At 37.6% G+C, this 127,992-nt stretch overlaps 11 protein-coding genes and 2 long non-coding RNA genes across 17 annotated transcripts; 8 read left to right on the top strand and 5 right to left on the bottom strand.

Annotated features, from left to right (window-relative positions):
• Nucleotides 1-13,116: 13,116 nt before the first annotated feature.
• LOC119079225 lies at nucleotides 13,117-16,267 on the top strand. 3 transcript variants are annotated; one of them, XR_005088133.1, is made up of 4 exons: nucleotides 14,587-14,745; nucleotides 15,033-15,145; nucleotides 15,319-15,788; nucleotides 15,854-16,267. XR_005088133.1 is itself a non-coding variant. In XM_037187015.1 (3 exons), the coding sequence occupies exons 1-3, from the start codon at nucleotides 13,218-13,220 to the stop codon at nucleotides 16,137-16,139; spliced, it is 834 nt and encodes a 277-aa protein (XP_037042910.1). In that variant the 5' UTR covers nucleotides 13,117-13,217; the 3' UTR covers nucleotides 16,140-16,267. The 3 variants fall into 3 exon arrangements, 1 of the variants encoding a protein (XP_037042910.1); XR_005088134.1 differs by having other exon boundaries at nucleotides 14,587-14,697; XM_037187015.1 differs by lacking the exons at nucleotides 14,587-14,745; nucleotides 15,033-15,145 and adding an exon at nucleotides 13,117-13,295.
• A 777-nt stretch (nucleotides 16,268-17,044) lies between these two features.
• LOC119079227 lies at nucleotides 17,045-18,563 on the top strand. 2 transcript variants are annotated; one of them, XM_037187019.1, is made up of 3 exons: nucleotides 17,045-17,664; nucleotides 17,732-18,020; nucleotides 18,080-18,563. In XM_037187019.1, exons 2-3 carry the CDS (start codon nucleotides 17,732-17,734, stop codon nucleotides 18,505-18,507), a joined length of 717 nt encoding a protein of 238 aa, XP_037042914.1. In that variant the 5' UTR covers nucleotides 17,045-17,664; the 3' UTR covers nucleotides 18,508-18,563. The 2 variants fall into 2 exon arrangements, with proteins under 2 accessions (XP_037042914.1, XP_037042913.1); XM_037187018.1 differs by having other exon boundaries at nucleotides 17,045-18,020.
• A 430-nt stretch (nucleotides 18,564-18,993) lies between these two features.
• Nucleotides 18,994-20,437, bottom strand: LOC119079230. Its single transcript, XM_037187021.1, has 3 exons — nucleotides 19,853-20,437; nucleotides 19,432-19,781; nucleotides 18,994-19,370 (listed from the first exon to the last, which is right to left on the bottom strand). Exons 1-2 carry the CDS (start codon nucleotides 20,204-20,206, stop codon nucleotides 19,461-19,463), a joined length of 675 nt encoding a protein of 224 aa, XP_037042916.1. The 5' UTR covers nucleotides 20,207-20,437; the 3' UTR covers nucleotides 18,994-19,370; nucleotides 19,432-19,460.
• Nucleotides 20,438-29,788: 9,351 nt separating this feature from the next.
• LOC119079248 (trypsin alpha-like) lies at nucleotides 29,789-31,315 on the bottom strand. Its single transcript, XM_037187030.1, has 2 exons — nucleotides 30,622-31,315; nucleotides 29,789-30,070 (listed from the first exon to the last, which is right to left on the bottom strand). The coding sequence occupies exons 1-2, from the start codon at nucleotides 31,313-31,315 to the stop codon at nucleotides 29,901-29,903; spliced, it is 864 nt and encodes a 287-aa protein (XP_037042925.1). The 3' UTR covers nucleotides 29,789-29,900.
• Nucleotides 31,316-41,865: 10,550 nt separating this feature from the next.
• LOC119079229 (chymotrypsin-2-like) lies at nucleotides 41,866-42,750 on the bottom strand. The gene is made up of 2 exons (XM_037187020.1): nucleotides 42,305-42,750; nucleotides 41,866-42,233 (listed from the first exon to the last, which is right to left on the bottom strand). The coding sequence occupies exons 1-2, from the start codon at nucleotides 42,620-42,622 to the stop codon at nucleotides 41,874-41,876; spliced, it is 678 nt and encodes a 225-aa protein (XP_037042915.1). The 5' UTR covers nucleotides 42,623-42,750; the 3' UTR covers nucleotides 41,866-41,873.
• A 9,645-nt stretch (nucleotides 42,751-52,395) lies between these two features.
• LOC119079241 lies at nucleotides 52,396-66,896 on the top strand. Its single transcript, XR_005088140.1, has 3 exons — nucleotides 52,396-52,406; nucleotides 57,793-57,796; nucleotides 66,667-66,896. It is a non-coding gene; the product is annotated as an uncharacterized LOC119079241 (long non-coding RNA).
• On the top strand, nucleotides 52,821-59,314 carry LOC119079215 (glucose dehydrogenase [FAD, quinone]-like). 2 transcript variants are annotated; one of them, XM_037187002.1, is made up of 5 exons: nucleotides 52,821-52,987; nucleotides 53,055-53,188; nucleotides 53,253-54,712; nucleotides 54,770-54,925; nucleotides 59,276-59,314. In XM_037187002.1, the coding sequence occupies exons 1-4, from the start codon at nucleotides 52,822-52,824 to the stop codon at nucleotides 54,900-54,902; spliced, it is 1,893 nt and encodes a 630-aa protein (XP_037042897.1). In that variant the 5' UTR covers nucleotide 52,821; the 3' UTR covers nucleotides 54,903-54,925; nucleotides 59,276-59,314. The 2 variants fall into 2 exon arrangements, with proteins under 2 accessions (XP_037042897.1, XP_037042898.1); XM_037187003.1 differs by lacking the exon at nucleotides 59,276-59,314 and having other exon boundaries at nucleotides 53,253-54,716; nucleotides 54,770-54,899.
• On the top strand, nucleotides 61,962-65,880 carry LOC119079232 (glycine and tyrosine-rich protein-like). The gene is made up of 2 exons (XM_037187023.1): nucleotides 61,962-62,084; nucleotides 65,338-65,880. Exons 1-2 carry the CDS (start codon nucleotides 62,031-62,033, stop codon nucleotides 65,722-65,724), a joined length of 441 nt encoding a protein of 146 aa, XP_037042918.1. The 5' UTR covers nucleotides 61,962-62,030; the 3' UTR covers nucleotides 65,725-65,880.
• A 1,518-nt stretch (nucleotides 66,897-68,414) lies between the features above and the next one.
• On the top strand, nucleotides 68,415-69,503 carry LOC119079249 (O-antigen biosynthesis glycosyltransferase WbnK-like). Its single transcript, XM_037187031.1, has one exon. The coding sequence runs from the start codon at nucleotides 68,415-68,417 to the stop codon at nucleotides 69,501-69,503; it is 1,089 nt and encodes a 362-aa protein (XP_037042926.1).
• Nucleotides 69,504-79,540: 10,037 nt separating this feature from the next.
• On the top strand, nucleotides 79,541-81,469 carry LOC119079222 (leucine-rich repeat-containing protein 15-like). Its single transcript, XM_037187011.1, has 2 exons — nucleotides 79,541-79,687; nucleotides 79,846-81,469. The coding sequence occupies exons 1-2, from the start codon at nucleotides 79,659-79,661 to the stop codon at nucleotides 81,035-81,037; spliced, it is 1,221 nt and encodes a 406-aa protein (XP_037042906.1). The 5' UTR covers nucleotides 79,541-79,658; the 3' UTR covers nucleotides 81,038-81,469.
• An 8,238-nt stretch (nucleotides 81,470-89,707) lies between these two features.
• Nucleotides 89,708-90,559, top strand: LOC119079239. The gene is made up of 3 exons (XR_005088138.1): nucleotides 89,708-89,982; nucleotides 90,044-90,107; nucleotides 90,250-90,559. It is a non-coding gene; the product is annotated as an uncharacterized LOC119079239 (long non-coding RNA).
• A 1,598-nt stretch (nucleotides 90,560-92,157) lies between these two features.
• LOC119079231 lies at nucleotides 92,158-95,515 on the bottom strand. Its single transcript, XM_037187022.1, has 3 exons — nucleotides 95,384-95,515; nucleotides 93,100-93,207; nucleotides 92,158-93,041 (listed from the first exon to the last, which is right to left on the bottom strand). The coding sequence occupies exons 2-3, from the start codon at nucleotides 93,200-93,202 to the stop codon at nucleotides 92,485-92,487; spliced, it is 660 nt and encodes a 219-aa protein (XP_037042917.1). The 5' UTR covers nucleotides 93,203-93,207; nucleotides 95,384-95,515; the 3' UTR covers nucleotides 92,158-92,484.
• Nucleotides 95,516-109,226: 13,711 nt separating this feature from the next.
• On the bottom strand, nucleotides 109,227-110,934 carry LOC119079250 (integumentary mucin A.1-like). The gene is made up of 2 exons (XM_037187032.1): nucleotides 110,260-110,934; nucleotides 109,227-109,316 (listed from the first exon to the last, which is right to left on the bottom strand). Exons 1-2 carry the CDS (start codon nucleotides 110,932-110,934, stop codon nucleotides 109,227-109,229), a joined length of 765 nt encoding a protein of 254 aa, XP_037042927.1.
• Nucleotides 110,935-127,992: the final 17,058 nt, after the last annotated feature.

Consider the following 127,992-nt stretch of genomic DNA (forward strand, 5'->3'; position numbering starts at 1 on the left):
GTTTCGGCCCGCACGCACAAGTTTTAATTCAATTTCAATAAATGTCTAAATGAAATTATTTGCACAGCTGCACCTTGAATTATTTATGAACGACCTGAAAGTTATAAAAGTTTTCGTAATATTTTCGCCGTTTTAATAACTTTTCAAACATCTGCGGATACACAGTTAGATCGCAAGAAAACCACCTAATTATTCGATATGATGAATAAATTGTAAGTTGAGCAAATGAAAAATTTGAGTTTTCGCTGAACTTCTTGTTGAACTGTTAAAATGTAACAAAGCGAAATAGCTTTTTCGTACTAGTGCAACAAAATGACAACTAATATAGACATGAATAAATTTTAAATGAACATTTCGCCAATTTGTTTTAGTGTTGATTTTTCTCGATATTTTCGCAGACTGACAATCATCATAATTTCACTCTGTTCGTTATGTACTCACGCTCAATACGTTGAGGTCAACTGTACTGACTGTACTCAAATCGGCACCAATGGAGTGAAACTGTGTTGTAATGACTACACCATTGAACAAAGTGCGAGACGTAATGAGCGTGAAGTCGTTGTCGTAATACCAGAAAATATCTCAGCAGATAGCGTCATTGAAATCGCACTGGAGCATCCATCAGTACCGTTTTTCGTGAATGAAACTCTTGTCGTCTTTCCCAATTTGCGAAAATTATTAATTCAGGGAAGTTTGGTAACCATGCAACCTTATGCATTTGCGGAAGCACAGAATTTGGAGTCTCTAACAATCATATCGGAATGGTTGACGGTGGTGCCAGATCATGCTTTTACTGGAGCAACAAAATTGACAGACCTCTTATTTTTCGCTTGCTACTCAATTGTAAAAGTCGATGAGGACGCATTTGTTGGGCTTGATAATTTGGAGATTATTGATTTTTACTGTAGTCCACTATTATCAGTGCCAATAAATTTGTTCAAACCATCGATAAATTTGAGATATGTAGGCCTAGCGGTCACTTCTGACGAAATTATCCATTCGGAATTATTTGCTAGTAACGCGAAACTAGAATCTCTAAGAATTTTTTCTCAAGTTAAAGCCGTCGAAAGGACATTTATTGATAATTTGCCAAAACTATCGCGTGTTTATATTGGTGGCAGTTGCTTAGATGATGGAGGGGCAACGTTTGACTCTTCCAATCCTTCTCGATCGCTAACTCATTTCCAATCAACAATGCAAAGATGCTATTCAAATTATGATGCGTTGTGATGGAGTGATGATGGTGTAAGGTAAATTAAAAAATTTCCAAGTTACCCCTAGATCGTTTGCAACTTCTAACATGTAATAATCGTATCACCTGTCGTGACAATCGTAAATTAAAGATTATTATGCAAGCAATTTCGATGTTTTATTTTGATAGAATTCACACAGTTTGAAGCGTAAATGGCTTCAATTTCGACATTTTGTAGGTCCTCTGGGTAACCCGGGTACCATTTTTTGACGTTGCATAAATACTACGAGTGTGACATTTGCTCTCTATCTCTTTCTTGCGGTGGTAGAGATAGTATGGGCAAAAACGTTAGTAGTGGACTACCATATTGGTAGTTGAGTACCGAGTTGACAAAGAGGTGGTAGGGATGTTTAATTATAATTAGGTACAGTTGACTACCATGCCAAGTTCGTAGAAATTTTTACTGTTCCTACTTCCTACTTCCTACTATGATTCGACTACCAAACTGGTAGTTGAATATCAAATTGGTAGTTGACTACCAAATAGGGTGTAGCGTTTTGACGAAAGTATTTTGTTTTTTAGGGCTGGTAGGTTCGATGCAGAATGGTCCACTGAACACGAAAATACCAAAAAAAAATTTTTGAAGTTCGAATCTCCCATGCGCATCTCTGAAAGCCGACTTTTGGTCCCAAAGCCATAGTGAGATTAGTTATGCCGGCTGTGTGGAAAAATATATCTCAAGTGTATGTGATAATTAATCGTAGAGACCATAACTTCAATTTGGCATACTTTCAAATTTTTACTTTTTACCCGCAGGCCTTAAAAAACAAAATACTTTCGTCAAAACGCTACAACCTACTACCAAACTGATAGAAAGGTGGTAGAGATGTTTACTGTTCAACAGTTGGATATCGACTGCAGTCTCAAGTATTTGGTAGTTACAAACAGAAATTGGAAAAAAATAAAAAAGACCTCACCAGGTTTCCCTCTGGTTGCAAGCGCAGCGCGCAGCGCTGCGCCTTAATTCATAACTGTCCCGGCATCTATTACACGATGCCCGCAGGGCATCGTACTTTCTAAAAATCTAAAAAGTAGATAGGAGCGTTTCTTAGGGTGGCGAGATGGGAAAAAGTCGAGTTCGGACCTAGGTTAGGATTGAGGCCGTACCTCGGACCTAATGATTTTACGGTTGATTTCGGTAGAGCTTTTGATGCTGATTCAGGAAATGTGGGTCACAAAATTTTTTTATGCGTCGCTTGGCCGCTAGGTGGCTTCAAAGTCGGAATTTTGAAACGAAAACTGGCTGCCATTTCGCGTAAAATTAATGGATTGGCGTGAAATTTGTGTCTAAAGGGTTTTCGAGGTCGGCGCTTCCGAATAAAAACATTTGAGAGCGGCCACATACATGTGAGCCACCGCAAATTACCAAAAAGTGGTTTTTTGGGTGGTTTTTCTCAATTTTCTCGAAAACGTGTCCATAGGATTAGATGAAACTGAAATCGTAGATAGCCACTGAAAATACCTATCGATTAAGGTGCATATCAATAGATTCCATGGTTTAGTTTCCGAGAAAAGTGAAAGAAAGTGCCAAAAAAGGGGACCAACTTTGATGTAGGTAGGCCCACAAGATGGCGTCGTAGAGCTTTGGTCTCTTCGGAACAAATGTTCAAAAATGAAAGTTGAGGGGTGTCCTAGAACAAAATTTTTATGCATGAGGTCAGCAAACCGATTTAAGATTTTGAGTCACACGATGTTCCAAGAGCCTTGAGGGGCGGAGTTGAGATCTTTGTGTCGCTTAAATTTCGTGTTTACGCAGACAATATCATCATCGGCCTCATCATCAGCATCGATTCAAAGAAAAAGAATATGTTTTCTAAAGTTCCAAGTTCGGACCGGCAATAATCTAATCTAATGTAAGCAGTTGCTGCTGGATCATTTTCCTAAAACAATTTTTCGAAAATAAAAATTTGAATCAGTGCATGTTTATGAATTAAATTACCTGCGAAAAGATAAGGCCTATCGATTGTACAACATTTGGTCATCAAACACTAAACATTTATATTAAAATATTCGAGTTTCGTTTCAAACTTTACAAAATTCCAATTGCATCAAAGAACCATTTTATAGTTTGTAAACATCAACAATGTTTCTGATTGATATACGTCAAAATGGTAGTGCTAAACGTATTAGATCAAAAGGTGTCAAAAATGGTACGCTTTTTGTGAGCGCTAAAATTTTTAAAAGTTCATGTTCGTAATTTCACGTGCAAAGGGAAACTAATTGTTATATTTTGTCATTGAACCAATAAATTTAAGTTGCAGTAACAACTGTTGTACGCACTATTTGGATTTTTCGAACGTTGCAAACTTTGATATGTAAAAAATATAATTTTTTTCGCTAATTTGCTGAACATCGATGTCGTGGGATTATTGTCACGTGACGATTGTGATTGTTTTTTTCTTTGGGAAAAGTGAGTTCATCCTTTTACAAATTGTTTCACCGAATTTGTTTAATTTACGCCTTTAAAAATCTTTTGCTACTTTCGAACGGATCTTAAATAAATGATTACCAAATAAACGTTTCCCGTTATTCATTGAAAATTTAAATAGGCTAATAGTGTAAAACTTCTTCCGAAGAAAGAGTTATGATCTTTGTAATTCTTTGTCCATTTTCGTTAGAGGTGTAAATTATGGAGAGGTTATCCAACGAAAGATACGCGAGTGACACACAACATCTGATGATAATTATTGCTTATTCTAATACAAATAATTCACCTACCGAGATGATCGTCGTCGGGATGAATTTTGTTATTATGTAGAATCATTAAAGGTCCTATACAAAAATTAGATTATATAGGAGGATTAATTTTGAATAAATGTTCAAAGTCAATCTTTGATTCCAACAGATTATACAGACTGCAGTTTTTGCACTGAGTGAGTAAGAGTAATACAAGAATATCTGTAGTCTGAATAAAGTTTTCACAAGCCATTTATCTGTCCCATAAAGAAAACCTAGGAGGGTGGTTAAGCAGCTTTAGCTGCTTTGGATGTATCTCCTTTTGAGTTTACCACAGTGTTTTGATCATGAGCAGCGAGTAAGATATATATGAGACTAGTTTTTGTTCTTAGTGAATGAGTTTTTGTGTTGAAAATTCAGACATTAATGAGACGATATCATTAACTGCGGGGCATTGTGTATCGCTCTTATTTTCAGCCATCACGAAATTGTCACAAATCAGTTGTTCAAAACAGGTACGTAAGCAACTAAAGCACTGTGCGCCAGTGCTCTGATTAAAAGAAACTTTCGAAGTCGTTACTGAATGGTGTGTTATAGTTGTAATATAAGAGAATGCTCCCATTAATTCATTTATTTCATATCTTAGAGGCTACTGCCATCTAAACTTCCAAACTTTCTGATGAAATTCCTTGAAAACTGATTTTGATACGGCATTCGCGATTCTAAAAGTGACGCAAGTTCTTGTATTTACTTACAAAATAACTGATATCGCTGAGGGAGACGTATTCTGCGCTTGTACGCAAAAGTTTTATCAACAACCAATTGACCCAAAAAGTTTTAGAAAGAAAATTATACCGAAAAATATTGCGTCACAATAGGCAGATGATTTGTATTTCTTGCGATGGAATTCCACTCTTTCAGGACATATTTTTCCCTATGGTAACAATTTTCCTCACATCATATCAGTTTCCTTAACATCTCATTGAGCCCAAGAGTGGGAAGTCAAAAAGTTACTGTTAATATGTTCCTTAGTCCCTAAAAATTTTGTAGTAGAGGTCTTGCGTCACTCGCGTGAGGGCATTTTAATGTTCGGCTTATGCAAGTAACTATAAACGCTTTAGTTTATTTTTTCTTGAATCATATCATATTACTGTGATATGTTATAATTGAGTCTTTGTGTAAACATCAATTTGAAGTTTTATGAGTATACAATTATAACCTTTTCATTTCAGTCAGTGTTATGTATAAATAAACACTTGACAATATGCATATGTGTTCGCGGGCACCACTTTTTCTTTTCCAATTCACATTATTATTCGAAATGAATTCGTGAGTCAGCAAATCAACACGATTTACATTACTGGATAAAGTTCGGATGATATAATTTGTTGACAAAATTTTACTTTGTACCAATGTTGAAATAAAAATAAAATTTTACTATTCAGCCCAAGCCCACCAACGATTTAGAAATATCGTTCAGAATTACCATTAGCAGTATTCCCACCAGCGCTGGTAAAACTGATAAATTTAACCGTCGAAAAACTTGAGTTGTACTCAAAACTTAAGGTATCCGGATACTACCGGAGATACTTGTAGTATCGAGTAACATTGTAATAGAAACGTCAGGCTAATATGATCAGTTATAATAGCATCGTGGTAGTAAACATACACGATATTACATTGGCGACGAGGATTATCGAAACCATGTGTGAAAAAGAATGAAAAAGAAAATTATTTGTTTTAAATTGACCTTGTTAGTAGCATCAGTAAACGATAAAGTTTGTTCGTGAATAAAATGATTACTAAAAAAAGAGAAAGTAGAGCAAAGTGCGAAGAAATTGAAGAAATTATGTGTGATGTTTTGTTATGTAATCGTTGGTTACTGAAAGAAAAAGAGGAAAAAGAATTCAATTCTTTTGCGAAAAAAGCGTTTTGAGGCAAGAATTAAATTTCGGATGCCAAGATGATGTAGCGATGATGATGATAAGGCTTGAATTCAATTTCGTAAGCCAGGCAAGAATTCAATTTCGGATGCCAGTAAAAAGAAATAGAGTTTTGAGGCTAGAATTAAATTTCGTAGGCCAGGGCGGAATTAAATTTCGGATGCCATGAAAGAAAAAGAGTTTTGAGGCTAGAATTAAATTTCGTAGGCCAGGGCAGAATTCAATTTCGGATGCCATGAAAGAAATAGAGTTTTGAGGCTAGAATTAAATTTCGTAGGCCAGGGAAGAATTAAATTTCGGATGCCAAGATGATGTAGCGATGATGATGATAAGGCTTGAATTCAATTTCGTAAGCCAGGCAAGAATTCAATTTCGGATGCCAGTAAAAAGAAATAGAGTTTTGAGGCTAGAATTAAATTTCGTAGGCCAGGGCAGAATTCAATTTCGGATGCCATGAAAGAAATAGAGTTTTGAGGCTAGAATTAAATTTCGTAGGCCAGGCAAGAATTAAATTTCGGATGCCATGGAAAAAAAATTGAGGCTAGAATTAAATTTTGTATGCCAGGCAATAATTTAATTTTGGATGCCGCAAAAGGAGTTTGACTTTGAAAAGATAATTCAATTCCGTGAGCCATAGGATAAAAATGTATTGCTAAAAAGGCAAGAATTGTTGTAAAAAAGAAAACTAAAATTATGTGCACGATTTTATTATGCAATCATTGATAACTAATAATTAAATTTTCAAAGGAAATGAGGGCAGAATTCAATTTCGGATGCCATGGAAAATGAGGCGTATAGTACGAACTGACGTTGTACACTTTCTAGCATTTGAATGTGGGTGTCGTGGTGAGGTAGCCAAACTGGACAGGCAAATTCGAGGTGGGAACGGACGACCGAGTTGTATAGCATTTTGGCCGTATCGACGTTAAAGCGGCCATAGCATTGACGTTTGATGAATGATAACATTGACTGTCCTTTCTTTGATGCCAGCTCGTGATGAACGTTGAATGAAAAATCGGCTCTGTAATTAACGCCGAGATCTTTGGTGCTGTAAACTCTTTCAAGCGGTTTGCCGTTTAAGTTATAGTCAGCCAAAATTGGTGATCGCTTGCGAGTAAGTGTCATTATTTTACATTTGTCTTCGTTCAGTTCAAAGCCGTTTCGACGGCACCATTCGAAGAAATTGTCTATAGACGTGTAACTGTTTCATTATTTTCTGAACGAACATTTTATGTCACTTCCACAGAGACTTTTTACCACGTGGTAACGGCATTGTAACACGGCGACCATTAATACTAAAACTGATTACAGACCCAAATGGAAAAGGTAAATGATAACATGCTTAACAGCTTGACTTTACTGTCGATCAATCACAAATCAGAATTAATCAACATTATTTTACATGCGTCGAAAACCAAACATGTTTGTTGGAGGGATTTTTTTGAAAGTCGACCAGGCTCCGTGGGAGCTATTTTTTAGATCCCTGCTGGTTATATGCCCAAATAGCCCTTGACCTGAATAGTCCAAATAGTATGAACGAAAACACCAAAAACCCTCTTATACTCGTAGTATGGCTATTTTGTGGCATTATAGCAATTTCTGACTATATTGGCGTGGTACTAAAGAGCCAATTGGAATGTCATACAATGAGCATAAGAGTCTTTTCTGATGTTTTCATTCTCATTCGATCCCGGTAATGCCATATAGACATCAAAAAACATAATAATTGGTCGATTTAGGAATAATCAGATTCTGCTTTTGAGTAGAGTGACATTACTGAAAGGATATTGAAACATAATTTACTAAAGGAAAATGCGCAAAAAAAGACTGCTCACAATAATGACGCAGCCAGTAAAAAAGCGATCTTTTCTAAAATTAAATTTACAATAAATAATAATCATCTATCCTGCTTTTCCCTAATGTGCCCAAAATACAGGCAGCGTTTCCACGTTGGATAGCGATTGAAATTCGTTGCAAAAGATAGTCCTTTGATCTAACCTCACCAGTTGCCTTTTTCATTAATGATCCCAATTTGTCCACAAATTTCTTCGTTTCAGGACCCATGCAACCTAATGTCTCGAAAGCAAGCGGAGTGAATAAATAATTTTGCTTTAATTTCATATAATGATTATGTTTATGCCTCTCCGCTTTGTCAGCAATTGACCGTGTTTTCTTTGATGAATCGGTAATATAGGATGCAGCCAGTGTATCTCTCACAGTTACATCCCACAACAATGATCTACCATGACTCCATGGTATCAAAGTCACTCCATCAGGTCTTTTACCATCATATCGTGAGAGACCAGGTGGCTGTATTATGTTAGGAATACCTGCACTAGAAAAACCATGAGAGAAAATCATATTCATACTGTCATGTCTAGCGAATTTTCCTTCTGCACATTTAGCACATGATAGACTATGTAAACCATCTTTTGCAACAATCTCACCACAAACACATTTATGTTCTTCGCATAATTGAGCACCTAGTCGAAGACCAACAGCAATTCTAGAGGTGTTATTATCCAGTAACAATCCCAATTGACTTGATGGAACCACCTGCAGCCACTTTGAAGATTCTTTAGTCGATGACGCAAGTAGTCTGGCACGAGTCTTAAGATCACCAGATTCGAACATCTCATTAAATTGATGCTTGATCTTAGGTAGGTCCCAATTTCTTTGTTCTTTTCTCAATACCTCATTTTCTGGAATAAATTCAATTGGAATTTCAGAAATAAATTTTAAAATTTCTTCATCAATAATTTCTAGACCAAACTTCTGAAGTATCATGTTAGATAAATTTGATGAAGAATAAATCAACTTAATCTCTTGCATCATTACCCATTACATACGAAAATAAGATAACCTTACCGTGTCACTACTACGGCATGTAGGGTATACATGTAAAGCTACGTTGAGCCTCTACCAGGGCATCCACTATTCTAAACATAAACAGTCACTAGGTGCGAGATATCACCTCCTAAAGTTTATCGAAAATTTCGATGAAATGTTCCAACATTCAGTCCTTGCCCCGTATCTCCTGGACAGTACCTGTCGATTGATACCTCAAACATGCATGTACTTCATCTGTAGCGGCCGTAAATCACGTCTAAAAACCACCTATTTTTCGACCTTTGAACAGTTCCCAACATCCACCAAAATCTAATCTCCAGGCTTCACAGATTATTTTATAAAAAAGATCATGTCTAAAAAAATATTGTCAAAGTTCCCCGATGGTGATTTTGAGAGTTTAATCTCGCCACAAAATTTGATGAAAAGGTGCAAAAATGTAAATTAAACTTTAAATATGATTTGATTTGGGACACCTAAATTTGATATTTACCTGACAAAAAGTTGTGTTTTTGGTACATGGAATATTGGTGGCGAAAGTCGAATTACCTCAAATCAATATTTTTTTTTTAGCTTATAATGTATTCTTAGGTTCTGACAATTTACAACATTGAGGAAAGTACTTTTAAGAAATTTTTTAAAAGGCAAGAATACGTCCTAATACGTCCGAATCATCTGCCACTTTGTGACGCAAAATTTTTTTGGTAAAATTTTGTTTCTAGAATTTCTTTGGTCAAATTTTTGCTGTTACAGTTTTTGCGTACAAGCGCAGAATGCGTCACCTCCAGCGATATCAGTTGTTTTGGAAGTATGCACAGGGACTTGCGTCACTTTTACTCTTTTGAGTGTTTTTGACTAATATCAGTTCTTTTGGAAGAATTAGTAGATTTAAAAATTTGAAAAATTTAAAAAAATTTGAAAAATTTAAAAAAATTTAAAAAATTTAAAAAAAATTGGAAAATTTACAAAATTCTAAATTTAGGAAAAAAAATTGAGGCGAGCAGAGCTTATTAAAAGCGAACAAATTTGTTCTACCATACCCATCCACACACACACACACACACACACTTAAAGGTGTTCTTATATGGGGCTTATATGGGGACTTCGAGGAGCCCTAGCTCCGAAACCAGGCCGGTTCCCCCCAATTTTTTTTTTCTGGGATGTCTTAGAATGACGACTAGAATCTACTCCCAAAATTTCAACAAAATCTAAAGAAGACTTTAGAAGATAGGAAACACGGACGGACGGACGGACGGACTAACAAAGTAACGTAGGATTTTTTCATTTCGTTTAAAGTACTGAAATTGACCAAAATGTATGGAAATGGGGCTTCTTGGAAAATTTTTTGCGTGGCCAAATTTTAAGCTGGAAGAACGTATGATAGCTCGTTGAACTCGTACGGACGCCTAGTTTTTTTTAATGGTAATTTGGAGTCATTTGTATTTGAATTGTAGAACTTCAATATTTGCTGTATTTGCTGCAGTCTACGACAACAAATTTTTTTTTGAAATTTTTTCTAGTAATAGGACTTGCGTCACGGGCGCTATGCTAACGCGCGCCCATGATCCGGCTTCGGCCGAGATCACATCTACGAGTTTTACTTGTAGTTAGTTGACTATAGATAGATTATATATGGACAAAAGTTCATGTAAACAAGGCATCAGAACAGTCGGAGCGTTCGAGCGTTTGCTGCGACTTAGCCCCGTACGACCCGTAATCCTATTTCGTCCGTAACCATAATACGTCCGTAGCCGTAATACGCCCGGAACCCTAATACGTCTACAACCCTCTAATGCGTTTGTTACCAAAATGCAAGTCAAGTTGGGTATGGTCAAATTTACTGAAAGTGTTCATTTTTAAAATTGCGCATAGCGCAATTACGAAGTACCTCTCAAATAAAACCAACAATTTACGATATTATTTTAGAAACCCAAAATTTTTTGCCAACTTCCATTGGGTATTCAATTACCTCTCAAATAAAACAAAAATTAGCAAAATCGGTTGATATTTACTCGATTTACGTGCAAAAAACACTTAGGGCCAAGTAGCGGCCAAACTGGCAGCAAATGCCAATAGATCGTACGAAATGGAAAGAAGTTGAAGAGGCCTACATCTAGCAGTGGATAGAAACAGGCTGAAAAAGAAGAAGAAAGAAGAGGAAGCGGCCTTAGTCCAAGGGCCCAAATTTAAAACTTTTTTGCCACCATTCTATTCGGCATTCAATTATCTCTCAAATGAAACAAAAACTAGCAAAATCGTATGAGATTTACTCGATTTATGTGCAAAAAACACTTAGGGCCGAGTAACGACCTTTGAGCCCTCCCAACAAGCCCACGTTGCATCTTACCCAAAAACAATGTTCACAGGGGTCACAGACAGACAGACGGACAGACAGACAGACGGACAGACAGACAGACGGACAGACAGACAGACGGACAGACTGACATTTTTTTTTATTGCGGATTCGTTATCTATGAACATAGACAAATGCTTTCTCTTACCGTCTGCTTCTAATTCAACATGTTACAAACGGCATATTAATCTTATAAGCCTCCAGTACTTCGTACGTGGCTAAAAATACCTCTGAACAGAGGAAACAACCAAAATTTTACCAAACAAGGCATCAGAACAGTTGGAGCGTTTGCTGCGACTTAGCCCCGTACGACCTGTAATCCTATTTCGTCTGTAACCATAATACGTCCGTAGCCGTAATACGCCCGGAACCCTAATACGTCTACAACCCTCTAATGCGTTTGTTACCAAAATGCATGGTCAAATTTACTGAAAGTATTCATTTTTTAAATTGCGCATTGCGCAATTACGAAAACCCGTACGAAGTACCTCTAAAAAAAACAATTTACGACATTATTTTAGAAACCCAAAATTTTTTGCCAACTTTCCATTGGGTATTCAATTACCTCTCAAATAAAACAAAAATTAGCAAAATCGGATGATATTTACTCGATTTATGTGCAAAAAACACTTAGTAGCGGCCTTAAACCAAGGGCCCAAATTTAAAACTTTTTTCGCGACGTTCTTTTCGGTATTCCACTACCTTCCATAAAAAACTAAATCTTGCAAAATCGGATGAGATTTACTCGATTTATGTGCAAAAAACACTTAGGGCCGAGTAGCGGCCTTAGTCCAAGGACCCAAATTTAAAACTTTTTTTGCCACCATTCTATTCGGCATTCAATTATCTCTCAAATGAAACAAAAACTAGCAAAATCGGATGAGATTTACTCGATCTATGTGCAAAAAACACTTAGGGCCGAGTAGCGGCCTTAGTCCAAGGGCCCAAATTTGAAACTTTTTTCGCCACGTTCTTTTCGGTATTCAATTACCTTCCATAAAAAACTAAATCTTGCAAAATCGGATGAGATTTACTCGATTTATGTGCAAGGGCCGAGTAACGACCTTTGAGCCCTCCCAACAAGCCCGCGTTGCATCTTACCCAAAAAAAAATGTTCAGCAACTTTGTTCTACTCGTCAATACCTTTCATTTGATATATCACAAGCAGCTATTGCGTGCGTATTTCGGTAGATATCGTCGAAAGACTGAAAAACACCTATAGGGCCCTAGCTCTGGAAGGGCCGACCCTACCATGCTCATTTTCGAATTTGACCTTACTTTTGTCGATACCAATCGGGGAAAAAAAGAATTTTGAAAAAAGGTTGTGATTTACTCTAGCTAGAGGCAGTGACTGGCTCGAAAAAGCCCTTCGGGCGTTGTATGAAGAAATGTTTTAAAAGGCCATTCGTTGCTCTTTATCCATACAAAAATCAAAGGGCCCTTCGGGAATCGCCCGAACGCCCATAGGGCCAGTTCGGCACTGGCTAGAGGGGTCACGGACAGACGGACAGACGGACATTTTTTTTATTGCGGATTCGTTATCTATGAACATAGACAAATGCTTTGCCCTTACCGTCTGCTTCCAATTCAAGTCCAGTTTTCTTGCTGGTCTGTTCCTGAACATCTGCCACTTTGCGACGCAGATTTTTTTGGTAAAATTTTGGTTGTTTCCAGTCAATTTTTTTTTTGGTAAAAATTATTTGATGAGATGATGAGAAAAACTAAGCCAGCTTGTTTGAACTAATTGGGTGTACAATTTAATTTTTGCGTAAAAAAGGAAAGAATGAAAGTGTGAACTTATCGTCAGTTAATCTAACCTTATTTTCTAATATTTTTATCACCCATGACAAAAGTTTATTCATAGAAACGACCGGAACACTTGTCAGGTGTTTCTTCGCTGGTTCTTAAAAAAAAAAGTTGAATAAATTAAACAGTGCATTTTAGAGACATGCTGTAGAACAATTTTTTGTTCAGAATAATATTCGTTTGCCATTGTTGAAAAAATGTGCAAACGTAATTGAACAACAGCCATTGTGTTACTATTTAAGTCTATTCTTCGAAAACAATTCCACAGTTTGAAAGATTCGATCGTTGGGGCTGTTTGTCATAATTTTCTAAAATAAAGTTATACTTTCTGTTAGTGTCAATGATGTTTATTACGCAAGCGGTTGCTATTGCTATCATCAGTGGTGTGGCTTTCTCTGCATTGTCTGAAGACAAACTGGTATGTCATTATACCTTTTTAGGCCTTTTAGTGTGTCTAAAAATTTTAAAAGCGCTTCATAATACGTTTTCATTACACCAACTACGAAAGTTGTAATTTTCGCTTCCCGAATGAGATGCGAAAGTATAAAAATTCAACTCTCAGTTAGCCACGACATCACAAGAGGTGCGAAAATACTTTCGTCTCCCAACAGAGGAGCGAAAGTACTTTCGCCCCTCAAACGAGGATGCGAAAGTAAATGACAGCAACAACATGTGTTCCGTCTGGTGTCGTTGTGATCACTGTGATAGAAAAGAACGTTGCCAATAATTTATAAATTTTTCTTTTATCAAGGGGGCTGCCGCCCCCTGGACCCCCGCATATTTCAGCATATTTCGGTAAATTTCATCAGTTGGAACATTATAAGGAAGCTCAAATTACAATTTTCGTAATTGTTGTAATGAAAAGTTGTGTGGATCACATGGCACGACGTAAAAAAATTCAACCTGTGCGATTGCCGCCCTGGCCTTCGGCCACGGGCTGCAAACTTCGCACACGGTTGAATTTTTTTACTTTCGTCCCTTGTGATCCAAATAACCATGTGTGTACAAACCAAATACTGTCACTCCATCTCGTGTCATTCGAACGAAACGCTCAATAACAAAAGAAAAGCATAGCTAACAAAAACAAATTTTGTTTTCACTTAATTTCGTGAAAAACAAACTAATTTAAAAAAAAATAGATCTCATTTTTTGTTTAATTTAATTGTAAAATCTCGTAAATGAGGAACCACATTTTTTTCAATTAAGTATTCGTCAAGAAGTTCGTATTTTCCTGCTTCAATCTTCCAGATTTATGTTCCTAAAGAAGCCATATTTTCCATGGCTCCATGGCTCCATAGAAATTCACAATTATTGCGCGAGCTACACCAGCGACATCTATATTACAATAGCGTATATGTATCCAGGAAAATCAATATTCCTACACTTCGGTGCTGGAATAACGGGTTTTCCAGCCACTGCAACCAACCAACCTAGATCTAAAGGTTTTACTATTTTTCTTGAATTCATCGTGCAAATACAAACTTCTCTTGTTCAATAATGCATATCGTCTTCGACTCTCACTTCGACTTTGATATCGCTTTTTTCACACCGATACATCAAAGAAAAAGAACAAACAAATTAGCTTTGCTGATAAGACAATATCACTTTATCATTTTTGTTAAAGATTTGTAGACCGAATGTTTTTAAGTATTTTGTTAAATATTGTAAGTTTGAAGGCTGCCTCGATAAATTGAAGTTGAAATATCGATTTTCACTTGTCATGCTGCTTTAGTTGACACAAATTGCCATATAAACTTTTGGATTTGTCAGTGAATAGAATTTTATACAGAACGACGATCATTAATACGGTTGCACTTGAGGTAGATTCTTTAAACAGTTTGCAAAAGTGCATTGTTAGTGCGCTTGTGGTAATCTCGACTTCTCCGTTAATTTTTGTATATAATAGTATATTTCAACATACCCCAATACACACAAGATGTGTGTGCACGCACGGGCGAAGCCCAAGCGAAAACACACATCGAGTATGTATTGGGGTATTTTGAAAGATATTTTTCTGTAATAGTGAGAGTGTGTTGGTGCATTCCTTACCAACCGTTACTTTCCTTCTCGACCGTTTACTTTCCCTACCGACCGATTCATATCATAGCTCACCAATACACTCTCACGTATACGAATTTTTTTTTTTTTATGTGAGCTGGTGCGGTGATATTTCTGCATAATTCATTAACACTCAACTCAAATGACCCAGCTTTTGCTCTAACTTTTATCAGTTGTGTGGGTTTTGCTACAATTTGTGGACATAATTTGGTAAGATAACGTGTAGAGAAATCAGCGCTTTCTCGTGATCTACCATGAGAAGACACTTTCTTTAAAACTTTATTCTCTTCGGCAAATATATTAGTCAACTGAGACACATTAACGTTTCACTCCCACTCAGTTTGCACCATACACGCATAAACTGATCGCTTTTAAACTTACAGCAAAATCTTTCCCCTAATGAGCGGCTAAGGCGACAAGCAAGCACTTTGATCAATCAAAATAACAGGAACTCTAACGTACGTGCTGGTAGTGCCTGCTACGGAAGCATTGTTGGCAACACAAACACTCAAATCCGATGTGAAGACTCCACTGTCGAAATACGGGATAACCGCAACACGATGGCATCGACGGCATCAAGCACCTTAGAAATTCGGTCCAATACGAACGTTGGCATTGATGTCGAAGACGCATGGTGTAAATTTGAAAGCAATACCAATTTGCAATTCAAGGGGAAAGGCGGCTTCAGTAAATTTTTGTCACAGTTTGTCGATAATCGCAATAGTAGATTTGAAGGGACAAACAATAGAGTGGTGGCCATTAACAACAGGAATTTGTCGGTTCTGGGTAATGACAACCAGTTGGAGATTACTGGGACTCTCAACCATGCCGTTCGACCAGCGGGATCGAGTAGGTGAGTAGAGGACTGGTTAACTGTTGGCTGATTTTAAGTTATAAATTCTTATCTTGTGCCTACAGAAATACCGTAACGGTTTCACAGCTTGGTGGATACAACTCAAGCATTAATTATGACATTGAATACGTTGAATCGGCTCAGATCGACAGGTCAAAGTATCGACTTGGAAATTACAATTTCAACGTTGAAGCGAACGATGACAAGATACGTGTAACTGTGGAGAACGGTTCAGTGAAGGAAAACACGTCCAGTAAAATTGTCATTGATGGACAGGGTAGCCAAACCCTGGAATTTAATGGCGAACGCGTAGAAATGGTAGGTCCAACAACGTTTGATATTTTTGTTTAAATATTCTTTAATGGAGCTGAGAATCCGTGCGTAATGAAAGATAGGTCTTCAAATTGACCTGGTCATATTTTCATTTACCTTCAAAATCTCCACGAATTTTATGTAAATTACACAATAGCTTAGTCATTTCGAAATGTTGTTTTCTTTGTGACCATTGGTGACGTTTTCTGGACTCGTTCGGAAAACGACGACATTAGATCAGCCGTAGTGCAATGACCCGAGTCTGGACCCCGATTTTCATACTTCGTAACTTTAAGCCCAGAGTCCTCGCTTCAAATACGAGCAAAACGAGCTATCACTCGACTATGTAGGTTTAAAATTGCCGGAGATACATCGTTTTGAATCTAGGTATGGAGGAGGCGGTGAAATCAACCGGTCGGAAAATATTTGAGCTCCGCGAAAAATTTGAAAAAATTACGAAAATATAGGGCAATTAACGGCTAAATGATACGAAAATATGACGGAAAGGACACGAGGAAGACACGCATGAAGGAATAAAAGAATAGTTTAGCTGGAGGAGTGATGTTGAGGCCCCCAGTTGTTGTTTTGCTTACTCAAATGACCATGAATGAAAACAATTTAGTTGTTGTTATCGGTGCCTTGCATTCGACTGGAGTGACCGGTCATCTTCATGGCTATTTATTTACAAAAATATAAAAAATTTTCATTTTAATTTACACTTTTCAATTGTTTTCTCAAATTTTAGCAACTTAAGTATAGTTTCCACTTAAAAAAAAGTGCTCCGTGTGAGAGCCGTTTAGAAAAATTCATCCGTAGATGACAGTTCTCTCATTTATATATTACACATAATATTTAGATGTGTTAGTTTGTTATCAAAAATTTGATTTATTTCTGTGTCAAATTTTGGACGTTATATATTTTCGAATAGAAGTGTTGCGATTACCATGACAAAATTTAAGATTGGTGTCGCTATCGGAGTAATTGTGATAGGGGTGGGTCTAGCAAGCATTTACACCCAGAAGAAAAAACAAAGAGCAAGGGCACGTTGGCATGAAAGACCTCATATAGGTCCGGTGAACAGAATGTGAGTTTTGATTCACATATTTTCGATGCATCAATGAATCAATTCCACGTCTTTATGCAGGTTAAGGGGACAGCAAGTCAGCCTTAATATAATGAGAATTCATGATCAAGAGTGATTTTACAAGACTCTTCGTTTTTACCCTGACGACTTTGATCGATTGTTGCGAATGGTGGGCAAATACATCACGAAAGACGACACACGACGGGAAGTAATCAATCCAGCTACACGTCTGGCTGTCACGTTGAGATATCTCGCGACAGGTGAATCTCAGAGCTCGTTAGCCCTCAGTTATCTGATTGGAGCCGCAACAGTCCATAAAATAATTGACGAAACAACGTTGGTAATCTGGAAGGTTCTGGAATCGATTGTGATGCCAAAGCCTACAAAAAATTATTCCAAGAAATTGCCGTAGGATTTTGGAATCGATGGGATGTACCGAATTGTTGTGGGGCACTCGATGGAAAATTGATCCGAATAAAGGTTTGTTTAGGCGATAGTTAGCGTATGCAACGAATTTATGAATCGTTTGTTCTCCATTCTCACACAGATGCCCCCGTTCTCAGGCTCCGACTATTTCTGTTACAAAGGATTCCACGCAATGATTCTACTTGGGCTATGTGATTATAGATACCGATTCATAGTAGTCGATTTTGGAGCTAAGGGCCGCGCAAGTGATGGTGGTGTCTTTGCGCATTCCAAACTTGGACGTATGCTGAAAGCAAACCAGCTGGACATTCCACCACCACAATTTGTTCCCAACGGACCATTACTTCCCTACTTTCTACTGGGTGATGAAGCTTTCGGTCTAAGTGAATACATGATGACTCCATATCCAGGTACTGAAATTTAACTCCCCGAAGACTTTCACCTGCCCACAACTTATCCATAATTGCAGGAAGGTCTCTCGGAATGCTAACTTATTCTCAGCGAATATTCAATTATCGCCAATCAAGAGGTCGCAGAATCATTGAAAATGTTTTTGGAATGTTTGTCGCCACATGGCGTATATTCAAAACAGAAATTGACGCTCAGGTCGAGCTTATCGAACAATTAGTAATGTCGGCAGCTTGCCTACACAACTTTCGTTTAATCATGAACGATGAGAGATCGAACCAGTACACACCCAGACATTTTTTTGACCATGAGGTTAATGGAGTGAACATACCTGGAACTTGGCGGGATGAAGATGTCGAGTTATGCCAAATAGCTTCGCAACATGGTCGTCATTCATCTGCTAAGGCTGTACAGTTTCGCAACGAATTAGCAGACTTTTTTCTAACGTCTGGAGCAGTGCCTTGGCAACACAGTCAAATTGATAAATAACTTAATTTTAAATTCAAAGTGCATAGCGTGCGGTCGTACATTTATATAAAAAAAATTACCTAGTTACTGCTAATGTTTTCATTAATAAAAATGCAATTCCGAGATCGAACAATTTAAGCGAAAATATGAAAGAGGGTATGTTCAGTATGTTCAGGTAAAAAAGGGGGGTAGTCGATAATTACTAAGTAAAAAAATCGCTAAGAAATTCACGATAGAGGAAGTAATTGGAACAAATTGGTGGGATGGCTTGACTTTGGAAGGTGTAGAGCGCCTATTTTTAATGCTTGATTTCCTCTTACTCCGTTTACGCTCCGTTTACTCTTTAAATAATAAACAAGAGACGTTTTTTAGCTAAACGGAGCGTAAAGGGCGTAAGAGGAAATCAAGCATAAAGATTACACTTCTTCAATCAATTTTCCAGATCATATGCAAGATTCGAATTATTTTTAACTCAAAATTTTATTAGTAACGAGTTAGTTTAGTATCACAATTAAAACCAAACTTAAGACAACTGACAAGTTTTATCACACAATCGCTTCTTAGAATGCATAACTTTGTATGCGAGAATTAATTTAAAGAACTCTTTCGTCTTTTCTCAATTTGCTGAAGGAACACGTCATAGATGTCTTTTGTTATTTTCATCTTTATCAGTGCGAAGTGTTCATCGTCAAACTTTTGTAAGTCGGGAACAATAGAATTTGCGAATAACATTGATCTGTTGCATTCTCGTTGCACTGGTACCACCTTAGCGCTATCATCTGATAATTTCGATAAAAATGTGGTGGCACTTGCGAGGAACGGGGATAAATCCTCATTTTTTGATTTGTCTACCTTTGAATGCTTGTTCTTTGGTGTGAAAAAGGCTGAAAACCGATTTTTTTTGTTATATTCACAATTGTTAATGGCACTTAGTTGCAAAGTTACCCTTTTGTGAATCGGCTTCATCATCATCATCATCCCCTAGCGTTCGTATAACGAACGTACGATTCACGGATGTGGTTCCATGTGTTCTTCAGCAATTCGACTTTGATCTTTGACATATCAACGGGGGATTCAATGCCCTGAAGGTAGGCAACAAAATCATTCTTGATTTCTATCCACTTTTTAGACTTGGCTTCGGGATGGCGATCTTTGATAGGGATTTTGAAATTCCATATCGGCGGAGCCTCAAAAATCATTCTTAGCAATTCTTCTTCATATTGGTTCAATACATCGCTTGGTGCAACATGACACATTCGTTCCTTTTCATTTTTTCGCTTCTGTTTCATTAATGGCTGTAGAGATGTAGAATGGAACAGGGCTTAGCACATAAGTCACACATAAGTTTTGTGTCGGAAAATCTCACTTCTTCATCAACAGTCATAGTATACTCCAACGATCGACGAGCCGTAGACGAATGGTCCAGTGCTGTTAGATTCTTCCGTTTAGCATGTGAGTTACGTGCCGATTGTGTCTGAGACAGTTTTTCAGGAATTTGTGGACGATCATAATCTCCATTCGATTGTGGTGGTTGCTTTGTCACTGTTATTAATGGATTTTGTAACAATTTATCCAACTCGCTGGACTGAGACACCGGATCTTCTTTTTCGTACTGTGAATGTGAATCCTCACTAGAAACATATTCGCATTCATAGACCGATCCGCCCGGGCTTTTAGCATATATTTTCCCATTCGGACTTTGAAAATATGCTAAATCCATAGAAAACAGCGATCAAATTTAATTTTTTACGAAAAACCGACCGAAGCGATCCACAAATTAGCAACAAGTGTCAAAACCGATATTTGTTTGTATTAGTGATATGAAATGAACAAAATGAATTTCTTGAGAGCGAACTGTCAAGCAAACGGAACCAAAATTGAATCGTTTTCAATTTTTGCCTCCGTTTATTTGACAGTTCGCTCTCACACGGAGGTAAAACGGAATGCAAACGGAGTACTTTTTTGACTGGAAATTAAGCTTTACGCTAAAGTATAGTTTCCACTTAAAAAGAGCACTCCGTTTAGCCTCCGTCTACATGACAGTTGTAAAATAGAACAAAAGAACTGTCACGTAAACGGAGTGGAAATTGAATTTATTTCAATTTTTTACTCCGTTTACGTGACAGTTCCTTTGTTCTATCTTACAACTGTCATATAAACGGAGGCTAAACGGAGTGCTCTTTTTAAGTGGAAACTATACTTAACTATTAACTTCAGTTATCACACTCAATTGCCGTTAAACGAAATAAATTTTTCAACTATTGCTAATCACAGTTTGTTATGTAAACATTTGGTGTGAATTATATTGCGAAATGTCATTAACGTCTGAACATCTGTTCAACCGATTCAAAGGATTGTTCACTTGTAGTAGATGTTGTGTGCAGTGTTGTCGGAATTCCGATGTTGTGGTTTTGGAGGCTTTTTCCAATCATTTTCTTTTTAATTTTTGAAATTAACGACGGAGCTTTCGTTGAGAATGATGTGATTCGCTTCATGTATCTTCAAGAGGCCACGGGTGCGCACTTAGCGAAGTGTTTTTGCACTGTTAAAGTCAAACTGATGATTAGTCGTACTAACATGTCTGACTAGAGCTGTTTTTGTGGGTTTCGTCGCCACATTCGCGACATCTTTCTCGTGCTGATTGCATCTTTCAGATAAGCACCGCGATATTGCGATGTTTCATTTAAGAAAACAATTGAAAAGTGTAAATTAAAATGAAATTTTTTTATATTTTTGTAAATAACAACAACTAAATTGTTTTCATTCATGGTTTCATTCATAGTTGTCGGTGACTTCAACCTTCATGATATTGTTTGGACAGCTGATTACGATGATGACAATGGATATTTGCCACACACGTTAACGAATGCCACTGCGAATGGGAGCCTATCAAACTACCAAACCGATGCTCTGTATTTTTTGGACAAAATGCTCAGTTTGTCATTGTCTCAACTGTCGGATTTTCGCAACACGTCTTCGAATGTTTTGGATTTGGTTTTTGTCAAAAATTCAAACGAATTCAGACTCAGCAAGGACAACTTCACTATCATCGAACAAAATCAACAAGATCCAAGCCACGTACCTTACGAAATAATGGTGGATTACTATGCTAGTTCCTCTGTAAAGACCGAAGACGTTACTGTGTATCAATATGCACGCGGACACTATGATAGAATGGAATGCCAACTGAATGCGATCAATTTCCAACACGAATTTAATATCAGAGATGTTGACGCAGCATACGAATTCTTCGTTCAGACCATTAAATCTCTAATCGAACAAAACGTGCCAAAGAAAACAGTCAGAAAATACTCGAACAAACCGAAATGGTGGTCTCCAGAGTTACAGCGTCTTAAGAATCGTCGTGACAAGTTGTTTAAACGAAAAGCCAGAAACGAATCAACAACGTTGGAATATGAAGAGGCACATAAATTATTCAGTGAGGAAAGCGACCGTCGATACAACGAATATATCCGCCAGACACAAGAAAATATCAAATCGAATCCAGCTGAATTTTGGAAGTTTGCGAAAATGAATGGTGGCATCGAAAAGTACCCTGACAGACTAAAATTCGGTGATAAAATTGGCAATACAACGGAAGAAGTGGTAGACTTGTTTGCTGATTACTTCGAATCGATTTACGTACCTGATGAAGAGAATTGGGATTTTGACGATATTTACGTTCCGATAAGTAGTGCTGAAGAAATTAATGTCTCGTTGTTTGACATTGAAGCAGCGATTCATACACTGGAATGGAAGAGTGGAGCTGGACCAGACGAGATAAAACCATCGGTTTTGAAAATGTGTGCATCATCAGTTGCATGGCCAATATGGTTGCTGTATCAAAAATCTTTCAATATTGGTGAAATAGCAGCCACATCGAAAATATCACGAATCGTTCCGGTATACAAAAGAAAGGGTGACAAAGCAGACGTAAAGAACTATAGAGTCGTAGCCATCCAAACGATCGTACTAAAAATCCATGATATTGCAGTGAAGAAGAAGATTAGTGAGATTATTCAACCTCAACTGAAAAGCGCGCAACATGGATTCAGGAATAAGAGATCAGTTGTCACCAATCTGCTAGGTCTATCAATTATGGCTCACAATGCGTTCGAACGATCATGTCAACTCGACTTGTGTTACGGTGATTACAAAACTGCCTTCGACAAAGTGATAATACGTTTGTTAATTGTGAAATTTGCGAGATTTGGTATTGGGAAGAAAACAGCAAGGTGGATGTGTCAATATCTGGTTGGGAGGACCAATTACGTTCAAATCAGCATTTTTAAGTCAAGATTGTACGAATCTACATCTGGAGTACCGGCCGGAAGTTCTCTTGGCCCACAAATGTTCACAGTGTTTATCGATGATGTAGTCGACGTTCTTGAATTTGTGTGCCCTCTACTATTTGCGGATGACATCAAGTTGGCGTCCATTATCTTCGATCACAGCGATATACATCGAATGCAGCGAGATATCGATAACGTTAATAGATGGAACACAGAGAATCGTCTTCAATTCAACAAGGACAAATGTTACATATTCAGCATTTACCGAAGTGAATCATCGTTCATCAAAGCCGATTACACAATGGGTGATCACGTCATAGAGAGAGTCGAAGAAATGAACGATTTGGGATTTTTGGTCAACAGGTGGTTTCACCCGGGCAGTCACATTGAGCATATGGGAATGAAGTGTCGCCAGATGATTGGATGCATTAAACATTTTTCCAACGGCAATTTTACCAAAGAGACACAACGTATACTCTATTTGGCTTATGTACGTCCAAGGCTGGAATTTGCATCAACAATTTGGAATCCTGCGGCGCAAATCTACAAAGACGATATTGAATCTATACAGAAACAGTTCGTTATCTATTTGCTAGAAAGCCGTAGTAACGCAACGACATACAGGTTGGCTCCTTACGAGGATCGATGCAAGCAACTGAAGTTACAAAGTTTGGATACTCGTCGAACAATAACTGATGCAATGCTTGCTTTTGATTTGTATAAAGAAAACGTGACTGATGATATTATCTCGCCTAGATTTGTTCGAAGTGAAAGTGTTTACGGTTTTCGAGAGACTACTATGAAATTGCTGGTTGAGCCACGGTTTTCGAATGTGTATTTATCAGAACAACCGATCGTTCGGCTGATTAGACTTATTAATAAGCATAAAGCGGTTGTGTCTAAGTGTGAGAATAGAACGACGTTTAAAAGTTTAATTTTAGAGGAGCTTGGTTTTTAGTGTTTGACGGAAGTAGTCTTAAGTATTTATGTTATCTACGTTTGTATATTTTGTATATTTTGTACATTTTTATATTCAGCCAGTTTTTTGGCGGTGTCAATAAATTCAATTCAATTCAATTCAATTCAATTCAATAACAACAACTAAATTGTTTTCATTCATGGTCATTTGAGTAAGCAAAACAACAACTGGGGGCCTCAACATCACTCCTCCAGCTAAACTATTTATCCTTACTGACCGGCAGCACAGAAACGAATGACGATTTTCACCACTTCCTCATTCGCATAATGAATAAAAGAAATTATGTCCTAAATTAACGTGGTTTTGGCCGAATTATGACCTGTCCTATGAAAACGAGGATACCAAACGAAGAAAAACAAGGGAAGACGGTTGAATTATGAATGGGTCATGAAACCAAAGAAAGATATGAAACAGTCAATCCCGTATACATCGATAATGGTATGATAGCGGTATGTAAGAGGATGACGATTTCAGATGTTACCGTACGCGATTAACGTTGCAACACAATGGGTATGTACTAGATAACGTAAGGTAGTTAAAAGGAAGGCAGATTATGAGTAATAGATGAAGAGTGTAAAGGTAAGATTGTTGACGTGCTGAATGAGAGGGATTAATTTCGTGCTAGAAGGCAGTAAATTCTGGGCCCGAAAGAATGTCTTTGCGCTGCATTCTGTGAGAGGAGTGATTCCCTAGAGTCGGATAAGACGACTTTCTTTGACTTTTTGTAAAAGGAATGTTCGATAGGGTTGAAAAGGAACGCGTTGGGGTTAACTTTAGTAAGAAGGGAAGTTCTCTGAGAGTGTGAATAGGATGTGCGTTGGCTTTCGTATAAGGGAAATTCGCTGGGAAAGGGAAAAGAGAATCCTTTGTGGTATGTGACGAGTAAGACACCGGTGTCAGATGTCACTGTGCGAGCGCGGAGTTGCCTTCGGTAAAGTCAATCGTCTCGGTTTTAGGCCTGATGTGCGTTTTATCTTCCAAACGCCTCGTGTTTGTATTGAGCGTCTCTCAGGTGGTTGATGGTAAGAGCTTCTGACTTGTGGGGATGTCTCTTTTTACGTGAAATAGCCGGCGTGGGTAGGGAGGTCAGTGCGATTGTACGCGAATCAGGTGGTAATAGAAATGACGTGGTTGTAATTTAATGAAGTTGTATTGAGAACAAGGTAAGTATGACGGTCTTTTGGATTAGGTTATGAATGTTCACATGGCCAGCATTCGTATGAAGGAAATGCATCTCTCGTATTCGCCGTGCAAAAGTAACAAAGGCTGATAGCGTTGATGACGAACACCTAGAAATGTGATGAATTGGTGTTAATGGAGCTTTCGGTATGAGATGAACGAAGATGTATTACAGGAAGGACGGGCTCATCGTGAAGCTCGTTGATTGCATGCACCTCGGCGATCCACTCCTCGTGCAAGTCGTGTATCTCGCGAATATACTGAGCTGACACAGAAGACTCTTCATTGCGAGCACGGGATTGTACGAGTACAAAAGCCACCTCTGGATCAGTCCGAAGATAAACTACATAAAGAGGATACGAGCTCGTGTCATGGAATGTACGATATGATGATGAAACGTTCACCTATCACGTGTGGCCGTGACTGATGACCATTGAATGTCCGAGTGTACCATTCGTCGAGGATATGACACATTCCGGCCTCTATGGTACGACTGCGACGCAAGTGTTCAAAGAATATCTTCCTAAACGAGAAATGATGAACGAGGATTTGATGATGTGTGGAGATAACTTGTGATTACTGAGAGCTGTATATGGAGCGTTCCACGATCTTTAGCATTTTCCAGGTCGGCTTTAGGTAGTGGTCCAATAATGTCATTCCAGCATATAGCTGGAATGGCAACGCCCAGCGTTTTCGGTCTGAATAAAAGTCGGACAGCACGTTTATGCCGTTAAGGTTTGTCCACTTGTCGACTGGTTCGGGAAAGGTGATGCACTCCGACCTAGAGTCGCAATATTCGAGGAAAGTTGACTTTCCGGCGCCGATGTTTCCCTCAACGGAAACGGTAAGGGAACCGCTGTAACCGGTACTTGAAGCTTCGCTCAGTGTTCTTGATAGTGCTGGCTTATAGTGTAGAGGAGGCGGCATTGTGGATGGGAATTTGTCGGATGTTGGAACGCGGAATTGTACGTTTGATCGCGAAATGTAGTTTGAACGAAGGAGTTCAGCGTATTCCACACTGGGTGGCCGAACCATCACAAAGAAAACCAGGGTACATAGACTAAAATACTGGGGACACATACATCGCAGACCTGAACATCACATACTAAAGAAAGCGATGAATTATCGTATACCAGGAAAGCTTAAGATTGGACGTCCATGCTTCACTTGGAATAGTACGCTCGAACGTGACCTCGGAAGAACACAGGACAGAGATTGGCTCTCCACGATAAATAACAAAGAAGATCACAATGACAAGTGTAACGATATATACAATGACTCATCCACTGATGAATCAGAATATTGAACATGGTTACACCAAGGCAACGAATCAGACAATAAGGTAACCATTGGCTTGATTGATTGTTGATAACGAATTATATTGCGAAATAAATTGTTACATGCTTGAATAACGGAGAATTTTAATTCTAGTGTCAGGGATGTTAATCGATTGAGCCTTACAGTCTAGAATTTATAGATTAGGACCCGAGTGGTGAATTCAGCTTTGTGTTAGAATCCTAATGATAGATAAATGTCATCAAGTTGATATGATGTGAAGTCTTGATTGTATGTACACGGACGATATAATATAACCCAAATACTTTGTACTCTAATATTTCTACGTTTATCTTTACATTTATCAATTAAACGGTCGATGCATACAATCTGAGAAATGGAACATACTAAAGATGTCATACGGGTATACGAAACACATAGCTTCATCGAGTTTTCTTACAAAGGAACGAAAACATTTGCGTGGAAACACATATAGTGCGGAAACATGCTATCTACAAATAAATGGATAAGAATGTAATGAATGGAAGTTGAATGTATGGTTTGTATGTAGTGTGACTTATATAAGGGTAAGCCAAGTAGTTCCTCTACTGTAAGTGTTTGCACGTTCATGCTCTCTGGGATTGTGCACAGGCGCCAGCTTGTATGTTGCAAGGTCAAGGTCAAGGTCAAGAGATTTTTGTTGGGATTATTTAACTTTTCTTCAAATAGAATTGAGGATAAATAAAATGTTTTTCGATAAATTCGAAAAAAACATAGCTAACGCCGACCCGTACGAAACACCTATTCGTATCAAAAGCCTTTACTGTGAAACTCTTCATTTCTTTTACTTCATTCTCTACTGAAAACCTATTCGCCCTTTAAAATCACTTACATTATCTTTCTTTGCCTTGTTATCATATACAAATAAATTGCCGGAGGCAATATAGACAGCCCCGTACGAAGTCAACTTTTATAAATTCCTATTTTAACAGCTATATACCGCTATATTTATCTAGATTTCACTATAAATAAACATTCCACAAATGAATTTGCTATTATATAGCTCTATATGCCTGTACATAGCTCAATATAGCTGTATTTAGGTATATATAGATGTCCATACATAGAATGGAGCAGCCCACACACATAACCAATTACTTCTATGTTAATAGAAGCTCTCTTTTAATAAAATCCAATATGGCCGCCTGCAGCCATTTTGTTAGGAGACCGGAAATAGTACCGACGCTTTACATTCGTTAATACCTTTCAAACAAAAACAAAATTCATGAAATTCGGTCAAAATTTACTCGAGATATTGACAAAATACTTCACGTTCACTGTACTGCCGAGTAGCCGGATAAGAGCTCACTACAACAGACCTAGCTCACGCTCAGGTGAACATAATTTCATAAACTTTTTCCCTGATTGGTACGGTCAATACCTATCTATTAAAGCGAAAGTAGTCGAATTCGGTTCAAATTTGGCTGACCTACAAGCAAAAACGGCTTGCCGCCCTGGGCCTGGTTCACACCAAGGGGTCTAACTCACGAGTCGGTCATCCGATTTCCATTAACTTTTTTTTGTCGATCGGTATTGTAAATACCTTTTATTTGACGTATCAGTTACAAGTGTAACGTTTGAATGTCAGGAGATATTTTTGAAAAACCGTAAAGCACTTATTGGGCCCCAGCTCCGGAGAGGTCGATCCGAAATCACCCATCTTCGAACTTAGCCTGTCTTTTGACATTACCAAACGGGAAAAAAAAGATTTTTCAAAATCGGATGTGTTTTACTCAAGTTAGAGAACCCACAGACAGACGGACATGGTTTTTTTGCGGATTCGGCATCTCTAGACAACCATAATAGAGTTCCCCTTACTCAGGGAGTCCAATTCGACGTGTAACAAACGTATGCGTAAACCTATAAGACCCCAGTACTTCGTACGGGTCTAAAAATCTTTTGACATTTACCTTCAATTTCTCGTATTTCCAGTTAATTCCTTGTAATTCCTTCAATTTCTAGTATTTCCTTCAATTCTGGCAATTCCTTCTAGGGTGTGTAATCAATTAGCCGAGTAGTTTCTATTGGATTGGGAATAGTTGTGTGTAGCGGAGCTTTTATAAAAGATGTCTTTATTGTAATGACGAACTTGTACACGAATTACTATGATCAAATTAGTATTCCAACACCAACAGTTTCGTCCCCGTCCAGAGATGTGATCTAAAGAGTGTCATTAGATCATCAAGTAAAGTGTCTTGAGTCTTAACGATTCTTATTATCATTATAGTGTTTCTCGTGTGGTGTATTTTTCCAACTGTCTTCTACATCATTGTTTATCTTTTACTATCAGTAACAATAAAGTAAACTTTCAACTTCTACACTTGTTTACGACGAGATGACGATAAAGACTCGAGCGGTCTGCATAATTTCCTCAGACAGTATACGAAAAATGTCAGTATTATTGTAGGAAGGTCGCTGCAACTGTAAACGAAACAATTTGACATGCTCGGTAGCTTGTACCCATTGTAGAGGTGTTGCCTCAATACTTCCGAAATTTTTGGAGGATGACACTGAAAAAATTAAATAACATGTGATCGAAGCAAAACACACCAGAACGACATCAAATACATGAACAACAAGGCCTCACATCACGAATTTGATTTTGTTGGGGAATAAATACTTTAGTGGGTCAGAAAGAAAGCAGTGTTAAAATCCACGAAGCGAATCAAATTTTGCTACATGGTGACCGGTCATTGAACTTTAAGTCGGATGCAGCTCATATCACACCGGACTTCTTTATGCTCAAAACAAACGAGGCATTGAAAACGTGTTTTGGTCCTATTTTTCATGACGAAATTTTCGAAACTGTCAAATGAAGTTAGAACTTTTTCTATTCAAAATCGCGATTGCTGCATCTGTCAATGAAAACTAGGACCAAAACACGTTTGTTTTGAGCATTACCATTATCAAGCAATTCAAAACATGTCAACGGAAACCCAGCAAGTGATACATCACACCGCTCATGCTTAACAAGTGGGTTGGCAAATGTTGGTGACAGTTTAGATAATAATCAAGTGCCCAATGTAAACAACAGCAACAAAAACTATTTACAAACGCGATGCAATCTTCGTGATGGAGTTTTATGATGAAAGAGAACTTCTCTTAGAGAAGAAGATATTTTGACAAGTACCCCAAGGCAAGTTGAAATAAACTGGTCTTCTGTCCTCTCGCTCTCAACGTACCACGTTGAAAGAGAAGCAAATACTTTGACAAGTACCCCAAGCAAGACCCCAAGGCAAGTTATAATAACTAGTCTTCGGTTTTCTCGCTCTGATCATAACAGTCTGTAGGAACAAAACTGTGAGATATACGGTGTTTAAGTAGAGCGAAATGGAAAATCGACTCGGGGTATGCTGTCATCAATAATATAAAGGGATTTTACAGCAGACCCCGAGATGGAACAATAGGTTGTTGTTTCGCCATCTCTCTCACTTAAACACTCTAAAGATGGTAAGTAAATTCTAATTTATATTAATGATGGCACCTAGTCTGAAACGAAACGAACAAACTAATGATGGTCTGCTAGACCGAATGCACGGAATAAAAATTTGTATCGTAACCAAGTGATTTTATTTATAGTAAAGGTCAAGCAACACAACCAGACGAAGTAATTTTTTTTTCTTTGATAATTACGCTCGAATCGGAATCCCGGTAACACTGTTAATAAAGTTTAAAAAGCTTGTGACTCTCAAGCCACGGAACCACCATAACGTTTGAGATCCGGTTGAGCCTTCATGTATAGCAACCAATGTTGGCACTCCGCTTTCGACAACGACCCATGGGCCACCTGAGTCTCCACCTAATCAGTATACATTATTTATAAAGTTAGTTAGTTGCAACTGTACGTTCACATAGCAACGCGAGTTTGGTACAAAATTCTTTTGTTTTCAGGCCTTTTCCAATTGTTTTGACTTGTCAAACTTATGAAAGCTACACTCACGGAATTTTGAAAACCGACACATTTTCTGTTTTGTGGTTTACTGGTTTTAGTAATTTTGCATGCATTTTTATATGGAGAAATCAAAAACTCGAGTAAAAGACAGAAACAGAAAATGTGTCGGTTTTCAAAATTCCGTGAGTGTACGCAATTTGGTCAATTGATTCATTTCGACCATTGAAATTGAGTAGATTTCACAAGTTTGACATTTCAAAACAATTGGAAAAGGCCTTAAACACAGCATTCCTCCTAGCATGAACACTGAATTGATAAGAGCTACCGCTTAGGATTGTTTGTATTGTAAGTTTGAACTCATACAACGATGACAGTCAACTATCTTTACGAAAGAAACGCAGTACGAGGTACGGAGGTTTCTATGTCAACGTACAGTTAGGCTATTTGAACGCAATTACCTCTGGTTTCGACCATAATATTTTCAGCCACACTACACAAATGTGTTTGTCGACGTTGCGACCAACAATTCGTTTGCATTCTAAAGTTTCCATATTGCAAGAATCTTGGCATACTACCTGTAGCGTCTCGTCCCCAACCGACAATTCTCATTGGCTGTGCTGGCCATTCAAAATTTTCTTGAGATCGTGCAGGAAGACGAATCGCGTTAATTCTACCATCGAATGTGAAACCAGCCGACATACGAAGAACTGCAAGATCAGGATTAAAGTTTCCTGGCTGAATTACTGGCGCAAACCACCAGAACTCTGAAAAGCGAGTTACCAGATTGTTTGCCATGCGATCAACATCTCCAGCTTCAGCTATAACTGATACGGTGATTATGGGATCGAAACAGTGTCGAACAGTCATAATGAAATTGTTGCTGATAATGTTTCCGGTGCAAGTAAACGTATCGAACGGTTCGTCGACTATAGTCAAGCGAGTGACCCATGGAAATTGACCATTCGACGCTGCGTTACCATTGGAAATTCTTCCCGTTATTGTGTTTCGTTGCTTGGGCACTGTCTGCCTAACTCGTTCGAGAAAGTCATCTTGGTTTTCGGGAACAACAAGTTTCTTGCCCTCATACGAATTAATGTCAATTGTATTGGAGGTAGCTACTGCGAACAGTGCTGCTAGGACTATCAACTTCATTGTGAAATTTGCCGCTATCACTACACACTGAAGGTGGTATACCTTATACTTATAGTATTTTGGGGAATTTGAGATTAAAAAAAATTGAGATAAGCCAGTATTAGAGTAGTCGTGCTCGTAGGAGCTACGAAAGTTAAAATTGCGGTCCTTTATTATCATTGAACATTTACTCTGGCTGCACATGGAAACGCGGAAGAGACAGAACAACAAAAGAAAAATTTGAATTAGGTTTCCTTCGCATTTCCATGTGTAGCTACACACTGACTGCTGTAAGATGTTTATGAATCACTTGTTGCAAATGCCAAATTTTGTGATTCAGGCGCCTTAATTCTTTATGTTGGTGCCTAATCAAGGGATATGGTATTTAAGTGCCGAAACGTAAATTCAACGGAACAATATGCAACTTTTATTTGAGGACATGTACTAATTCTGTTCAACTCGAAGTGATAATGAGTATCAGTAAATAAAAAAAAAGTAGATATTTGAAACCAGCTATGTCGAGTGTATTTTTTCTCTTATCAAACTTGAAATTATTTTTGTGATCTTGACGTCAAAGCTAGTGGAAGACGTAACAGAAGCTGCGATGTTAGCACCTTTCGATCCCGTATACCTATAATTGACCTGGTGCGATACGTACAACTTTGCAGAAAGTATACAGCTTAGAAATTGACCGGCTAGCTCGACGTATTTCGGGAAAGCGACCTGATGCACAAAAGCCATTACAGCCTGCTGACCACTGACTCGGAACAAAGTGAAAGGTGGAGCACATACTTTCAACAAGCCACCTGTAACATTTACACAAAATCCTCTCCATCATCATCCATGACAGAATATCGACGGTCTTAGAGCCAAATATCATCATCACGTTCGATAATTTCGATCGAAATGTAATGTGGAAGATTTTGTTGAGCTACGGATTCCTGCAAAAATCCTTAACATCATCGAAGGACTTTCTCAAAGAGGATCGTACATCGTTGGAAGCTGGGTCTATTGGAACGTTTGTACCAAATGATTTTTCGCAGAAAATTTTAGAAAATTGAATTAAAAAACATGAATTGTTTGCAATTTAATTAGAACCAAATTACAGTCGGGACACTTCATCCCAAAACTAATGGAATCCACAATTTAAATTTAGTTCACTCAGCGGTCATAGTGACGGCGCTACCATCATGTCTGCAAAATTTGGGGTAGAGTGGCTAAACACTTTTCTGTTTGCTACATTTTTGTTTATATTTTTGAATCCAAATTAGAAAATTGAAATAGCTCGTTTCATTTTGATGGTGTATGCCATCATACTGGGAAGTCGGGAGATACCCGAGGAACTTATGAATTTTTTTAATGACAAAATTGAATTAGTTGGTTCTTTTCAGTGCCAGTAACTCCAGCCCTGACTTAAAATTGTCTCATACAGCTATGAAAAGATATGTATTAGCACAATTTTGTTTTCACATCTTTTATTCAATCCACAAAATTTCCCAGCAATGATTTTGAATAATTTTGTGGATGATGTCCCAGACTACATTTCTTACGACGCGCAAATAGACTGCTTGTTTAATCTCGATTAGAACAATATATCAAATTTACATGAAATCGGCTCAATTTCTCAATTTAAATTAAGTACGAATCTTTCAAATATTTCTTTTTCTATATTTCCGCTCAAACAATTATGAAATTGCCAGTAAATACCTAAACATGTTCAGTTCATTGTGAAACAGATTCCACTTTTTTGGTTTCTGTTTTTCACCAATACTACCATAAATGTGTACAATCCGAGTAGGTACAAAATGTGTTAGGAAGCATTGGTAAAGTTCCTCGGACAACCTTTTTTAACGAGAAATTTTATGTGCTGTACAATTTACAGTGTACATTACGCTGTACACAACAAAATGTTTGAATACCTACAACATTAAATATTCTTGTAGAAATAATAGCGAAAAAATTACTGAGAGCTGAAAACATTCAATTACGCTGGTCGGGACAGATCTGTCCTAACCTTTTGATGTACGCACCAGTTTTGGTGCATGACATCAATAATTTTATTGTTCTGTAATGATCTGTAATCATCTTGTTAACCTATTGTGCTGTGATTAAAATATAACTTGATCTTTAATTAGTGAATTTGGCGGAATTTTCGTCATTAATTAATTGTGATTTTGATATTAATTCCTGCAATATATTTTTCTAAATAAATAATTAAACGAATTAAACTCAAAACGTATGCAGAAAATAAAGATCCAATTTTGGTCACCGTTGTTGTTATTTACATGCGCAATACATTGATCGTATTTTCTACATTGATCGTATTTTCACATATAGATAGAAACAACAACGGTGACCAAAATTGGATACGTTTTGAGTTTAATTCATTTAACTTATGACCTATGATTTGGAAAATATCTGCACTAATTAATATCAAAATCACAAATAATTAATCAGAAAAATTCGGTCAAATTCAAAAACTCAAGCTCAAATTACATTTAATCACACCACAATTTGATTGACAAAGTGACAGATGCACAAAAGAACAATAAAATTATGTCATGCACCAAGGCTGATGCGTAGGTTAAAAGGTGAGGGTAGACCCGATCGGTTTATAAGATGTTTTCAAGTCTCAGTAATTACTTTGCTATATTGTCTACAAGAATGTTTCATGTGTGTATCATAAAACAACCCCGAGTTTCTATGCAAAATTTTGTTTTTAATGAAAGAAAGAGGTGGCATGGTGTTTGTATCGACCGCACATCTGATTATGTTATATGATGTTACCTCTCCATTATATCTACCTTATCCTTTATGAGTTTGTTGCAATAATGTCGTCTGGGACAATATCGAAATTTGTGGATTGTGAATTTTCTTTAAAAAAAAAACAAAATTGTGTCACTACCTTCGTTTTGATAAGTGTACGTCAGAAAAATTAAAATTGACGCGAAGGTAAGTGGAATTCTACAGAATTTTTGTGTTAGTACACTTCAATCAAATTTGAAGCTCACCGAAAGTCGTGCCGCGGTAGGTTCATGATGTCATGGATAGTAGAGGTCACTACATACCCAACGACACCCATATCTTACAATAATGATTGTAATTTTTTTTAAACACCCTCCAAGAGTTGGAATTTTTTCCTCTAAAATGGCTACTACACCACATATACGAAAAATTTCGAAATGTTTTAAAGGCCAGCATAAGCGGTGTCAACACCAATAGAGTGTTCCATTTCGGAGATGGTTCAAGTTTGTCCCACGGCATCGTCATATAAAAAATACCGAAAATGAACAAGTAACTCATTTTTTGTATGATGTCCCACGGCATAAAAGTAAACTATATCCGAAATGGAACACTCTATACCAATACCAATACCAATGACCATAATTTCAGATAAATGCGTTACGTATTGTCGGTGATATGTAACAAAAACTATTTTGGTCACCCTAGTGCAGACCAATTTTTCATGATTTCTGGCGTGAAAACATAATTACTTCGAGGATTTTTTGTTGTTGCAAATGACTCAGCAGGGTCCCCTGATTCAATCACTGTATACCCTTCAAAAATCGCCGATGGCTTGTTTTTAAGTTGTTCGAAGTTTTGGCAAATTGACTCTTAAATTGTGGATTCCATTATTTGTGGGATAAAGTGTGGGTTTTTTAGATTTATCATGGTGGGACGATCACCTAGGTGATCTTGAAACACAGATCTTGTGATCCTTTGTTTCCTTCCCGGTCATCATTTAAATCAAGACAACCTTCCGGTCGCCACCAGGAATCTGTCCAAAGTGGCAGGTCCCAGGGCGACAACTTCGGAGGGTTGTACGACGTAATCTCCAAGGAGCCTGCGTCTTAGTTGAAGAAATTTAGGACATTCACAAATGACGTGTATGCCCGTTTCTTCTTCTAATCCGCAGAAGCACCAAGGAGTCGCCGAGAGCCTTAGCTTATTGAGGTGCCGATTCAGCCCACAGTGTCCAGTAATTGCACCAACCGCTCTCCTTATGCATTTCCGGTCCATACTGAGCAAATCTTTGGCCCATCTAGCGTTCGGCCTCGGGAAGAATCGCTTCGTGTGAGCGCCTCCCTCGTACGCATTCCAGCGCTCCAAGTGTTTACCCTCCACCCATTTCGATCTCGCTTTTGCGCATATCGAATCGGGTATAGGTAGGTACGGTTCAAGCCCGTCTACGAGAGCAGCAGAGCCTGCTTTGGCAAGCTCATCCGCCTTCTCGTTTCCATCCACGCCAGAGTGTGCGGGGACCCAAACCAAGCAAATCCGGTTATTTTGACCCACCGAGTTTAGGTAGTCTTTACATTCCTTGATTAGCTTGGAGATCGTTACGGGTGACGATATTGCTTTTATCATCCCCTCGTTATCGATACAGACCGTTACGTGTGGGTTATTATTAATCGTATGGCTTGCATTTAACATTTAATATCTACTATTCTTAATTCTATTGTACAATCTTATGTCTAAGTGTATCTCATTTTTGAATGGCCATCAACGTTCACAGTTTGTTCATTGTCCCGCCATATTATTTGAATGCGATGTATGTTCATTAGAGCGCCATCTATGGAGGACTAGTGGGGATGTGCCAACGTTTTCTCCCATCTGGACAGGCGCCAGCGCCAGCCGCGCCGTTCGCCGCTGAAAAAAGAGCCAAAAACGACGTCGCCGCCGCCGAGCAGTATAAATCGGCTAGCCGATCAGCGCCGCCGCCGGTAACATTGAAAACACTACGCCGCCGCCGCCGGTTGCTTTTTGTATCACTTTTCGGCGCAATCTGCCAATTATTAATTATAAATTATGAGGAATTTTTGGAAGAAAGTTGTCGAATATTTAGCTCAGGGGCGCGTACAAGAATTGTATTTCATTCACTGAAGTTAACTTTTTTCGCTCAGTCAACACAGTCAAAGTTAACTATGAGGTTAGATTCTACACGTCCGGCTTTGTTTGTGAAGAGTTATCTTGTCAGTGAAACTTGACATTATATGTAAAACGGTTTTCGATCTTCTTCTTCTTTTTCAGCCTGTTTCTATCCACTGCTGGATGTAGGCCTCTCCAACTTCTTTCCATTTCGTACGATCCATTGCCATTTGCTGCCAGTTTGTACCTGCAATATTCTTAATTCCGTTTGTCCATCTCTCTGGTGGTCTACCTATAGCTCGTCTTTTATATGGTCGCCAGTTCATGATCTTTTTGGTCCAACGTTCGTCTGTCCTTCTTGCAATATGTCCCGCCCAGCTCCATTTCAGAGATGCTATTCTTTCCATGACATCAACGACCCTGGTCTGTTGTCGAATCCATTGATTCGTCATTCTGTCTCTGAGTGTTATTCCAAGCATACTCCGTTCCATGGCTCTTTGTGTCACTCTCAATTTATCTTCGGATGCTTTCGTTAAAGTTAACGTTTCCGCTCCATAAGTGAGCACTGGAAGGACACAAGTGTCGAAAACTTTGCGTTTCAGACTATTATTCATTTTGCTTTTGAAAATTAGTCTGAGTTTTGCGAACGCTGCCCATGCAAGACCAATCCTACGTCTTATTTCTGCAGTTTGGTTGTCCAGACCTAACTTCAGTTTATGTCCTAGATATACGTAGCTGTCGACTCGTTCAATGACTGTGTCACCAATTTTGATTTCTCTATCGCCCCCGATGTTGGTCATGACTTTTGTTTTCGATAAGTTCATCTTGAGGCCAACTTTGCTTGCCTCTTCACTTAACTGTTGTAGCATAAGCTGAGCCTGACCTAGATTCGCTGCTATCGGTACAATGTCATCAGCGAAGCGGAGATTGCTCAGGTACTCTCCATTTATCTTTATTCCCATTTTACTCCAGTTTAACTTCTTAAAAATACTCTGCAGAATCGCCGTGAATAATTTCGGTGAAATGGTGTGTCACCCTGCCTTACACATCGGCCGATTCTGAATTTCTCCGTGCTCTTATGAAGTTTTATACATGAAGTAGCATTTTTGTACACATTCCGATCTTCGTGTTGATGAAAAATAATAATTCTTAGTGTGTTTAAACAGTGAAAATCAATTAGTTAAATTTTGTTAATTTTTTGTTAATATTATTGTCAAAATTCAATTTCGTTAAGCGCTTTCACTGAGCGACGAAAAAATAGAATTTCTGTACGGGCTCCTGAGTTCTGAATCAAAATTAGTAACGGTTAATTTTTATATTATTCATATTTCGATTTTATGTGTCTACATAAAAAGCTAAATTTTTTGATTGAGTGAAAAAAGAAGATCGACAATAACAAACAAACCGAGTTAATCAATTGTCGTCGTTACTATCAACGTTGACAAAAAGTTTACTTTTAACTATGTCATACTTGTCGTGAATAAATAAAGTTTATCTACAGTAAAGTCATAATATTCACAATTTGGTGACACTTTTAGAATCAAAATGAGCAAGATTTAAACACGTCATTCTCATACTCTCATTCTCAACTTCGATAATTTCTCATTTATTCACGGCGAACTTCGATAATTTCACATTTATTCACTGAAAATTGGCAGATTCTTGGCAGTGTACTAGATCCGAGATTTATTTGTGAGGAATATGAATGTTTGACTGTGTCATGGCGTGTTGATGTTTCAGTTTGATTTTTTAAATTAGTTTTTTATGGTGATTATGACATTACAGTAGATAAAATCTTGTTCATAACACGGTAGTAAATGGGGGTTTTGCGCACACGATGTGTTGCCGATACGAGCGAAGCGAGTGCGCAAAAAACTCCCATTTACTACCTTGTTATGAAAATAGCTATTTTTCTACAACGTATCAACGTATGGCTATATATTTGCGTAGTAAATACCCACTGCACTAAAATTTTGATTAGGTGGATGGTAGATGGTGGCGCTGAGGTATTTATTTTGTTAATTTATCTTTAATTCATGATGATTTATTAGGTCGCACTATTTTAATTATTTTTTTTAACATTTTCAAAAATGTTAGCAAATATAAAGTGCGGAAAATTTTGATTATTTTATTTTTATATTGTGTTATGTGTGATTCTACATTTAATGCATTGGGCTTACTAGTACCATAAACACCAAGCAAAGCCAACATTTCCTCGTATAAGGATATTTTTTTTACTAAAATAAAAATATCGAAACGAATTTTCTCTACAAATCATTTTCCGTTCAGCGCCGTTTTTGCGCCGAAAGCGCCGCCGCCGCCGATAAAAAATTTGACGTACGCCGCCGCCGAGTTTTGAAAAATATCGACCGGCGCCCGGGTCTACTCCCATCGATTTGATTGCTTGACTATTTCTTGTCAAGTCACCGTTGACATGCATTGGCTGCGTGTTTGTATGCAGGAATGTCATATACTTGTGACGTCACATATGAACAATTTTTTCCTGCTACATTTTCGTCGCTCCACAGCGACTACCCAATTTCTAGAAGCTTGGGTGGACTTAGGGACGTTGTACAAATGTACTATTTCTATGGAGAAAAATTCCTACCATGTCTGCACCGGGGATCGAACCCGGGCCTTTTTGGTGGCAGTCCAGTGCGTTCACCACTGAGCCACCCGTAACTTTAGAAAACCCGAAATCTTAATTTCTTCGACTGGAACTTCGGGAAATACGTAAGAAACACTTTTCTAGATGCCATCGTTTCTTTCCGACATGCTAGAATCGTTACGTCTGCTTGTTAAATATGCTTAAATATGCTGGACAAGTAGGACTAAAGATAAACGCAACGAAGACAAAATTAATGCATGTAAGCACAACTGAAGCGTGTAACCTGAAAATCTAAGGAGAAACAATAGTCGAAGTCGAGAGCTTCTCTTATGCGGGAAGTTATGCGACCATTAAAACAACACCTGGTCTATTTACTGAGGTCAGCACTTCTAGAACCATTTAACCAACTTTAGTTATTTTTGCGCCCTAATCGATATGTGGTACTCGTTAATTTTCCGTTCGAATAACTATTTTTGTATTATCTCTCCACACTGCCACCGGATATAAACCATTTTCTATTGGGATTTTTTGTTATGTACATTACTCAAGTTTAAGCCTAACATCAAACATAAACTGGCTTAAACGATCACAAAGAAATATTTCTATTCGCGTTTTGTATGATGATGTACGGAAAAAGTCGAAAGTTTGTGAGATTGACCCACATTTGATGATCCTTTTCCACAAAAACCAGTTAAAATAAATATTTATCGGATATAAAATCTCATTTACAACCAATTTCAGTTTATTTTCAGCAACAAAATATTCGAAAATGTTGAATGTAAATTTCTTTGAGTCGGCCATTTTTCGGTGTGCAAGCAAATTTTCGACATGCGACAAAAATTTTTGTTTGTGAAAAAAAGTTATCACATGCTGCTTATCACATGTTCAGGATAGTCAAAAGATGTTTTTAAGCCACTTTCCAAAAAAAATTTGGTCATACGGACTTTCGATATGACGGTTTAAAGTCAAAACAGTTTTCGCTAATGTCGATTTTTTCATGAAATTTTGACTTTGAGGAGTCATTTCTGGCGGGCAAAATTTTTTTCTTCTTGTGTTTAAGTGGTTTTGGCTACTTTGGAGTATCTAGAATGAGGTACAATGAGGGAACTTCTGTCCGAAATTTAATTATCTAACGAACAGTCGAAGAAACATTATTTTTTTCATTGATATTTGAGGCATAAATGCTAAAATCTGCGGAAAAATGAGAAAAAATCGATTTTTTACAATTTCGGGGCATCGTACTGACCACCCTGTCTTTTCTGCGAACTATCTTGTATGGAGACTTTTGTGCAGAATTCAATACTCTGACGAATTGCCGAAGAAACTATAATTTAATTTTTAGTACTTTCTGCTCTGTGATGTCAAGTATGTGAAAAACCAAAATTTTTGAGGTTAGGATGCCCATAACCCGAGAATGACCAAAACTCAAGCCTATCACCCAAACTATATTTCATCAGTGACCCATTTACCATCGATTCCAGCCATGACATGCTGTCGACCTACTCGTTCCCGCGCCTTGTTCCATAGCGCCTGTATTAGATCGAGTGGGACGTCTGGGATATTGTATATGTCTCTAAGGACCACCGAATCCCGCAAAGATTGACTTGTTCCTAATTTTTGCGAGCTTTCCCATACAAAAAAATCAAATATGCTCATACCATGATTTTTCCCGTAGAATCACGTCGTTGTTAGCCCCGTACGAAGTACAAAGGGGCTCACAGGATTACGATGCCGTGTGTAATTGATGGAATTCGAAGCAGACGGTAAGCGCAAAGTGTTTGCCTATATTCATAGATGACGAATCCGCAATAAAAATTTTGTCTGTCCGTCTGTCCGTCACGTCGATATCTTGAGAAAATCAAATCCGATTTCAAAAAAAAAAAAATCCCTGAAAGATAGTCGAAATAGTGAGGCTAACTTCGAAGATGGGCATATTCGGGTCGGCCCTTCGTGAGTTAGGGCCACCTAAGTGATTTAAGGTCTTTTGGTGATATTTATGGCAAAACAAACGATGGAAATGTAAATGACACGGCAAATGATAGGTATTGTCAATACCAATCCAGGAAGAAAAAGTTTTTTAAAATCGGGTGAGTGGACCGTGAGTTAGGGCATTAGAAGTGAAATGCTACTAGGGCCCTATGTGTATTTTACATATAACTCGAGTAAATTTCATCCGTCTTTCGTAATTTTTGTTTCATTTGGAAGGTAATCAAAGGCCGAATAGAATGTTGTTGAAAAAAAATTAAATTTGGGTCCTTGGACTAAGGCCGCTACTAGGGCCCTATGTGTATTTTACATACAACTCCCGTAAATTTCATACGTTTGTCGTAATTTTTGTTTAATTTAGAAGGTAATCGAAGGCCGAATAGAATGTAGTTGAAAAAAATAAAATAAATTTGGGTCCTCGAACTAAGGCCGGTACTAGGGCCCTATGTGTATTTTACATACAACTCCCGTAAATTTCATCCGTTTGTCGTAATTTTTGTTTAATTTAGAAGGTAATCGAAGGCCGAATAGAATGTTGTTGAAAAAAATAAAATAAATTTGGGTCCTCGAACTAAGGCCGGTACTAGGGCCCTATGTGTATTTATACTCAATAAATTTATATTTTAGGTCAATTTGAAATTTGTGTTACATTTGATAGGAACGTCGTACGGGGCTTCGTAATTGCGCTATGCGTAATTTCTAAGATGTACGTACACATTACATAATAATTTTACTTTAACTACATTTACGGGCGCAATAGGCTTACGGTAAAAGCAAGGCGACAGACGCGCTAGGGTCACGTACGCAATAGATATACGGGTTCGTACGGGGCTCAGTCGCAGCAAACGCTCCGACTGTTCTGATGGCTCATTTCTATGAATAATTCTGAACATTCGAAAGGTTTGCTTTTTGATGTTGTCCGTATTTCTAGACAACATCAAAAAGCAAATCTTTCGAATATTCAGAATTATTGCGGCTTGAAGTAGGCTCAAATATTTGGTTGATATTTATTTTGAGCTTTCAGGGTATAATATAAGGTTTAGGTGAAATCATACTTATACAATTTTATTAATTTTTTTTTATTTAATTATTAATCGAATTAGTTTTCCAATTTCATTATAAGACATCAACGCCAGTTACGTTAGTATTTGACTCTATCCAATCACTGAACTGTGAAACTTCAGTAAAAGCGAATGGCGAGTTACTGGTACAATCGTACATTTTCCGAGATGATAGACCCAACAACACTCTGCTACCAGATGGTACCAACGGTTCGCCGCCTCTATTCATGCAAATATCGTTCAGATAGTAGCTATCGGAATCGTCAATTTTTGCCAGAACACAGATGGATTTTGCATCGTAGAGCTCTGGTCTGCCAAGGTCAGACAACAGAGCTTGACATTCTCTCTTCGATATAGTACTTACTTCCATATAAAAGGTCCAATAGTTCCCAGATGAGAACATTCCGTTATGAACCTAAAATAAAAAAAAAAAATTTTGATTGAAAACGGAGCAACTACTTTTGCACAAAGATTTTCTTGACTGACTTCCTTATATCCAACAAGTGTTGTCTTGCATGGTTCCAACGGTCCTCTAAAATAAGGGATCGGTTGAACGTACTGTGTAAACAAAATGGGTCGGTTGGAACGCAGTAGTGCAATATCATTTTCGAGTGTTGCTGAATCAAAATTTTCGTGATTTTTTATTGCTTCACATATGTAAACATCGCCTTCTCTTTGCGATACAGCTCCAACCAGTATCAGCGTATTTTCTACTAGATAGTAGTTCGTACATGTTACTGTACTTATCACCCAACGGTCATTGAGTAGCGCTCCAGTGCAACCATAATTACTAGTAAATGACATTAGCGCAGCTAAGTAAGTGAAATCACCACGCTCTGCATATTGAGAATCGGAAACTGCAGGCAATAGATTAGATTCTGCTAACTCAATAACTACGATTACGACAAGTATCAATACTAGTTCACGTTTGGAATACATTTTCCGTATGATTGCGCTTCTTGTTGATTTGTACCAACATTTATACCAGAACCATTTCGGCGACATACAAAAACCATTTTTATTGATTGCAGAAATTTTTATTTGCTGAATTTAATAAACTAATTCGTTGTTGATCTTAAAAGACCAACTTTTTTTAACGAATTATGGCATATTACAACAAGATAACGCAATGATTTCTTAATTGGATTCAAAACATTTCAAGGCGATGAGATTTGATGCGCCTATGTTTTAGGGTGTACCGTTGAATTGAAGTCGGTAAAGAATGGAACTTTTTAAATTTCTAAAAATCGTCCAATTTTCATTGTTTCACTCAGTGTGATATTTTGTGAGAAAACGATAGCAGGACATTGTCGTAATATTAAAAAGTTAAGTCTACAGATGTCATTTTGTGGTGAAGAAAAGCTATACGCAGTCGCATCATAGATGTAGCGGTATCATGGTAGCGGAATCCGTGATCCTAAGATGTCCGTGTAAATTTGTATGGAGAAAAAATTATCGGTCAACTCAGCATTCAATAAATCGTGATATGTCCTATGACTTTTGTATAAATAGGACAACTCACGATTCAATGTGTTTAAATGTGAAATAGGACCACTCACGATTCATATAGGTCAACTCTGCATTTTTATTAATTCATTAACTTTGTTGGACGAAATCGGCAATAATTAATAAAATTTATATTAATTAAGTAAACAAAAGATAAATCTTTAAAATAAAAGTGGTTCCATGTAACATAGTTCAAAAATCGCTGAGAAATTCAAGTTCAAAGTTGAGATTTGTCAAATTAGGTCAACTTTCAATCAGTTACCTTAAATACACCAAATTGACTTTTTCCAAACAACCAAAATCCTTCATCTTACTCTGTATTATGATACAGACTGTATGTTTCTATCTATCTATCGACGGGCTATCTCGGAAAGTAGTCGGCGGATCTTCATGAAATTTTACAGGAACCCCAGGGTGGGCTTAAAAATGAAAATGTTATATGCGATTACCCCAGGAAAAAACTGTATTTTGTTTTATTGGCCCTGAAGTGCCATTTTACAGGGTTTTTTTTGAGGGTGAGGGCCGGTTTTCCAATTATATTTCTGGATATATGGATACTATGACGTTGTGTTATAGCTCGTTGGCTCGACGAGGCTAGTTTAGGGGAAAGGCAAAAATCGACCAAGATATAGACCTTGGAATTGATGAAACTCGGGCTCATCGCACAGAGGATGACTGGTGTGATTTTTTGTGTTTTTTTTTCGTATAATCTGACATTTTCGAAATTTAATTTTGAAAAATTTGACCTAAAACTTGCAAAATAACTCTAAAAAACAAAAACCTCTACAGAGAAAAGAGTGGCGCTAGCCCTGTGTAACTTCTAAAATATACACGCAAGGTGTTGCTTTCAGCTTTTAAACTCAAAGAAACCATTGATACGACTTGCATGTGTTGTAACTGGTTTTTGTAATAGTCACATTTACTTGATTCCATATTTCTTACCTTTTGGCATAGTCTACGCACCGAAAATAATAAAAACAAAATTCATAGTGGTTGTAGCAATTATTTTGTGCGAAAATAATTCTCTTAGACCTCAAATTTTATTTCAAACAAACTGTACCTAACGTTCATTTGTGGTAAATTATTAATATGGAGGCGTGGTTTCAACATATCTCTTCATTCGAAATAAAGTATAGTATAACAAGATGTGCTAAGGAGAGTCATCATCTCGTATGTTATACATATCCTCGAAGAATACAAACAAAACAATATTTACTCACACTCGTTCACTGCGTTCACTCGTTGTAAATACTGTTTGTTTTTATTCTTCTCGGTATATGTATAACATACTCAAAAATGACTCTCCTTATCACATCGTGTTATAATGTGCTATTAAAAAATAGCGGCACCAATTGACAGATGATTCTTAAGATTTCGTTCTCGAATAAATCCTCTACTTTTTTTTTGCAATATCTCAGTTTATTTTGCGATTATTACATTATATGACAATTAACCATATCCTGTAATTGTGTATTTATTTAAAATAATCTCCTCCAAACCAGAGGTGTATGGTATTGTGCCCAAAATCGTTGCAGCATTTCCTCTTTGTATTGCGAATACAAGTCTTTGGATCAGGTAACTTCTTGATTTCTTCTCTTCAGTCGAGTCTCCAGTGGTGTCGATTAAAATCTTGCCATTTTTATTTACTAAATTTCGACCTTCTTCTGACCAGCTTCCCAAAGTTTCGACGGCGATTGGGACGAAATGAAAATATTCATTTAACGGTTCATATAATGTTTTCTTATAATTTTCTCTCATCCTAGCTGCTTCATCAGCTTTATTGCTAGTTGCTTTTACATGCAGCCTTACCTTTATGCCAAGGTACCAAAGTTAGCCCGTCCGGTTGTTTGTCATCAGATCGGTTACATCCTACCGGTTCGCGAGTAGCCAGAAAACCGCCAGTAACGAGGGATCGTTTTATCAAATCGTTAAAAATTTTATGTCTCGCTCTTCGACCCGCGCTCGATTTACAACAAAGACCGTGGTAACCAAACTTATCAGCCTCATAACCACATCGACAATCATGAATTGCATACCCACACAAAGTGAAATTGATATGCGAAAGCTCTGATTATCCATCAATGACGTACAAGGGAATGCATTTAACCAGGCGCTGGATTCTTTTGATGAACCCGCTAAAGGCCTTGCCTTATCGCCTATCGGTTAAAATGGAAGCACACTCCAGTAGTTCTGGTGAATTTTCTGACATACTACCTCATCCCAGTTCCTCTGGAAATTCGACTCAAGTGATTCCAAAGGAAGTTCGTCTCTGATTGAAAACCAGTAGTCAATGGTTTCTGTCAATAAATTATCAGATGACGTAGAATATGTAGGCATAACGCGTTTCAACAAATCAGTGACCGAATGGATTGATCCCAGAAAAATAGAAAAACAGCTCGAAAAACAGATATTTGTAATGTTTCTTAAGCCTAGTCCACCAAACACTGATAATGTAGATTGTTGCCATGCTAATATCCTCTACTTATCTTGTTGACCAAATAAAACAGGAAATAAGAGAAGGAGATCCGAATCATCTGAATTGTGTGCCGCCATTATTTAAAAGATATTTTCTAACATGAAGGTAATTTCTTTGAGTTTAAAAGTTGAATACGCAACCTCAAATGATATAATTTATTTTAGAAGGGCTAGCGCCACACCTTTCTTTAGAGGTTTTTGTTGGGATTTCTCTCTAGCAAAAAGCACGAACACTCGGAAAACAAGTCTTTTCTGGGGACTCTATTGATATGAGTGCCCATGAGATACCGCTTAAAATTGTATGTTTTGAGCATTTTCACTCAGAAACCAGTGGCAGTCGTCAAAATTCGGAGTTATTACCCCTTCATCGAAAAACCGAAATGAAGAAAATGTTTAACTGACGCTGAAGTTCAGCGGCTGTAAACACACGAGGCATTCAAAACACAACTCTCGGACCTAATTTTCGTTGCCAGTTTCTTCATTTGTCTTTGAGGATAGACAAACTATTAAACGACACGATTTTTAATTGTCAAAGAAACTCAATTTTCAAAAAAAAATAACAGTACACCCGCTGTACACCCTATTGTGCGTAAGACATTTTTTTTTATATGGATGGTATTGGTAAACCAATTGATGTTTATTAACGTCTCGTAAAAAATTCAAGTACAAATTTTATTACTTCAAATAAACATTGAATTTCCTAATTGATTTAATATTTGCAAACTGAGTATAGTACTAATTGAACGCGATCCATTACTAATGCAATTGTTGTACACATGTTTATCGGTAAATCAAAACACGTTCTGTTTATGGCTTTATTAGGCCCCCAGTAAAACAAAGATTTCAAAAATTTGCTATAAAAATCCGAATACAGTCGTTCCAATTTGATCATTCGTCAAAAATGTACGGCAATAGAATAATCTTTGCGATTTTTTTAATCGTTAAATTGTGTCATGGCACAACGAATCAGTTGACTGGTGTCTATACGGCCCAACGAGGCCAATTTACCTACCAGGTTTCAGTACGACCTGAGCCCACTTATCATCAGTGTGTTGGAGTATTAATAAGTGACCGTTGGACTGTAACGTCCGCGTATTGTCTTTCGATGTACTCATTCCACACTAAGGGCGTAAGATTGTTCTTTGGCGCATACGATCTAAGGGAAGGATATTCATATATGAGTGACTATATAAAAGTGCACGATCAGTTCGATCAAACCAACTATGAAAATGACGTCGCATTGATAAGAACAGATCGGCCAATAATATTCAACGAATTCGTTCAACCAATACCGTACTTTAAAGGGGATGGTACAAAAAGTGGTGGACAGTGCGCTAGCAATAGTGACGATATTGTGGCAATTGGATGGGGACAAGTTAGTTTTAACATTAACAGTATATATAGCAGCGCAGCATGAAATAACCAGCACATTTTTTGTAGGATTCCCAATTCACGTCTCAGTATTTACTATACATGAGCATGATGGTTTACACAAATTCTGGGTGTAAGGCGCTTTGGAAAAACGAATATTGGCCTAAGGTGAACGCAATCACTGTAGGATGTGCATCTTTTAACGGTAATTCAACTGTTGACAGTCGCTTCTGTAACTCTGAAATGGCGTTACCATTAGTAACGTTGGGTAGTAGGGTGTTAATTGGTATTCAAGCAGGCGATAGATATTATAACTGCGATAGTTCGGGGAGACCTATTCTTTTCACGCGAATTTCAACATTAGCTGACTGGATTTTTAAGATTACCAACGTAGATGGTGTCACCACCTTCTGATCAGAGAGTGGGATTTTAAAACGAAAAAAGAGAGTAAATGTATGAACTTAACAATAAATAAACGGAAAAGTAAAACCAGTTATAATAAGTAAATATGTTTTTTTTTGAAATCGATGTGAGAGGTGCATGAAAACAGAAAAATAGTATGTTACATACCAAGGATCAAAAAGGTGTGTTTTAGGCCCAGGTGGTGAAAACGTCCAGGGATGGAGCGACGCGAAGCGGAGCGGAGACTAAGGACGTTTTCACCACCGTGGTCTAAAACACACCTTTTTGATCCGTGGTTTGTATACTATTTTTCTTCCTGGAGTACCAAAGTCACATTCCGAACAAAACATAACAACAAAACTGAACAACATACCGGTGCAAAAGCATTCCATATTAATGCCGAAAGTAATCCGTATGAATGCCTAAAGAAGTCCGTTCCGTGTGCATGTATTCTCACAAATGTCGAAAAATAAGCAATCTGTAGGAATGCCGAAAGACATCCGAATGAATGCCGAAAGCAGTCCGTATGAATGCTGAAAGCAATCCTTATGAATGCATTGTCACAAAACACTAAAAACATTACATTCACGTACATACAACAACTTGACACATTTGGGAAAGAATAAAGATAGGATCGAAAATGACATAGGCGGGAATGAAAATTGAGAGAAAATAGTAGGGGAGAATGTTGCTCTTTCGGTACTAAATTTGGTGAGTGAATGTGACGGTTTTGGTACTACAGGAAGAAATAGTTATTTATCTACCAAGGTAGGTATGAAGGTATTTTTTCGCACTAGATGTCGATTGTCGATCCGAGGCGAAGCCGAGATCGACAAGACGTCGTGTGCGAAAAAATACCGGCATACCTACCGTGGTAGATACAACGTTTTTCGCAATTTCGGGCCATAAACACCTTTCCAATGCAAAATATTACCAAAATTTCTACCAAACATTCACATGCAAACATGAATTCATTTGAACGATCAAGCAACCTGCACTATATACACATTGCAATGTGATGTATAGAGACACGCTAAATAAAATCAAGTAGTCAATGCTTAGTATGTACGCTTCAACAATACGTTCTGTATAATTGTGTGACTCTGTAGCCGAATGGCTATGGTCGTTGCTTGGTGTTTGGAAGAATTTTGGTGTTGGATGTTCAAATCCTAGTCTGTGCAAAGTTTTTATTTATAAAATTTAGTCTTTCTTAAAGGTACTAAGCTATGTAGCGTGCGAAAAAAATAATCAAAAACGCACTGTGAAATAAATACCTTCAAAACGACATTAAATGGATGCATGGAAAGGTGATGATTATGGACCGGAATTGCGAAAAGATGATTTTCGGCTTGCTTGATTGAAAAATTTGGAAATACAAATTGAACATAGACAATACTTAAGAGCCTCCGAGCGTGCAGCTCAGACACAAACCAAAAATTGAAGAAAAAATAGCAATATTTAGGAACATAAATCTGTAAGACTAAAGTAGGAAAACACATTCTGATGTGGCGAGCGAAATCCTTAATTGGGCCTTACTTTACCGAAATGTGGTCTCACATTATCACTTTTTAGAGTTCTATTCAATTAATTTTGCTATTTAAAGTACAGAGTACAGAATTATAAACTTTAGGTACACACTTCTATGCATTTAAGTAAAAAATGCACAAACTAGTAACACTAATACGTTGTTGCACACATTTTCCAATGAAATTTGGTTCGACATTCTTAAAATTTGAGCATTTACCGTCACTATTAAATTTAAAAACTGTTTATTGTGTTAAAATCAGCCATTTTTCAATTTCGACACCGCGTCCTTGTTCACTTCGAAAAATTTCGTGAATGCTTGATGACATATTAAAACTTCGAAACGTGAAAACTAACCGTACTTTTAAAAAGAAAAACGGAAAAATAAAAATTTGAAAATGACAACAAAGAAATACATAAAATCTCATGTACGACGGATGAATGTGCGGTGATATTAATTTATGCTTCCGAGTTTTCGCTTAAACAACCGTAAAAATTGTTAAAATTTCTAGAAATCCTAATAAAGACATTAAAGACATATGAGCACGACACAGAAAATTCCTCGTTTACAATTTCCGGTCGGCAATTAGTTGATCTGATTTGGCGAGGTTCAGAGAATGAACTCGCATTCGTCTACTTGCAATCAACTATTTTCTTATTCCCCATTCACTTGCATGAAGGCCATGTTACCGATTCTTCGTTCGTAACTAACATAACTTCAATATTCCGAAGGTACAGAAATGTATTTTACCTGGAAAACATACTAATTCCAGAGGTGGTGTTATCTAACATGCAGAAAAAATTAAAAAGCGAGAGTGGAGATAAAATGCTGTTTCGACCTCCGGATACAGTCGCGGTCAGAGGTTAGCGTGGTCTAACCATCTTCAGTCCATAATTATCCAAAATTGCTAAATTGTTACCAATTTTATTTTAGTCAATTTGCCCGTATATAAAGTAAGGCTCGAAATACCAATTCATTTTCGTAATAATCTAACTAGCATTTTTGTACAGATTTAACGCATTGCAATTAATCTAATAATTTTTCAAATTCCTTTCAATGGCTTATTATTCGAAACTATCGAAATACATAGATGGAACTAGGAGCCACAAAACAAATGTTCGAATTTTTATTGTCATTAAGGATAACATATAATATTATTAAGAATAATCACAAGCGTTTCATTCGAAGGAAACGAGATGGCGACATAGTATTTGGTTTGTATCAAAACTGAAGACTCGGAACCTCTTAAATCTAAAAATAAAGAGGAAACAGAAACGTATGCAACGTGGTGATAATAGTATATTTCAACCAGTCATTTCAACAGCAAAGCATGCACCCTTGATCGCGACCGGAAAAATATATTTATGTAAATCCATTTTCGGACGGAGAGAGCGGCCGACCAAGTATTTTCTTGGCCGCAAATACCACTCTCTCAGAAGTAGAGAAAAATTGAAATTTTCGATCATAGTTTTCTTGTCGAAATCCGTCGAATTTCAGTCGTCAAGCCCAAAAATGACCAACTGCTGCTAACTTCCCCAGGGGCCTCATTGACCTTCATAAATATATACAATTTGACATTATTCACAGCTTTCATGTTGGAGTTATTGATACAAAATGATTTTCGCGACCACTTCGGAGGCATATTTTTTAAGAGCCATGGCAGTCCAACAAGATTTTTTCGGGGAAAAAGTTGTTTCACGAAATTCTCAGAATGAAACAACTATAGTTGGTGATGATTCGGTTTTCTTCCGTTTAAATTCTTTCAGTACATTTTTTAACCATTTTGCTAACATTAGATTTCTCAACATCTCCGACTTGTGACGCAAATTTCTTTTTGTAAAATTTTCTTCCACAAATTTTTTGGGTTAATTTTTTGTTGATAAAACTTTTGCGTACGGCGCACAATGCGTCACCCTCATCGATATCAGTTAATTTGTAAGTAAGATAAAGGACTTGCGTCACATTTACCCTTTAAGGGTTTTTTGACTGAAATAACGAATCATTACAAGAACCGCCCCCATTTCTCGTCCTTATAAATTAATCCCTTTCCCGCCAAAATCTGGCCCGATTCTCGTTTACCTGTTCGCCAATTTATGAAATACCTATTGTCAATAAACCACGGAAATTAAGCGGCCGAATAGTTAGGGCAGGTGGGAACTGTAAATTAGGTTAAGCTTCAATTATAACGTTATACGAAAAGATAAAGGGTTTTACGGCAGTAAATGCTTTCCCTTTCACAAAATCAAAACGAAAATAAAATAGACACAGCGACCGAATCGATTAAGAAATATAAAATTCAAATACTAGGCAATAACCGAACCCTATGGTAGACAACTAGATAAGCAAAACATGCGTCAATAATTTGTGAACAAAGAGAAATTGATATCCGCTAGGATGCAAACAGATTTAATTCGTCAATGTTGTGGCCGCGTATGTGAAACAAAAAATGAAAAAAAAACAAATGGCCGTCGTTGCCCATGAATGAAAATAAATAAGAAAGTTTAATGTTATCTGATCGGAATCCGATCGACAGTGCTATTTCCAATACGATTTTTTCTAATAACGTTGTGGGTTCCGGACAGTCGCTGTTTGGTTTGGGTCTCGTGTCATACATGGTGCATAACATCCGCTCAGCCACATGATTGCGACCAAACATCAAGAGCTCCATCGTAAGTGATTTATTTTAATATATTTATGCGCATAAATACGGACAACACCGCTTTTTGGCGAATTTAATACACGTGAACATTTTCATTAGTTTATGAAGTGACTATAGCTTAACGAACAAATTAGAATTAAGAAAGCCAAATCATAGGTTAGGAACCGCACAAATTTAGGATTAAGGAAACGAATTATAGATTAAGAAATCGCTAGGTCAAAACTTTAAGATTCAACAAATCAGAAATATTAGGTCGCTAAATTAATTCTTTGATTCTTTGACTCTAGTTGCTTCTTTAAACACCCCTTTCTGACCTACAATCGATCTTTTCCTATGATCCCAATTCACGTTGTAGATCGGCTGGAAAGACCATTGCTAAATTACGTAGACGAATCGATCCGTTATTTGGGGAGTTTACAAGTTTTCTCAGAGCTGGTCAAACTGCTACAACCAAATCTATTTTCTTTTGAGAGCATTTTCTTTTAAATACATTCGTGGTCGTTATTGCGGTCGTACATTTTTGAATATGAATTCTGGTGGAAAGATATCAAAATTAAACTAAAATCCAAAAAACGCCCAAATGTATGTTTTTCACCAAAGCATCGATGCCTCTGTTCCGTACGGGTCGGCGTTAGCTAATGTTTTAGTGTGTGAAAACTTGCGTCACTGTGCCTTACCACGTGGCGCATAATATGATACAACTTTGGTCAAATAATTGGGCCAAATGAACTTGTTTGAATGTGTGCAGTCAGCGTGAAACATCCACTTGTTTCACAAAATTCACACTCAGAGACATACGCACGCATTTAAACTCGTGCAGACATGACTTACTTGCTGGACCAACTATACGCAACAGAATATTAGACTTGTGGAATGTAAATACGGAAAACCTCTTTCAATGTAGTCTAGTCACAAACACGTAAAATATTGTACAGCAGATTATGTAACATGCTGATTACGATATTCGCAGCGGTATGTTGAACATTTGGATAAAACAAATATCTGTTCAAAATTTGTAGGCATATTTATCATTAAAATGTCTTTAGTCAATGAACCATTTGCAAAATGAATACGTGTCTGAATCACACTCTCAACTTGTTATCTACACAAAGTGTTGGAGTAGCCGATCAGCTGTTTGCAGCCTTGATACAAACATTATTAACAGTCCAATGTGCCGTCTCGCCAGAAGGAATGTGGCCCCGAGATTATGGACGAATTGCAACGAAACGGGGTAATGACGTTTTCGGGTACCTTCTGCTCACACACAGCTGCAATTAATAAATGATAATCCTGAACAGAACTTGATGTGTACGACTTCGTTGTGATTGGTGGTGGAACAGCTGGATCGATAGTAGCGAGTCGACTGAGCGAAAACCCCAAATGGAATGTATTGTTGCTTGAGGCCGGTGGAGATCCTCCATTTGAATCCGAAGTATTTTCTCGGTTACAAATTTTGATTCGTTTGATTCATTCGACGCTACTTTTGTTCCACTAAGATTTTCGGCTTTGAATCCACACTTCGAGGCACGCATGTGGACTGGCAGTTTAGCGCAAAGTCATCGAAAGCATGTCAAGCACAACCGGATGGCTGCTTTTGGCCGAGTGGTAAAATGTTAGGTGGTTCGTCAAGCATAAACGGTATGGTTTATGTGCGTGGCAATAAGTTCAATTACGATTATTGGTCCGAGCTGGGCAACACTGGCTGGGACTATGAAAACGTGTTGCCCTATTTTAAGAAAAGTGAGTGCAATCAGAATGCTTCCGTGGTTGCATTCAAGGGCGGGCGTTACCATAGCAATAAGGGACCGATGAAGATCGAAACGTTTGGAGATTTCCTGGCTACAGACCGAATATTCATCGATGCAGCTGTGGAAAGTGGCATGAAACCTGTCGATGATATAAATGCCGATGAAACAAGCGGATATGTGAATCTTCAAGGAACGATTTTCCATGGTCGCCGACAGAGTAGCGCTAAGGCATATTTGATTCCAGCCAAACATCGATCCAATTTGCATGTCATTAAAAATGCGCTCGTCCAAACCATTCTGGTCAACAAGCGCAACCTAGCCTATGGTGTACGGTTTGATTACAATAACGGTACAATCATGGAGGCGTATGCCCGTAAAGAAGTGATTTTATCAGCTGGTGCCATTATGAGTCCAGTACTGTTGATGCTATCAGGCATCGGACCGCTTGATCAATTGAACAAACACAAAATCAAACCGAAAAAGTACTTGAACGGCGTCGGCAAGAATCTGTACGATCATCTCGTTGTTCGAATGTTCTTCACCTTCGATCCAACCGAAACGCCACAATCTTCCGAATTCGATAATTTGTATCAATTTGCCATTCACAACAGCGGACCGTTGGTGTCAATGCGACAGGTGAGCGGGTACCTAAATTCAAAGAACGATTCGACGCGTCCAGCCGATATTCAATTCTACCACGCCTATTTCGGACGGAACAGTTCCGCATTCGCTTCCTACATGAAACGGGAACGCTTCAATGACGACACATTGCAGCAACTGCTGTCGTTGAATACGGATCGGGATGTTGCTGTGGTCTTTTCCCTTGACCTGCAACCGAAATCGAATGGATATATCGAATTGAACGGAACAGATGTCCGCAATAAGCCAATTATCACTCCGAAGTACTTCGATCGGAGGGAGGACATGGAAACTATGCTGCGCGAAGTGAAGCGGCAGATAGCATTCACCGATTCCGAGTCGTACAGAGCGCATGGCGGTCAATTTGCCTGGTTGCCATTGAAAGCTTGCCAACAGTTCGAAATGAAGTCAGACGCGTATTTGGAGTGCTACATTCAACAATTGACCGACACCGCTTACCATTATGTGGGCACTTGTAAAATGGGTATCGGTACGGATTCAGAAGCTGTTGTTGATTCGAACCTACGAGTATATGGTGTCGATGCACTACGAATCGTCGATGGCAGCATGTAGGTTTGAAAGTCTAGCAAATTTCAATTGAATTTCACCTCGGACTGTTCTTTCAGAATGCCGTACATAACATCGGGAAACACAAATGCTCCAATCACTATGATTGCAGAGAAGGCTTCCGATTATATTAAAAGTCAATATCGTGCCAGCATCGCAAGTCGCAATCGAATCGTTTTTCGATACAGCTGAGCATCACTGTATCCTGATAATTCGAATAAAATGATGGATGTCGATTCAAGTTTGCTTGATGATATATCTCTGAACAAATTTTATTTTAGCATCGTTTTAACATTTTAATGGTTTCTCTTTACCAAGCCAATTTCAATGAATGTATTGAAAAATTCTTCACTCATCTGTCTTAGCGAATGGTTTTTGCCACTGTTTCGATCTGTGAGATTTTCTGTATTAAGTACGTTTTTCGACGTTTTGCATTAAAATGCTGTTCAAAATTTCCACTTTCTCATCAGGCCATGGCGACAGTGGCAAGGAAATGACAATCCTCTAGGAAGTAAGTCATACCTTTGTACATGTTGCGACCGACTGATTCTAAAATGGAAGGCTGGATGAGAATGAAGCTACCCAACTAACAAGATACAACTCAATCTGCTCACGGATCTATGGAAAACCGAAGATACACAAACCAGATGCCCCACTGAGACCGATAGTATCAATGACGGATGCTCCCACTTACAACTTATCAAAGATGTTTGCGAATATCCTAAAAAATGTAACCGGGAAAACGAACAAATCGGTAAAGAACTTCTCAAAACTGTCGAAATTCCGAGAACGTACATTCTGATATCATTGGATGTGATATCACTATTCACCAAAACACCGAAAGAACTTGTGTACGACGTCATAGAGAAGAAATGGGCAAAAATTGCACAATTCACGAAGCTCTCAAAAACGGAATTTTTAGCTGGATTGGAACTTGTCATGGAAAATTGCATCTTCAGATATAACGAAGTCTTCTATCAATAAATCTTTGGTTCACCAATGGGTTCCCCTGGCTCACCGTGTTTCGCAGATCTGGTCATGGAAATGTTAGAGGAGAAATTACCGTTCAAACTACTGTTCTGCTACAGATTCGTAGATGATATCGTCACAGCCGTACCGAAAAACCAAGTAGGTTTGATCCAAAAAGTTTTCAACTCGTTCAATGAAAACATCCAATTCACCGTGGAGGTAGAGAAAGACAGGAAAATTGCTTTATTGTTTTATTGGCCTCGGAAGTGGTTTCTGAGTGGAGTGTGGTTTTCGAGGGTTGGGAACGTGTTTTCGGCTGTAGCTCAGCTGTATTGAAAGCTACTGAGACTTGAGACCCATCAAATGAAAGGTATTCGCCACACTAATCGACCAAAAAAATATTTAGAAAAATTGGTGCAGATCCGGTTGAGCTAGAGTGGTCAGAGTGACCAAATTTTGAGCTACTCGAGCGTAGGATGAAAGGACTAATATTTTTGCGATTATGAGAGATAGAGAGTTACTTTCTTCGGCAAAGTCTCAGAGTTTTACGAGTAGAATAGAGGGGCGTATGCAAAAAATGTAAAAAATTGGAAATGGATGGGTCAATTAGGGTTTTAGAGCTATTTTTTGAATGGTTGCAGATAGAGTTTTCGTCAAATTTTTGATTTTCGTTAAATTTCGACAAATTTTCGATTTTCGTGAAATTTTCGAATTTCGTCGAATTTTCGAATTTTCAAATTTTCGAATTTCGTCAAATTTTCGAATTTCGTCAAATTTTCGAATTTCGTTAAATTTAGAATTTCGTCAAATTTTCGATTTTCGTTGAATTTCGTCAAATTTTCGAATTTCGTCAAATTTTCGATTTTCGTTAAATTTCGACAAATTTTCGATTTTCGTCAAATTTTCGAATTTCGTTAAATTTAGAATTTCGTCAAATTTTCGAATTTCGTCAAATTTAGAATTTCGTCAAATTTTCGATTTTCGTTAAATTTCGTCAAATTTTCGATTTTCGTTAAATTTCGTCAAATTTTCTATTTTCGTCAAATTTTCAATTTCGTCAAAATTTTCGATTTTCGTTAAATTTCGACAAATTTTCGATTTTCGTCAAATTTTCGAATTTCGTCGAATTTTCAAATTTTGTCAAATTTTCTACTTTCGTCAAATTTTCAAATCAGCCTGTTTCTATCCACTGCTGGATGTAGGCCTCTCCAACTTCTTTCCATTTTGTACGATCCATTGCCATTTGCTGCCAGTTTGTACCTGCAATATTCTTAATTCCGTTTGTCCATCTCTCTGGTGGTCTACCTATAGCTCGTCTTTTATATGGTCGCCAGTTCATGATCTTTTTGGTCCAACGTTCGTCTGTCCTTCTTGCAATATGTCCCGCCCAGCTCCATTTCAGAGATGCTATTCTTTCCATGACATCAACGACCCTGGTCTCGAGCCTGGTCTGTTGTCGAATCCATTGATTCGTCATTCTGTCTCTGAGTGTTATTCCAAGCATACTCCGTTCCATGGCTCTTTGTGTCACTCTAAATTTATCTTCGGATGCTTTCGCTAAAGTTAACGTTTCTGCTCAATAAGTGAGCACTGGAAGGACACAAGTGTCGAAAACTTTGCGTTTCAGACTATTATTCATTTTGCTTTTGAAAATTAGTCTGAGTTTTCCGAACGCTGCCCATGCAAGACCAATCCTACGTCTTATTTCTGCAGTTTGGTTGTCCAGACCTAACTTCAGTTTATGTCCTAGATATACATAGCTGTCGACTCGTTCAATGACAGTGTCACCAATTTTGATCTCTCTATCGTCCCCGATGTTGGTCATGACTTTTGTTTTCGATAAGTTCATCTTGAGGCCAACTTTGCTTGCCTCTTCATTTAACTGTTGTAGCATAAGCTGAGCCTGACCTAGATTCGCTGCTATCGGTACAATGTCATCAGCGAAGCGGAGATTGCTCAGGTACTCTCCATTTATCTTTATTCCCATTTTTGGATGATTCGTGAGTTAGAGCCCTTTAAGTGAACCAGGTACAGGGCGCGAAGCAGTTTTTGCTTGTAGGTCGACCAATCATGGAAAAAAAAGTTTATGAAATTTGGTTCACCGGAGCGTGAGCTAGGTCCTTTTGACGGAGCTCATATCCGGCTACTCGGCAGTACAGTGAACGTGGTGTATTTTGTCAATATCTCGAGTAAATGTTGACCGAATTTCATGAACTTTTTAGCCCTGTACGAAGTACTGGGTGCTTATAAGATTAATATGCCGTGTGTAACATGTTGAATTGGAAGCAGACAGTAAGTGCAAAGCATTTGCCTATGTTCATATATGACGAATCCGCAATAAAAACAAGGCATCAGAACAGTCGGAGCGTTTGCTTCGACTGATCCTCGGAAGGACCGTAAATCTATACCTCGTTTCATTGATCGGGCTTCAGATTCTTCGACGAAGGTGTCTAAACTTTGTTCAATTTATTTAGCGAATTCACAGTTACCTACATATCATAAATCAGATAGTCAGATTAATCAGAAGTAATTTCGGAAATTTTTTTCTCTGAGAAATATTTTCATCAATTCGTCAGTGACAAATCGAAAACCAAATTTCAATTTGAAACAATAACTGAAAACACCCACAGCTGAGCAACAACAAATGTCAAATGTAAACGCATTCCACACCGGGTGTGGAACTTGTAATAAATTATAAATAACTCAAATATGCTAGTAATTAGTTGAGATCAACGGTATCATTAATAATAAAATAAAATATACAACACACACACACACACACACACATTCAAATTGGCTTTTATATGATATTTGTATGGAGAATTTGGAAGCTTCCAAGATATGGGATTTTTCCAACTTTTCCATTTTTCCATTCTTATTTTTGGGATATCATTTCATAAGAACTAAGTAACTAGCTAACTAAAGTAGGCGATTTCAGTTATCTAAAAAAACGAAATTTTGCTTATTTTCATACAAAAACCAAAATCTTTAAATTTCAAAAGTCTGCAAAATTGTAATCTACTTAAGGTTTAGTGGTCGTTGGAGTTAACGGTGGGAAGTCAAAAAGTATATGTAAATAATATTTACTAAATATGCTCCGCCGTTTCAAAAAAAAAACTTTTTTGGATTTGGACCTGCGTCACGCCCGCTTACTAACGTGTGGGCATGATATACGAGAAAACCAGATTATGAATTTTAAATAAATTCTGAAATTCAGAATCTGAATGCATTTTTTAATGAAGATATTCAAGGCTATGAAGTGAGTCAGATCAAATTTGACGAAACGTTATATATTTAAACAGTTGTCAAATAGCTGATACGTGTTCAGTCCGAGTATGACGATCTTAGGAATGAGGTTGATTAAATAATTGTAAATGGAACAAGTGTGACGATCAATTTATATTTTACCTTTTTAGCCCCGTACGAAGTTCAAAGCGGCTCATAGGATTACAGTGCCATGATGGAATTCGAAGCAGACGGTCACGTTTATGTACTGAGTAAATCAATTCTGATTTCAATTTCTTTTTTCTCTGAAAGGTGGTTGAAATAGTGAGGCTAATTTCGAGGATGGGCATATTCGGGTTGGCCCTTCATGATTTAGGGCCGCCTAAGTGTTTTAAGGTTTTTTTGGGGATATCTATGGTAAAATAAACTATGGAAATGTAAATGAAACGGCAAAAGATAGGTATTTACAATACCGTTAGACAAAATTATACAAATCGGATGACCGACTCGTGAGCTACACCCCTTGTTGTGAACCAGGTATACAGAACATTCATTTGTTTTTGCTTTATTTGATAGGTATTGCCCGTACCAAATTGGTACTACCAATCAGGGAAAAAAAAGTTTCTGAAATTCGGTTCGTCGGTGCGAGAGCTAGGTCCCTTGGAGTGAACTCATACCAGGCTACTCAGCCATACAGTGAAGGTATTGTTTCATGAATTTTTGTTTGTTTGCAAGGTACTAACGAATGTAATGCAGCCGTACTACTTTCCACTTCCTAACACAATGGTAGTCGGCCGCCATTTTGAATTTTTGTAAAAACAATGTAAATAGGTGAAAATGATACAAAGTTACTGATCAGTGGGATGTTTCAAGCATCCCATATTATGGACATCTATATACAGCTATATTGAGCTATATAATTGTATAGATAGTTATTTTGAGCTATATACCAGCATATTTATCAGTAAATTGTTTATTTGTAGGTAAATGTAGGTTAATATAGCGGTAATAGCTGTTTAAATAGGAATTTATCACATTTTACTTCGCGCGGTGCTGTCGATTGTTCCTTCACAGCTTTTCAGCAAGGAAGTGAAAGAACTGAGACAGATTAAGACTTTCACATTAAAGACCGCTACTCGGCCCTAGGTCTATTATATATGCAACTCGATTAAATTTCATTCGATTTTCCTTTTTTTTTTTTGTTTGTTATCAAACACTGAATAGAATGTTGTTGAAACAAGGCATCGGAACAGTCGGAGCGTTTGCTGCGACTTAGCCCCGTACGACCCGTAATCCTATTTCGTCAGGAAACCTAATACGTCTACAACCCTCTAATGCGTTTGTTACCAAAATGCAAGTCAAGTTGAGCATGGTCAAATTTACTGAAAGTGTTCATTTTTAAAATTGCGCATAGCGCAATTACGAAAGTCCGTACGAAGTACCTCTCAAATAAAACCAACAATTTACGACATTATTTTAGAAACCCAAAATTTTTTGCCAACTTTCCAGTGGGTATTCAATTACCGAGATTTACTCGATTTATGTGCAAAAAAAAATTAGGGCCGAGTAGCGGCCTTAGTCCAAGGGAGCAAATTTGAAACTTTTTTCGCCACGTTGTTTTCGGTATTCAATTATCTCTCAAACGAAACAAAAACTAGAAAAATCGGATGAGATTTACTCGATTTATGTGCAAAAAACATTTAGGGCCGAGTAGCGGCCTTAGTCCAAGGGCCCAAATTTGAAACGTTTTTCGCCATCATTCTGTTCGGCATTCAATTGTCTATCAAATGAAACAAAAACTAGCAAAATCGGATGAGATTTACTCGATTTATGTGCAAAAAACACTTAGGGCCGAGTAGCGGCCTTAGTCCAAGGGCCCAAATTTGAAACTTTTTTTGCCATCATTCTGTTCGGCGTTCAATTATCTATTAAATGAAACAAAAACTAGCAAAATCGGATGAGATTTACTCGATTTATGTGCAAAAAACACTTAGGGCCGAGTAGCGGCCTTAGTCCAAGGGCCCAAATTTGAAACTTTTTTTGCCATCATTCTGTTCGGCGTTCAATTATCTATCAAATGAAACAAAAACTAGCAAAATCGGATGAGATTTACTCGATTTATGTGCAAAAAACATTTAGGGCCGAGTAGCGGCCTTAGTCCAAGGGAGCAAATTTGAAACTTTTTTCGCCACGTTGTTTTCGGTTTTCAATTATCTCTCAAACGAAACAAAAACTAGAAAAATCGGATGAGATTTACTCGATTTATTTGCAAAAAACACTTAGGGCCGAGTAGTGGCCTTAGTCCAAGGGCCCAAATTTGAAACTTTTTTCGCCACGTTCTTTTCGGTATTCAATTACCTTCCATAAAAAACTAAATCTAGCAAAATCGGATGAGATTTACTCGATTTATGTGCAAAGAACACTTAGGGCCGAGTAACGATCTTTGAGCCCTCCCAACAAGCCCACGTTGCATCTTACCCAAAAACAATGTTCAGCAACTTTGTTCTACTCGTCAATACCTTTCATTTGATATATCACAAGCAGCCATTGCGTGCGTATTTCGGTAGATATCGTCGAAAGACTGAAAAACACCTATAGGGCCCTAGCTCTGGAAGGGCCGAGCCTACCATGCCCATTTTCGAACTTGACCTTACCAATCGGGGAAAAAAAGAATTTTCAAAAAAGGTTGTGATTTACTCAAGCTAGAGGGGTCACAGACGGACGGACGGACGGACATTTTTTTTATTGCGGATTCGTCATCTATTAACATAACTAAATGCTTTGCCCTTACTGTCTGCTTCTTAGGTCAATTTGAAATTTATATTACATTTGAATGGGACGTCGTACGGGGCTTCGTAATCGCGCTATGCGCAATTTCTAATATGTAAACATTTCATAATAATTTTACTTTAACTACGTTTACGGGCGTAATAGGCTTACGGTCAAAGTAGGGCGACAGACGCACTAGGGTCACGTACGCAATGGATAAACGGGTTCGTACGAAGCTCAGTCGAAGCAAACGCACCGGATGGTTCATTTTATATAAAAAGAGCTTCACATGAAATTACAGATGCAGTTCAGTTTTGCTACAACACGGTGAAATTTATTAATTTATTATATTTAAACATGCGGCTCCAGTCTCTAGTAATGATTTTGTTTAAAGTTTTGCTTTTGGCTCAAGTAAGTACATTTATTCATTTTAAATTGTCCTTTGACTAGAGTGAAAATGTAAAGACTCGTATCGTATTTAATATAACGCAAGTCACTATATTTGGTTATGCTTAATTTTAATTGACCTAATTGCATGGATTTGTTATACAATATACCACATCATGGCCCCACGTTAGTGAAGGGCCGTGACGCAAGTCCGTTCACACTGAAAAATTTGACAAAATTTTTTTTTCCGTAGGACTGATGAATATATATTCACAAGTTTTTTGACTTTTCCCCCTCCGCTCTTACTACCCCCACTTATTTTATTCGTAATATTCCGGGCATCCATACGAGCTGAACGAACTGTCACACGCCTCATAAGGTTAAGATTTGGCCGAGATATTAAATTTCAAAATTTGTAAGAAGAAATGGATTTTCATACATTTTGAAATAGATGAGTTTTACCAAATTAATATTTGGCGCGCTCCAAATTATGTTCTATTTTTGTGAGGATTCTGAGAAATTAAGAAAATGAGAAATTTGGATTGAAGTGAAAAATATTTTTTTATAGTTTCAATGTCAATAAAATGATATAACGTCGAATTGTTTAGTAAAATTCATTTAGCGCAAATAGACGATCGTTTCAGCACACATGTCGTCGATTTGAGTGCATTTTTTGTGCATAGAAAAGGAAGAAAAGAAAATCGAATGTTCGTTTTTAAATGCAATTGCGGCATTCGATACAGTTTCTTTTTTTGCTGGGATAGGGTTTTTGCTGCTGGGAGAGAAAACGTACAAACACGTAAAAAGCTGTCACAAGATGTGACAGAAGGATAAGCTAAATATACTGAAAACATACATTTTAACAAGTTTAACGACTGTATTAACATTTCATTAATTAGAATCAATAAACAGAATATCGATTGTTGTGCTATTATTGATACAACAAGCGAAGATACTTTAGTTTGTCGAGCTTAGGCGAATTTAAAAATTTTTTTGCAAGCTTTCTATTGATTTTAATCAATCTTCGTCGGCAGATGGAAACCTCGTGTAAAAGACAAAGTTACAGAGTTTTAGATTCTAGTCGATACGTCTTTCATTGTTTCCCTGAAACGTCGCTTATTTGATAGCTATGAGCGTTTTAAATACGTCAAATTTTCGATTTTCGTCAAATTTTCGATTTTCATCAACTTTTTGATTTTCGTCAAATTTTCGATTTTCGTCAAATTTTTGAATTTCGTAAAATGATAGCTGGAAGGTTCAGATCAAAAAGAAAGTTACACAGTTTTGTAAGAAGAATATTTTCGTTGAAACTGCACAATATGATTGTCTATTATCTGCGACCCAATTCTAAAAAATCACAACTTACAAAAGAGTTGATATCGCCCAAAACCACTTACAGTGGAGGTGTGACGCAAGTCCTGTTATCCACTTACAAAAGAACTTACAGATTCGTAAGCGTCACCTACACCGATATCAGTTCTTTTGTAAGTGGATAACAGTACTTGCGTCACATATCCACTGTAAGTGGTTTTGGGCGATATGTGGTTATGGTAATCATCGCTGCATTCCCTAACTACCCTTAACTCTCTCATCTAGGGCACGGTGAGCTTGAACAAAGTTTAAATAAAAAGTTCTTGCATATTCACTTTGACTGTGCAAAAGTGTTTGTGGGGTCGAGACAAAATTTGTTTTTTCCGGCACAAGGCAATGTTAACCCTAAATTGTAAAAATAATTGACAAAAACGAGTCACTTCCATACATTTTTGAAATTTTCCAGAAAAGTATGAAATTGTTGGATAGGGGCCGTCCATAAAGGACGTCCGCGCTTAGGGGGGGAGGGGGTGTTGGCTAAAAACGGACTCGTTGTGACCAGTGGGGAGGGGGGTATAACGAAATCCGGACGTCCACTTTATTTCTTGAAGTTTCTGTATAGTTTCATTACTTAAAAAAAATTCAGTGCATCGGCGCATCGGTGCAATTAAATGAGTTTAGCAAAGGTGTTATTTGATGTGACGGAGGAGCAACTTTGTGTGAGAAACCGACAGTTTTTCCATCATCACTGCGACTCCGATGCACGGCTGCAGTACGTCTCAGTACGTCAAACCAGTTGAAACGAAATTGCGATTTAATTTGGAGTGTAATGCGTGACACATTTATGTTAAAGTTACGAAAATCGTGCTTCTAAGTGGGAGGTTTGATGGTTCGAACTAGGGAATACCTTCTTTTGTCCAGTATTAAAGTGTATGGTATGGTATGGTAACTATCGATAATCAAAATAATTATCCATCATTCCAGCAAATATTTCCAGGCGTCAATAATGCAGATTTTTGCATAATTACAATTTTGTTAATTTAAACAAATACTTGTTAGGTTGAACGAAGGATAATCGAAGTGAAGTTTTACTTCATATTTTTCGAATTAAGAAAATTCGTTTTTAACTAAAAGTGGACGTCCTCCGGGGGGGTGTATTCGAAAACGGACATTAGTGTGACAAGGGAGGAGGTATCGAAAATCCAGTAGAAAACGCGGACGTCCTTTATGGACGGCCCCATACAAGCGTCTCTTTATTTTTAATCGATGGACAACATGATTCTAAGTAAAAAATTGTTCTACGTTATGCCCTGAAATATTTGGATTTATTTATAAAGTTGACGTAAAGTACCGAATTGTGCCAAAAGTTAGGACTAAGTTGTCGGTATAAATAAAACCAAAGATTTTAGAGACATAACGTAGAACAATATTTTGCCTAGAATCATCTTATCAATCGATTAATATTAAAGAGACGCTCGTATGCAACAATATTTTTTCATCATTTTCTGGAAAATTTCAATTTTCTACTATGTTCGTTCGTAATGGGGATCGAAGCCGGACCTTTTCGGTACCAGTGTTTAGGTTACAAGATTCATGATATGCAAATTTTGCAAAATTAATCCAATTGTCATGTGCAATGTGAGGCTATTATAGAACCAAATTGACAGCTAGCTTCCACTTCTTCTAATTGTAGAGGCTTTTGGAGAGTTAAATTACATTCCGGGCGTGCTGCCCTTTCAACTCAACGTTTCTTAATTATGCTGATCTAATAATTAATAATAATAATAATTTGTCTATCTATGAGTTTTCAAAAAAAACACTCGATTCCATTTTAATTTACTGGCAAACTTGAATTTGCGTTTTAGCACTTTTTGTTATACATAATTGATCGAAATATACTTTTTTACGAATAGCGTATATCTTTCACTTTTTCATACATTTACCCAATTCATAAACTTAATTACAGCTAATCACCTCTACACCTCTCGGAGGACTCCCAGTATTAGGAGGAGGAGGGAAAGGAGGTGGTGAAGGAAATGGTAATGGAGGGGGAAAAGGAGGTGGAGGACTTCCAATTATCGGAGATCTTCCAATTCCTGGAGGACTTCCGATTCCCGGAGGTCTTCCAATTCCAGGAGGTCTTCCAATTCCAGGAGGTGAAAAAGGAAAGAAAGGTGGTGGACTTCCAATTCCAGGAGGACTTCCAATTCCCGGAGGTCTTCCAATTCCAGGAGGACTTCCAATTCCAGGAGGACTTCCGATTCCAGGAGGTGAAGAAGGAAAAGGAGGTGGTGGACTTCCAATTCCAGGAGGACTTCCGATTCCCGGACTTGGAGGTGGAAAAGGAAATTGAATACATTTTACTCACAATTTACTTAATGGTTGACCGTTACGGTGATATCTTTGATTTTAAACGAAGCGTGTTGTTGATTAACTCAAAAGTAAATAAATATATTTGAAATAAGGGTCTGTGGTTAAATATTATTTACTCACGCCCTAATAGAAAGTATGTCACTGCTTTAGAAGTTGTATTGTAAATATAAACCGGCCGATGAATATTCAATACCTGAAGGTCTCCCCAAATTTTATCTGACTAAACCAGAAAACGAAACATGAAAGATTACCAACCGATTTTAATATTTATCAGTAAATGATCAGGAGATGATACCATATATGAAAAAGAAAGAGCAATAACATTTTTGGTACATCTAATTTGAAATCATAGTGACTTTTGGCCCCGTATGAAGTACTGGGGGCTTATAAAAACACAATGCCGTTTGACACATGTGGAGGAGGCCGAAATTTTCACTAAAAAATCGCAAACCGAGGTGGTCTCAATTCATTTGAAGTCATTTAATCAACAAAAAACAAAGTTTTAATAGTATTTAACATGACTAGGGATAAAAAGATGAAAAGTAGAGTTTTCGTGTGAATTTTGTTGATCCGAGGTGAAGCCGAGGTCAGCAAACACACGAAAACGAGACTTTTCATTTTTATTCCGAGTTATGTAATGGATTTTACATGCTGAGAGAAAGTAGTGAAACATGAAAAGTACGGTTTTCGACGCATGTAGCATGTAAATGAAATGAGCAGGTTATACACAAAATTTGCTGAAGTTTTTTTTTAATAAGAAGATTTTCTCAAAGCGAGACCAGAATAAGGGACCCGAAATCTTACAGCTTTCTACAAAAGTTAGTGTTAAATTCTTTAATTAACTGAAGCCTGACTGAACATATTCAACATAGTCCAGTGCCGAACTGGCTGTCAAAAAGAACTTCGGGGAAAACATGAAAAGCCCGTCATACCGGGATGATAATAGTTTCTCCCGAAAGCATAAAGCGTATTTTATGTATGATTTTCAATTCTTTGATCAAAACATATTTTTTCCGAAATTTTTCGCAAGAGTTTGCTTCGCTTAGTCAAAATATATTAAGGAAGTCACTTATTAATCACTGAAAAAAATGTGAAATAACAAGTGTGAGCGAAGCGAGCAAAACTTATTTAGATCCAGAAATTGTATCATTATTTGTGGGTGGGTCAATTAGGGTTTTAGAGTTATTTTGTGAATGGTGGCAGATAGAGAGTTACTTTCTTCGGCAAAGTCTCAGAGTTTAATGAGTAGAACATATGCCAAAAATGTCAAAAATTGGAAATAGGTGGGTCAATTAGGGTTTTAGAGCTATTTCTTGAATGGTTGCAGATAGAGTTACTTTCTTCGTCAAATTTTCGATTTTCGTCAAATTTTCAAACTTCGTCAAATTTTCGATTTTCGTCAAATTTTCAATTTTCGTCAAGTTTTTCAATATTCATTATTTTGTCAAATTTTCGAATTTCGTTAAATTTTTGATTTTTGTCAAATCTTCGAATTTCGTCAAATTTTCAAATTTTGTCAAATTTTCAAATTTTGTCAAATTTTCTCATCATCTGCCATTTGCGTAACGAAGCTGAAAGCGTCAACTCTAGCGATATCATTCATTTTAGAAATTGTACTTCATAACTGCGTCAAACTTTTCTCGAAGAGATTTTTGTTGGGATTTAGTAGTTTGACAACTTTTAAAAACGTCTGCCAAAATTTGATGCAGGGTATTCTGAATGTGACTGTTTTCAGAAATTGATGCAAAATATTTATTCAAATATTCATTGCGATAGTTCGGTAAAACATATTGATAGATTGAAAGTACAATTAAAAATTTGTTAAGCGCGCCGCAGGCGTTTTTTTTTGTATAGACGATTTATAAATTTCAATATGTCATTCCGGTCAAATCTTGAAGAAAATTTCGGACATTTCGGACAAGTGGGACGCCTGGTTTTCAATGAAGCTTGAGATAAAAAACCAAATCCAATTCAAAGAAGACAAAAAAATTGACATTTGAATTGTACGATTCTATCATCGTAATAGAAATCGTAATTGACAAATAAAAATTGACTTTATCTACGTAAATTTGCATGAATTGGTCTTGTTACGCAAAAAGAACCAAATTCTTAAAAATTCTTTAAAAATAATAAACCTAGTTTGAAATTTTTGCAAGGTCACTTTTTTCACGCGGCCACCATCATGGCTTCATGGTAGAAACTCGATTTGAAGAATGTCTTGGCCAGAAATATGTCACAAAGTTCTATGATTCTTTCTCCTCTCCCATGCCTTCGTTTCATTTTTTATAAACGTTCTCTCTCCCACTCTTACATGTGGACGTTATTATTGCATGACACCTATGTTAAAAGCCAGTTTCTTATCAGTTACAACGAAAATTTACTCGCAATTTCCTGACATCAAATTCATCCGACTACAGGTAATTAAAAAAAAACGTTTGATTAAAATCAATCAGTGCTTGTCGTAGCTTTGTCGTTTGGATAACATTTAGTTATTTTCGTGTGTTGCGAGTGTGTTGAGACGATACTCTGCTATGTGCAATGCTGGAGAACTACGATAACTGCAAAAAGCGTCTCAACCACAGATGTGAACTGAGGCGCGGCGAGAAATTAATTAGAATTAAAATTGAGCAAACATCAAAGGAGCGCGTGTGTACCTAGACTGCCACGACAATGAGCGTTAAGATATTAAGATTACATCAGCGATACTTTGCTGCCGTGCTCATTACAACGACCATTATCCTCGTCTATGCATACCTACCCCCCGATCCAGAGCCCCCAGATCTATCACGAGGTATTCTGGCACCGAAATCAAAGCCCGTTATTGTCCAGCCGGGCGGCGGTATAGGTAATCAGCTATTCCAATTTGCGGCCGCTTATTCTTTGGCAAAACGGAGAAATTCCGATCTGTACATTTGCGTGCCTAGCAACTGGGAAAGTTCCATGGACAGTGAGTTTTTGTTGAAATTCTACGCGACGGATCGATCATATCTGTTGTCGGCATTTAACATATTGTATCAACAAACTGTCATCGGGACTGAAACTGGTTGCAAAGAAATGGCTGATCTCGCTGGTGTGAATGCGACGGAAAAGTGGTACGTGAATGAAAGAACGATTTTGGATATTGGCAATATACCCAAGGATCAAGTGGTGCATGTGGATGGTTGTCTCGAGTCGGAAATATTTTTCAAACCGTTTGAAAGCGAAGTCATTCGTCAGTTTTCGTTGAAAAATCACGTCAGGGAAATGGTGGACCAATCGATTAAGGATTTCGCTTCGATCATATTGTCCACGGACAGTGTAGCCATTCACATAAGACGAGGCGATTTTATTTGGGAGAATCGATTAATTCCGATATCGTATTACGAGGCAGCCATTAAGAGGATGAAAATTGAAATGGCCAAAATTGGTGCAACGACGGACATAACATTCTTTGTATTTTCCGATGATATTGACGCAGTGAAAACGGATTTTCGAAATATGACCGAAAATTTTGTCTTCGTTTCGAATAAGGGCTTGTCGCGAGTGGCTGACTTTGTGTTGATGACAATGTGCAAGCACTTGATTGTTGCTAACAGTACGTTTAGTTGGTGGGCGGCCTACCTAAACGGCAATGAGAAGAAAATTATTATTGCGCCGTTGCCCAAGTTTCCGAAAGATTTTTATGAAAGTCAATGTTTTGACGAATTTTATATGCAAATTTATGGTGGAAATTTAACGTATCCAGACAAATGGATTACTGTTGATCCGTTTAATAATTAGACTGTGAGTGTGGGATTTTGTTGTTCTTTTTCGAAATAAAATGTTTGTTTTTTGGCACGTCCAGTACAACCCTGTTTTATGTTGTTTTTTTGTACTGCGTGGTACATTCAGTGGTGCGTTATGGTGAAACCTATCGATCCCAGTTATATCCTCCATAAACAACGACTGGTTAAAGTAACGTATTGGTCGGGTTTTCCTTCATTATTTCCTTTCAAAGCCTGCTGAGCAACAAAGTTGCCGACTCAATCTTTCGTTTGAAGAAAATCGTATATGTCGTCAGCGCCATCACCTTTTCAGCTGGGGTTTTCGTTTGTAATTATTGGTAGCTATCTTTTGTGCTCTCGAATGGTGCTACAAAAAAGTTTTGTGCTGCTCGGTCGCCCGGGCACAAAACTACTTTGTTGTGAAAACATGTTGGATTGTATGGTAGACCCCTAGTTGAAAAACTTTTTCCAAAATTGTGCATGCATCGTGATGCTTGCACAATAGTCAGGCTCCGTTGTGCAAATAACTGAATACTTACACAATAGTCAGAGTTCACTGTACATAAATCGTGAACGGTCACTAAGGAAGAAACAGTCGAAATGCCTCCGCCGGTTGAAGTTGAATAAGACGCAAGAAACAAGCTGAAGAAAATGGAAATTAAAATCGGTTGCTAAGGAAGAAACAGTCGAACTGCCTCTATCGGTTGAAGTTGAACCAGAATCGGACTCTACGAAAGAAACGTCCCCAGCTCTTGATCCAGTGAAACATTATAGACTATCAACGAAACAATATCACTATGCATCAAGTATGACAACGGATTGTTCAAAGATGCTGCGAAATATATAATACTCATCTGTAGTAGCAAAGCGTCAGAATGAGAAGAGTAACTGACGTTTTCCAGTCACCCTCATTCGAAATGTTTTCTTTATGAAGAATCAGTCAAAAACACTCAAAGAGTAAAAGTGACGCAAGTCCCTGGGCATACTTCCAAAACAACTGATATCGCTGTAGGTGACGCATTCTGCGCTTGTACGCAAAAATTGTCAAAGCAAAAATTAGGCCAAAAAAATTCTAGAAGAAAAATTTTGCGTCACAAAGTGGCAGATGATTCGCCTATTTTTCAATTGTACAATCTTTCAGGACGTATTTTTCCCTATGTTAACAATATTCTTAACAGTACATTCTTCAACATCTGCCACTTGTGACGCAACATTTTTTTTGCCTATTTTTTGCTTTGACAATTTTTGCGTACAAACGCAGAATGCGTCACCTACAGCGATATCAGTTGGGCACTGTCGTAACCAATAAAAATGTCGTAACTATTTTGAAATAAAATTTTATTAGTCACTTCCGAAAGCTACGAAATATACGAAAGTTAATTTTTTCTCAAGAAAAATTAAATATTTTGTGTACGTACCGGTACGTACTCTTAATAGGTTAATTAGAGCTAGGATGAATTAGAAATGTCAACACTGCTCTGATCCCAACGTACAACAACCACTAGTTCCACTAAGATTGACGGAGAATATGTCAGGTATCGTGGAAATAGCATTTATTTCAGCATAAATATCTTTGAACGAAGGCTTAAATAGCTTCACACTTTAAAGAAACAAAATGTTAAGTATTTTTGACCGGTTTGCACTTATGGGACGCGATTTATGATTACCGTTGTCACAATGTCTATGGAACCGGTCAAAAATACTTTAAACCAGCCGTCAGAGCAGTCGGAGCGTTTGCTGCGACTGAGCCCCGTACGAACCCGTACATCTATTGCGCACGTGACCCTAGTTCGTCCGTAGCCCTACTGTTCCCGTAAACGTCGGTAAAGTAAAATTCTTATGAAATTAGTACGTCTTAAAAATTGCGCATAGCGCAATTACGAAGCCCCGTACGATGTTCCTTTCAAACGTAACACAAACGTATGAGGAAATCCCTCATACGACAATAATCATATGCCACTTTGTGACGCATTTTTAGCCCCGTACGAAGTACTGGGGGCTTATAAGATTAATATGCCGTTTGTAACAAGTCGAATTGGAAGCAGCAAGTAAGGGCATAGCATTTGGTTATGTTCATAGATGACGAATCCGCAATAAAACAAGGCATCAGAACAGTCGGAGCGTTTGCTGCGACTTAGCCCCGTACGATCCGTAATCCTATTTCGTCCGTAACCATAATACGTCCGTAGCCGTAATACGCCCGGAACCCTAATACGTCTACAACCCTCTAATGCGTCTGTTACCAAAATGCAAGTCAAGTTGGGCATGGTCAAATTTACTGAAAGTGTTCATTTTTAAAATTGCGCATAGCGCAATTACAAAAGCCCGTACGAAGTACCTCTCAAATAAAACCAACAATTTACGACATTATTTTATAAACCCAAATTTTTTTGCCAACTTTCTATTGGGTATTCAATTACCTCTCAAATAAAACAAAAACTAGCAAAATCGGTTGAGATTTACTCGATTTATGTGCAAAAAGCACTTAGGGCCGAGTAGCGGCCTTAGTCCAAGGGCGCAAATTTGAAACTTTTTTTGCCATCATTCTATTCGGCATTCAATTATCTCTCAAATGAAACAAAAACTAGCAAAATCGGATGAGATTTACTCGATTTATGTGCAAAAAACACTTAGGGCCGAGTAGCGGCCTTAGTCCAAGGGCCCAAATTTGAAAAATTTTTCGCCACGTTCTTTTCGGTATTCAATTATCTCTCAAATAAAACAAAATCTAGCAAAATCGGATGAGATTTACTCGATTTATGTGCAAAAAACACTTAGGGCCGAGTAGCGGCCTTAGTCCAAGGGCCCAAATTTTAAACTTTTTTCGCCACGTTCTTTTCGGTATTCAATTACCTTCCATAAAAAACTAAATCTAGCAAAATCGGATGAGATTTACTCGATTTATGTGCAAAAAACACTTAGGGCCGAGTAGCGGCCTTAGTCCAAGGGCCCAAATTTGAAACTTTTTTTGCCATCATTCTATTCGGTATTCAATTACCTCTCAAATAAAACAAAAACTAGCAAAATCGGTTGAGATTTACTCGATTTATGTGCAAAAAGCACTTAGGGCCGAGTAGCGGCCTTAGTCCAAGGGCGCAAATTTGAAACTTTTTTTGCCATCATTCTATTCGGCATTCAATTATCTCTCAAATGAAACAAAAACTAGCAAAATCGGATGAGATTTACTCGATTTATGTGCAAAAAACACTTAGGGCCGAGTAGCGGCCTTAGTCCAAGGGCCCAAATTTGAAAAATTTTTCGCCACGTTCTTTTCGGTATTCAATTATCTCTCAAATAAAACAAAATCTAGCAAAATCGGATGAGATTTACTCGATTTATGTGCAAAAAACACTTAGGGCCGAGTAGCGGCCTTAGTCCAAGGGCCCAAATTTTAAACTTTTTTCGCCACGTTCTTTTCGGTATTCAATTACCTTCCATAAAAAACTAAATCTAGCAAAATCGGATGAGATTTACTCGATTTATGTGCAAAAAACACTTAGGGCCGAGTAGCGGCCTTAGTCCAAGGGCCCAAATTTGAAACTTTTTTTGCCATCATTCTATTCGGCATTCAACTATCTCTCAAATGAAACAAAATCTAGCAAAATCGGATGAGATTTACTCGATTTATGTGCAAAAAACACTTAGGGCCGAGTAGCGGCCTTAGTCCAAGGGCCCAAATTTGAAACATTTTTTGCCATCATTCTATTCGGTATTCAATTATCTCTCAAATAAAACAAAATCTAGCAAAATCGGATGAGATTTACTCGATTTATGTGCAAAAAACACTTAGGGCCGAGTAGCGGCCTTAGTCCAAGGGCCCAAATTTGAAACTTTTTTCGCCACGTTCTTTTCGGTATTCAATTACCTTCCATAAAAAACTAAATCTGGCAAAATCGGATGAGATTTACTCGATTTATGTGGAAAAAACACTTAGGGCCGAGTAACGACCTTTGAGCCCTCCCAACAAGCTCGCGTTGCATCCTACACAAAAACAATGTTCAGCAACTTTGTTCTACTCGTCAATACCTTTCATTTGATATATCACAAGCAGCTATTACGTGCGTATTTCGGTAGATATCGTCGAAAGACTGAAAAACACCTATAGGGCCCTAGCTCTGGAAGGGCCGACCCTACCATGCCCATTTTCGAACTTGACCTTACTTTTGTCGATACCAATCGGGGAAAAAAAGAATTTTGAAAAAAGGTTGTGATTTGCTCAAGCTAGAGGGGTCACGGACGGACGGACGGACGGACGGACGGACGGACATTTTTAGCCCCGTACGAAGTACTGGGGGCTTATAAGATTAATATGCCGTTTGTAACACGTCGAATTGGAAGCAGACAGTAAGGGCAAAGCTTTTGGTTATGTTCATAGATGACGAATCCGCAATAAAAAAAATGTCCGTCCGTCCGTCCGTCCGTCCGTCCGTCCGTCCGTCCGTCCATCCGTCCGTCCGTCCGTCCGTCCGTCCGTCCGTCCGTCCATCCGTCCGTCCGTCCGTCCGTCCGTCCGTCCGTCCGTGACCCCTCTAGCTTGAGCAAATCACAACATTTTTTCAAAATTCTTTTTTTCCCCGATTGGTATCGACAAAAGTAAGGTCAAGTTCGAAAATGGGCATGGTAGGGTCGGCCCTTCCAGAGCTAGGGCCCTATAGGTGTTTTTCAGTCTTTCGACGATATCTACCGAAATACGCACGTAATAGCTGCTTGTGATATATCAAATGAAAGGTATTGACGAGTAGAACAAAGTTGCTGAACATTGTTTTTGTGTAGGATGCAGGATGTAGGATGTAGGAGCTTGTTGGGAGGGCTCAAAGGTCGTTACTCGGCCCTAAGTGTTTTTTCCACATAAATCGAGTAAATCTCATCCGATTTTGCCAGATTTAGTTTTTTATGGAAGGTAATTGAATACCGAAAAGAACGTGGCGAAAAAAGTTTCAAATTTGGGCCCTTGGACTAAGGCCGCTACTCGGCCCTAAGTGTTTTTTGCACATAAATCGAGTAAATCTCATCCGATTTTGCTAGAATTTGTTTTATTTGAGAGATAATTGAATACCGAATAGAATGATGGCAAAAAATGTTTCAAATTTGGGCCCTTGGACTAAGGCCGCTACTCGGCCCTAAGTGTTTTTTGCGCATAAATCGAGTAAATCTCATCCGATTTTGCTAGATTTTGTTTCATTTGAGAGATAGTTGAATGCCGAATAGAATGATGGCAAAAAAAGTTTCAAATTTGGGCCCTTGGACTAAGGCCGCTACTCGGCCCTAAGTGTTTTTTGCACATAAATCGAGTAAATCTCATACGATTTTGCTAGATTTAGTTTTTTATGGAAGGTAATTGAATACCGAAAAGAACGTGGCGAAAAAAGTTTAAAATTTGGTCCCTTGGACTAAGGCCGCTACTCGGCCCTAAGTGTTTTTTGCACATAAATCGAGTAAATCTCATCCGATTTTGCTAGATTTAGTTTTTTATGGAAGGTAATTGAATACCGAAAAGAACGTGGCGAAAAATTTTTCAAATTTGGGCCCTTGGACTAAGGCCGCTACTCGGCCCTAAGTGTTTTTTGCACATAAATCGAGTAAATCTCATCCGATTTTGCTAGTTTTTGTTTCATTTGAAAGATAATTGAATGCCGAATAGAATGATGGCAAAAAAAGTTTCAAATTTGCGCCCTTGGACTAAGGCCGCTTCTCGGCCCTAAGTGCTTTTTGCACATAAATCGAGTAAATCTCAACCGATTTTGCTAGTTTTTGTTTTATTTGAGAGGTAATTGAATACCCAATGGAAAGTTGGCAAAAAATTTTGGGTTTCTAAAATAATGTCGTAAATTGTTGGTTTTATTTGAGAGGTACTTCGTACGGGCTTTCGTAATTGCGCTATGCGCAATTTTAAAAATGAACACTTTCAGTAAATTTGACCATGCCCAACTTGACTTTCATTTTGGTAACAGACGCATTAGAGGGTTGTAGACGTATTAGGGTTCCGGGCGTATTACGGCTACGGACGTATTATGGTTACGGACGAAATAGGATTACGGATCGTACGGGGCTAAGTCGCAGCAAACGCTCCGACTGTTCTGATGCCTTGTTTTTATTGCGGATTCGTCATCTATGAACATAACCAAAAGCTTTGCCCTTACTGTCTGCATCCAATTCGACGTGTTACAAACGGCATATTAATCTTATAAGCCCCCAGTACTTCGTACGGGGCTAAAAAATGTCCGTCCGTCCGTCTGTGACCCCTCTAGCTTGAGCAAATCACAACCTTTTTTCAAAATTCTTTTTTTCCCCGATTGGTATCGACAAAAGTAAGGTCAAGTTCGAAAATGGGCATGGTAGGGTCGGCCCTTCCAGAGCTAGGGCCCTAAAGGTGTTTTTCAGTCTTTCGACGATATCTACCGAAATACGCACGCAACAGCTGCTTGTGATATATCAAATGAAAGGTATTGACGAGTAGAACAAAGTTGCTGAACACTGTTTTTGGGTAAGATGCAACGCGGGCTTGTTGGGAGGGCTCAAAGGTCGTTACTCGGCCCTAAGTGTTTTTTGCACATAAATCGAGTAAATCTCATCCGATTTTGCTAGATTTAGTTTTTTATAGAAGGTAATTGAATACTGAAAATAGCGTGGCGAAAAAAGTTTCAAATTTGGGCCCTTGGACTAAGGCCGCTACTCGGCCCTAAGTGTTTTTTGCACATAAATCGAGTAAATCTCATCCGATTTTGTTAGATTTAGTTTTTTATGGAAGGTAATTGAATACCGAAAAGAACGTGGCAAAAATGTTTCAAATTTGGGCCCTTGGACTAAGGCCGCTACTCGGCCCTAAGTGTTTTTTGCATATAAATCGAGTAAATCTCATCCGATTTTGCTAGTTTTTGTTTCATTTGAGAGATAATTGAATACCCAATAGAAGGTTGGCAAAAAATTTTGTGTTTCTAAAATAATGTCGTAAATTGTTGGTTTTATTTGAGAGGTACTTCGTACGGGCTTTCGTAATTGCGCTATGCGCAATTTTAAAAATGAACACTTTCAGTAAATTTGACCATGCCCAACTTGACTTTCATTTTGGTAACAGACGCATTAGAGGGTTGTAGACGTATTAGGGTTCCGGGCGTATTACGGCTACGGACGTATTATGGTTACGGACGAAATAGGATTACGGATCGTACGGGGCTAAGTCGCAGCAAACGCTCCGACTGTTCTGATGCCTTGTTTTTGTAAAACTTTCGTTGTAAAATCTCATCGGTAAACTTCTAGTCGACATATTTTCTTGTTAAAATTTTCTTGGTGAAAATTGATTACGTTGAGGCGCAGAATGCGTCACCAAAACCGATATCAAATGTTTTGGAAGTTTAATTTTTACTACACTAGCGTCACCTTTTCCTCTTTGAGGTTTTAGTGGGATATCAGTTGTTTTGAAAGTTTTGGGTAATACATAGAGCAAGCTCTACAAGTGACAATTTATTCCAAGTCTACATACCGTACAATTACAGTGGGCTTTTTTTGGCTCGGAACATTTTGAGACATTTTCGAATTTTAACAGTCATCGATGTTTCCAGTCAATTAAGTTGTTTCCACTTATGATATTTCGCGCCAAGTTATCATACACTGGAAATCACTTAATGCACTGGGTGCGTCGATGGACATTAAAACTCTGATAAATGATCTAAAATTGTGTTTTCTTAAGTTGAACATGCAGTATCGCCGAAAATATTTCAAAAATATGAAATTTCAAGATAACCGCTGTATTCTTGAAATGTCGATAAAAGTTTACCGTCAACGAAACTGTACAAGTGACACTTTATCCCAACTCTCCACATGCCGTATAGCCGAAAATATCTCAGAAATACGAAATTTCAAGATGGCCGCATTTTCTTGAAATCTAGAAAAAACAAGGCATCAGAACAGTCGGAGCGTCTGCTGCGGCTTAGCCCCGTACGACCCGTAATCCTATTTTGTCCGTAACCATAATACGTCCGTAGCCGTAATACGCCCGGAACCCTAGTACGTCTACAACCCTCTAATGCGTCTGTTACCAAATTTACTGAAAGTGTTCATTTTTAAAATTGCGCATAGCGCAATTACGAAAGCCCGTACGAAGTACCTCTCAAATAAAACCAACAATTTACGATATTATTTTAGAAACCCAAAATTTTTTGCCAACTTTCCATTGGGTATTCAATTACCTCTCAAATGAAAAACTAGCAAAATCGGATGAGATTTACTCGATTTATGTGCAAAAAACACTTAGGGCCGAGTAACGACCTTTGAGCCCTCCCAACAAGCCCACGTTGCATCTTACCCAAAAACAATGTTCAGCAACTTTGTTCTACTCGTCAATACCTTTCATTTGATATATCACAAGCAGCTATTGCGTGCATATTTCGGTAGATATCGTCGAAAGACTGAAAAACACCTATAGGGCCCTAGCTCTGGAAGGGCCGACCCTACCATGCCCATTTTCGAACTTGACCTTACTTTTGTCGATACCAATCGGGGAAAAAAAGAATTTTGAAAAAAGGTTGTGATTTGCTCAAGCTAGAGGGGTCACAGACGGACGGACGGACGGACGGACATTTTTAGCCCCGTACGAAGTACTGGGGGCTTATAAGATTAATATGCCGTTTGTAACACGTCGAATTGGAAGCAGACAGTAAGGGCAAAGCATTTGGTTATGTTCATAGATGACGAATCCGCAATAAAACAAGGCATCAGAACAGTCGGAGCGTTTGCTGCGACTTAGCCCCGTACGACCCGTAATCCTATTTCGTCCGTAACCATAATACGTCCGTAGCCGTGATACGCCCGGAACCCTAATACGTCTACAACCCTCTAATGCGTCTGTTACCAAAATGCATGGTCAAATTTACTGAAAGTATTCATTTTTAAAATTGCGCAATTACGAAAGCTGAACTCGTGTGGATTCCTAGATTCTAGATATCCTAGTTTGAGGGTCGCTGGAATTAAGGGGGAGAAGTGTAAAAGTTGCTGTTCATATTCTCCGCCGTCCTCAAAATTTTTTTGTTAAAACATTTTTGGTAGTGGACTTGCGTCACGCCCGCTTACTAACGTGCGGGCATGATATAGACATATATTGACCCCCATTGACCGATATTATTACATGTAATATATTTGAATGGCTTCATTCAATGAAATAATAAATAAGTAATAAAAATGAATGAGTAAAAGAGATAATAGAGAACTTATAATTATAAGTTGTCTGTCGTGAAACGAGTGATTTGTAAGTAGACTTTGCATACAGATTGAATGAAGAAATTACCTATCATTTTCAAATTGTAAGGTGAAAATCGCTGGTATGTAGCAATGTAGCTGTCATAATGAAATCTAATAAATTTGAGTTCGTACGGGGCTGTCGATATTCCGGCAATTTCTTTATGCATGACAATAAGGAAAAGAGCGACTTTAAAGTGATAATATTGCTTTTCAGCAGATTCATTCTTTTAGTGAGTGAGATTTATAGTTTCACATTGTAGGCTTTTGATACGAATATGTGTTTCGTACGGGTCGGCGTTAGCTATGTTTTTTTCTGCTGATTTGGCATCGCTGGACAACTACAATAGGTTTCCCCTTACTCAGGGAGTCCAATTCGACGTGTTACAAACGTATGCGTAAACCTATAAGACCCGAGTACTTCGTACTGGTCTAAAAACATGATTTTTGTAGATTTTTTTGAAGTTGGGTCCAAATAGTCTTTATATGACTATTTGCCCCGGGTGTAAATAGCATCTACCTTTTCAGAAATGCCACTTAAGATGATTAAAGCTCAAAAAATCTATATTGTAGAAAGAGTTATCCGCCACAGACAGGTGAGATTCTTAACTCTTTTTTGAAGCACACAAAATCTACACATAGGCATGGAGGAATCATAATCGCAGCGTCAGGTGTCGAAATTGGGTGGCAAAGGTGTAGTATACATTTCTGCACAGTGCAACTTATCTTAATTGAAATGACGGAAACATATGCGAAATGGTGCAAAATATCAGTTTGACATACATTCTAGTGCACCAGTCCTAACAATTGAATTCAATTACCTCTCAACATTCTTTAATCAATTTCACATTGATAGCGACGAATATAATCATCACAAAACTGCATATAGCAGAGAAATATTAATCATTGTGGAGTTAGCGAGCATACAACAAGCATAGACATGGGTTTATATAATTTCCTGCTGAAAAGGTGAGAATATAAAATAGTATAAAGAATTGCGTCAGATTTATATTATAAGTGAGCCGCAGAAACAAAATGTTAACATAAAATGTTCAGCCTTTTACTCATTTTGATTCATAAACTGTGCTAAGCACGGTCGCTTTCAAATGTAATTTCATTTGTTACAGTTCGATCAGCATCGTCCTACTCTTGATATTCCAACGATTCGGAACAATTACCGGTTTGGAAGTGAAATGTGTGTCGCATGAAACCGACTCGTGTGAGGTGTTGGATCCGATCAACGGCAACGATGCATCGCTAACGGTAATCACCGCACCAAATCAGGATGATAGGACCATCCATTATGTCCATCTATTGAACGTATCGGACGCCATTCCGAGAATATTTTTCCAACGTTTTCCTGGTATTTACCATGCTCAAATCAAGCCCGGTGTTACGGCGATTTCGCCAAGTGATTTCACCGATGCGAAAAGCTTAGGTTATCTGAATTTGAAGGAAAATCGTTTGGAAATTGTACCGAAAGAAGTATTCGGTGGTGCTGTTGTTTTGGTAGCGGTCCACCTGGACTCGAATGGTATCCGTGACATTGAAGATTATGCCTTCGACGGTGCAACCAAACTGGCCAACATTTCACTTAACAAAAATAAGTTGACAATAATACGAACATCAACTTTCGCTGGTGCGACCAGTTTGGAAATACTCGAATTGAATGAAAATCAAATCGAAGTAGTAGAAGAGGGAGCTTTTGATAGTAAAACTTTAAAGGAACTGTTCTTCGAAACGAATCGAGTGAAACAACTGCCTGACAATATATTTGCCAACACTCCCAACTTGGACATTGCTTACTTCGGTTCGAATAGAATGACCGAAATCGGCAGAGCCTTTTACAATATAAAACAGTTGGGCTACGTAGACTTTGCTCATAACCGATTGAAAGACGTCGATCTCTACGACTTTGTGAAAGCCAATCCGCACCTGAAATCTATTTATATGGAAGACACATATTTCGACTTCAAAAATCAAGCAAAACCGGGCGAAGCATTTCCTAATAAATTGGGCAACTTGTACCTCACCAATAACAACATTTCAATTTCCAATTTTCTGGATCACTTGGAAGCCTTCAAAGATCTTCAGTGCATAGACATTGCATTCAACAATATCACTCAAATTAATGGCATTGAGACCATTGGACAGAGATTTCCAAAGCTTAAACGGATTCTGTATCCCGGCAATCCGTTGAGCTGTGCATGGATAGAATCAACGTCGTTCGATAGAACAATGTTTTATGTTCCTGCATATCATGAGTCTGACTTCAATGCTTCAGACTATTCGGTGGTCGATGGAATTTATTGTAAGTAAATTCCATTTCTGATGTAGAATGTCATTGCATTCGTGAATCTCCACTAATAAAATTAATTATTAATTATTTTTTCTGTGTTTGTGTGGGAAAAAGTTTGGTAATATACAACTTGCTTGGTCTTCTGGAAGTATTTTATTATTGTTATTCGGGTTTCAAAACCCTTAAATACACAATCTTACACTGACTGCGAAATCGCACCTTGTCAGCACCTTGTCAGTTTGCTGTCTACTGAAATGTATGGAATTTATGAAATTTTTATTTTTTTTGGTTGGTACCATTTGCTATGCAGTAAGTGAATATTAGCGCGAATACTTTGAATATGTAGTTTCAATTTGATTTATAAAAAAATTAAAACAATATTTACCCATGCCGTAGAAGTACTTTTGTCTTATAAAATCATAATTTATCGAAATAAAATAAAAAGTCCTGAATGCGAATGATTAATTCCTATTATACATATGTTTCATCATGTTTGTTTGACCAAATGACGAGTTTTCTTTCATTTTGTTCTTGTTTTTTTTTTCAAAAATTATTCGATTGATCAAGTTCCTAAGATCCTAAGGACTAATTCTCGACAAGTTTTTGTTCTCGAATTTTCGTGAACGCAACGTAAAAGAAAATACAAATTTATTCTGACTGATTTATTTAAAGATATTTCAATTTTACTAAAATCCAATATGGCCGCCGGCAGCCATTTTATTAGGAGACCGGAAATAGTACCGACGCTTTACATTCGTTAATACCTTTCAAACAAAACAAAAAACATGAAATTCGGTCAAAATTTACTCGAGATATTGACAAAATACTCCACGTTCACTGTACGGCCGAGTAGCCAGATAAGAGCTCACTCTAAGAGACCTAGCTCACGCTCCGGATAACATAATTTCATAAACTTTCCCTGATTGGTACGGTCAATACCTATCTAATAAAGCGAAAACAGACGAAATATGTTCAAATGTGGCCGACCTACAAGCAAAAACTGCTTGGCGCCCTGTACCTAGTTCACACCAAGGGGTCTAACTCACGAGTCGGTCATCCGATTTCCATAAACTTTTTTTTTGTCGATCGGTATTGTAAATACCTTTTATTTAACGTGTCACTTACAAGTTTAACGTTTAAATGTCCGGAGATATCTCCGAAAAACCGTAAACCACTTATTGGGCCCCAGGTCGGGAGGGGTCGATCCAAAATCACTCATCTTCGAACTTATCCTGTCTTTTGACATTACTATGTGTAACATACAAAAAGTCCCATGATCGTAGTTAATTTATTTAACACAGATACCAAATGTCATGTGGAATGGGTGGAACGCAAACTTTACTTTGTGTTTGAGTGATTCGTTTTCGTACAAAACTCATTCGGTTCTTGCTTTTTTTAAAGAAAACTTAAATTAATTTGATAATGCAGTAGGCAAACTATCTAAATTAATTATTTTCCACTAATTTGTCACAACTTTTTATTCATAATTCAATCCTGAAACACATCCGCAACCAACAAACGTCAATCGGTTTTCATTGTCTTGTTAGATTTTTCGTTTTTGCCTAAGTACATTAAACCAGAGAGCCTCTCAATATTTCCGAAATTGTTTCATTAATACGATTCAACAAATCTTTTACTGGATGCTTCGATTGATAACTTTCTTGAACTTCGAATAAGGAAAGTGTTATTAAAATCAACAAATTGAAAACAAAAGACAATGTTTATTTCTTGGAGCCATTTTCATGAAATTTATGCTAGGCAAGTATTTGAATCGTCCAAATTTGATCATGTGCACTGCATTGTTTGCGTAAAGTGCTTTTGGAAGACGTTTACGAAAAGGTCGATAAACATTCGTTAATGTTTAAATTCATTGGAGATCTAAACATGAATGAAAATGATAAAAATTCAATGGACTGTTGCATTTTATCGATGATGCGATGATCTCTACGGCAAATTGGGATGCATATTGGGATCGGCAAAAGATTTAGACAAAGTATTAGGAAACATAGGAAAGAGTTCGATGAAACTGTGTAGTTTATGTAAAAAATCGAATAGGAAAATATTTCCAGGTGGCTGATTGTACTTAAAAATGAGAGGCAACCATTCTGTTTTCTGTCAGTGGATCTGAACCTGAAAATCAAAACCTGATCTGAAATGATTTTCATTTGACCCGACCTGACCTGATATATTTCCAATTTAACCTGATCTGACCTGACCTGTTTCAGATTTAACTTGAAATATACCGGATTGACCTGGTTCATTTGCATATTTTTTTATTGTTTCCGTTGCCGCGGAGTTCTAAAATCGTGTTTTTCGTTACGTGGTTTCATGCTCATTTGTAACTTATTTCTCAATATATTCTCAATATAAAATAATTTGCGAAACAGGTCAATTCAGGTCAGGTAGAAGTGAGGTAGACAACAAACCAGGGTCGTTGATGTCATGGAAAGAATAGCATCTCTGAAATGGAGCTGGGCGGGACATATTGCAAGAAGGACAGATGAACGTTGGACCAAAAAGATCATGAACTGGCGACCATATAAAAGACGAGCTATAGGTAGACCACCAGAGAGATGGACAAACGGAATTAAGAATATTGCAGGTACAAACTGGCAGCAAATGGCAATGGATCGTACGAAATGGAAAGAAGTTGGAGAGGCCTACATCCAGCAGTGGATAGAAACAGGCTGAAAAAGAAGAAGAAGAAGAAGAAGAAGAAGTGATGTCCGGTCAGTGTTTTATATTTTCAGGTTCAACAAAAATCAGGTCAGCCCAAAATCTATCAGATCAGGTTCAGGTCAATTCAGGTTTCAGTTTGTTCCTATTTCAATGATTTTCGATTACACTCGTGATAACCGTCAAATTACTTACGATACTACGAAGATGTGTCTGTATTTATTTTCACATAGCACATCCTTCTGACAGGAAAACGAAGAATATATTTAACGGGAAAGCGTTGAGCCACGGTTAAAGCTTAGAATTTTATTAAGATTTGAGATAAGCCTAGGAAGTGTAGTAGTCAATCCATTTGCCACGCTCACATTTTCTGATAGTTTATCTTAAAATGAGTCAACGAATCAAAATAAATTAAAAAGAAGTTGCTGTTTCGCGACTAGTTGGAGTAGAGATTTATTACATAATGGCGTAGGCGAGGGATACCCCACTGGATTAACAAATTATCTTGCAGCTAGCATCGTAAGGTATTTCAAAATTTTAAACTGTTACCGACTGATTCAGCTACATTGTCGCTGAATTCAAGTTCGATATCTAGGTAGAGAATTTTAATTTTCCAGGAAAAATCAGCAGACTTTCGTCACAGTAAAAATCTGGAAAAATAAATGTTTGCAGTTTGGGGAAAGTAGACATTAAAATTGCATCTTTATTCTTCACGTCGATCATTTCCAATTTGAAAATTGATGTGAACTGAAACTGTTGTTTAGGCTCTGAACTTCTTGTAGCGATTTTACATACTCTCCACTGTACGAAAGAAGCAGTAGTAGTAACAGTGTCATGTCATACACAGTATTAATATGCATCGGCACTACAATACTTTTCTACCGCATTCATAATATCCGGAAAGGGTGGAAAGATATGACCCGAATCTCTTCCAAATTCCTTCGATATCATCCGTAGTTAAATGAGGCTCCAAGTTTTTTTGTATTTTTTGACCTGAGATAGTCGGCCGTTGATGCTAAGAAATTTTTGTTGTGCAGCCATTTCAAAACAAAGAAAGCAAAAACAGTTAAAATTGACTAGCGCAACATGGAGTATTATAGTTAAACTCGAAGACATTTTGTTTCTTATTACACAGAAAAGCAAAAGAAAATGTTGAATCTAAATGTACTGGACAATACCAATGAATTGAATCAAACAAAAACCAGAGAGACGACCAGCCGTCATATTCTCTCTGATAAAAACAAATCAAACGTCAATGTGCAGTGCTGTTACACCATGTACTTGCGTTCCATACATTCCACATGACATTTGGTATCTGTGTTAAATAAATTAACTACGATCATGGGACTTTTTGTATGTTACACATAGTACCAAACGAAAAAAAAAGAATTTTCAAAATCGGTTGCGTCAAGTTATCGTGCAGACAGACAGTCGGACGGACAGACGGACGGACGGACATTTTTAGACCCGTACGAAGTACTGGGGTCTTATAGGTTTACGCATACTTTTACGTGAAAACAAACTAAAAAATGCGTTTGGAGTCGATTCAAATACTCGCTTTATTTATTTTAAATTATGCCAATTGTGATTTTTGCCTACTAGTTTCGATTGCCACGCAATCATTATCAAGGCTTCGTCTCGACTAAAGACAAAATTTACATCATAAATCAAAAATTACATTTTAGATCATACTTATACGGAGTCATAACGTACAACAATAATTCAAATACAAGTACAATCAACGTCTAAAGATTACGTAAAAAAAAAACTACATGTTACATATAAAGCTAGGAAGAAAAGTTCTACATATCTGCATATCATAAGAATCACATCTGTTATCACATCTATTTGCAAACATGTACACATTCCAGTGTGTGTACAGTAAAACCTCCTACATTCAAATGACCAAAAGCGCAACAATGCGTTTCGTTATATCTCTCATTCACAATCATAAAAAACTGATTCTAAACTCTCATCAATCTCACTTGCGTCCACAATCTCATCATTCGTATCGTCTGTGAGATCAATGATATTTTTGTCAATTCTTCTCTCCAGGCGGAACACATTGAGAAGTGGTGACGTTACATTGCCATCGTCAACATTGAGTAAATTCTCGTGTTTATGTTTATGAATGTGTATCGCTTCCCAGAATTCAACTTTCCACATTTGCTTCACCGGTTTAATAAGTTCGAGTTCACTAATGTTGATTTCATGCTTTGAAGTGAAAATGTGTTTGCCAACCGCTGTTTTGTTCAACAAATTGGCCGATTTCACATGTTCGTTGAAACGGACGAAAAGTTTGCGAATTGTCATTCCATAATACGCACGCCCACAATGGAAACATGAGATGCGGTACACTCCAGATTTGTGTAATTCAAGAGGGGGGTCTTTTATCGATCCAGGCATGTTCATTAACGATCCATCATTTCTGTGCACGAGTTCCAGATTTACTTTGCGATATAACGGTTTCAGCAGTCTAGTAATTTCCGGGAAATACCTAATGGCAATTCTCTTGAGTGGTTCTTCTGGTGGGTCATTGTAAAGCGTCGAGATGTCTCTCAGCTGTTTCTTTTTGCGGTGCCTATTTACGACGTCCATGATGGCCGACCTGCTGAAACCATTGGTCTCACCAATTTCGACGATTTTCTCAGTTTCAACCCTGATCTTCTCTTCAGACAACGGCAGGCTATGCATAAAATGTGACATCGTTATTAATCGCATTGTGTGTGTCGGTTTCCGGTATACATCGATTTCAATTTGACCATTGACCACTTCGCATTGGGTATTCAAGAAAGCTATTTTTCCACCGTTCTGCCTTTCAATCGTGAACCTGATGGCTCCCTTCTTTATCTCGTCCATCCTTTCTTCAAATATCGCTTTCACTCTATCAAACATTCTTTGATTCTGGATTACGAAAATGTCATCCATGTACCGGCTATAGAATCTAGGAAACAAAGGGTGTTTCTCAATACTCATTTCGAAGTGACACATGAACATTTCAGCGAAAAAGCTTGACAGTGCACTCCCGATGCATGCTCCTTCAAACTGGAAAAAGAATTTTCCTCTAAACTGGAACACGTTCTGTTTCATGCATAATTGGGCCAGTTCCACATACGCTAATGCTAATTGTTGGTTAGTGCCATTCAAAATCAACCATCCCATCAGTAAGCGCAATGTAAAATCGATAGGGACACTAGGATACAGTGACGTCACATCATATGAACCCATCTCTTCGTTCTTATTGACTTTTTCACCACAAACTTGATTCGCAAAGTCAGTGCCATTCTTAACCGACTTACCAGGTGGTGGTGGCATTGCATTAAATATCTTTGACAGCTTCTTCAATATGGCTTCAGTCGGAGCGTTCGTGTTTGAGGCCACCGGTCTGGCTTTCATGTCACCGTCTTCATCAGGCTCTTTGTGGGTTTTAATTAGGACATAAAATTGGGGGACCTGTGGATTGCTTACTTTCCATTTCCTCAATTCATATCTTGGATTAGAACATAGTACATTTTTGTGTCTCTCAAGAACCGCCTCAACTTCATTTACCATTTCATATAACGGATCCGTTTCACGTTCGACGTATGGCCCCTGACTAATGGTTTTATTGGCAATATGTTCATATTGCTCGGCATTCATCACTACGATGTTGTTGCTTTTATCCGCTTTGGTAAACACAACATTCTTTTCTCTCAGGGATTTCAATACTTCACTTGTCTCATTCGATCTCTTGTTGTGCTTAGATCCACCAACACGTTTACGCTTCGCTAGTTCTCTCATAACAATTTTGGTTGCATTATTTTCGACGAAGCATTTCACCTCATCATTCTCATGCTTCATCGATGCCATTATATCCACACAAATGTCTTCAATCGGAGATTTTACTGGTGGCGGGATGTACTTCAGACCTTTGTTCAGCAACGTTAGTTCTTCACTGGACAGCTCAATCGACGATAAATTGATGACAAAATCCTCCAAATATTTCGGTCCTTTCACCACCTTATTCACACACGGCGGATATTTCACACGAAGTTTTTTGAGTTTGTTTTGCTGCTTCACTCGGGCCATTGTTTTCTTGTGCTCAATGACCACACATATTCTACGGTATTCATCAAGCCATTTTTCATACCTCACACTGTCTGTGCATTCCTTTAATATTCTTAGGTGTAGTTCGTAAGCTTGCCTTTCCCAGGCTACCAGGTTCGCGTGATGATTGCTAATCTCATTCTTTAACCAACGGGTTTCTGCGATGCGTTTAGCCTTCAACGACCTCGGATTAACAACATTCACTTTAACGCCAATGAAGCCAGGGCACATTTTCTTCTTCTTGCAAGTTTTTAGGTACACTAAAGACTGTCTTGTAATTTCGATTCTTGTCTTCAATCTGAAGAACACGTTCCGTTCTTGTGACCAAGTAGTCATTGTCAACTCATTAAGACTTTGAAACTTCGATTTTAGTCACATCGTTAATCCAAAATGATTCAAAGACGGCACGGAACACGGCACAATTATAATAATTTTACGTGAAAACAAACTAAAAAATGCGTTTGGAGTCGATTCAAATACTCGCTTTATTTATTTTAAATTATGCCAATTAATCATTCGCATTCAGGACTTTTTATTTTATTTCGATAAATTATGATTTTATAAGACAAAAGTACTTCTACGGCATGGGTAAATATTGTTTTAATTTTTTTATAAATCAAATTGAAACTACATATTCAAAGTATTCGCGCTAATATTCACTTACTGCATAGCAAATGGTACCAACCAAAAAAAATAAAAATTTCATAAATTCCATACATTTCAGTAGACAGCAAACTGACAAGGTGCTGACAAGGTGCGATTTCGCAGTCAGTGCAAAAATGAATTAATTTTAATTTTATTTTTATAAAACTAATTTGAACGCGTAGATTTTTTTTAAACTTAAATTTTGAATGAACATAGTGTCTTTGATCATTTAAAAATAAAAAACTTTTTGATGCGAATGATCAATTGTGATTTTTGCCTACTAGTTTCGATTGCCACGCAATCATTATCAAGGCTTCGTCTCGACAAAAAGGCAAAAAGGCAAAAATCACAATTGGCATAATTTAAAATAAATAAAGCGAGTATTTGAATCGACTCCAAACGCATTTTTTAGTTTGTTTTCACGTAAAATTATTATAATTGTGCCGTGTTCCGTGCCGTCTTTGAATCATTTTGGATTAACGATGGGACTAAAATCGAAGTTTCAAAGTCTTAATGAGTTTACGCATACGTTTGTAACACGTCGAATTGGACTCCCTGAGTAAGGGGAAACCTATTGTGATTGTCTAGAGATGTCAAATCAGTGAAAAAAAATGTCCATCTGTCCGTCTGCCTGTCTGCACGATAACTTGAGTAAAAAGCATCCGATTTTGAAAATTCTTTTTTTTCCGTTTGGTAATGTCAAAAGACAGGCTAAGTTCGAAGATGAGTGATTTTGGATCGACCCCTCCCGAGCTGAGGCCCAATAAGTGCTTTATGGTTTTTCGAAGATAACTCCGGACATTTAAACGTTACACTTGTAAGTGATACGTCAAATAAAAGGTATTTACAATACCGATCGACAAAAAAAAGTTTATGGAAATCGGATGACCGACTCGTGAGTTAGACCCCTTGGTGTGAAACAGGCACAGGGCGGCAAGCAGTTTTTGCTTGTAGGTCGGCCACATTTGAACATATTTCGTCTGTTTTAGCTTTTTTAGATAGGTATTGACCGTACCAATCAGGGAAAAACCCGTACTATCAAGCATCTATATAAAAATTCTTTGTTTATTGTACGAATTCTTAGTTACAGTGAAAGAATTATAAGAACTTACATTTTCAACAATTCAAATCCAATCGACGTTTATTCTTTCCACATGCGATTTACACGTTACAATACATACGTAAACGTCGTAACGTTGGTAATGCATGTGGATTGTGGAATGAATAGCGTCGATTGGATTGTAATTGTTACTTCTTATAATTCCGAGACTGTAGTCCTTTTAATTGATTGACATGAACAATTTTTTTAGATCCAGAATTAGACGACGATGATGAACCGGACACCAACAATATTCCAAACACACCACAAGATCATCCAGGAGTTGATGATGGATTTTTTCCTGTTGATATCGGTCCTCGTGTTGGAGATGACAACCCGAAAAGTGGAACTCCACTGACTAATAGAGGAAATGGCAATGTACCGTCGGGTAGACGGCCTAGCGTTAATAATAATTTTCCGTATGCACCAGGGTATGCACCAGGATATGATGGGTTTGATGTAAAATTCAATTGTTTTATCAAATGTGACTGTTGATGCTAATTGGATGGTTTTTGTTTAGCCGATCACTGGTAATCCGCGAACTATACCAGATGTAAACGTGTATCAACACAAAAAGACTTTAGGTGAGTGCTTTGAAGGGTGATACACTCTTCCAACTGTTTATGTGTTTGTACAGCTCAGAGGTCTTACATCTGGTGCGCAAAGTCAAGCACTTGTGGTTTAACTAATCATTGACTAATCACTTAATTTCGTTCTCGGTTTCAGCCCAAGGAGTGATGGATTTAGCGCTGCTATCAGCAAATGCCAACCAGTTAAGATACGTTTTGGAATCATATAATCGTCATCCCTACTACGCTTAGTCTTTATATCGCTAAGTCTAATTTTGCAGGTAAGAATTGAAATCAGTTAAACTTTAACCTTGACCACGAGCACTGATTATGAACAGTCGATACGATGTGAAAAAGGACGACCACATATGCAAGGCTGATAAAATTAATAATTTTACAATTCTCGGTATATTTCTAATAACAATTGTCAACGTGTTCACATCGTCATTTGGTGTGGCTGACCCGCCACCGGAAATGAACGGATAATTTGGCGGACGTCAGATGCCGTTTGAAGGTTTCTTTTTTGAATCTCATTTTATATTTCGTCAGTGTACGTTCTTAAGTTTTAATTGATAAAAATACGGACTACTTAAACATACCTCCTACACCTCCATCTCAAATGGCACATGTCAAGCACCTCCAACGTCTCTTAAAATGAAGTTCAAATTTTGATTTTTCGTGTACTTATTACTCCCCGTTGTGTGTGTGGAGGTTATTTAATCGAACGATATACTGTGTGATTGGATGAGAGATTTAAAATAAGGTGAACGCAGTGCCAGGTTGAAAGAAATATTTTTAAATAATTGGTCTTGCAAGAACCTTTGCAAATGCTCGATCAATCCTATTTTGGTATTACCCCTGCGTTGGTCGAATTTTTGTGGTAAAAGTTACCATTGGTAACACATTTACTATAATGATTAATGATCAACGATGAACGATCGCATTGAAATAATTCAAATGCAAACGAGTCTCAAGGTAGCATAAACTTATTGGCTGAAGAACCAGTTGTTGCTGCAGTTGTTATAAAATCAATGTCAACTCATACAGCAGAATTGACTATTTCGTGATTAGTAATTAGAAATGAACCAAAGTTTTAACATCAGACTGCAAATAATGCAGTACCGAAAGGAGAGATCACCGAAACAATATAATATCGGTATTAAAAAAGTGTGTATTGTAACGGAAGAGGATCTATTTTATAAAAACAGTTGTCATTCTTCAATGAAGCTTTCTGGCACAGCTCTGCTTCTAGCATAAACATTCGAAATATTCTTAGGCTTATGCAATCAAAACAGGCCTTGCATTTTCTCGTGAAGATGGGATTCATGACTTCTTGGTGTGAATAAAAACAGACAACACATCCAGTCGGAATATATTCGAAAATTTGGTGATTTTTTGAGTGTGCAAATGAGTGTTTGTGCTGCTAGAAGCAGTGCTGTGATTCTATTCTATTATGCTCTATATTGGGTTAAAGTAGACATTTACTCTTGTTAGGGAATTTCCTGCATTAATGGCGAAGCTCGGAATGTCCTCAGGTTTCAAAGATCCGTTTCCTCAGTCTGTACCCGATAACGCTGTCGTTTTGTCAACAAACTATTTCACCATCTTATGAAAGTGTAAAAGGATGAGAGTTGAAATAATTCACAAACAAACAAATAAAATGGCAGGACTTTTATCATAGCTCGTGATAATTCTCTACATGAAATAGTAGAAGATGCTTAGCAAATCCGAAGCCCGGCTTTGCACTTGATTAAGGTAGTTCCAGTGATGGGCTCGTGCAAAACCGGGGTTTCACCTTATACAAAAAAAAATCTTTTGCTTCTTTAGCTTTGCCTGCATAATGTGTATAAGAAAGCTCTAATCAGATCTGAAGTCATTTTTGTCGTTGTCGATAGCAGATGATCATGTAAAGAAAGTGTTATTATGTAAAGACAAAACTATTAACCGAAAGTGACTTCTCTCTAAAGGGGCGACAAGATTGCCTCTCTGCCTTTTTATTTTTTATTTCAGCTGCATTTTTTATCAACTGCCCTATTCTCTGCAATCATTTTTCATGAACACCCACCAAAAGACTGAACCATTTGACCAAACGTCGAAGCCATTTAACATTTTATTTTCATACAAAGAATTTCACAAAATTTTCTTGTGATCTTATGGCTTTGGCTATGTTGACGGAGTGTACATGGAAAAATGCCAGAGTCGACAAGAGAAATTTGTGTGTTTTGGTAATTATTTTCACCAAAGTTACCAATAGAATTTGTAATTACGGTGAAGTTTTATAAAAAAAAGGATGAAAAAAATCTACCAAAAACAGCATTTTTTAGCATTCTCTACAACACTTTTGGTTAAATATTGTTGAATATTTTCGAACCTCAATGAACCGCCCGTTTTGTTAGCATCGAGATGCTAATTGCCAGTCCTCTTGACCCAGTTGGTGTGGCTTACATAGTGGGAAGAGATTCGGATACGTAAACTCGGCATCGTATGCGTTTATTTCGTCAGCCTGTGGTCCGGTTGATCCACTTCCCAAGACACCGTCGTCGACTCCGCCATCAGTAATCAAATACTGATCGAAGAATTGATATTTTGCTATTCCATCCATCAATTCGTAACTTCTACATCTGCGTATGAAATCTGACATTACGCAGCGCTTTATTGGGAGCGAAATTGCGAAGCAAATGTGTATATCAGATATGTACGCAATATAAGAGTTTTGTGCTGCGCTGTTGTCAAGTTCCTTCAGACATTTGATGTATTTCTTACTGCATTCGCAGTTTCTGATAACGTACTGCTCTCTATTGTGCAACCCATGCTTGATGTTTGATACGGGTATTTCATCAGTGCATTGATCAATGTGATCTCGGCAACATGATGTTACTGCGATTCGTTCGGCTTCTTTATGTAGAGACCCGAACTTAATATTTTGACAATAGCTTGATGCTCTTTGTTCTAAAATGGTTTGTGGATTCAGCGATGGAGCATTTTATACACGATAAAATCTAATTACCTTCCTGTTCATTGCCATATATTGAATTGTACGAATCTATGTTGTTGCCGTTAACAGCTACGTTGAAAATTAGTAATGACAAAAACACATATTTGCTCGCCATTTTTTCTGAAAGTGAAATTATGAAATAAATTAAAATGGCGCGATTTGATTTTATTACTGTGTAGATACAGACGTGGTATTGTGGATTATATCATGGCCCTACGTTAGTGAAGGGCCGTGACGCAGGTCCGTTCACACTAAAAAATTGAAAACAATTTTCCGTAGGACTCAGGAACATATACACGACCTTTTGACTTTTCCCCTCACCTCCTACTATCCCCAAAGTGTTTTATTCGTAATCTGGGTGTCGATACGAGTTCAACGAGCTATCACACGTCTCATAAAGTTCAAAATTGGCAGAGATATTAATTTTCAAACTTTGGAAAATCGTATGAAGAAATTCATTTTCATACACTTTGAAATTAGGAATGTCGGATTCACAAAAATTATGGATTTTTTCTGCATTTTTCGCAATAAAACCAAAAATAATGAGACCCGTGTTTCATATTTTGTCGAACAAATTGATAATTTTTAAGTATTTCCGGTTTATAAGTTCCGTTCCCGCCCAAAAAATTGTGGAATCCACATAGAGTATTAAGTTTGCAACATAATATCGGTTCACTTCATTTACCGCATTTACCCCACCAATGAATTTTTGTTTTGATTAATGTCAAAAAATGTCAGTAAATTTTTTTCTTGAAAATATTTTCGGTAGAAAAGTGGTGTTATTTCCACTAATTTGAACTGATTTACTTCAAATCTTCGCCATAAAAGAGTGTTGTAAGTGTTGTGATTAGTGAAATCAACAAAAATTTCGGAAAATTCTCCTTAATCAGTTTAAAGCTAAATTGTTGTACGGAAATCTTTCGTGTGATCTGGAATTTTAATTTTTTTTTAATAACTTGTTATTGATTGTGTAAATATATGTCAGCTATAACTCGGAAAATATGTAAGATGTAGAGAGAGTTCGTTTAAGAGGGCCAAGTACTTTCTAAAGAGTCATCTGTTGTATGGTAGCAAAAACACTCAAATTTTCGAAGAAATGTTAGAAAATGTTGCACAATTTGTGTAACGTCCTGCTTCAAAACTAGCAATTTCCCGTTTTATTGGCAATGAAAATAACAAAATTTACACTTTACACTACGTTATTGCAGATACAATTCTTTGGATAAATTGTTGGTTTGCATAAAAACAACGTTTTTAATCAACACTGCACTTACCAATTTACATACCGGAATACAAATTTCACGTGTGACGAAAATAAAAACCAAAACAGTGGAGGTGTGACGCAAGTCCTGTATCCACTTACAAAAGAACTGATATCGGAGTAGGTGACGCTTACAGATTCGACACGCAAAAAGATATGCGTCACAAATGGCAGCTACTGAGGAAAGCACGCGAAAGTTTATTCAACAAAAAATTTACCCGAAAAATTTTAGAAAGAAACTTTAAAAAAATTTGCGTCATAAGTGGTAGATGTTGAGGAAGCAAAATTTTTAAAATTGTAAAATATATTGCTTGAAAAAATAGAATTCAAAACGAAGAAAGCCGAATCATCATCTGCCACTTCTTGACACAATTTTTTTGTTATGATTTTCTTTCTAAAAATTTTCGGGTAAAATTTTTGTTGATTAAACTTTTGCGTGCTTTCTTCAGCAGCTGCCATTTGTCTTTTTACGTGTTGAATCTGTAAGCGTCACCTACTCCGATATCAGTTCTTTTGTAAGTGGATACAGGACTTGCGTCACACCTCCACTGTAAGTGGTTTTGCGCGATTTATCTTTTCTAATGTAAGCTGATTCATTTATCAATCTTCAATCTTTTCAATGTAATGTAATAATGCTGACTGCAATTACTCTTTTGAAGCTCATTTATCGTCTTTAGATGTTGAGAGGACATTTTTACACATAACAAGGAATGGAGCTCCTTCACCGTTCTTGCATGCTAAAAACAACCCAAACTTGGAAATAGATGAATTAACAATGAGACATTATAAATCGAAAAAAGAATTGCAGCGCATAAATGATTGTTGGAATCCGTGTTAAGTGTGTGTTCGTGTTGTGTGCGGTGTTTGTTTTTGGATTGATAAATGAACCTTGCTACTATATCACTCTCAAAAACATCTTCACAGAAAAAGAAAGGAACACAATTGCAATACTGTAACATCGTGTAAGTATTTTTCAGTTTAGAAAGAAAGGTTTGAACACTGTACGAAAATAGACAAATTGAAAAATATTCTTACCCTGCTTTGCATTGACCTCAAAAACAGAAAGTGGAACTGTGTGACTATAAATGAATTTCAACTTATATAATGCGTTATGCAATGAAATGCAGTTACAATCACTTCATTTTTACGTGAACTTAGATGTGATAATGATCCATATCGGCATAAACTAACATGTTGAGCAAGCACATACATATTATCGGCATAAACTAGTGTGTTGAGCAAGCGCATTTGTTGTTTGAGTCTGAGTTTTTCGAGATTTCATAAAGTGTGGACTTTGTTTTCGGTTGTGTCTGGGAGTTGCGGGAAGTAGCGCAACTATAGTCAGATATCAAATATTTGCTGTACAGTTACTTGTAAAGCTTTTCAACATTTACCAGCAATCCAAATTCATTCATCAGAGTACATTTCTAAATATTTACGTAGAAAATTCATTTCCTACTTATCAAGCAACCACACATCGTGGAGAATCCAAAGTGGTGTCAAAATGAAGGTATTGGAGCCAAATGCAGAGTGCTGGAGGGAACAATGAATTTTTGTTGGAGAGTCTAGCATGCCTGACAAGTCGTCGAACAAATGTTTTTTGTATTTTGTAATGCGGCAATTTGACATAGATGTCAGACCTCCGCCTTATGAGGGACTGATATGCGCGTGGGTTTTCAGTCTAACAGGATGTTTCTTCTAAATGAAAGACAAGCATTTAAGGGTCAGGCACGCTAGACCTTCCAACAAAAATTCCTTTTTCCTTCCAGCATTCTGCATTTGGCTCCAATACCTTCATTTTGACACCACTTTGGATTCCCCACAATGTGTGGTTATTATTTATTTAGCGTATGGTATTCACTCTCCGTCAAAAGTTACAATTCGATTAAGTCAAAGATTAAGTTAAAACAAAAATTACAAAAAAAAAAATCAAATCAGAAATATTTAAAATTAACATCACAGAGTCAGACTATTTAACCACTCTACAGCTTGGCTGTTCAGTTCCATCAGGTCACTCATAGTGCCGTTGTATTTAAAAATCGGACAGTCCATTAGTAGATGATTCGTCGTTTGATGCGGATTTCCACAGACACAACTTGGATCGTTAACATGTTTCCATTTGTACAGCATTTCGTTGCAACGTCCGTGCCCAGTCCTTAAACGGTTCAAGTTACACCATATTTTCCGAGGAAGCAGAAACTCTTTTGATCGGGCAGAGTGTCCATCAAAGTTGAATAGCTGGCTGCTTCTACCACAGTCTAACCATTTTTCCTTCCAAACCTCCTTGGGGTTGAAGTTGGTTGCTTGCAGAGTTTTAGCTGTGGTGACTGCTGGATGTCGTGACTTTAGCCGTTCTAACATCGGTACAGCGAAATCGTCTTTCAGCGGAATTTGGTGACTGCTTGATATTCTGCGATACAAGGAAAGCAAGTTGATTTCCCGTCTAATGGTCGGTGGCTTTATACAACTCAGTGCTGGTAACCATTCGACTGGGGTTGAAGATACGGTGCCGGTAATCGTCCTCATTGCTTTGTTAAGCTCCACGTCCACTTTGTAGGCATGTGCACTGTTGAGCCAGGATGAGCTGCAGTATTCGGCACAGGAGTACAGCAGAGCAAGAGCAGTTGTTCTTAAACAAGCAGCAGATGCACCCCACGATGTGCCAGTGAGCTTACGAAGCAGGTTGTTCCTAGTGCTGAGTTTCAACCGTAATTTGTCGATATGCTTGCCATATGTCAGTGACCGATCAAGCTTAATTCCAAGGTATTGGGGCTCGAAGTCATGATTAAGTTTTGTTCCATCAAACATCACATGCAATTCCATCTTTGTCAGTTTGTTGTTTAAATGAAAGCAGGAAGAAACGGTTTTCGATTTGCTGGGTACAAGTCGCCATTGTTTGCAATATCGGACGAAAGTTGTCATGTCTCTGGTTAGCAATTTGTTTATTTCGCTGAACAGTTTGTGCTGAACTGCATACGCCATGTCATCCGCATATAGGAACTTTCGAGCGATCGAAGGTGGTAGGTCGTGGATGTACAAGTTGAAAAGGAGGCACGACAGTACGGATCCTTGAGCCAATCCGTTGTTTAGTTTTCTGAAACGGCTGCATCGATCGTTGAGCAAAATTTGGACGATATTGACAGCTAAGTAGATATTGCCAATTTTGGTGCTGTCTTTTTCTTATAAAAAATAATCTACCTACCGGAAGCCAAACCTGCCTCAATGGCCTCTTGGCAACTCTTAAGTGTCTCAAGTACAATGTGTGGTTGCCGAAATATACACTACCCTCGTCTTATTAGAAAAAATGAACCAAAAAAGATTTTCAATCTATTTCGAAAAATCTCTTCCGCCACCAAAATTTTGAATCTAGTTTGCATTTGAACCAATGCACCACCAAAATTTTGAAGTAAGTCCGATGTGAACGGTACGATCTGTACGTCTAGACTCATTCACAATTGCTCCTTTTTCTGACAGGTCATTATTGTTGGAAATTATCGTTTATGTTTGGATATTATTGTTATTGTTTGAATTATCGTTATTGGCTGACGACCTCTAATATACTCGATTATTTTCGATACCACTTTATTGTAACGTATAATTTTACCATACGAATATTAACACAGTACATGACATACAAGCATCTGCTTATATAGCGATAGTATACGAAGAAAAAGACGTGATGTGGACTGTGTTATTTAAAATTTTTCAATTATTTTTAAGAAACATATTTAACAGGGTGGCCCGGAGTTTGGATAAATATATTTTATTGATTACTGTGGTTCTGGTTCACCATGTCACAGTACTTGTTGTTCAATTGAATTTAGCACAGCACAGAAACTATATTGACCATGTTTTGAGATGTCTAGAATTCAGACTTTCAGGTCTTTTGCGGTTTAAATCACGAGATTATATTCTAATTTCCCGACTTACCATTTCTTTTGCAGAAAACATATGAGTGGTCAAATCGTGTCCTTTGTGCAAAATAAGACTCGAATCACGAACAACTTTTGAAGGGAATTTTGTAGGTTGTTAGACTTTGGTTATGGTTTGCATGTATACGTAGGCAACAGTTCTATGCGCGTAGCACCGACCGTAAGGCAAGTGCAGAAAACGGGAAATTTCACTCCCGTAACGCAAATTCTATCATCTGATTGGCTCAAAATCTCTCCTGAATCTCTCCAAATGGCGTTGATTGGATTGATTATTCTCTTTTGCTCTCTGCACTTGTCTTATAGAAAATATTCGTTGGCTGATGAAATCACCGAAAGCTCTGTGTTTCTCTTGTAAAGATAGATGACTTGTTTTCGTTGTATGAGTTAAGACATACAATACAAACAATATCAACTAGCCTTGGGTTGGGAGATAGGAAAATGTGCAATGACAAGTACCCCAAGGCAAGTTCTATTTAACTGGTCTTCGAAACAGAGGGGAAAACCACTGACCAAAAGGGTGGCAAATCAATTCAATTCCTTCAATTACCTGATTAATTTTATTATTGAGTTTTGGCATGTGCTGCAACCTAACAAAGTGAATTTCACTTGTGTCCAACATTATAAAAACTACGAATTACGAGAAATTGAAAGTAATAGCCAAGACCGGAAACTGGTCGTTCTTTTTTGCGTTCGTTAAGTTCTTTCGTTAATCATACTCATCCGTATTTCCTTTCATTTCCATTCAATTTCTCGTATTTCCAGTCAATTCCTTGTAACTCATGTGTGTAATCAATTACCCGAGTAGTTTCCCCCTCGTTCGGAACTCTCGCTTTGACATGACAGTCTATAGAGTGCGTTGTTTGTGATACTGTAAACCTTGTGGCCTCTCCAAAGTTTACTGTCTCGATTGTTTGTTCATCCATTAGTTCGCCCATCTAAGGCGTTAATAAATCAATGCTGCCGTAATTTGGATAAAAAACAATTTCCAGTGGAAATAACAAAAGAATTTCCAGTAATCTTTTGTTATTTTATTGGAAATTGTTTTTCTTCCGAATTACGGCAGAATAGTGCTTTGTGGTTAATTCGTCTGTTTTCCACTATTCAATTGAGTGCCATTGTGAGAGTGCAATAATGTTTTCATTATTACCCTAGAGGTCATAAAAAAAACTATTAATCTAGGTGCTTAAGAGTCAATTAGGGAATGCAGTACCGGGCCGGTTCTTTGGAACCGGTTCTCGGTACTGAAATTGTGGAACCGGTACTCAGTACCGGTTCTAGAAAGCTTTTTAAACAACCATTTTTTACATTTTGATGGAGTTTCAACTAGTTGCCACACTGAAAAATACGATTTTGTGAATTATCCCTCTCTGAACGCATATTTTGCCTCTTGTCTGGCCGATTGAAATAAATTAAATACCGAAATAATTGACAATTTTTGGCAAGTTTCTAAAATTAATCGGAACGGGATGGTCCTCAATAGTTATTCTCGAACGTTCGAGGGCGATCAATTAGAGAAATTGCTTAAAATCAATCAGGTATACACAAATAACTATTGTATGACAAGGGTTTAAAAGATGGAAAGTAGAGCTGAGGTCATTAAATACACGAAAATTAGACTTTTCAACTTTAATCCAGAGTTTTGTAACGTATTTCACGCATGCTGTGTGCGTCGAAAATTTATGGAATTCGATGAAAAGAACGATTTTCAACCCGCAATCATGTAATAGTCATTTACGTCACAAGGACAAAGGTCCGAAAGTACTTTTCCGTGTGACGTATTGAGTTTTTCATGCTTGCTATGGGAACCGAAAGTGAAAAAATTTCAATTTTGAGGGGCGAAAGTTTACTTGTCCCTCAAAATTGACATTTTTACTTTCGGTTCCCATAGGAAGCATGAAAAACAGTTTTTCTTATTAATGATCAATTCTAGAATCCAATAGTTTGCTTTCGATGTTTTAATACTATTTGAGTGGAAACAATTTACTAAGTGTTTGAAGAGCTTCTGTCACGCATGGAGACAGCTACCGAACAGGAAAAGTGCTGATTTGTAGGAACCGGTTTCAGATTAAAAAGAACCGTATTACGGTTCTCAAAGAACCGGTTCTTGGTACCGGTTCTGGCACCGGTTCTGCATTCCCTAGAGTAAATTCTCCAAAACTTCGAACAGTCGGGATTCAGACCCGATAAAAAATGACTACCGTAGTACCGTTCCAGACGCTGTTCCAGCAGTTGGGCCCACTGAAAGTAGGAAAAATCTACATTTTGGCACCAAAGTTTTTTCCAAGACTTCTGTAGGCTTTCAGCACAAAGGTACTGGGTTCATTTATATGTGGAACGATAGTGGGTGAGGCCAGCTGCAACACCCCATACTCAGTTCCGTGGAACATCGAAGCTTCAGGGAAGGCGGACTCTCCGAACATATTTTTAGTCATAGCTCTCGTGGATGTACTCGCACCAGCCAGAGCACTCTAAGTGTAGGTCTTTCCAAGGCCGACATTCGTACAAGATTACAATAATTTAAAATATTTTTTTCGTTGAGTTATTGCCGAAAAACTGTTTTCGGTACCATCTGACATGTCTTTACTTTTGAACGCTTTTCACAGAAAATTAATTTGTTTTTCGAAAAAATGAAAGATACGTGTTTGCTAGAATTGAAAGACGAATTCAACGAGCTATCACTCATTAAAATCGGAGACCGCTTGTTCCCAAAGTTAATAAAATCACCTGAAGTTTTGGCGAGATGACTTTTAATCAATAACTTCAACAGATACGATTTCTGATTAACGTCAAATTGTGTACAGTTATGAAGGTTAATGAGTTAAATACTGTCGACCAACAAACCAGCCCACCCTGCCGCCGCTATAAGTGAAAAACCTCGAATGAACTAAAGTTCTTAGAGGGCTGTTCGCTCGTGTACAAAGTACAAGCAAGTATCATTAAGCTCTAACTCGTAGTTTTGTAGCTGACATCTTGGAATATCCATTGACGTTTTTTCAAGCGAAAAATTCTTCTAAGAAATTCTTAGAATGGAACGACGATTCATTTCAGCCATAGTGATAGTTCCTTTGGATTGCCGAAGGTGTGAATTTCGACTGTTCGCAGTTTTTGCGAATTGACTCTTAACTACTAGGAATAGTAAACAGCATGTAATGATGATAGAGTCACCTATTGCCAATGCAATAAGCCGAGGTCGGTAAACACACAAGAAGTACTATTTCCATCATTTGCCTCATTGCCAAGTAAGGCATTTTATTCAAAAACTTTAGGTAAAGTTTTGGATCCGAGCAGTAAAGTTAACTTTACCTCACGTTTTTAAATAAAAGTTATTGAAGACTCCTCAATCAATTTCCAGTGAAAAAAAAAATATTTCTTCTGCCACAAAAGAAATGGTTATATTAAATGAGCGCTTGGTACATAAACGAAACGTGTTGACGTGTATCCAAAATGAACATAACATATAATTCTCAAATAGAATTGCAAATAGCAAATTTCGGCAATTTTAGAAAAACAACTGATTAAAGAAAATAGCTTTTTATAAGTCGAAAATAAATTCACACATTCATATGAATGACATTATTTTTAACCGAAACTCTTTTGTGACTAAGAGATAACGATCAGCTATATAAGGAAACACATCGCAAAAATGTCAAACGGCATGAACGGTTACGCAAATCAGTCCGAATTGCATAGCAGCGATGAATCGGAAAAGATTGTTATATCAGGCACTGCTGGACGCTTTCCGAATCAGGCATGAGCGCCGCCGAAAATAAGCCGCCGATTAAGCCGCCGCCGGCCATTTTTGAGCAAGCCGCGCCGCAGCCGAGCCGGTGCCAAAAACACGGCTAAAGATTTCGAATGGGTGAAATAATTTTGAAAACCGAGATTCCTGTTGATCCTAAGCAGCTCAAGTACATTTTGAATTTTTTTTTTCAAAATTAAGAAAATTTTGAAAATTTTCTTGAATTTTCATGAATTTTCCAGAATGGTATATTACGTCCTCGCTTCTAAGTTTGTTGTTTTGGCAAGTATGACCTTTGCGGAACGAGCCGAAGGCGCACAATCAGTTAATTCACAAATTTGAGAAAACTTTACCGATCTTTGCGAATTTTCTCGATTTTTTTTCTTTTCAATTTTTACTTGATTTTCGTCAGCTTTCGATTTCTTCTCGAAAACCATTTTCTTAATGAGTTAAATGAGTGTGGAGCATGATTTTCCATTTAGTTCAAGTTTTGAGGCAATAAAACTTGACGTGTTAGTGAACCTTAGACTTAGAGACTTGCTTGTAACAAGACCAGTTCCACTTGCACTTTGAACAACCTAATCTACCTACATTTTCGCTTTCCGTACAATTTCATTTTCATGCTTACTAGTTCATTTTCCATGAATTTATCTAAACGTTTTTATTTTGAAAAAAAAAGTTAAAAGGAACCTCCAGCCGAGCCGTTTTAAGCCGGCTCAAGCCGATTTTTTCGCCGCCGCCGAGAAAGTTTTTTCGGCTAGTCGCCGCTGAGGTTTCTCCGTTGGCGCTCATGCCTGTTCCGAATTCGCGAAATGTTGATCATTTTTCGTACAATTTGTACAATAAAATTGATATGGTCGATGACGACGAACGTCGTTTCAAACATATCAAAGGCATTTCTCCTCGGAATGGCAAAGTATACGATTTGGAAAAGTTTGACGCTGGCTTCTTTAGGGTCAAATCGTCTTTTGCCAGTTCAATGCATCCCCAAATAAGATGTTTATTAGAACATGCTGTGGAGGCAGGTGTTCATCCAAATGAAATTGCCGGTAAACGAGTCGGAGTGTTCAGTGCTGCTAGCGATTTTGAGCAAATAAATGGAAACAACTTCAAGGCAGACGCCTACTCAATAATTGGGGGAACAAAATCGATTGTTGCTAATCTCATTTCACAGTTTTTGGATCTCAAAGTTTTTGAAATTATGTTCTCCGGAGCGTGAGCTAGGTCTCTTGGAGTGAGCTCTTATCTGGCTACTCGGCCGTACAGTGAACGTGGAGTATTTTGTCAATATCTCGAGTAAATTTTGACCGAATTTCATGATTTTTTTTTTGTTTGAAAGGTATGAACGAATGTAAAGCGTCGGTACTATTTCCGGTCTCCTAACAAAATGGCTGCCGGTGGCCATATTGGATTTTAATAAAAGTGATATATCTTGGGAAAAATGGTACTTAGAGAGTTTCTGTTAACATGGAAATAATTTGTTATGTGTGTGGGGTTTCAGGGATTCCATATACGGACATCTATATATACCTATATACAGCTATATTGAGCTATATACAGGCATATAGAGCTATACAATAGCATATTCATCTGTGAAATGTTTATTTATAGGAAAATATAGGTAAATATAGCGGTATATAGCTGTTTAAATAGGAATTTATGAAAGTTGACTTCGTACGGGGCTGTCTATATTGCCTCCGGCAATTTATTTGTATATGCTAACAAGGCAAAGAAAGATAATGTAAGTGATTTTAAAGGGCGAATAGCTTTTCAGTAGAGAATGAAGTAAAAGAAATGAAGAGTTTCACAGTAAAGGCTTTTGATACGAATAGGTGTTTCGTACGGGTCGGCGTTAGCTATGTTTTTATTGCGGATTTGGCATCCCTCGACAACCACAATGGGTTTCCCCTTACTTAGGGAGTCCAATTCGACGTGTTACAAACGTATGCGTAAACCTATAAGACCCCAGTACTTCGTACGGGTCTAATAATTAACAAGCAGCAGATACCTAAAATTACATATACAGGGTAAGCACCTAGAATGCTGTAAATACAGCTAGGTCTTTTTTTGATTTATGTTGTGATTGATTCATGCCACACATTCAAAACTACAACGAAAGCATCATTTCGTCTAAACAACTGCAAGCAGAGATGTGGCTAGACAATGTTTCATGATCAAGAGGTACTTTATGCACGACGAGCAAATAGCAGCGGCCCAGAAGTACAGCACTGTTTGAAAGTTGACCATACTTTGACAGAGATGGCTCAATCCTACAAAGTTTTAACTTATTTGCTTACGTTTTTGTTACAATTACAAAAATCTATTGAGAAAATATCAGTCACCCAAAAGGTGCATTAGACAACAAAAATAGTTGAAGATCTGAAAATTTGTGTACACACATCAAATAATTTTCCTTGATGCTAAATCGCTTAGTTCTCTTCTTTCAATCAACTGTCTTCATTGAAGACTCTTCAATTTGTCAGTAATTAGTGATCCTTAATTAGTAATCATCCGTCCATAATTCCTTTCGCCTTCTCGTTCGTCCGTCGCCATTATTTACAGCAACTAACACACTAACGCTAAATTAAGTTGGAAAGTTGCTGCAAGTGAAATATTATATTATATTTGTAATTTGTATTTTTTTGAATAATAAACTTCGTTAAGTTAAGTTAAGTCATCCGTCCATAATATTTAAATGATTCAAAGTTATTTGTAAGCTAAATTTTGGTAAAATAAAATTTCAAGAAAAAAAGAGTAAATCATTTTCAATTATACATAAAATATGTCCTCAATTGTCCTTTCCTTCCGGACCTACTCTTAATTCACGTATTGTTAGTTAAAAATGTTATTTTAGAACAAAAGAAATGGTTAAGCTTAAAGCTTTACATCGCTGTTTCATTGTTTCATACATATTGTTGTCTAATGGATTTTTAATTAAACCAAAAATTTGTCCTTTCTAAGTACATTCGACTAAGTATTTTTTTCTCAAATTATTTATTTCACACGCAGAATGCGTCACCACAAGAGATATCAGTTACTTTGTAAGTTATAACACAAAGAGGTGCGTCACCTTCACCCTGATTTTATATAATATTGTTAATTATGACGATATTTTTTATGAGATAAATATTTCATGTACTGACGTTGAAAAAGATTGCCCACAGTTGAGCGCACTTGGGAACTGCCCCCAAGGCCCTGCCTGTGCCCTCTTTTCTTCCCGTAGGAATCGGCGAGGAGTTAGGTCCGAAATGTGGCAATTTCAAGGAGAGTCTGCTTATAATGGATACACAATGATCGTATAAACGGTTTCTCATTGCCTCACAAGGAGTTAGGTTAATTGATCGCCTGTCAAATGATCGCCAACCCGAAAGAAATTCAAAACTAATGCGAACTATATACTACAAGGTATACCGGCTGCAATGAGTGGTAAAACAAGACACATTCGCTACACATGTTTGTGCTATGCAAATGAATATCAAGTAAGGACACCTATCTTACCAGTGGAAAGTTCACATTAGAATCGAATTTCTTTGCAAAATTAGCTATATATCGGTGGGTGGCAGAGAAATGATAACAGATGACGTGGCACCGGCCCAGCGCCATCTGTTATCATTTCTCTGATGGTTGACAATTTCCCTAACGTGGCGTCGCATCTACCCCCAACCTAATGTGGCAATTTCAAGGAGAGTTTGCTTACAACGGATACACAATCATCGTATAAACAGTTTCTCATTGCCGAGCTCATTGCCTTACAAGGAGTTAGGTCAATTGATCACCTGTTAAATGATCGCTAACCCGAAAGAAATTCAAAACTAATGCGAACTATATAGTAGTACAACGTATACCGGCGGCAATGAGTGGTAAAACAAGACACATTCGCTACACATGTTTGTGTTATGCAAATGGCTCAAGTAAGGACACCTATCTTACTAGTGGAAAGTTCACATTAGAATCGAATTTCTTTGCAAAATTAGCTGTTACACATCGAAGGGTGACAAATTTCCCTAACGTGATGTCCTACCCTTCGCTAAATTATTCATAAGTAACTAAACCCTACTAATACCCTACTCTACCCCTCTGCGTTTTCACGGGCTTGGGACCGTTAAATAGCATGTGAAGCGTGCTATTTAGCCGCATTAGTAGATATTGCTGTCATTCAAGCGACCGACATTAAAACCTAGAGCGCAATATAAGTATGCACACAACACGTATCAACTAGCATAGCAAACAATATCAGCACAACCAAACATACCACACAGTATCCTTATCCTCTTCTGTATCCTTATTATACATGAGTGGCTCTCCGGATAACAAAAACAGCAGTACTTTGCTTTGATTGGTTTACTCTTTGACAGCTGTCACCGACTAAAGTATGTCCTTGTTTCGGCAGAGATGTTTACTTTTTGACAGCCAATTATCGACTGAAGAATGTCATTGTTTTGGCAGAGTTGTTTACTCTTTGATAGCCAATCACCAACTAAAGTATGTCCTTGTTTTGGCAGAGATGTTTACTCTTTGACAGCCAATCACCGACTGAAGTATACCATTGTTTTGGCAGAGATGTTTATTCTTTGACAGCCAATCATCGACTGAATGTCCTTGATTTGACAGAGATGTTTACTCTTTGACAGCCAATCACCGACTGAAGTATACCATTGTTTTGGCAGAGATGTTTATTCTTTGACAGCCAATCATCGACTGATTGTCCTTGATTTGGCAGAGATGTTTACTCTTTGACAGCTCATCACAGATTGAAGTTAGTTTATAGCATATCAAAAACTAAATTATTGTATCGGTGATAGTGATTTAAGATGCTTAGGAAGTTTAAGAATGAAAAATAAGCTGATCAAAATTACATTGTAATAATTGTCAGTCAAGGGACCTGACCCACCCAAAAGGTGGGACCTAGTTGAATAAAGGCTATGGTTGATTTAAAAAAAAAAATCCACAACAAAAATGTTGTCTGTCCGTCACGTCGATATCTTGAGTAAATCAAATCCGATTTCAAAAAAAAAATCCCTGAAAGATAGTCGAAATAGTGAGGCTAAGTTCGAAGATGGGCATATTCGAGTCGGCCCTTCGTGAGTTAAGGTCTTTTGATGATATTTATGGCAAAATTATCGATGGAAATGTAAATGACACGGCAAATGATAGGTATTGTCAATACCAATCCAGGAAAAAAAGTTTTTTTTTAAATCGGGTGAGTGGACCGTGAGTTAGGGCCTCAGAAGTGAAAGGCTACTCGGCCCTATGTGTATTTTACATATAACTCGTGTAAATTTCATCCGTTTATCGTAATTTTTGTTACATTTGAAATGTACCTAATCAAAGGCCGAATAGAATGTATTGAGTGATATTTTTTTTTAATTTGGGTCCTCGGACTGAGACTGATACTATGTGTATTTATACTCAATAAATTAAAATTTTAGGGCTATTTGAAATTTTTGTTTCATTTGAAAGGAACGTCGTACGGTGCTTCGTAATTGCGCTATGCGCAATTTCTAAGATGTACACATTCCATAATAATTTTACTTTAACTACATTAACCGGTGCAATAGGCTTACGGTCAAAGTAGGGTGACAGACGCACTAGGGTCACGTACGCAATAGATATACGGGTTTGTACGGGGCTCAGTCGCAGCAAACGCTCCGACTGTTCTGATGGCTCGTTTGTAATTGGACCGAGCTTCTGGTATTTTTTCGACAGGAGTTTATTGCGGATTTGTCATCTATGAATGTAGGCAAACACTTTGCCCTTACTGTCTGCTTCGAATTCCATCAATTACACACGGCATCGTAATGAGCCCCTTTGTACTTCGCACGGGGCTAAAGATGTTGTTTTGCAGAATTTTATTGAGCCCGCTCTAGCCCCATGGCCGATTAATTTTCGATGCCCGTCCGAAATATAGTTGCCCGATGTCGCACCCGAAAAATTTAGGCCCGCCCGTGCCTGGTGCTATTAGGCGAGAGCGGGTATCAGGCGGCCAATATTTTGGGCTGCCCGCATAGCTCTAGCCGGAGGCAATATCGACATCAAGTCAAATTTCATAAATTCGTATTTACCCAACTATATACCGCTATATCTAGCTATATACCGCTATATATGCCTATATTAATAAATAAATAATGAAACAAAATCCGACCTGTAAGCAAAAAGTACTAGACCTGGTTCACACCAAGGGCTCTAACTCAAAAGTCGGTGATCCGATTTCTATAAACTTTTTTTAGTCGATCGGTATTGAAAATATCTTTCATTTGACGTATCGTTTACAAGTGTTGCGTAAATGTTTGTAGATATCTTCGAAAAACCCTAAAGCACTTATTGGGCCCCAGGTCGTGAGGGGTCGACCCGAAGTCACATATCTGTCTTTTGATATTACCAAACGGGAGAAAAAAGAATTTTCAAAATCAAAGTTTTAATTTGATGTATATTTCGGAAAATATTTTTATTTCCAAAAATGATGTCAAAACATTGAAACAAATTCATTGAAATTCGGTTTTTGTAATTGCAGCTGTTTAAATTCTGCATTCATTTCTTGAACAGAGCTGTACAGAGCTCGTTTTGTCATTGAACGGAGTGGAGCATGAGCCTAGAAAATTACGGCATGGTTCGTGTTCGCTAATCTTAAGCTGTTGTCCTGTGCATCTGAAGTTATCGTATAAATTAACACAAGCGTTGGCGTCGAGTGAAGTTACTCGGTCATTGAAGTTCTTCAAATCGTAGCACTCACCTTGCTTCATTTGTAACTTAGTACTAGCACCAGCGAAGTTATTATTATCGAACAATTCAATGTCTATCAATGCCTCACATGACGGAGCACGTGTTGTAGTTGTACATTCATCTCTTAGATAGAGCTGCACAGAGCTCGTTTTGTCATTAAACGGAGTGGAGCATGAGCCTAGAAAATTACGGCATGGTTCGTGTTCGCTAATCTTAAGCTGTTGTCCTGTACATCTGAAGCCATCGTACAAATTAACACAAGCGTTGGCGTCGAGTGAAGTTACTCGGTCATTGAAGTTCGTCAAATCGTAGCACACACCTTGCTTCATTTGTAACTTAGTACTAGCACCAGCGAAGTCATTATTATCGAATAATTCAATGTCTATCAATGCCTCACATGACGGAGCACATGTTGTAGTTGTACATTCATCTCGTAGACAGAGTTGTACAGAGCTCGTCTTGTCATTGAATTGAGTGGAGCATGAACCTACGGAGTTACGACATCGGTCGTGTTCGCTGATCTGAAGCTCTTGTCCTGCACATCTAAAGCCATCGTATAAAATGACGCAGGTGTTACCTGCAATTGAACTTACTCGGTCATTGAAGTTCTTCAAATCGTAGCACACCCCTTGCTTCATTTGTAACTTAGTACTAGCACCAGTGAAGTCATCATTATCGTACAATTCAATGTCTATCAATGCCTCACATGACGGAGCACATGTTGTAGTTGTACATTCATCTCTTGGACAGAGTTGTACAGAGCTCGTTTTGTCATTGAACGGAGTGGAGCATGAGCCTAGAAAATTGCGGCATGGTGCGCGTTCGCTAATTTTAAGCTGTTGTCCTGTACATCTGAAGCCATCGTACAAATTAACACAAGCGTTGGCGTCGAGTGAAGTTACTCGGTCATTGAAGTTCGTCAAATCGTAGCACACACCTTGCTTCATTTGTAACTTAGTTTTAGCACCAGCGAAGTCATTATTATCGAACAATTCAATGTCTATCAATGCCTCACATGATGGAGCACATGTTGTAGTTGTACATTCATCTTTCGGACAGAGTTGTACAGAGCTCGTTTTGTCATTGAATTGAGTGGAGCATGAACCTACGGAGTTACGACATCGGTCGTTTTCGCTGATCTGAAGCTCTTGTCCTGCACATCTAAAGCCATCGTATAAAATGACGCAGGTGTTGCCTGCAATTGAACTTACTCGGTCATTGAAGTTCTTCAAATCGTAGCACACACCGTGCTTCATTTGTAACTTAGTACTCATACCAGTGAAGTCAATATTATCGTACAATTCAATGTCTATCAATGCCTCACATGACGGAGCACATGTTGTTGTTCTGCATTCATCTTTCGGACAGAGTTGTACAGAGCTCGTTTTGTCATTGAACTGGGTGGAGCATGAACCTACGAAATTACGGCATTGGTCGTTCTCGCTAAGCTGAAGTTGTTGTCCTGTACATCTAAGGCCATCGTATAATATGATGCAGGCGTTGCCTGCAATTGCACTTACTCGGTCATCGAAATTTGTCAAATCGTAGCACACGCCTTGCTTCATTTGTAATTTAATAGTCTCTCCGCTGTAATTTATATCATGATACAATGTGAAGTCAATCAACTCGTTGCATGGGTTACGTTGGGTCGTAGTTGTTGTGATTGTAGTTGGTATCTTAGTTGCGGTCGAATTTGGGATCGCAGTAGTTGTGGTTGTAGCTGGTATAGCAGCAGTTGTGGTTGTAGCTGGTATAGCAGTAGTTGTGGTTGTAGCTGGGATAGCAGTAGTTGTGGTTGTAGCTGGGATGGCCGTAGTTGTGGTTGTAGATGGGATAGCAGTAGTTGTGGTTGTAGCTGGTATAGCAGTAGTTGTGGTTGTAGCTGGGATAGTAGTAGTTGTGGTTGTAGCTGGGATAGCAGTAGTTGTGGTTGTAGATGGGATAGCAGTAGTTGTGGTTGTAGCTGGGATAGCAGTAGTTGTGGTTGTAGCTGGGATGGCAGTAGTTGTGGTTGTAGCTGGGATGGCAGTAGTTGTGGTTGTAGCTGGGATGGCAGTAGTTGTGGTTGTAGCTGGGATGGCCGTAGTTGTGGTTGTAGCTGGGATAGCAGTAGCTGTGGTTGTAGCTGGGATAGCAGTAGTGGTAGTGGAAGTTCTAAGTTCATCTCTTGGATAAAGCTGCAAAGAGCTCGTCATATCATTGAAGTCTATGTAACATAGGCCAATAAAATTGCGACATCGGTCGTTTTTGCTAAGATGAAGCTGTTTCCCTGTACATCCGAAACCATCGTATAAAATGACGGAATCGTTGCCATTGAGCGAACTGACTCTATTATTGAAGTTTGTCAAATCATAACAAACGCCCGGCTTCATTTGTAATTCATATGTGGCAAGTTTTGCACCGTAAGCGCAGTAAGAAGATTCATATAATGTGAAGTGAATAGAATCATCATTCGGTGGAGCTTTATTACCTTTCCAATAAAGGTTTGTTTTTAGACACCTGCATTTTTCAGATGATGAAATCATTGCGGAAATCAAAACGATTCCAATTAAGAACAATACACCGTGACGTTCCATTTCAATTTTGTGTTACGATTGTCGGTTAACTTTGTACTGAAGGTACATGTGCAGTTTATAATGTTTTTATACTCTTTCCTCAAATACAGAGTCTACGTAAACATAATGTTCAATAATAATTCCGTTTAAGGTACCCTACGCGAGGGGCAAAGAACTAGACAAAATCGTATACCACACAATTCAATTTTCTACTATTCACCCTCGACCTTAAAGTCAAGTCCAATTACGAAAAAGTCTAACTTACTTAATACCTACTTAACGAACTTTATTATTCAAAAAAATACAAATTACGAATATAATAATAATATTTCATTGCAGCAAGTGTTTAGCCTAAGGACGGATTTTCAACTTAATTTAGCGTTAGTGTGTTAGTTATTTATTTAAATGCCGACTGACGAGCGAGAAGGCGAAAGGAAAACTAGACAAAAACCTTTTCTAATACTTGACTTAACAAGTCTAACTTACCTTCATCCCAATTATTCCCAAAAATTATCAAATATTTCCAAAATGGATTACCAAATAATAAGCTATCAACTACATCTATTCGCGAAGTAGCATGATGTATTTCTATCGGCAGACTTGAAGAAGAGACGACGATAGAAAATGATTGCCGTACTACCGCTCCAGGGTGGATTAATGACTCAATTCTAATGGATCAGAATCACGGCCTACTAAAAGCAGATTAACCAGAAATGAATTTAGGGATTTGAAGATGACAAGGTTTTTGAAGTCAAAGTAAAAATTTGGAACCTTGGACGTAATATGCTTTAACGTGATTAGACAATGGCAACGCTCCTTATGAGCGAAGTTTAGGGTTCCCAGATCGCAAATTTCAAATAGAGTACATTTCCAACTTGAAAAAGAGTACAAAAGAGTACGTTAGTCAGAACAAGAAAAGAGTACAAAAGAGTACATTAAATAGAAGTGGAAAGATTAGGTACAAATAATTTGGCCGAAAGAAAGACTTCCTTCATAAAACTGTAGAATTCTTTACGATTTCTGTTCTAACAATTTTAACGTTTATTATGAGCAGCTCCGAATTGAGTTTTTCGCCTGAGGCGCTTTCATTAAATCATATTAAGCTTAAATCGTTAATATTTTTCAAGGATGCTGCCGCCCCTTTCTTTGACCATGAGTAAGGACTAAGGAGCCTTCCAAAGCTCTTTTAGCAAATTTAGTGCTCTGCCATACAAATTAGTGATTTTTACCCGAAACTCAGTTTCGAAAAATTTAAAGTTTTCTTGGATTTGCTAAGGAAGATTTGTGTAGAATCTAAGTGCAATGTTGGTAAAACATCTACGCCGCGCCGTACAAACAGAATGATTACAGTAAATAAAAATGTCGGTCTATGCCGCGCAGCGAAAATTTGTCTACCTTTGTGAAAGATTTCAGCTACTGTCATGGAATATTATGCATACTTACTGGCCAAGGTGTCCTCGACTCAACAGCACCGGTTGCAGTGCCTGCACTTGCTTCGTGGGCGACGTTGAAACTCTTAAAATGTCCATTCACAAATGTTAAAAAAGTGATTTCAAGTGCTCGACCTCCTCTACCACCTCATACCACAGGCCAAACAAAATCATTTGTCTCTCAGGAAATATAAGTCAAAAACCAAAAAGTCACATTTTCGATGTTAGGCAATCTTGGCAGTGACACCTTTTGGACCATCGGTTTCTTCGGTAGTTTTGTAGAGTTTTCAAAGCTCTACATTCCGCTAGAACATTGTTTTCAAAAATACTCTCAACTTTCCGAATTATGACCATCGGAAACTTAAAGTCGCCCGGGGGGAACTCCTTCCACGGCTCCATCGGATCCATCAACCACATGCCCGGACACAGTTTTCGATGATCTACGTTTTCCGCACACAGGTTACCGCGGTCCTTAAAATTTGCAAAATTCGATACGCCCTATTACCCAGTGATCGTTCAAATATTCAAACGGTAGTTGCATGCCTATTGCTGAGCGAGAAGACGTCTGCGTCTCTACAGACGACTTCTTCAATTCAGTAACATTTTTGGGAATATTTGTGAATATTTGGGAACTTTGGGAATTAATTTTCAAATAATAGGCCCTGTAGACGTTTATGGCGAGCTTTCGTGCCACTGCACATCTGATTCGGTTATTTACCTCTGCCTCATTACCTTGTACTTTACCTTGTTTTTAATCTAATTTACCGACTACTTTATCAAATGTTTCACAGACCGTTTTGCTTCCAATGGGTGCTTTGTTTGCCTTCTCATTGATCAAATGGCAATAAAGCTTGTACCACCATTTCCTCGAGTTCTTAACCCCTCGCTAAAAATAGTTCAACCCGATTATGTATCGTTTCTCTGTTTTAAATATGTATGGGAATTAAATAAGAAAAGTTTTTTTGTTGCAGATATATCTTCTCGTACAAATATTTAATCTTCAGGTTTTCGCTCGTCCTCTATATCGGAAATGAACTATAGTTACAATAACAAGCCGTATTTGAACTAATTTTTAAGAAATTCATTGACACATCTTATTACGCAGCTGTACGCGTGTTAATAATTTTGAAAATAGTGTGGTTTCACTTTTTTCAAGATAACAACATCCAGTTATTTATTTGAGCCTCGAAATATTTTCCGTGTAATTTTCCGTTGCAAATGCGATGATCCTGCTGTGCTAATATTTTCCAATCCCAACAAAAATCTCTTCGAGAAAAGTGTGACGCAGTCTATGAAGTACAATTTCTAAAATGAATGATATCGCTAGAGTTGACGCTTTCAGCCTCGTTACGCAAAAATTAAATTTTACACCCAATTAGTTCAAACAAGCTGGCTTAGTTTTTCTCATCATCTGCCAAATAATTTTTACCAAAAAGAAAATTTGACTGGAAACAACAAAAATTTTACCATAACAATCTGCGTCACACTTTTCTCGAAGAGATTTTTGTTAGGATACAGTGAGTAAATCTCTACAATGTTTGATTTTAGTATATTTAGCTAATCCTTCTGTCACATCTTTTGACAGCTTTTTACGTTTTAGTACGTTTTCTCTCCCAGTAGCAAAAACCCTTTCCCAGCAAAAAAAGAAACTATATCGAATGCCGCAAATGCATTTAAAAACGAACATTCGGTGAAATACTTTTTTATCACACCAAATGTTTATCATTTTATACAAATATGTTCATGTTTATAATAACATCGGTGGAAAAAAAAACCTAATTTTGTCATGCAAAAATATAGATAAAAATTGACAAAATTGCCGACCACAAAAATATGTCGTCGATTGCATATAAATCGACGACATATTTTTGTGGTCGGCAATTTTGTCAATTTTACTTTTGTTTTCGAGATCTCAAAATTGTTTCTTCCCCCGAAGTAATCCATGAATCGTCTGTATTCAATTCTTTTTGCATTTAGAAAAAGTTGCATTGAATACAAACAGAATTGAACAGACGATTCATGGATTACTTCGGGGGAAGAAACAATTTTGAGATCTCGAAAACAAAAGTAAAATTGACAAATTTATCAACCTCAAAAATTGTCGTCGATTTATATGCATTTTTTATGCATAGCAAAAGAAGACAGGAACACGCAACGTAATATTTGTCTTACAAGAAAGTTGAACTTTTATGTGAGACAAAATATTACGTTGCTTGATCCTGTCTTCTTTTGCTATGCATAAAAAATGCATGAGAATCGACGACATATTTTTGTGGTCGGCAATTTTGTCAATTTTTATCTATATTTTTGCATGACAAAATTAGGTTTTTTTTCACCGATGTTATTATAAAGATGAACATATTTGTATAAAATGATTAACATTTGGTGTGATAAAAAAGTATTTCACCGAATGTTCGTTTTTAAATGCATTTGCGGCATTCGATATAGTTTCTTTTTTTGCTGGGATTGGGTCTTTGCTACTGGGAGAGAAAACGTACTAAACGTTATAAGCTGTCAAAAGATGTGACAGAAGGATTAGCTAAATATACTGAGATCAAACATTTTAGAGATTTACTCACTGTATCAGTCGTTTTAGAAGTTTTAGAACACTGCTTTTTATAACAGTTTATAACAGAAATTCGAAAATTTGACGAAATTCGAAAATTTCACGAAAATCGAAAATTTGACGAAAATCGAAAATATGACGAAAATCAAAAATTTGACGATAATCGAAAATTTGACGAAAATCGAAAATTTGACGAAAATCGAAAATTTGACGAAATTCGAAAGTAATTCTCTATCTGCCACAATTCAAGAAATATCTCCAAAACCCCAATTGACCCACCCATTTCTAACTTTCGACATTTTTCACATATGTCCCTCTGTTCTACTCGTAAAACTCTGAGACTGCCGAAGAAAGTAATTCTCTATCTGCCACCATTCAAGAAATATCTCCAAAACCCTAATTGACCCACCCATTTCCAACTTTCGACATTTTTCACATATGCCCCTCTGTTCTACTCGTAAAACTCTGAGACTTTGCCGAAGAAAGTAACTCTTTCATAACCCAAAAAAATATTAGTCCTTTCATCCTACGCTCGAGTAGATCAAAATTTGGTCACTCTAATCACTCTAGCTCAAACGAATCTGCCCCGATTTTTTAAATATTCTTTTTTTGTTCGAATCGTGTTACGAATACCTTTCATTTGATGGGTCACCTCTATAGGTTTCAATACAGCTAAGCTACAGCCGAAAACGCGTTCCCGACCCTCGAAAACTACACTCAGAAACCACTTCGAGGCCAATAAAACAAAATTCTGGTTTTTCCTGGGGTAATGGCGTATCACATTTTCATTTTTATGCCCACCCTGAGGTTACTGCAAAATTTCATGGAGATTGGCTGACTAGTTTCCGAGATCGACCGTCGATAGATAGATAGATAGACAGACAGACAGATAGATAGATATATAGATAGATAGAAACATACAGAGTAAGTTGAAAGATTTTGATTGTTTGGGAAAAGTCAATTTGGTGCATTTTCTATGAAAAGTGCCAATTTCAAAACGATGTATCTCCGGTAATTTTAAAGCTACATAGTCGAGTGATAGCTCGTTTTGCTCGTATTTGAAGCGAGAATAAGATAGAATAGGATTTGTGGATCAATTTATCATTTTAAAAAAGTACTGAAAGTTGCCATATTAGATGCTTTATCGGTTATCGATATACTTTTGACTATCTGAAACAAGTGTCCTCAATTTGTTCTAGGGTTAGCTTCATGTATTTTTAGTGTATTTGAATGATTAATAATTGACCTTTCGTATTTTATTGAGAAAAATCGGTGAAATTATTTAATTCAATTAGCGTCCGAGCATTGAAGAAGAGGTGTCCGAGCATCGGAGAAAAGTGTCCGACGATTGGATTTTCATGTTCGGCCGAATGAAAGTGTTAATTAAAAATAATTCAGAAATAAATGATTTAATTAGTGTACATGAAACGAACCTTAATTAAACAAAGTCGAAACAAAAGTTAATCGTCCGAGGATAGGTACGCCTACCCTGCTATGCATACTATACATACAATCACATTAGCGCGCAAAAAACAGTGTTTAGAACGATAGTGGAAAATTTCTGCCATAGAATAGATCAGTGTCAAATAACGGCTTCTTCTCACAAAATAGTGTCAAATGAATTTTCGTATCATTTTAGTAAGCTTTGTGAAAATGACAGCTCATTTGACATCTCAAACGACATTGACAATGATCTCTTGCAATAGACAAATGGACAAAAAAGCCGTAATTTTCATTGTAAACAATCACTCTTCGAATTTGATCGATCCCATTGCTTTGCATTTTCTAAAACGAATGTTGTAATAACTCATACGAATTCCATATCAACACTTAGTTTTGTAATTTTGGACTTTTCACTCTAAAAAATTTTGCGTCACAAGGAAAGTACTGTTAAGAAAATTGTTAAAATAGGTAATAGTATATTTCATTATGTGCGGCGAAAAGTATGCATATCATGAGGGATCAATTTTGTGATACAAGTCGAACTCACGAGTGTGTGTTTAAGCGCCAAGGTTTGAAAATTGTTATTTTGACAAGGGTAGAGTTTGCATATCCGAGCCGAAGGCGAAACGTTTAATGATAAAGTCGACTCACACTTCTGCTACAATTTTGATCCCATAATGTCACATCATCAGGCTATCACCGTGATCACGCTGATGACAACTGTTCTGTTTGACATTCGGCTTAATTGTTTCGGAAAATTTGCAAAAAATGTGGAAACGGTGCAAATGTAATTTGTGGAATAGTTTTGTTGTTTTAGTGATATTTAATACAAATTTAGCAGTGTTTAGTGTAATAGCAAGAGTGGTGAATGGTATTGGAAAATAAAGTGATGAAATAAATGACAAATTTTGTGTGTTTAACCCAATGACATAATAGTGGGATAGACAGGCCTTCTATGTAAATATTTTGTTCAAGCGGTGAAGCAAAAGCAAATACGAAATATTCAAGTGTGTGTGTGAGTACCTTAAATTTATGGTTCTTACGTATTTTCGTACTTATTTTGAAATATAGGCGCGAAGGAAATTTGTATTTTCACTCTTTCTTCGAAATTGGTTTAAAGCATTTCTTTCTTTGAAAATTAAATATTAATCGAACTGAAATTTTCATTTCAATCTCTCATTGTCCCCAAAATTGAACTAATTTTGTGATTTTTTCTCCTTTTCGATCGAATGTTTTTTTTAATTAGAAATCTTGACGATCGGAGAATTCAATCAGTTGGCTGAATTTATAAACTTTCACGGTCAGTAGTCACGCATAATAACAAGAATAGTACCGGCTAACGCCTAGTGAGTCTTTTTTCTTTTTCTTTTTGAACCTCACCATCGTTTTTGAATCTAACCATCATTCCCAACCACCTATCCCTAATCGAAACTTTCCTAAAGACTAAATGTCACTACTTTCGAGCAATAAATTATGAAAATAGGTCGGGTCTCGCATTAAGTATAGATTAAGAGCATTAAGTATGATTTCTGTTTATTGCCAGCTTGGTATTTATTCAAGTACCACTTCGGTATTCAACTAGCAAATTTTCGATTTATAAATAAGCAAGCGAGCCGATTAATATCATCAGTCGGTGTGCAGCTTTCAAACATTAAACATCTCTACAACCTCCGTATGAGTTTGGTAGTCAACTACCACTTTGGTAGTCAACTACCACTTTGGTAGTCAACTACCACTTTGGTAGTCAACTACCACTTTGGTAGTCAACTACCACTTTGGTAGTCAACTACCACTTTGGTAGTCAACTACCACTTTGGTAGTCAACTACCACTTTGGTAGTCAACTACCACTTTGGTAGTCAACTACCACTTTGGTAGTCAACTACCACTTTGGTAGTCAACTACCACTTTGGTAGTCAACTACCACTTTGGTAGTCAACTACCACTTTGGTAGTCAACTACTTTGGTAGTCAACTACCAAATACTCGATTTACAAATAGACCAGCAGGCAGAATAATTTCATCAGTCGGTGTGCATCTTTCGAGGAAGAAACATCTTTGCTACTAAATATTTTGGGGGTCCAACTACCAACAACTACCAAACTTTCAAATTGCGATGTCTGCTATGAGCGATCGGTTACCAGATAACAAATAATAATTGATTTGCCTGGTGTTGGTTTGCTCATAGTAGCATTGCAATTTACCAACGTGGTAGTCAACTACCAAATATTTGAGTTATAAAAAGGCAAGCAGGCAGAATAATTTCGTCATTCGGTGCGTAGCTCTCAAACGGTAAACATCTTTGCTGCAAAATATTTTGGGGGTCCAACTACCAACAACTACCAAACTTTCAAATTGCTATATCTGCTATGAGCGATTGGTTACCAGATAACAAATAATAATTGATTTGCCTGGTGTTGGTTTGTTCATAGTAGCATTGCAATTTTAACTTTTATCAATCACATTTTATTTGTGACACAGACGGACGGACGGACGGACGGACGGACAGACGGACGGACGGACGGACGGACGGACGGACAGATGAAGTGCCCACAATAGGTCTTTTTTTCCTATGGAAAAAAGACCTAAAAATTTTAGCATCGTCAAAATTAAAATTTCGGGACATTTCTTTTTAAAAATTATAAAATTTGTCAGAAAATTTGTGTAATTAGGTAGTGAACTGTTTATGTGTAATTGATAGTAGCAGCTATAGTTTCAAGTGGTCAAAGTTGATTATTAAAAATAATTGGAATGTGTAAGTGTGTGTGTCTCAAGTGTATATTACACAGAGTTTACTTTTGCTTCACGATTTCGTCTACGTAATTCCTCTCTATCTCACTATTATCTCATTGGTTTAACCAATATGCTCGCCATAAGAATTTTACAAGTTAGAATGGCCGACTACCATCTTCAGTTTTATTTTGATTTTCTTTTTGCTTTTGTCACTAACGTTCAATTAGATGCAAAATTTGTAGTGAAAAACCTTAAAACAACAAAAACCATAACACAAATTATTTCATCGTGATTTTATGAACAATATTTGTGTTAGCAGGTATTCATTCCATCACTTGGGAGGAAATGAACTTTCCCTCCCTAGGTAAGAAATGAACTTTCCCGAACGGACACAAACACTCAAAATATCCCTACCTGATATACATGCTTTCCGTAGGGAGTAAACATACGTGTTATGCTCACTTTCCGGGGGGGATAGGCAAAAAAATACGTCCTGAAAGAATGTATAAATGAAAAGTAGCCGAATCATTTGCCACTTTGTGACGCAAAATTTTTCTTCTAGAATTTTTTTGGCCTAACTTTTGCGTACAAGAGCAGAATGCGTCAGCTACAGCGATATCAGTTGTTTTGGAAGTATGCACAGGGACTTGCGTCAATTTTAATCTTTGAGTGTTTTTGACTGATATTTTTTACGGAAAATAAATGAAATATCTACATACAACTATATTTAGCTATATATAGGCATATATATAGCTATTTTGAGCTATTATTGATGAAGAAATTTTAAAATTTATTTCTGAAATTCCAATTGAATTTATTCCAGAAATTGAGGTATTGAGAAAAGAACAAAGAAATTGGGACCTACCTAAGATCAAGCATCAATTTAATGAGATGTTAATCCAATTTAATCCAAAAAAAAATTTTAGTTTTACCGAAATAATTAGGCTACCCACCTGAAAAATTTGTAAAGTAATTGCGAAAAATAGATTTGCACGATCCCCAGCTCGTTTAAGTACTCGTGAGGTATTGGAATTTTTTTTTTTGTTAAAAATGGTATTAAATTTATTTAATCCATTTAAGCCATTTAATCCACTTTACACTAAAAACTCCTAAAAGTGGATTTTTTCGCTTTTTAACATTGTAGTATGAGTTGTAGTACGTGGTTCGATCGAAATCAACAATTTTTAAGACTTTTACAGTATTTGGTAAAATGAACTTTTTTCCTATTTAATCCATTTAATCCAATTTTTATTCCATTTAATCCATTAAATCCATTTAATCCATTTAATCCATTTAATCCATTTAATCCATTTAATCTAGAAGTGAGTCACCCCTCGGTTTACATGGTCTATCATGTGCTAAATGTGCAGAAGGAATATTCGCTAGACATGACAGTATGAATATGATTTTCTCTCATGGTTTTTCTAGTGCAGGTATTCCTAACATAATACAGCCACCTGGTATCTCACGATATGATGGTAAAAGACCTGATGGAGTGACTTTGATACCATGGAGTCATGATAGATCATTGTTGTGGGATGTAACTGTGAGAGATACACTGGCTGCATCCTATATTACCGATTCATCAAAGAAAGCACGGTCAATTGCTGACAAAGCGGAGAGGCATAAACATAATCATTATATGAAATTAAAGCAAAATTATTTATTCACTCCGCTTGCTTTCGTGACGTTAGGTTGCATGGGTCCTGAAACGAAGAAATTTGTGGACAAATTGGGATCATTAATGAAAAAGGCAACTGGTGAGGTTAGATCAAAGGACTATCTTTTGCAACGAATTTCAATCGCTATCCAACGTGGAAACGCTGCCTGTATTTTGGGCACATTAGGGAAAAGCAGGATAGAGGATTTTTATTTATTGTAAATTTAATTTTTTTTAGAAAAGATCGCTTTTTTACTGGCTGCGTCATTATTGTGAGCAGTCTTTTTTTGCGCATTTTCCTTTAATAAACACCATTCTTCTATTTAAAAAAAATGTTGAGCTATATAATATCATATTTATCTGTAAAGTCATCATTTATAGTAAAATGTAGGTAAATATGGCGTTATATAGCGGTTCTTATAGGAATTTATTAAATTTGACTTCGTACGGGGCTGTCGATATTGTCTCCGGCAATTTCTTTATGCATGACAACAAGGCAAATAATGTAACTGATTTTAGGGCTCGTGGCTTTTCAGCAGAGAAGAGAATGAAGTGAGGGAGATGAGTTTCACATTAAAGGCTTTTGATACGAATAGGTGTTTCGTACGGGTCGGCGTTAGCTATGTTTTTATTTGGGAAGTGTCTTAATTCTGTTTTCTCTGTTAATGTACCTCCATCACCAAAATCCAGTCATATTTGCAACACAAATTATTTAATCGACGCAACAAAAAACGAGCCATCAGAACAGTCGGAGCGTTTGCTGCGACTGAGCCCCGTACAAACCCGTATATCTATTGCGTACGTGACCCTAGTGCGTCTGTCACCCTACTTTGACCGTAAGCCTATTGCGCCGGTTAAAGTAGTTAAAGTAAAATTATTATGTAATGTGTACATCTTAGAAATTGCGCATAGCGCAATTACGAAGCCCCGTACGACGTTCCTTTCAAATTTATTGAGTATAAATACACATAGGGCCTAGTATCGGCCTCAGTCCGAGGATCCAAATTTAATTTTTTTTTCAACTACATTCTATTCGGCCTTTGATTACCTTCCAAATGAAACAAAAATTACGAAAAACGGATGAAATTTGCTCGAGTTATATGTAAAATACACATAGAGCCCTAGTAGCGGCCTTAGTCCGAGGACCCAAATTTAATTTTTTTCAACAACATTCTATTCGGCCTTTGATTACCTCCCAAATGAAACAAAAATTACGAAAAACGGATGAAATTTGCTCGAGTTATATGTAAAATACACATAGGGCCCTAGTAGTGGCCTTAGTCCAAGGACCCAAATTTAATTTTTTTTCAACAATATTCTATTCGGCCTTTGATTACCTTCCAAATGAAACAAAAATTACGAAAAAAGGATGAAATTTGCTCGAGTTATATGTAAAATACACATAGGGCCCTAGTATCGGCCTCAGTCCGAGGACCCAAATTTAAATTTTTTTTCAACTACATTCTATTCGGCCTTTGATTACCTTCCAAATGAAACAAAAATTACGAAAAACGGATGAAATTTACTCGAGTTATATGTGAAATACACATAGGGCCCTAGTAGCGGCCTTAGGCCAAGGACCCAAATTTAATTTTTTTTCAACAACATTCTATTCGGCATTCGATAACCTCCCAAATGAAACAAAAATTACGAAAAACGGATGAAATTTGCTCGAGTTATATGTAAAATACACATAGGGCCCTAGTATCGGCCTCAGTCCAAGGACCCAAATTTAATTTTTTTTCAACAACATTCTATTCGGCCTTTGATTACCTTCCAAATGAAACAAAAATTACGAAAAACGAATGAAATTTACTCGAGTTATATGTGAAATACACATAGGGCCCTAGTAGCGGCCTTAGGCCAAGGACCCAAATTTAATTTTTTTTCAACAACATTCTATTCGGCATTCGATTACCTTCCAAATCAAACAAAAATTACGAAAAACGAATGAAATTTACTCGAGTTCTATGTAAAATACACATAGGGCCCTAGTAGCATTTCACTTCTAAGGCCCTAACTCACGGTCCACTCACCCGATTTTAAAAAACTTTTTTTTCCTGGATTGGTATTGACAATACCTATCATTTGCCGTATCATTTACATTTCCATCGTTTATTTTGCCATAAATATCACCAAAAGACCTTAAATCACTTAGGTGGCCCTAACTCACGAAGGGCCGACCCGAATATGCCCATCTTCGAACTTAGCCTCACTATTTCGACTATCTTTCAGGGAAAAAAAAAATTTTGAAATCGGATTTGATTTACTCAAGATATTGACGTGACAGACGGACAGACGGACAGACGGACAGACAAAATTTTTATTGCAGATTCGTTATCTATGAACATAGGCAAACCCTTTGCCCTTACCGTCTGCTTCGAATTCCATCAATTACACACGGCATCGTAATCCTATAAGCCCCTTTGTACTTCGTACGGGGCTAAAAAACGATAGATTAAATCAACATGAAATTTCGATTGAAAAATCTGTTGTTTTTTTTAGTAAATTGCCTCTCGTTGCGTTTAAAGTTCCATTTTATGTTCTCTATCATGGTCTTTTCTATCCACCGGCAGCACTGGATCAACATTTTAGTCACATTTGAAACACAAATTGTGTAATCGACACAACAAATCGTTTTTTTTTTTCAGTTAATTGTCTTTCGTGTAACTCCTCTGTGCACACGGTATGCACATAATATTGACGGCGCAGTCATTCAAAATTTACAGGTTCCGTATAACGGTATAGTCTTAGCCATGTTGCTGTTTCGAATCGGTTTGTTTTCAATCACATTAGTTGCTGTGGGACATTTTAGTGATATTTTGGTAATTATGATATAGCTAGGAAGCAATCCATGACCTGTACAGTAGGGCGTATCGAATTTTGAGAATTTTATGGTCCGCGATAGCCTGTGTGCGGAAAACGTAGATCATTGAAAACTTTGTCCGGGCATATCGTTGATGTATCCGGAGAGGCCCGAGAAGAAGTCCCCACGGACGACTTTGAGTTTCCAATATGGTGATATCCCGGAAAGCTGCTGCGAGTATTTTTGAAAGCAGTGTTCTAGCGGAAAGTAGAGCGTGGAAAACTCTACGAAACTGTCAAAGAAACCGATGGTTCAAAAGGTGTTCCTGCCGAGATTACCTACCATCGAAAATGTGACCTTTTGGTTTTTGACTTATATTTCCTGAGATACAAATGATTATGTTTAGCTTGTTGTATGAGGTGGTAGGGGATGTCGTGTAATACCAGCACACCAGGCATGTCGCGGTCGGCGATGCACCTGAAACTATTTTTTTAATATTTCTGAATGGCCTTTGTAAGTGTAACCATGTCGCCCACGAAGCCAGTGTAACCAGTGCTGGTGAGTCGACTCGACAACATTACATGAGGACAGTAGGACAAACAAAATATTCGTGATTTCGATGTACCACATTACATTGACACGTGCCACAAACTTCAATTTTTCGTAAATATATCGAAAAATTTGTACGCAGGCTATCGCAGACGTTAAAGTTCTCAAAATTCGATACGCCCGACCGTACGGTGACTAACGAAACTTCACGCCAAAATTACTCATTTCGTTCATCAAGGGACAGGTCGTGGAATTCACCATATGAAAACATATTTTTCTGTCTAAATTAAGATTATGTAGGAACCGGAAGGAACTGTGAGTTTATGAGTTAATATATTTCTTTCTCTCTCTGTCTCTGCTCCGAAAATAGAAGCATCTATACGTCGATCACATACATTGCGAAGCAAATGTCGAGTACTGCCCGAAACTCACTTGTAAGCTAACCTTCATCACAAGAAAAGTTAAAGCATTGACGTGGATGTGCAATTTAACAGAACCGGTGGATCTGTTGCATTTTCATGTCACTTTGTACTATCGTTTCCGCAATGGCTACCAGAAATTTTTAATCGACCTAAATGTCGATGCCTGCTCGTACTATAATAATACCATTGGCAGTGCTGTCCTGGACTTGATTCGTGATGAAATGGAAAAGTATGCAACAAACATATTTCATCCATGTCCATACACTGGCAATATGAGCGTTGTCAAACTACCACTGACCGGTGCATTATTAAAGTACATGTTCCTACCGGCGGGGGAATATAAATTGGTAAAGTGGACGGATTGTGCATAAAATGATCGGCAATGAAGCAATTGCGTATTTTCAGGTCATTACAAGCGAATTCGGCAAAGCAAAATTATTCGCAATGTCACTGACGATATTCTTTTCGGTTCCAGCTGGAAGAACATTAGAAGACGATAATATGGGATAATGAAAGCGAATTGTAATCGTAATAAAAATGAAAATTGCTTCGTCGCTCAACAACTCGCTCAATTTTTAGTTCATCTCATTACTTTATCCGCACGAAACTCACTACTCACCGTTTGAGAAATAATAAGTAGCGTGATAGAATGAATATGTGAATGACAACACTGGCACCTATGATAGAGAATGGGACCAATTTCGTATTCAATTCTCTCAGAGAGAATGATATTGGTGCCAACTGCCATTCACGTGTTCATTATCACCAACTTAATATTTCTCTTCATACATAACCCGGATCTTTGGTTTTTAGACCCGTACGAAGTACTGGGGTCTTAAAGGTTTACGCATACGTTTGTAACACGTCGAATTGGACTCCCTGAGTAAGGGAAAACCTATTGTGGTTGTCTAGAGATGCCAAATCAGTGAAAACAAAATGTCCGTCTGTCCGTCTGTCCGCACGATAACTTGAGTAAAACGCATCCGATTTTGAAAATTCTTTTTTTTCCCGTTTGGTAATGTCAAAAGACATGCTAAGTTCGAAGATGAGTGATTTTGGATCGACCCCTCCCGAGCTGTGGCCCAATGAGTGCTTTACGGTTTTTCGAAGATATCTCCGGACATTTAAACGTTACACTTGTAAGTGATACGTCAAATAAAAGGTATTTACAATACCGATCGACAAAAAAAAAGTTTATGGAAATTGAATGACCGACTCGTGAGTTAGACCCCTTGGTGTGAAACAGGCACAGGGCGGCAAGCAGTTTTTGCTTGTAGGTCGGCCACATTTCAACATATTTCGTCTGTTTTAGCTTTATTAGATATGTATTGACCGTACCAATCAGGGAAAAAAAAGTTTTTGAAATTATGTTCTCCGGAGCGTGAGCTAGGTCCCTTGGCCTTTCGCTTGGCTACACGGCCGTACAGTGAACGTGGAGTATTTTGTCAATATCTCGAGTAAATTTTGACCGAATTTCATGAATTTTTTTTTGTTTGAAAGGTATTAACAAATGTAAAGCGTCGGTAGAATTTCCGGTCTCCTAACAAAATGGCTGCCGGCGGCCATATTGGATTTTATTAAAAGTGAAACATCTTGGAAAAAATGATACATAGATAGTTTCTGTTAACAAGGAAATAATTTGTTGTGTATGGGGTTTCAGGGATTCCATATATGGACATCTATATATACCTATATACAGCTATATTGAGCTATATACAGGCATATAGAGCTATATAATAGCATATTCCTCTGTGAAATGTTTATTTATAGTGAAATATAGGTAAATATAGCGGTATATAGCTGTTTAAATAGGAATTTATGAAATTTGACTTCGTACGGGGCTGTCTATATTGCCTCCGGCAATTTATTTGTATATGATAACAAGGCAAAGAGTGGATAATGTAAGTGATTTAAAAGGGAGAATAGTTTTTCAGCAGAGAAGAAAATGAAGTAAGAGAAATGAAGAGTTTCACATTAAAGGCTTTTGATACGAATAGGTGTTTCGTACGGGTCGGCGTTAGCTATGTTTTCGAGATTCTTTGGAGGAGATGGCCAGCCACCTTGATCAACATCAACAATGATATCAAAGTCAATCTTTCGCTGCCTCTTTTGAGAAAACATTGTATGCAATTCTAAAATAGCTCCATTATGGACATAATGTAATTTTCACATTGAGCATGCGTCGTCGAATGGTCACAGGGTACACCAGATGTGCCAAAGAAAGCATTTATTATTCCGGTTGCATTTGTCTTTCTCAACTCTGTGTGTACCAATTCAGTAACTCCCTGATGTTGATATTGAATTGCATTTCCACAAACGCTTAATGATTCTCCATTGTGTCGATTTGAACAGTCCAAAGGAATGGACAAAAATAAATCAAAACAAAGCTAATCAGTAATTCAACGGCTATTTTATTAAGAGTTGGCCTGAGTGAGGCCGCCAATGGACAGTAATAAATTATAGTCTGCATAAAATTTTACTAAAGTTCACTGAAATTGAAATGATTACCCAACATTTTAGTTGTCCGTTTTTCATGATTTTATTTTGTGGTTGCCAATCGTGTTCTGTTTAGTTGACTCCATTTTAGAGTGAGCACGGTCCAGCACATTTCCATTTGGATAAACATTGACTTTCTGTTCTACATTTTACGTATTTGCGGTCTTGGGAACGTCCTTCCGTTGTGTAACACCATTCTTTCCCCTCTGCACCTTCAATAAGATAGGCAGCAGGACCGCGGCATCTCGTCCAACAGTACTTCCTATAACAACCGTATTCTTCGTCGGCGTTAACACTAACAACGAGTGCTGCAACCAGTACAAGAAAAATACTTTTTGAATACATTTCAAACTACTGATGAGTGTTGATTGGATTCAGTCCAATTTATACTATTAAAGTATGGCAGCTACGAAAAAAACTGATAACAGAGAGCTGTGGGAATTCGGTAAAAATTGCATTTTCGGTAAAATTACTGAATTACTGACTTTTAGTTAAAATAATCAATTCGTTACTACTGTATCCAATCGGAAATCTTATCGTTAATTGAGTAGAGTTGCCCGAAAATAAGTTTAACTCACCCTAAACACAACAGCGT

This window comes from Bradysia coprophila, unplaced genomic scaffold (genome assembly GCF_014529535.1).
Source record: "Bradysia coprophila strain Holo2 unplaced genomic scaffold, BU_Bcop_v1 contig_313, whole genome shotgun sequence".
Classification (NCBI taxonomy): domain Eukaryota; kingdom Metazoa; phylum Arthropoda; class Insecta; order Diptera; family Sciaridae; genus Bradysia; species Bradysia coprophila.

Coding starts and splice junctions, on each gene's coding strand:
- LOC119079225 (XM_037187015.1), top strand. CDS start 13,218: ATGATGTTTATTACGCAAGCGGTTGCTATTGCTATCATCAGTGGTGTG. Junction 13,296..15,318: donor CATTGTCTGAAGACAAACTG/GTATGTCATTAT, acceptor TTAAACTTACAG/CAAAATCTTTCCCCTAATGA. Junction 15,789..15,853: donor CGACCAGCGGGATCGAGTAG/GTGAGTAGAGGA, acceptor TTGTGCCTACAG/AAATACCGTAACGGTTTCAC.
- LOC119079227 (XM_037187018.1), top strand. CDS start 17,702: ATGAATCGTTTGTTCTCCATTCTCACACAGATGCCCCCGTTCTCAGGC. Junction 18,021..18,079: donor CATGATGACTCCATATCCAG/GTACTGAAATTT, acceptor CCATAATTGCAG/GAAGGTCTCTCGGAATGCTA.
- LOC119079230 (XM_037187021.1), bottom strand. CDS start 20,206: ATGGATTTAGCATATTTTCAAAGTCCGAATGGGAAAATATATGCTAAA. Junction 19,782..19,852: donor CTATGACTGTTGATGAAGAA/GTGAGATTTTCC, acceptor ACATCTCTACAG/CCATTAATGAAACAGAAGCG.
- LOC119079248 (XM_037187030.1), bottom strand. CDS start 31,315: ATGAAGTTGATAGTCCTAGCAGCACTGTTCGCAGTAGCTACCTCCAAT. Junction 30,071..30,621: donor TATTATGGTCGAAACCAGAG/GTAATTGCGTTC, acceptor TATACTGATTAG/GTGGAGACTCAGGTGGCCCA.
- LOC119079229 (XM_037187020.1), bottom strand. CDS start 42,622: ATGTCATTTACTAGTAATTATGGTTGCACTGGAGCGCTACTCAATGAC. Junction 42,234..42,304: donor CACTTGTTGGATATAAGGAA/GTCAGTCAAGAA, acceptor TTTTTATTTTAG/GTTCATAACGGAATGTTCTC.
- LOC119079215 (XM_037187002.1), top strand. CDS start 52,822: ATGAATACGTGTCTGAATCACACTCTCAACTTGTTATCTACACAAAGT. Junction 52,988..53,054: donor ACGAATTGCAACGAAACGGG/GTAATGACGTTT, acceptor AATCCTGAACAG/AACTTGATGTGTACGACTTC. Junction 54,713..54,769: donor CGAATCGTCGATGGCAGCAT/GTAGGTTTGAAA, acceptor CTGTTCTTTCAG/AATGCCGTACATAACATCGG.
- LOC119079232 (XM_037187023.1), top strand. CDS start 62,031: ATGCGGCTCCAGTCTCTAGTAATGATTTTGTTTAAAGTTTTGCTTTTG. Junction 62,085..65,337: donor AAGTTTTGCTTTTGGCTCAA/GTAAGTACATTT, acceptor ACTTAATTACAG/CTAATCACCTCTACACCTCT.
- LOC119079249 (XM_037187031.1), top strand. CDS start 68,415: ATGAGCGTTAAGATATTAAGATTACATCAGCGATACTTTGCTGCCGTG.
- LOC119079222 (XM_037187011.1), top strand. CDS start 79,659: ATGGGTTTATATAATTTCCTGCTGAAAAG. Junction 79,688..79,845: donor TATAATTTCCTGCTGAAAAG/GTGAGAATATAA, acceptor CATTTGTTACAG/TTCGATCAGCATCGTCCTAC.
- LOC119079231 (XM_037187022.1), bottom strand. CDS start 93,202: ATGGCGAGCAAATATGTGTTTTTGTCATTACTAATTTTCAACGTAGCT. Junction 93,042..93,099: donor ATATGGCAATGAACAGGAAG/GTAATTAGATTT, acceptor AAACCATTTTAG/AACAAAGAGCATCAAGCTAT.
- LOC119079250 (XM_037187032.1), bottom strand. CDS start 110,934: ATGACGAGCTCTTTGCAGCTTTATCCAAGAGATGAACTTAGAACTTCC. Junction 109,317..110,259: donor TGACAAATTTCGATGACCGA/GTAAGTGCAATT, acceptor GTTCAATTGCAG/GTAACACCTGCGTCATTTTA.